Here is a 123505-nt window from a genome sequence, read left to right on the forward strand (position 1 = left end):
CACACACACACACACACACACACACACACACAACACACAATTCAGACAAAACACACATGCATTTACACACACCTTTCTTGCTGGCTTCAGTTAAGAGAGATCAATCAGCAGCCAGCTCAGAGCCGTATGAAGGAGAGCGACTGATGTTGTCTTCACATAATGTGACTTCACCCGCCTTTATGCATGTAATTTGTGTATGTGCGTGAAAGAGGGGAAAGCACACAAGGCCCGTCTGGGCCCCATAGTCTGCTCTTTGCATGCAGGAGGTGGCGTGTCAGACAACCATGAAGGTAACTGCACACGCAACGCACGCATGAAACACACGCTAATAGCTGCACCGCATTACGTCACCGTGCGAGAAGGATGCCCTTGTTTCTGGGGGGAAGACAAACACATCCACATGAATGACACGGAGGCTGGTTGTAATTGAGACGTCTAAGCGGAAGCCAGGCGTGCCGAAGGTCTGTTAGTCTCAACTCTACTCTTCTCGCACGATATCCCCATCCATGATACCTCTCCCGCAAAGTCTTTCTCGCCCCCTCCATCTTCCTCTTCTTCTCCATCAGTCTCTCTGTGAGGCACATAGCGCTGTGATATCCTATACAGGCTGCACTTTTGACCAACATCCCCGGGTAATGGTTTTCAGATTCTTCAAGGTGGCCTGAATCTATGCCAGAGCCGAAAAAGGGAAAGCAAACACGTGTCCACCACCCTCTGTTCCTACTTAACTCCAATGTAAGCTGATTATTCAGGTTCTTAGAAATTGTCTGTCACGCTTTCTTTCTTTTTTTTCACGTGAGACTCCCATTCCTCAACAGGCAGACTGGTGGAGCGTGAGTTTGTTTTATTACGGGCCCGTCTTTATGTAATATAGTCAGCTATGCAGAAATCAGTCATTAGTTCTAGTGTGTGTGTGTGTGTGTGTGTGTGTGTGTGTGTGTGTGTGTGTGTGTGAGAGAGAGAGAGAGAGAGAGAGAGAGAGAGATGGAGAATCTCTGAAATATGTGTTGCCCTCCCTCCATATGAAGCCCTTACATGTGTGAGATGGGGCTTTCCTGATGATGGGGCAGTTTCTATGTAATGAGGAGGTTAGCTGTAGCACATTGTGTTTAGATCTGTAATAGGGGTGAGGTCCAGAGTCTTACACGAACCAGTGTGCTTCTGAAGGCTTTTGCGAGGTACTGTACCCCCACATCCCACATGGCCTTGGTGTGGGATTCCTGGTAACCATGAAAGCTCCCGTCCCTCTGTCCTAACTATCCTGTGGTTTGGTGTTTCTCTTCCTAGCACTTATCATCCTAGGGATGTAATGGTACACGTATTTGTACCAAACCGTTTCAGTATGGGGTGTTCGGTTCGGTACAGGCGTGTGTACCATACTGTGTTGTTGAAAAAGCATCAGAGACTGTCAAGACGTTTTTTCTAGTAGGACCCAAATGCAAGGAAGTCAGAATATTGAAGTGGAAGACAGAGTTTAATAAACAGAAGTTTGTAGGAGAGCAAAATCAGCAAACACAAAAAGACTTGGAATGGACAAAATAATCCAACAAAGCATTCAAGGAACAGACAGGTATTAATACACTGGGAACTAACAAGACACAGGTGAAACTCAAGAACAATCAACACAGGGATTGGCTGGGGCAAACAGGACACAGGTGATAAACATTAACCATAAATCAGGGAAGGTGAGACAAGACAGGTAACAACCCCCCCAATGGAAGACAGGAAACACAAGACCATACCTCAAAATAAGATTCAAGAACACACTTCCAAAACAACACATGCAATGCAGATCCTGACAGAGACAACAGCTGTACTAGCATGACTTCACATAGCGTGCAGGTGAAACCACGAAGATAATCATGAAGATGGACATGTACATGGAATGAACGGTCCCAACCATAAAATGTTATCACTGGAATTGAAAATCTATATGAGGAGACTGTACAAGATCTTCACAAAAGCTTATTCAACTTTCCCAAAGCTGCCTCTAACCACAGACCAACACATGGACACACTCAGGACATAATTATGTTATTGTCACTAAACTGTAAGTAGCCTATATTGTGATTTATTGCTGGTATGGCCAGATGAACCAAAATTGATGATGCAATATTTTGTTGGGAAATCATTATGCATGCTAGCCTGGTAAACCCTCCCTCCGGAAATCTCATTTCCATTTGATCAAATAGAAATGAGATTTCCGGAGGGAGGGTTTACCAGGCTATATGCATGCATATGGACACAAAATGTGTGATTGTAATGAGCAATGGCAAATTAATCCCAAGATGAAGTAGTGTGGACTTCACAGAAGCTGAACAGATGACACAATCATGTTTGCTTGTGCATATATCATTCTACACTGTCTGTAAATGTCCTTATCATCAGATAGGCCATTTGTTATATAATGACGTCCACCATGACAAAGCCTCCCGCTCACTCTGTGTTGTGCCGAAAAACGAGCGCTCCTCCTTCTGCACTGTACCGGATCAGGACCGGACCCCACTTTGAGAACCAATGCTTTAGTAGAAGACACATCCTGATGGCATATGATTGTGTGTTCACCAGGACATTACAGGCATATGGTGTCATATAGACTTCAGACAATGTCTACTTCACAATGTATTTATTTACTTATTTATTTTGAATAGCCCAGTGATTACATGAGAAATTACATGATATTACTTTCATGAGTAACCAATTAATATTACTTTCACAAATTGGGTAATATTATTACAGTTACTATGTCAAGTAATGTATTAAGTTATGCTCCTATTTATGTTTTTTTTTTTTTTACATTTCTGATGAATTCATGCACACAAATGACATGTCTATCATTCACTATTTAGACTTTTATTCTATTACAAAATGCAGAACCTGCACTGATAGAGCGTGCTGCAGCTTCCCAGTTGTTGAAATTTAGGCTGCTAAATAAAGCATTTTAATACCAACAAGAAAAGTGTGCTCCTCTGAGCCAGGCCTATATTATACATTTTCCTTGACATGAAAACGTTTGAGAACCACTGCACTAAAGCTCCTTGGTGAAGTGTCTGTCTGACACCGGGGTTCTGGCTGAGAAAGGGTTTGTTGGAGCGGAGGCTAACTGAAGATCACATCACACTGGTTATGAAACACTCAGGTTCAACACCCTGCTCTCTGCAGCCAGACAGTCAGGAGATAGGCCTAGATATTAGATTAGATTAGATTAGATTAGGTGTCCTTTATTGTCCTCAAGGGAAATTAATGTTGCTCGGGTCACAACAGACAAGACGATAAATAAATACACCAGAGTTAAAAGACACCACACTTAAAACAGTAAAAATAGGTGTTAACTATAATTTCAAAAGCCGCTGGCACGCAGACCACACCAGCACAATCACCTTCTCAGACAAAGCAAACCCTGTCTGTTTCAAGACCATTTAGAGGCACCGCGATGACCTGGATTCATCAGATTTAGAACAAACATGACCGGCATAAACCAGTCATAGAGTCCAATAACGGCGTGGCCTCTCTGTCCAATCGTTAGCTAACAATAGTATTACCCCCTGATCACAATGCTGTGTTCAGTGGCAAAGCAGCACAGTCCCTTTACGGTCAGGGAGTTCGCGCAGAGTGAGATCCAGTCTGAAGCAGGGCAAAAGTGCCGGTCCAGACGGCATTCCCTCAGAGGTCTTTAAGAATTGCGATATTGACGACGTCATCCTGGAGATCTGCAACCTTGTTCTGATGGAAAAACAACAAACCTGATACGTACGTGGTCTCTCTCTAACATCAACCCCAGTGCCTAAATCTGGAGATCTCTCAAAATCAGTTAACTACCGTGGAATCAGTCTGACGTGTATCGTTGCAAAGATGTACAACGGCATGATTGATACTAAACAGGATGCGGTGCGCCATCAACCCCCACTTGAGAGAGAAACAAAATGGATTTTGAGAGGGGAGAACCACCGTAGCCCAGATCTTGGCCTTAAGGAGGATCATCAACGAGGTGAAGAAGAACAACCTGACAGCACTGCTGTGATTGATCGGTTTCAAAAAGGCATTTAACTCGATACACAGCGGCACGATGACGAAGCTATTCAAGACTTATGGTGTTCCTCTCAACCCACTGCGGGCCATATAGGGACCATGAACTCTACATGGTACAAGAGCCGAGACGGTAACAGTTGACACCCTGCATGGCGGAGGGGTGTAGCAAGGGGACACCCTCGCCCATTTCCTCTTCATTATAGTCCTGGACTATGCAGTTAGGCAGGCCATCAGTGGACGGGAGCAAAAACTCTACAAATAAACAAAAATACTTTTACACCTATAGGAGGTCTAGACTAAGGCTATGTAAATAAGGAAAGACTGGTCTTGGTCCGATAATAACAGCTGGCAGATTCGACGCACTGGGAGGCAAACTGGAACTAGACATTTGATGGAATGCATTGAAGTCAATGAAGGACGGATGATGAAGCGTACGAACAAACACTATTTTTGAACGCTTGCAACCATTGTAAAATTATCCGTTTAGGAAAATAAAAGAAGACATGGAGCATGTTGTTTTCTGTCTTGTTTTTCTATGGGCGCACTATATAATTTTATTTGGTATTTAAATATCACAGTGTAAGTTTCTGACTGGGGTCTTCAACAGAGGGTCCGGGACCCCTAGGGGGTCCTCAGAGTTACTACAGGGGGTCCGGCAACTCTTTTTGTGATATGATTAATTTTTTTACATTAACCACTTGAACCCTAGCATCCCTTTTCTGAGGAGAACTTTAGCCAAAAATAGCAGATCTACAAGCTCACAACGCCTCGTTTGGTGTAGAGGGGAAAAAGAGCCGACCAAGTAAACAAAAAAAGTTTAATCTGATTTTTTTTTTTACAATATAGAGGGGGTCCCTGCTTCATCTCTCTCTCAGCTAGGGGGTCCTTGGCCTGAAAACGATGAAGACCCCTGGTATAGAGTGAATGAGCTTTGGTCTTGGGCTAAATGCCAACGAAACCGTGGTTATCACCTACAACATCCTTGCGCCAACATCCACCTCTTCCGACAACAGGAGGCACTGCACTAAAGGCAATGACTTCAAATACCTGGGCTCATGAGTCAACTCGTCAGAGCAAGATGTTAAAGTGAGTAAGGAAGGCGCTTGGAGGGCTCTGGGCGGCATCACCGGTAACTAGAAGGCCAACCTCCCCCGACATATCAAGGTCAGCCTGCCCTGCAGACGTCCCCATGGATAGGTGCTTCATCAGAATGCTGCTCGGAGTACTAAACATCATCCAGAATGAGCAGAGAGATTACCAACAGTCAGCATCCAGGTGCATCCAGGAGAATGTGGCTGGCCGCAACATGTGGTGCCACACCATAAAAAATAAAACATATCTGCTGAGCAGACCACATATCAGACTATAATTCTACCGTATACTCTAGTTCACAAGAACAGCTTTGAGAGCTGAATATCTCTGTACAAGCCATGAAGGTAAAGGCTCTAAGCACACTTTGAAACAGTCTTCTGATGGAAAAAGAATGTATGTACAGTGTAAGTAGTTGATACTGGGGAGTAATCAATCTTTAGAATGTAATCTAATCTGTGTCCAGTAGCTGAGTGAAGGGACATCCACACCAAGCACAATAATCATATATATTTCAAAAACTTGTTCTAACTCAAGTGGATGGCAGTGTCCACACAACAACTAGCTATAGTCATAGTCATAGTCATAGTCATAGTCATAGTTATAGTTATAGTTATAGTTATAGTTACAGTTATAGTGCTTGGTGTGGATGGCTGAAGGCCAGAAGTGGAATGGATAAATCTGTGGCTTGCGTGACTTGTGATAAAAAATTTTTTTTTGAATGAAGCCAACCGTAGAATATTCAGTCAATGAAAAATGGCAGATTTCGGTTTTCTTTTAAAGATTTTTTGGGGTGCATTACTGCATTTATGTAAGGGGCACAGATAGGAGAAGACATGTAACACAGGTCTCCAAGGCAAGCCTGAATCAAGCAGCTTATTTATCATGAGGCATTAATTCATTGAGCCCCTGGGGCACATTTTAGTAGTTGAAATACATTTCAACCATAGGATCCAGGTTTCAACCAGGTCCAGCAGGCAAATGAACTCTCTCAAATAGTATATAAAAAATATGATAGATGTCCAGATGTATCAAATACAATGCAAGGCTTCAACGTTTCATAAGGTCATTTGCAGTTGTTGAGCATGTTTCACATAAAAAGTTAAAGATTCATAATCATGGGAAATATTTATATGCCATTATATTTTTGCAATTACAATGCTTGTGAGCAGCACGAATGCACGCGATGTGTTTGTAGATGTCTAATTGAGCGGCACGCAATTATTTACCCCTGCAAAGACATCAAGGTGTGGCGTGTGTGTGTGTGTGTGTCTGAGTGGGACAAGAACGGGGCAGGCGGTCCTGCAGTCCTGTGAGGTGATGAGGCCAGTAAATCGTCTCTGAAGGGTGGTCTCTGAGAGTCCGCCCCCAGTCTTGGCAGGACCCCTGGGTCTCAAATTGAAAGCAGACGTGTTTGGAGTTCATTCTCCTGAGTTACTACTGTTCAATTGTGATTTACAAGAGTGTGTGAGATATGGAAATCTCTCACGCAACTCTAGATATGGGGCTGAGTGAAAGCACATTGTGAAACACAGGCCCCTCCACCCTGTGGGAAGGACTAATCTGTGGACGCATGCTATCCCTCCATTTGGTCAAAGCTGTTTATTCAATGTTTTCATCCCCCTCAGCCTGTCATCTTCTCAAAGTGGGGAGCAACGTCTTATTTGGCTAATGGAAAAAGCATGCTTACAGGCAGTCTCACTTTACTCTCTATATATATGTTATAAAAATACCTTAACTGTTTTATGCTATTAAAGACACATGGTATTTGCAAAAAAAGCAATGCATTAAGATTTGTAAAACCTCAATTACAAAAATGTTATTATGTCATACCTTAATAGTGGGTAGCTTAAAAAAAAAATCAAATTCCATTAAATCACAAGTAATTTGTGATCACAATACTCATACAATTATGTAAATTACAATTACAAGTGAAGTGATACAGTTGTAAAACAATATTAAGTGCTTCACAATTATACCCAGGCATTTCATGATAATAAAATATTTGTTCTGGAGTGAATAACAAAATAAAACCTGTTATAAGCATGGCATTTATTTGTGGCAAATTAATGGTATATGGTAAATTATATCTTTTTGAGTATTTCTAATAACACCCTATGTGTGCTTTGTTACGAAGCAGAATGGCCATTAAAGAGTTGTTTTAAGTGCTTTTTATGACTAATTCTCTACAACAGATGTCACAGCTAATCAGAAACACATGTCCCCTCCCCCAGTCGACCAGTTTTGTTTTGTTGAAGCAGACGACAGCGGCACACCTTGAGTTATAAACCGAGCCAGCTCAGGACATAATTGAACACAAAATATATTTCCGCTGGCCTGTACCATGGCTGCTCGCGTGCCTGTCCTCCACATATTTCAATGAGGCATGAGGTACATGCTCTCACACACACACGCACACGCACACGCACACGCACACGCACACGCACACGCACACGCACACACACACACACACAAATGCACCAGACCCCTTTCTCCTGAAACCGCACCTGCTCTACTCACGAACATCTCCTGTTTGTTTCTTTGTGTCTCTGCAGGAGCCTCCTCTCTCTCAGGGAAGGCCTGGCTTTGGAGGCGTCAGAGGGCTTTAATGAAACACTTAGAAACTGTGACCCGCGACCTTGCGAGAACACCGCTACTTCTCAGCTCAAACGACCAGGATGACGAGATGGATGGCTAGACGGGTTGAATGACAGAAATAAGAAGTGTTAGGGGGAGAATAAGGGGTTAAGCCAGAATGGATCCAACTGCCAGATCGTCACGCACAAAGGCCCACTCTTGGATGAGAAAAGGTGAAGCTAGACAGGTATGGCTGATAAATGCTAACGGTAGTGCTTTCCTCTGTATGATGAGTTAGCTGTTATCAGAAGTGTAGTCTATATAGATGACATGTGTCTGATGTTCTTCCAACACCAGCTCCTGGTCTCCAGTTCTCCTTCTCCCACCCCCGCCATTAAAAAGACATTCATCCCCCTGATGAGACAAGGACAGAGGACAGTGATGGAGAACCACTATTATTGAAAAGCTTCAGAGAGGCGCTTTTCTTGTCAGACTTAAAAACCCACAGATAGATGTCCATTGTCCACCCATACGCACACACATATGCAGGGGCGGATTAACCCTTCGTGGTGCCCGGTGCTTGGACCCGGTTTGGTTCCCCCCGGGAGCGTTTTGTCAACGGGGGGGTTGATGCGCGGAGCCCTGCTTCTAAATATCTGCGTTTTTCGATGTTAATTTTTTTTTCTCACGCCGTTTGGTGCCCCCCCCAAGGTTGGTGCCCCCCCCAAGGTTGGTGCCCTGTGCTTCAGCACCTCAAGCCCATTGGATAAGCCACCACTGCACACATGCGCGTGCGCACACACACACACACACACACTCACACACACACACACACACACACACACACACACACACACACACACACACATGCGCACGCACACGCGCACACACACACAAACACGCACACGCACACACAAATAGAGAAAATGAAACACCAGGGACATTACATCCTGTCTTATAACCAACTGATATAAACACAAATAGTTCCCAAATTTTGATTAACGGTTACCATATGAATTCTGAAGTGTATATATGTGTGTGTGCGTGTGCGCGTGTGTGTGTGTGTGTGTGTCTTTGTGTTTGTTTGCACATAAATGGACTTGTCAACCTTTTGTAATAAGGGTTATGAAAATAAAACGCAAAACACTGGCACTCATCATCTTTTGTCATAACACATGACACAGACATTCCTGTCAGAAGCCAATTGAAAGGTTGAGTGAGTCAGTGTTGTGGTTATGTTATGGTTATGGCTCCAGTAAAGCCAGTAGCTATGAGAAGATTCTGGATGACTTCAGATGTATCCGGTATGAGTTCTGCCCCAAAAGGGCTTTGATTTGGCACTTTCCCTGGAAGCTTTGGATCAAAGAGAGCACAAATACTGAGTGTTAATTTAGCTAATTTAAGTGCAATAGACCCATTGTGTAAGTTCTTTCAGTCTAATGACAATTAGACAAGCTAATTAGCTAATTAAAGTGTGGTGTGTGTCTGGTGAGTGCCCCCCTGTGATCAGGCGTCTGTATTCTTGGCATCCTAGTCTCACGCCTTCTCCCCATCAGGCCTGTACACACTGTCTATATGGAAGCACCAAAAAAAAAAAAACACTACAACTCAGTCTGTCCATTTTTAAACGCAACGCTGTCTGTTGCACCGTTTTAGTTTCGCACTCGCAATTCAAGTTTCAGTTCACATGTTGATTTCTTGAATCTTTAACAACCCAAGTTTGAATTGCACAATTCTAACATGCATGAATAATGGAAAATGTTTTAAGCAACAATAGAAGATAACAGTGGTGGTCTTTGTAATTCGTGTACACAGAGCAGTGTGCTTTAGAGTATCTATGCAGGACTCCTGGGGAATTATTTATAAACTGCCACCCATTTATTCAAGGTGGCCATCTTCAGTTCATACATGATCTGGTTTTAATCTGTTCAGGTAGTAGGTACAAGGATCTTAACATTATTTTCAGGTCGCAAGTCATTCTGTCCTTAATGCAACGCAGCGATATTCATTTATTTCTTTTTTTTGCAATTCTTTATTTAGGAAGTGTGTACATCCTACCACATACACTAGTTTCACCTTAATACGGAACATTATACAAAAACCTTGATAAAGGATGAACATCTTAAAAACTTTGACCCTTCCCAAAATACCATCCTTTAGTTTTTTTCCCCATTCTGAGACCAGGGAAGCACAAACAAATAGCCGGCGCTGCACCTTAGTGAGGCAGGAGACACTTTTTTGAGCATGATACTATAAAAGATATTATGGTAAAGAGACCCAATGGCTTTCCACTAACCCTATCACTGTGTTATCATATAATGAAAGAAAGACAATCACATGATACAAAAGACAAAGACATAAAGATGAGACAACCAAAATCCAAAATACCTTAATATATTATCTCTCTAACAATTTATGAAACAGATATATATTGAAGTGTCCTGTATGAAAGTCAGTTTTCCCTAGAATGAAAATGTTAAATTGAAACGTTATTTTCACCTTAAATACAGCTTCCAATGCCTTGTGTATTTCTGTCCAGAAATGTCTTATTACCGGGAAGTCCCAGAATATGTGCAGCGATATTCTTTAGTCTAATTTAGGGCTGTCCTCGACTAAAATTATTTGTTGACTAATACTCATCGGCATTTGCTGACTAATCCATTAGTTGATTTACCACTTTCAACCTGGCATATAGTTGAACTGCTATGATTATAGGCACATTTTTCAAAAACATTTCTAAAATTGTCAAAATGTTCCAAAATAGCAGATCTATAAGCGCACAACGCATCGCAAAACAACATGAGCTTGTAGATCTATTTCAGCTATTTCTTTGGTTAAAACAATTTTTTTTTTTATAAAAGGTTAAAGCTCTATATTCTGATAGACGTGATAGTAATCATTGCTATAGAGCGTTTGGTCACTAACAGGAGTCTCCCCATCTCTCCAGCTCTTTAATAAACAGAAAATACATTTTCAGGTAGGTGACAAAATGTCAGCCAATCAGGAGAGAGTAAACATTTATCAGCTTAATTTTTATAGTGTTCCAGTTCCAATTTTGTCTGCTCATTTCTTTGTGTGCAGCCTTTTCAGGTTGGTGAGGTTGAGATCTGAACATTCTACAGTATGTTGATTTCACATGACTGCTGGCTATTGTAAGTTAGTTTACAACAGATTTTTCAAGAAATATTTAATTCAGAATGAAAAAAAGCTCACAAAACGTCTTGTATATTATTTTATATTATTGTATGTCTTTAAATGTCTCTATGAGTTGCATACACAGGACCACAATGGAAACACGCCTTTAGGGCTTTTTGCATTATCCTTTTAGCACCATTGTATAATCGTACCACTGTACTATTTGCAAACTGTTAATAAGGTATTCAATCAATCATCAGAGGTGATTCAAGAGCTGGACTTACCGAGACTGTGCTGAGAGCAGTTCATTTCAAAGTAGCTAAACTAATACTGTGAGGTAGGTATAAGCATTGCTGTAACATCCATGATAAAGTCCCCCACCCCTACTACACTCTGCTGGTTTACCCTTAAATTAAGGTATAATCTACCTTAAAGCCTGATTCATATGTTTTTGCGTTTAGCGCAGGTGTCGTGCAACGAAAATAGCCCATCTACAAGCTCACGTGCAACGCGTAGTGAGCTTGTCAATCGTCTATTTTCAGCAAACGAGACCCTTGTATAATGAAGTGTAAATTAAGTATAACAGAGAAGCTACAATGAAATCATAGCAATTACTATCAGGCAACTGCTATGAAATGAATGTGGCTTTTGTATTCTGCTGAAGCCGCTACAGTGGCCACGTTATGTCGCATTTCACGGCTATTCCCCAATCGTGCCAACCATCAAGATTCAGCTTTGATCCAATTTCCACTGGCTGATGGTGGAATTCATTTCTATGTTGTGAATGTGGGAGAAACAACAAATCTCCAGCTCATTAGTTCCAGAAGTCCCTGAAATAACTAAATGAAAGAGTTCAAAATCCTCTTTATTTTATCAAGCCATGGTAAATAAAAAATGTAGGTAATTAATACATTTGGTTTATGTTCATAAATATTGGTGATTATGGGGAGTTGTGGAATTCTGTGGTGAATGTATTCTTCTGTCTTTGTTGTGATTCTTTAATTCCTTTGTTGTTATTGTTGCTATGTCGAGGAACAGAAACCAAAGCATTTCACAGATGTAATGACTAAAATCTTGAATCACGAATCTTGAATTGTGTGCAATCTAGAATCCTCAATAAATAATACATTTTAAGTTGAAGTGTATGTTTGTCTTTTATGCACTTCCACAACCCAGGTTGGATTGAGTTGAAATGTTCTACAGTGGTATGTTATGACCCGGGCAGTTCATGGGCAACTTTTTGAAATGTGTTCTCCAAGTACAACCCATGCAAGCTGGGTATCCTGCTACTGTAGTACTTGATAAGAACCTATACTCTTTTTGCCAGACCCTGTACCTGTTTTTGGTACAAAACAGGTACAAAGCCTTACATGAGGCTTTGTACCTGTTTCGTCCATACATGGGCATGGTCACTTTGTCCTCCGGCCCCATCCAAGAAAGTCTGTCCCCCTTTCGTCCATACATGGGCATAGACACAGGCTGACACGTCATGTGAAGTCCGGTGACGTAGTGCTCTGATCTTATAAAGTACTTATTCTGGGTCTGGCAGAACCAGGTTTCCTGGTCTTGTTTTCATACCACGGTCCATTATTTATTGGGCATTTGAGCCACGGACCACCATTTGATGAGATGGAGCCTCTCAGACCCAAAACGTATTATAATTTTGACAAATATTTTGTTATCTTTGGATAAGATTTTGTCCACAATTCCAAGATGTATTGATATTGATACCATAGGAGAGATAACAGGCAAACGTTGATCAAAATAACAATTCTTCTAAATTCTCTAATTATGTAGACTTCTTTAACGATAATTTAATTCTCAAGAATTAAAGATCTATAAAGGTCCGTTTGGTTACCAACTCTCCATCACTTAGCTGGGGACCACCTGGAACCCCCTCGTGGACCACTGGTGGTCCCCAGACCACTGGTTGAGAACCGCTGCTCTAGTACACTCTCAAGAGTTAAACGAACACTGTGGATTTTTACTGCGCACATTACCCTACAGCGTGCATGTCCCCCTACTGCCAGGTACATTAAGTGCCCCATTTACCCCAGTGCAGACCCACACATGATACCTTTCATGAAGTTAACAGGCTGCTATTATCGTGGTATCCCACCGTTCTTGATCCCATACACACCCTTAGGATTTGACAAGACTGTGGAGCAATGCGGCTGGATCACTACCACATTCTTGCATATGTACACTATATATACCTTTATACCTTTTATGTACATTTTGTGGGAAGCTTGCACAAAATAATTTCACCACATTCCTTTATACTTAGTGTAATCTTGTGATGTGACAGTAAAGTCTGAGTTTGAGTTTTTATTTCTTATTATTTTAATGAGCCTTGCCATTTTATTAGCATGTTATTCATTAGCATGTTTTTATAAGCATGTTGTTCACGGGCCCCAAACGTGTTATTAACCCATTAATACCTGGGACGCATCTGTGTCACTTTTAGATTTCTTTAGGCTATTCAAAAATAGCAGATATACAAGCTCATAGCGCGGCACCGAGTGCCGCGCTACGAGCTTGTAGATCTGCTATTTTTGAAAAATCGTGAAAATTCTTTTTAAAATATTTTTTTCCGATTTTTTTTTTAGGATTTTGAAAATGTTTAGAAGCGGCCTCAGGTCTTAATGGGTTAATGTAAAACAACCTGCGCCACAGCTGTAATTATAGAGTGAGAACAAGGCGGATGCGCACACTGAGAGAAAGGGAGATACACACAGAGACAGATGCAGGGAGAGATTTGAGAGAGTAAAATAAACAGGAAAGAAACAGAGAGACAAACTGATAGTGACGGACTGAGAGATTGCGACTGAGAGGAAGTGAGAGACTCATCTGGAACCATTTTGTGCCAGAGAGGAAGGAGACTGTAGTTCTGAAGACAGTGGTGATCTCCCCCCCTGGAGGAAACCTCAGAGAAGACAGAGTCTTATCTGACAGTTTTACATGTGATAACTCCTTCTTAAATCTAGGCTGCTGGGAGCCATTACACACTGGGGCACAGGAAGGCTCCAATAACCAGCCGTTCCCCCGCACTGCAGCCCCCACTGGTCAGTCATGCATGTTAACGATCGCTTGTAGCCTGGTGTCATTTTTAAGCAGTGAATCAGCACCTTCCATTTTGCATTGTTGTACCGCAGGCAAACATGGCAGTTGTTTACAAACGAGATCACCCTCGACATTATTCTCTTATAGTCTACTAGAGGTTTGGGCCGCTACACAGCCCTCACACCTACGTTGCACCGCCGATCCGACTGATACATGTTTAAAATGTTTTGATGATAAAGAAACTTGATGGCTCTGGGCAGGATTATATTTAATAATTTAGTGTGGATCCGGGGCTTAGCAAAACATCTTTCAGTCAGCAAATTGTAGGCACTCGGAACAATTGAAGTGAGATGCATCATGGTGAAAATGTCTCTTTAGTGCAAGTGCAAGTGTACGTTTACCTGTCTCTTAATTCAAATAATAATACATGTTTTCCTTAGTTATTGTTGGGGCCGAGTACATTTAGACATCGCAGGAATTCATCCTCTGTATTTAACCCATCCTAACTATTAGGAGCAGTGGCATCTGGCATCGGTCGGGCTCTACTGTTGAGTAGTTGCTACTAAACAGTAGAGCCCGACCGATGACAGAGTCCGATGCCGATCCTGAAAAACTTTGACATTTGAATACGTTTCTATTTGAGAACATTCAACTAGAATTAATTTAATGTATTTAACACTTAAGCCCTCGATACAAGGAGGAGCTGGGGATTGAACGCTCTACCTCCTGAGACACTGCAGCCCTCTTTCTTGTAGTCGCTGAAGTTTTCTTTCTCGACAGAGATGTCAAGCACAGTTAGAGTGAGCTTCTTGGCCTGGCCCATCAACTTGTCAAACTTGATCTCAACAGACACACAAACAAACACCACTCACTCACTCCTCCACACATTTATTACTCTCCTGAAAATACTCATTGTCAGCACTTTGCATTGATTTACAGAGATTACATTGAGTTTCGTGCATCAGCGTTACTGTCTCGCCCCCTAGGGACCGGAGGTCCGGGGCGAGGCAAATCGACACTCCTTCACGTCTGTGTTCCAAGTTAAGGTTTTTAACCAATCACGTCACTTATATTAGCTCATATGAGGGGGTTGGCCTTAGCTTACAAAGTTGCCAAATGCTTGAATTTGTCAGTTTGAAATCAAATCTGATCTCCTTGTTGTTGTTACCTCAACTCAGAGTAATGATTTGATTATTCTTTTTGCGTAGTTCTCAGTTTTTTTTTTTGTTACTATTTATTTTCACATCCATGGATAAATTCCACTGTGTGTGCGTGAGTGTGCGTCTGTGTCTGTCCTCTGTTCTTTCCCAAGGTAGGCTATGCAGTTCCACAATGACATCATCAATATACGACATCATCATCAATATCACTGTCTGTGTGCGTCTGTCCTCCACTCTTGCCCAAATATGGAGTTCCACACTGATGTCATCACTATGACCTCAGTCTTGTCCTACTATGGAGTTTCATGGTGGGGGATAAACAGGTTGACTTAACATTGACCCCCACCAGTATGTCTGCAGCTACTATGCTACGCCCCCTGTGGTGACGACACGTTTCCAAGCACTATACTGAGTGGGACAGGAATTCAATTCAGGAAATCTGCCAGCTGGTTGCTGGACAGAGAGAATGACGTAGATGTCCGTTCCTTCGTCCTATCTTCAGACAGAATATATTGCAACACGGTATCTAGTAGGAAGAAAGAGGGAAAGAAAGAAAGAAAGAAACCATGCCACCAGCAGCTAAGGCAGCTTTGGTGCTGTGCATGGATGTGGGGTTTTCCATGTCCAACTCTGCTCAAGGCCACGAAGCTCCTTTTGATGAAGCCAAAAAAGTCATTCAGAAATTTGTTAAGCGTCAGATTTTTGCTGAGACAAAAGACGAATTGGCTTTGGTTCTTTTTGGCACAGACGCTACCAAGAACCAGCTAGCACAAAGTGGCCAGTACCAAAATATCACTGTGCATCGCAACCTGTCGATACCTGATTTTGAGCTTCTGGAGGGAATTCAGAATCAGATCCAGCCTGAAAGTCAACAAACTGATTGGCTCGATGCTCTTGTTGTTTGCATGGATCTTCTTCAGAGAGAAACACAAGTGAAAAAGTTTGACCGGCTCAACATTGCCATCCTGACGGACCTCAGCACCAAGGCCAACCAGGACCAGCTGGAGGTTATCGTTCAAAGTCTGTCAAAAGATGACATCAACCTGCAGTTCATTTTACCTTTCCCTGTGGAAGGTAATGATGGTAAAGAAGGCGAAACCGATGGGGGCAGTAGTGGATCCAGTCATGCAGGCAGAGGCAAAAGTTTGTCCAAGGAACAGCAGTGCGGCCTGGATTTGGTCAAAGAGATCATGCTGGGTCTGGATGACGTAGATGGCTTGGATGAAGTTTACTCCTTCAGCGGTGCCATTGAGAAGCTGGCCATGTTCAAGTGTGTTGAGAAGAGACCTATGGCCTGGCCCTGTCTGCTCACCATCGGCAGCTCTCTGTCCATCTGCATTGAGGGATACAAAGCAGTGGCAAGTGAGAAGCTCAAGAAGAAGTGGATTACAGTGGATGCTCAGTCCCTCCGCAAAGAAGATGTGAAGAGAGAAACCGTATTCTGTCTGGACGACGACAATGAGACCGAGGTGCAGAGCGATGACACCATTCATGGATTCCTCTATGGGAGCGACATTGTTCCCTTCTCCAAAGTAGACGAGGATCAGATGAATTACAAGCATGATGGGAAATGTTTTGCTGTCCTGGGCTTTGCCAACCAGAACCTGATCCAGCGACATCAGTTCATGGGAAACCAGGTTGTCAAAATATTTGCCCCCAGCGATGATGAGCATGCAGGAGTGGCTCTGTCGGCTCTTATCCGGGCACTGGATGAACTCAAGATGGTGGCTATTGTCCGTTACGCCTATGACCGGCACAGTAGCCCTCAAGTAGGAGCAGCCTTCCCTTGCGTCAAGGAGAAGTACGAGTGTCTCATGTATGTTCAGCTGCCCTACATGGAAGACCTCAGGCACTTCAAATTTCCTTCCTTGGAAAAATACAAGAAGTTCAACCCCTCAGAGGCTCAGCTGTCAGCAGTGGACTCTCTGATTGACTCCATGATGCTGGTAGAAGAGGATGAGAACGGAAAGAAGGAGGATTTGTTCAAGGTCCACCATATTCCCAACCCTGCCTTCCAGAGGCTCTTCCAGTGTCTGCACCATCGGGCAATGAGCCCTGACACTCCTCTGCCCTCCATAGAGCCATGGCTAAAGGCCATTCTGGAGCCACCCAGGGCGATCAGTGCATCCTGCAAGGCTCCACTGGAGGAGATGAAAAAGCTGTTCCCTCTGAAGGAGGTAGAGAAGAAGAAGAAGTTGAAGGTCAGTGCTCAGATTTTTGACAAAGGCTCTGAAGAGCCTGCCTCCAAGAAGGCAAAGGTGGACGAGGAAGAGGAGGAATTCAATTTGGCTGACATCAGTGAAGGCACTGCCACTTCGGTGGGTAGTGTGGATCCAGTCAGAGACTTCCGTTCTTTAATCAAGCAGAAGACACTTCCATTTGGAGAAGTTTGTCAGCACCTAACTCAAAGGATAGAGCAGTTGCTTGGCAACAATAACACACACTACTTCATGAAGTGCATCAACTGTATCCAGACCTTTAGAGAGCAGTCTATTAAGCTGGGGAATGCTGCTCTGTACAATAGCTACCTACAGTCCCTGAAGAGGAGCATTCCAGACAGGGGCCTGCAGGACTTCTGGGATCTGCTTGTTCAAGATGCCGTAACTCTCATCAGCAAGGTCGAGGTCGAGGGAAGCACTATATCCAAACAGGATGCTGCTCAGTTCCTGGTTACAGAACAGCCGAAGATGGAGGCAGCAGCCCCTGCAGTGGAGGATGATGGAGATGTGGATGACTTGCTGGACATGATGTAAGAAGGGAGGTGATGGGAAGCCTCTCGAGCACACATAGTGGAATGAGAAGTCCATTCAATCAGAACCAAACCCATTCTGTCGTCCTTTGTTCTGTCTCACACTTCGAAAGGAATGTGAGGCTAAAGTCATTAGACTTTATTGTAGTTTGCATTAGTGTAATGTTTGAATGTTAATTGTAACCAATGAAGCATCTCTTCCAAAAAAAATCAGTGTCATTGAAAAAAGGAAAAATATATAAAAAAATAAAAAATCATGCAGTGGAAGGATTGTATCTGGGCTAGATACAATCCAAAGAAGGCACAATTTGTGAAGAAATGTGTAAAACATCTAACATAAAGATAATAAAAAAGAAAGAAGAACTTATAACAAAGTTATTGAGCACATAAAATATAATTTTGACCACAGAGAGGTGGGTATTTTCTTTTTTCCCCCCAATAATTTCAACAGTGAGCTAAGGCAGTAGACCTTCCACTGACTCAGTGCCTTGCAGCTTATTTTAGAAGCTCTTTCTCCCCCTTAAAGCCACTAAAGCAGAGTGTGTTTTTACAAGCAATGCTCTTTCTTTTTTCTGATACATGAAGCAGATATGAGGCCGTGTGGTGAGCAGCTAAGACTGTGATCCCTAACAGCTGTTCCTGCATTAGGTGGGATCACAGTATTCCCCCAGCACTGGAGCACAACACTGGTTCGCATTCTCAAACAAGGCCCTATTACAACAGGCCATGACGCAGAGCTGAACCTGCGTGCACAGCATGGTGTAATAATGTGCAACAGCGGTAAAAAGCATATAACATGCACAAACCACACTGACATGAGCTTTGGTTCTGAGCTGAGATAACAAATCTACAGCTTAAGTGGATGTTTCTGACAATGATTTGGCTCTGGGTCATGTCTGCTTTTAAAATGATGCACTACAGTATCAAAATATCATCATTTATGTAACCAACAAACATAAAGACATTCATGAGGCAGCCTGGAGGTTGAGAACTATATGAGTCCATGTCACACATTATTACCTCAGTCCAGGCCGAGGCAGAGGTGTGACCATGTGTCACCTTTTTACTGCACGCAGTGTGTCACTGAGCAGCAACCAGGAAGAGATGCTTCAAAGGGCAGAGCAGGCAAACCCATTTCTGCAGAACTCCGTATTTGTGTGTGCGTGCGTGCGCGACTGCGTGCGTGCATGTCCATGTGCTGGTGTGTGGCATATACATGTGCACGCTCGGCATTAAGTACAGAGCAGCATAAAGCCTGTGTACACTCGTAGCTTCACCACTCCTCTGGACACTGCCTTACATGGTGAGTACAAACTCAGTTCGGTACCGTTTACAATCTGCCCACTCAAATATTTGGAATTTGCTGTTGTGAAATTGTATATTTGGACTCATTTGATCTCCATAACAGCTTATGTATAAAAAGTGGAAGGGGTGCTCAGTGATCTCTGTAGAGACGAGTGATGTTACCAGATAACAAAATATCATAACTAAACTGGAGCAAGAATGAAATACTGTGAGATTGGCATGAGATGAGATGAGATGAAATCAGATCAGATCACATGAGATCAGATGAGGAGATGAAAGTGGGCCTTAACATTTTTCGACCATTTATTTTATTTGAACGATGTGTGTGTAGAGTTCATATTTACTGTTTGTGTTTGTTGTGTATGTATGTGCATGTGTAAAGTATGTGTGTGCAATGCGTATGTGTGTTTGTGAACTCTGGTTCGGGCCTATTTATAGTCGGGGCTAATGGTGAGAGGCTCCATCCCTAGAGATCCCCAATTATGGTGGAATTTAGAAAGCAATAGCTAAACCCAAACAGTCTAAAACCAGCACTAAGAATAGTCTGACCTTAAACATAATCCATTCTCACAGCATAAATGCAGTCATATCACTGGAAGACAGAGTGAAACATCAGAGAAAGACACGCACGCACGCACGCACGCACGCACGCACGCACGCACGCACACACACACACACACACACACACACACACACACACACACACACACACACACACACACACACACACACACACACACACACACACACACACACACACACACACACACACACACACACACACACACACACACACACACACACACACACACACACACACACACACAGAGGTGCTTCTCTCTCCAGGAATGCTTTTAGAGTGTGGAAAGCAGACAGTTTGTGGAGGCAGATGACAATGCAATAGTGGAAACTATCATAAATTGTGTGTCTTTAACACTTGTGTGCCAACAGCAGTGCAGGTTCTGGACAAACCCCGCGATAAATCACAGAGTTATATTCTTGTTGTGCCAATTAGGGATTAGAAATGACTCATTTCACAACTCTATCAAATGCCAATGCCATGAACCCTCTGTCGAATGTGCAAAATGTTTTGCACATTTTAAGTTAAAAGAAAAAGACAAATACAGCATGCGCGTGTGCACGCCAGCATGAACATGAACGCTTCTCCTTTTACTTTTACTGTAGATCCACCCTGTGTCGACTAGCCTGTCCCCTGCAGTCCATCACAACAACAACAACAACAACAACAACAACAACAGCATCATCATACAAATAGCACACACAACCCTGCACAAAAAGCATGCTACACTGTAGCATTTCTATTAGTTGTTGGCTGTCCCTGTGAGTAAAAATAGAAGAAAAATCCTACAATGGTGTGGAGAAGGTCAAAACATTCAGCCAGAATAGCTTAAATAAATGCTCATATTGAATGACAATTGTATAGTGATGAGAATACTGACTGTGGTGGAAAAGCTGCCAGGGTGGGGCTTGGCCTGCAGCTGGAGTGGTATTAGTTTCACATGGAACCTGCGTGTTTGCGTGTTGCATGGCAATTATCTAACACCTCTCACTCTCAACTGGTTTGTAGCAGACAGTGTCAACAATGGGTGTCCATTTAAAAGGAGAGGTGAGATTTCAGAAACACCCACTCCCCCTTCGTTTTAAAACCAGCAAATAACTCAGGATGAGAGGGGGGGAGAGAGAACGATGGACAGATGAACAGATAGACAGGTGGAAAGACGGAGAGAAAAACTGAAAAAAAGGGGAAAATGAGAGGAGTGGTTAACATGAAGAGAAGCAGATGAGAATTAAAGAGGCTCACTCACGCATGTCTGTTGTGCCTGCCCTGTGGCCACGGCACTTCCTATGCTACTGTAAACTCCAGACAGCTCTGGGCCTTTGATCCTATACATCTATACAGACAACAATCCAACTATAAAAGACCAAACTACCAGCTCACACACATATGCACAAATCCCACACCACACACATGCTTTCATGTGCATGCCCTTTTAGCTCACGTATGCATGTGCAACTGAATCTTGAAAATAAACAAATCATTAGCTTCACTGTTGCTTTATTTGTTATGTAGTAGTGTATGCAGTGGAGGAAAAAGTACTCAAATGATTTACTTAAGTAAAAGTACCAATACTGCAATATAGAAATACTCTGTTACAAGTAAAAGTCCAGAATTAAAAATGTACTTGAGTAAAAGTACAAAAGTATTGGCAACAAAATGTACTTAAAGTACCAAAAGTAAAAGTTCTAAACTGTAAATAGCAGATCTACAAGCTCACGCGTTGTGAGCTTGTAGAGCTGCTATTTTCAAATAGCCTAGGTATAAAATATAGCTAAAGTGGTTAATGTATGTTTCATAATATCATAATTTATATCTTAAAAGTAACTAGTAACTAAAGTTTTCAAATAATTGTAGTGGAGTAAAAGTACAATATTTGCCTCTGAGATGTAGTGGAGTAGAAGTAAAAGTATTGGAAATTAGAAATACTCAAGTAAACTACAAATACCTCAAAATTGTACTTAAGTACAGTACTTAAGTAAATGTACTTAGTTACTTTCCAACTTATATGTAGTGTATGAGTACAGAAGAGCAAAATATTTCCTCAGACATTGTATCAGCAGTAATAATAATAATAATAATAATAATACATTATTATTATTATTATTATAAACATATATACAACGACAAGGGAATAACAAAACAATCTGATAATCAAAGATAGCAGCAGTATCAAGATGATAGTCGTGACGAATTGAGCTACTGATAAACAATTTATCTGAGACACAACTGCACCATTTCCAAGAACATCCGTAGCCTTCAGCTGTTACAGTGGCTTGTTAGCTTACCCATAAATCTTTTTTTCTTATTTCAACAAGCACTTACAGTATGAGGTTATTACGTGGGTAGACCACCAAGTTGTGGAATCAAACTGATAACGTACGGATCCGATGGAAAACCCCTGTGCAGGAGAGATGAGAAAGGGTGAAAAGAAATCTGGCATGCTGGGAGTTCACAATCCTGAACACAAACCAAACAGAACACAAATGCGACTGATGTTAACCACTGAAAGCTGAAAAATCTGAAAAAAATTATTTTATATACTGTATACATTTTGACATTTTTGGAAAGATTCTGCCTATAATTACATGCCCAAAGTAGGAACATCGGGATTACAGTTGTCAACGAAAAAATGTATTTCCAGGCCCAATTAACCTGGATATTGTAATTATGGGATGTTATTGTTATAGTGTGGCGGGCGCAGCTATCCATAAACAGCAAGGATAGCTGTGATTTTCCCCTCCTGCAAGGCTATGTGAGGTCAAGGGCACCATCCTTAACCTGCAAATTGGGTTCTCTTGTAAAAACTTTAAAAAAAAGAAAAAGAAGGGGGAAAAAAAGAAATGAGCCACACACAACCACCAGGCAGAAGGAATTTAAACACTGCAATCAGCTATCAAAGATGTGTTGCTGATACTGTGAAAATTCACAGTAAACAAAATGCAGTTTTTGCAAAAAAACTGTGGAAGGTACTGACATTTTTTACATGACACGGTATGCAAGTGCCATGCATGCACAAGTTTGAATTAAGTTACAAACTATAACTAAACCCCCAACTCATTGACCTATCTCTCTGTAACCCCTCCGTCCTACTGCACTGACCCGGGGCGGCAGTGGCTCAGGGGTAGAGTGGCCGGTACCCCGGGCTCCCCAAGAGTTAGTGTCCTTGAGCAAGACGCTGAACCCCTAATTGCATGGTTTCCTCCGCCACCGGTGTATGAATGAGTGTCTGATGGGTGAATGTAATGCACAATCTATGTAAAGCGCTTTGGATAAAAGCGCTATATAAATGCACCATTTACCATTTGACACAATGACAGCGCGTGGGGGGTGTTGGAGTAGTGAGACATGCAGAATCTTCCTCCACAATGCAGAACTTACTAGAGGATAAGGATAATTCTTTCTTTCTTTTCTTTTTTTTAACAGGTCATTCAATTAAGTCCTTGCGGTCTTGTTTACAATGAGAACCTGTGAGCAATTACGGGTTAAGAGTCTTGCTCAGGGACAAATTTCATTTCATCGACACATATGTTGACCTGGCCTGGAATCGAACCTGGGGCAACCAGGGCCTCTGGCTCCCTAAGCGGGCTCACTAACCACTCAGCTATGGCCGCCCCCTATAATATATAGAGGTGCTTGTAGATCAGGCATTTTCATTATGTTTGTACAGGGTTAAGTGGTTAATCAGATTAATCAATTTAGTAGATAATAAAAAATGATTTAGCATTTTTTTGTGTGAATTTGCTGACAAGAAATATATGTTAAAAAGGCTAGATCAAGTCGGTTATTGGTACTAATTATCGGTTTGGTATATTCTCGGTTAATTGCCAAGCCCTAGAACTTACATCGCAAAATGTTCACAGCATGATTTACAATCCAGGTTATGGAAGAATGTAGCCAAGGCATTAAGGCATTTCACCTTTGGTACATTATTAGACAATTGGGAATTTGTTTTAGCACATTTCATTTGTGTTGCTGCATTAACCTCTACAAATCAATAATTTGTCAGACACATACCCATATTCCAAGGGTTTGGACCGGTGACTAATTTGGTGCCTGCACGCCCTGCAGTAACATGGTTTTTGCCTTGCGGTCTCCTGGCCTAATACGCGTGCAGCAGAATAGAGGTGACAGAGGGGACAGATGAACAGGCGTGAGTGACACCCAAATAGATCAGGCTTTTACGACTAACACTTTCAGCAGATGAGAGGGCAGCCTGCTGCAGCCAGAAGTCTCTGGCTGGGGTGGGCATCTCTGACCTCCCCGGGGGAGAGAGCGTCATATAAACTTTTGAAGTGGCGAGTCCAAGGAAAGGCCAAGCATGTAAGGTGATAAATTGTGGCTTTAAATAACAAACAAGAAAAGTGAAAGAGTGCCTGGCCCCTGACACAGAGATGACTACCTCTGAGCATCGGTGTCTTCTGTTTTGCACCTTTCTGAAGGATGCCTGTCACTCTTAACTTATTGCTTCCCCCGTTTATCACGTTTATTAGCAAATTTAGGCAATTCTTTGATGTTTTCCAGCTTCGAGTCAATAAATCCCTGCTAAACGATTGTGACATTTGAAATGATAGGAGGGTAAAATTCCATGGAAACTTTGTAATCATAGCAAATCTCTTATCCATCGCTTCATTCAGTGTGTGGGTCAGCCCCATAAGCCGCACAAACATGTTTCCGAGCAAAGGGTGCTTCCTTGCAAAGGCGCAGGGGTTGTAGTAAGTTGTATAGTGAGGTATTTAGGGTGCATACCAAGGAAAGTCGGCTTTTGCAAAAGTTTATAGCTCCCTCTTATGTCTGCTGCGCGAGTGACAGAAGGAGGCAGGCAGAGGGTGTTTCTCCTCCACATCTCGTCCAGGGACAGCTGACTGGCTGGGATCTAATTGCTCTCAAGTGAGGTCAGCAAGAGGCATTTATCTAAGCAGAGTGCACAACAACAGAGCAAGATGCACAGAGTTAGCCTGCCAGAGTTAGAGAGACATCCATGGGATGTGACAGAGGCTCTTGGCTCCTGCCTAACTAACCAGCAGCACAGGGTTCGGTTTACAACCAAGGCTACAACCCTACAACCAAAGAGACTACAAGTCTTAGGGAAGACTCTTAGGGGAAAAGGAATACATCTATTTTCAGTTCTCGTCATCGTTCACCGGTGCATGTAAGTTTTTCACAAGCTCAAAAATGCCAGGCTTGATGTTTTCTTTGAAATTATATATGTGCATGCATGGCAGCATGAGTTTTCTGTGGCATGTGTTTTCTGAGACTTGTGTATACAGACAAGAGAGAGGATTGCGGAGAGGGGAAGCCAACTGATAAGTGGGCTAATATTTCACTTCTAGTGTGTGTCAAAGAGAAGGAGGAAATCATAGCGCACTACTGAGAGTTTGATTTACTGCTAAGCAAAACAATAAAAGACTCATATTGGTTCAGAGAAGCAGATGTTCAGTTCAGCTGTATAACATTCAACAATGTACTAGTTGCTATAATGCGCTGTCATATACAACATTGATGATGTTAGTATTCTTTTAATATTTCAGACTTTTTAATTTAAAACAATCCACAAGTTGACTCATCTTTTATTCTACTATCTGCCTTATTTGTATTGTGTGATCCAGCTTAAATTATTTTCTCTTTTCCCCACAGTGACTCTCAATAGAAGTTACTAAACTGGACACTATGTCTACTGTTGGACTACAATCTGCAGAGGCTCGTGCAAGAAGCATACGCCATCTGTGAGGATTAAAACGAGACCACGATCAGTCCATCCATTTAGGAGGCTCCTCCGTCCCATTCTCCATCCACAGCCTACGGTCGGTAGGCCCTGCCACGGGGGAGAGGGACACACTGGGTCACAACCGAAGGGTCGCAGGTCAGGGGTCAGGGGTCTGGGGTCACGGGGCAGAGGGGCCGCGTACAGATCTCGATCTCACATTTCAGTATGGTGTTCATAGAGCCCCACTGCAGTGCATTATAATGCGCAAATGGACGCCGACATGGAACCTGCCAAATCTGCTCTCAGGACTGTATGTGCACATGATCTTCCTGTTTGGCAGCGTGTGTGTGGCCTGTAGCGACCGCACTCCAGAGCAACTGGCCGCCATCATGAACTGCTCCAAACACGAGCGCCACACCAGGAACTACGACTACATGGAGGGAGGCGACGTGCGCATACGGCAGCTGTTCAGCCGCACACAGTGGTTCCTCACCATTGATGACTACGGCAACATTAACGGGACACAAGATCCCACCAACTGCTACAGTAAGCATGCACTTCACTAACCGTCTGATTATTATCTATACTTATTGTTCGGTTTGCTGCATCTGACGATGACTACATAAGTGATACAAATGCATTATACCATTTGAATTGCAAATGAGTGAAATTGAGAGTATCCTTAAAGAAAAAAAAGGAGTGCAGATTTGAACTTGGATGTTGGCCTGGGAGTATTTAGTCCCAGACAGTGTTTTGGCTGACTTCAGTCGAGAGCTCTTTGCACTCAGTTAGTAATGAGACGTTTTGGCCCCTCAAGGTGACGGGAGCATGTGAGAGGTGTTATTGTCCAATGTTCTCCAGCGTAATCACGGTGTTAATGGGTCATGTGTCTCTGTTAGAGCAGCCAAAATGACAGAAATAAAGTGAAGCAGGTGTGGGCTCTGGCCTTCCCAATCATAACACCATCTAAACAAAGGCTGTAATGAAGTAAACCAAAGGGGACTAGGAGGCTGCTGGCAGCCAGGGCTCTATCAGCTCTGGACAAATACTCTCTCTTGGCAGACATTGATGCTTGCACAGTCACACACCCACGCAGCCCCCCCCCCCCCCACACACACACACACACACACACACACACATGCACGGATGAACACACGCAAGCATGCGCACACACATGCACACACACAATATCACTGTGACGTTCAGCAAGATAGGACATTGGTGGACAGAAATAGCAAAAGAGAAAGCATAATCATGCTCACATTTCTCAGAATGTGAAACTTAAAATCCTCTTAAGACCATGATTAAAGTTGTTTCTGTTTATCATAACAGAGGCAGACAGCTTTCACTGCCTCTGGTATTGAACTACCAGGACACATGAACATCTGAGGGAACTCTTCACAAACACACACAGAGCACAAACACTTTCATCTCACAGAATCGGGAGTCAAGTTACATAATGTGCCTTTATCATCCGAAGCATTGCTAAAAGAAAAATTATCCAAAGTAACATTTGTGAAGTAGTTGAAGCCCATTACTACCTGAGGGTTAACCACAGTTTTTCATTATCTGACAGTATACTGGAACTAAAAGCATTTCAAAGGACATTTATTTAGATGCGATTAGAGAACCTGGTGATGGGGAGAATGCTTGAGGTAGCTATCATTTCCTCCTATCTGACAGTGCGGCTGTTGCTGGAATGCTGGCGTGACAGTGAATGCCTCTGTGTGGACGGAAACTTGCGTAACAATTGGCGATGAAGAGCAGAAAATTTGATATTGACTCACAATAGCATGCAAAAAGCACACAGAATTATGTCTAACGAACCATGAAGAGATTGTATTACCGAAGCGAGTGTATTACTGCAGAGACTATAACAATGTAACCAAGGTCCATTTGGTTACGTTTAGTTGTGGCCGTGTGTGGCATCAGCAAACTGTTTTAAAGAAGCCTTTCAGACAGACTTCCTTTGGTTTCTATCAGGGTTATTACCAGTTTTTATAATAATTATTATTATTATTATTATCATACAAATAATTACTCCAAAGTACCTATTTTTCTGTATCTGTCCTGTGTTTCATAACTGCGGTACTGCCATGACAACTGAATTTCCCCCTCGGGACAATAAAGGTCTATCTAACTATCAGTCTCTGTCTGGACACCCTCCTACTGAATATATCAAGACATTACCTGACAACCAACAAAACACAGATGGCACACTGTATGAGCTAATGGATGTATTAATCTATCATTAATAGTCGTTGGTAAACACTGTGTCATGCTGGAAGACACAAGAACACAAACAATTCATTTTATGTTTTGTTGTAACGTTAAAGAATGATTTGAGGGTTCCGTTATTTGACGAAAGGGAAGATGATGGCTAGAACTTGGGAGTGGTTGTTCAAGGCTGAAGTATGATGGCTACTTTAAGTCTAAGGCCTGGAATAGAAGGCAATCTCAGCCTTTCAAGTAGGATATGCCAGTACAGGTCTCCTGTCTAGATGTGTGTAAAGTGTGTTAAGTTAACAGGCCCAATTACTAGGGTGTTGTATTTTATCTTGTATTATACGTAATTGCCCTATACGTATGTGTCTTGGGTGTTTTTGTTGGTTATTTGTTTGATCATTGTTTGTGATAAATTGTCATGTCTGTTCATTGTTGAATGTTAAATGAACAGGAAAAGTGTCCTTTAAGTTCATATGGGCTGGGCTTCTTTGGAAGCATGACACTTAAATAAAGAAAAATCCATCAACCCACCAATCCACCAATCAATCAATCAATCAATCAATCAATCAATCAATCAACAAACACTCGCGCACACAAAATGATGTGACTAACCAGAGAAGACTGGAGATAACATAAGGTCAGACAACATCAAGACAACAAGCACAGACAACATCTAAATAAAACCCCCTACTAATTGATTCTAAATCGTCTGTACCAGGTTGATGCCAGCCTCACGAGACATGTCTCTGCAGGTTGTCACAACACTGCAGGTTGTGACATGCCAAAGCAGCAGACATGGGCTGTGTCGGTGGCTTAATGTGTGACACATTTACTGTGTCTATTTAAGGAAACAGACCATAAAAAATTGTCTAAATCTCTAAAAGAATAAATTAAACTGGATCAATGGAGGTCAGTGGTGGGTGGCAGGGGTCTCAAGCAGCCTTCTAGTGGAAACTAATAACAGACACATTCTTCCCTCCATTCGCAATCATTTGAATTAAATGACATGTCAGACAACATTATATTCCACTTTCCTAATTTCTGGAAAATGTAGGTATAATGTTTCATACTGCGGTGTTTCTTTTTCAACACAGACCAGGCTGAAAGTAGATATGCATTTGAGGACAGCAGCGATATTGCAATTACAATTTAGGATATGACAGTGGTAGTTACATTGTAATTATGTAATAATAATTGTGTAATATCAAAGTGTTTCAGCCCATGCACATAAACGAATGTGAACACGTCACACCAACTCCGTTAAACAAGAATCACTATTCCTAGAAATTAGCCACAGGCTCAACAAATAATCAAATCAATGTGGATCCTCCCGACTCTATCCAGGGACAACAGAATAAGGGATCACCCACAAATGAGTTTACTTATCCAGTTTGCCCAAACTCGGGAAAATGCTGTGTGTGTGTGTGTGTGTGTGTGTGTGTGTGTGTGTGTGTGTGTGTGTGTGTGTGTGTGTGTGTGTGTGTGTGTGTGTGTGTGTGTGTGTGTGTGTGTGTGTGTGTGTGTGTGTGTGTGTGTGTGTGTGTGTGTGTGTGTGTGTGTGTGTGTGTGTGTGTGTGTTTCACTCTCCACTAGAATCCACTAGCATTTCGGGCAGCAAATGATTATGTGACACTTAGCACTAATAGTGCTGATTTTTGCTACAGTTTTTTTCCCCTCCCCAATTTAGTCATTGGCAAATGTTAGTATATTCACTCCCTGTCACTGCCAACCCCTACTGTTTGGTCTGGGGAGGGTGTAGACAACCACGTCTCCTCCGATACCAGCCGCTTGTTTTCACCTGATGTAACAAGTGCAGAGGAATACACTAAAATCCCTCCCAATTCTGCTTCCTGCTAGGCTCCTACAGACAACCTGTAGGAGTCGCTATAGTGTGGCAGAGAACAGAGACACAGTCTACATGGTGGGCATGTACTTTACCACTGCGCCATCTGAGTGCCCCATTAAGGCCGTTTGGTGCCATCTGAAAAGACAGCCCTGCCTACTACACTGTAAAGTGTTAATTTAACTCCAAAAATAATAAGAAATCGAGCCAGAACACACAGATTCACAGACGTTCTTTGAATTTAGATATTGTACCCAATAGTAGCTACTCAAACACTTACTTTACGTCACAAGAGCAATGCATGCTATATGGATGCATTAGATTAGGCTTTATGTCACGAGGAACAGGGAAGATGCATTGCTGTCTGGCAACGATGCAGCACACTTGCAAGTGTTTTAGACAGACCTGGTCCAGTGAGTCTACTATGGGTCAGAGTATAACTCTGTTTTAAATAAGCGTTTGACAGACCTGGTCCAGTCACTCTTGTCTGGGTCCTTTTAGATTTGGTCCAGTGGGTCTAGTCTGGATCCTTTTAGACAGATCTGGTCCAGTGGGTCTAGTCTGGGTCAGGATTTAATGACTCACAGGTACAGCAGCCAAGGTTTTTCAGAATAGATTCTTTTCTCTTTCTTTTTTTTCCTCAGAAGACTTTTTCAGAGCCAGCTGGAATATTTTGGACTTCTGCAGTGTGAGGATTTCTTGTTATATTAAATTATAGCAATTATAGCAGCATAACAGAAAAGTTAGGAGTTGACTCGGCATCAAGGGAGGTGAAATAGCATAATTTGTAATCAACATTGACATTTGGTTTTATTGTCTGTAAAAACCCAGACATTTCCCCTTAATCCTCCAGACCGCTAAAATGTGTTATATTGTTGTTGTTGTTGCTGTTGTTGTTGTTGTTGTTTATTAATGCTATACTTGATCTGAATTTCTTTATTTGAATTCTCTAAAAACACACCAGTTCAAAGAAGATCACAAGGTCTATCACATCTTACAATTTCACACCTACACAAAATAAATTGTTCATTGCGATGCCTGAAACTAAATACTATAAACCAATATTTATAATAAACATAAATAACATAGCGATACAGGAATGTATAGTCACCTCAGCTGCATGTTCCAGTTATTCTAGTAGTCACACTGTAATAGCTTTGTTTCTACAAAAAATGCTCATTTATGCAATAAAAGATACTTCCTGGCAAATAAATAACATAGCGATACAGGAATGTTTAGTCAACTCAGCCGCATGTTCCAGTTATTCTAGTAGTCATATTGTATTAGCTTTGTTTCTAAAAAAAAAAGGTAATTTATGCAATAAAAGATACTTCCTGGCACATTCTGACATCTTAAGATGCATCACAAAATAACACCAAAGCCAAGTGGTTTGCCAATAGCCTTGTACTCTCTCCCACAGAGCTAGTAGGCAGGTCTGAAGTGTAGCGTGCAAAGCACAAGCAAGGAGGTAGTTTCCTCAACCCCAAGGGAGAGAGGCCTAATCTGCCTCCCATATGTGCCATGGCATAGGCTGTGGTTTGTGTAATGGCCACCCAAGCCAGTTAACAAGGCTTGAATAAAGCCAACATGGACCACAGACTGATTAACCACAGGAACCTCCATCCTGTCTCTTAATGAAGATGAATGCTGAACACTGGATGTTGATGGTCTGCTGTCTGTCCTGCACTACTGAGTACTGACTGACTGAATGACTGTCTCACAGGCATCCTGGAGATCAGGACCGTGTCTGAGGGGGGCATACTGGCTATCAAAGGGGTCAAGAGCCAGTATTATATCTCCATGAACAGGACTGGACAGCTGCAAGGCAAGGTAACATTTCTCCTATGTGGCAAAAAAGGAAAGTGCCTGTACAAAACATTTTTAAGACAATTATCATTTAAAAAATAATAATGATATCTCCACTGCAATAAAAAAAATTGTCTTGGTTGCAGGCTGTAAAATAACACTGCAATATATATATATACACACACACACACACACACACACACACACACACACACACACACACACACACACACACACACACACACAATGTATATCATTTCTTCTTTTTTTATTTTACAGAAGAACTACAATGACAACTGCAACTTCAAGGAGGTGTTCCTAGAAAACTATTTCAATGCTTACTCCAACGCAAAGTGGACTAACAGAGGCAAGGCAATGTTCATAGCTCTGTCCCAGAAGGGGAGGCCAGTGCGGGGGAAGAAGACCAGGAGGGAACACATCTCATCTCACTTCATCCCCATGAAATGCAGAGAGGAGGCGAGGAGGGTGGACTGATGAGTTGGAAACCATGTTATGATTTCAATCACATTATGTTATATAAGCTGTCAGACACAGAACTCATGTATTGCCAACATTATGCACCACTCTTCTTGAGTTGTAAATTAGTCATGTTTGTTGTTGTTTTGTTGTTATTTGCGTAAAATCGAGCAACAGTCCTCAGATGGGCACATTATGAGCTGATGGAAATTGTCAAAGTTGTTTGACAAGTTGTTGACCAGCCCATATGGACTTATAGTCAATTGTTTTCATAGAATTTCCACTTAAAGGTGGTGTGATTTTGTTCAAATAAGTGTTAAATAGCTCTATACTATACTATACTGATAGTAATGTTTCCTATAGAGTGTTTGTTCAATATCAGGGGTCTCCCCATGCGGATCTCTGTATCTGTCAGTCCTTCTCCCTTTTATGCCCAGATATGGAGATCGCTGATGTCATCAGTATATGCCCATAAATGGGCATTCCCCCTTTTGTGCCCATATATGGGCACAAACGATTTGTTTGCGGCTGATGCCATGACGACACATTTAGGTTAGACAACACACTCCATATTTGGGCGTGGCTGTATTGGGCACTCCTTATATGGTTATGGCTGAGGAGGTCTGCCCGCCCGCCCGACCGGCCAGCCCTCCCATTAGGCAATTTTAAGGATTGACATTTGTGGGGTTTTCTCTCCAGATGGGCAAAATAATGGTATTCTGAACTGAAAATAAATGTTTACTAAAGAGCTGGAGACAGGGAAACCCCTGTTACTGACCAAACACTCAATAGAAATGATTACTATCAGAATATAAAGCTTTAACTTTTTAACAGAAAATATCACTTACACCACCTTTTAAAGGTAATACAGCTGAAATTAAATTAAATTAATAGATAATGACCAACTGACAAACTATAAAACCACTAAAGATTACTCAATTACTACTGTCATACTTTTAACTGAATATTATTATTTTTCATAGTAAAACAGGTAAAAGTTTAATACTGTATGCAGTCAGGACTGTATGTTTTCTCTTCCCAAATCTATGTGCACTGTATATAGATCTGAGTGTAATTCTGAGTGTTAATTTAGTGTAAAAAAACACGGGATTTTGCTGTGTATTAACAAAGGAAGGTCCAAAATGGTTGTTCATAGCTCAAGGTTGCTTGGCTTGGTTAATGTGCAGAAGCAAGCTGGACTTGTCTTTTTACAGTATAGAGAGCACACATTGAAGTGTGACAGAAGGTTATAACAAGACGCAAAAACAAACATATCACTGTCGGGCAGAAACCTTGTATCTCCGTATTTCAACCTTTTTATGTTTTTTTTTCGTGAATAATACTACATACTACAGTGTCACACAAAAGTAGCAAAAAAAAAAGCCAATCTTGTTGTTGGGAGTTTGTAGAGCTGCTATTTTAGATTTATTTGTGTGTCTGTGTTTTTTTTAATAAATATTTAACCAATAAAAAGTATTAACACGAGCTTATGACAAGATCACACATAGATTGGATCCATTGGAACACAGAGCCTTTTTTTCCATTTCTGAAAAGTAACAGTTTTTGGACATGCAAGGTTTCCATCCAACAGCGACAATATTCAATGAAATGATGTTGCCCGTGTGAATGATCTGTGTTGGAGACCACATTTTAGCTGCTCACTAGCTCCTTCGTTATCATTATAAAGGTATGGTTTTAGTCACGTTCAACCTGTCATCCCCATTTGGCCCAAAGTTAGTTTTTTATTTTTTATTTTCTATCTTCAATTGAAAAAAGAAAATGAGCCAAAATAGCAGATCTACAAGCTCAACACACGTCTCACATCGTGATGCGTTGTGAGCCGGTGGACGGGTTATTTTAGCAAGACACCGTCGTATGACAAAGTATGAGAAAGGGCTTAACCCATTAAGACCCGAGGCGATTCTTCAAAATGATTTCTAAATCCTAACAGTTTTTTGAAAAAAAATCTAAAAAAATATTTTTCACGATTTTTCAAAAATAGCAGATCTACAATCTACTTGTATATCTGCTATTTTTGAATAGCCAAAGAAATCTAAAGTGACAAAGATGCGTTCCAGGTCCTAATGGGTTAAGTGGTTAATATGCCAGCCTGCTGCTGCTGAGACATCCGGATTCAACAACATTTTAAATGTGTATGTTATCCAATTTTTTTTATCATCATAATTAATGATCATATGAATTGTTTGCATATGGGATTCCCCCCCCACCCCCACCCCCCGTCCCTGATGTGGAAACCCACTATTTATTTGAGGAGAGCTGTGTTTTTGTTATTTTTTTAATTTGTATTATTATTATTTCTGTTAAGACATTCCAATTTCTCAACAAGATACGTTTATGGTCTCGCAAAAGATCAAAGTAGTGCATACCAGAAAGTTCTATTTTCTCATATTAAATATAGGGAAAAACCATATACTCATCTCATTCTCAGCAGTCAATTCTCTTAAACCCTGCATGATATCACTTCAATATCTCAATACAATAACAATACTGCCATATAACATTATGTTATCATTCAATGTTGTAAGTTATTTGTGTTATTTATATTTAAAAAAAGAAAAGAATAAGAAAAATGAGTTATGGTCACTTGAAGTGTGTCTCGTTTCCTTAAGATGTGTATTCCTGAACATGATCTTTGATACTGATATAGTTTTAGGCATGGTTATGGACCATAGACTTAAAAATAATAGAGAGGGCACCCGAAATCTCCTCCCATCCACTTGAATTGAGTTGCTCACCCAGCGCATGGGCCTAAATCATAGATATATATAAAGGCTAGATGGCTCGAGGGGGCGTCGCAAGCGTAGCTCAACCGCGGCCATCTTGCAACAGTCATTCATAACATTATGTCTATGGTGCATGTACTTTGAAATAACCATAGCGTGCTCAATTTTCATCCGATTTTCAAACGGTTTGGTGTGTTGTAAACACCAAAGATGTAGTTATGATACTGCATACTTATAATTATAATCATGTTTTTATTTTTTATAACATTAAGTATGCAGTATCATAAATACATATTTGGTGTTTACAACACACCAAACCGTTTGAAAATCGGATGAAAATTGAGCACGCTATGGTTATTTCAAAGTACATGCACCATAGACATAATGTTATGAATGACCGTCCCAAGATGGCCGCCATGTAGCAACGTCGTACTCCATTGGCCTGCAGCGCGGATGAGTCATCTAGCCTTTATATATATCTATGGCCTAAATCACCCCTTCTTCCGGGTTGGAAATTTGGTGGGCGCGGCCTATTATGGGCCCCAGTTCGTCACAGAGGTGACACGTTTTGCGTCACAGAAGCGCGCAGCCCCGTGCGCAAGCGCGCAGCCCCGTGCGCAAGCACGTGCGCACGCTCGTGAGTCGAGCCCATTGGTCGAAACCGTTTTCGCTCGTTCATGTTGAGGCCCCAGGCCTGCAGTACCATGAATGGCCAGCATGTCCATTTGGCTTCAATGAAACCACTGGGTTCTGGGGGCTTGTTATGGACTAGTAGGTGCATAAAGGCTCATTTATGCTTCACCATACGACTGTGTCACTCGTCGACAATAACGGTTGTCAGTGGTGGAAAGTAACTAAGTATATTTACTACATCTCAGAGGCAAATATTATACTTTTACTCCAATACAATTATTTGAAAACTTTAGTTACTAGTTACTTTGCAGATATAAAGTATCATATTATAAAACATACATTAACCACTTTAGGCCTGTTATATATTATAGGCTATTTGAAAATAGCCGATCTACAAGCTCACAGCTTGTGAGCTTGTAGATCTGCTATTTTCAAACATTTTAGCACTTTTACTTTTGGTGCTTTAAGTATATTTTGATGCCAATACTTTTCTACTTTTGCGCAAGTAACATTTTGAACCCGGGCCTTTTACTTGTAACAGAGTATTTCTACATTTCAGTATTGATACTTTTACTTAAAGGGATACTTCACTTTCACATAAAATAAACATTTAAAAAATATATTAAAAATAAATGAAAAAAGTAATGGAAAATTCATGGCCCCCTCACACATTAGAGTGTCCTACTAATGTGTGAGGGGGCCTTTATTTTGCCATAACTTCTTTCATTTTTTTTTTAAATATATTTTTTTAATGTTTATTTTATGTGAAAGTGAAGTATCCCTTTAAGTAGAAAATTTGAGTACTTTTTCCACCACTGACTGTTGTTACTGCCAGCTTTGTCATAGACAAATTATGAATTAGTCATAAACAACATCCTCATTCTGATACTTTTATAAGATTTTTATGATTTTTAATCAGCATAGGGAGTAGTAGGGCAGTATCATTCTGATACTAATGCTTAATTTAAACTCCATTGAACGACATCGTGCCAAAAATAGATCTATAAGCTCACGCTCTCGTTGTGAACTTGCGGATGGCTATTTTCGGCAAGCAACATCGTCGTGTGACCAAGTATAAATCAGGCTTAAGTATGAGACTCGAGTGTCCAGGAGACATAGCAGAGGCTTGTGGATGAGGAACAAAAACCTATTTGCTGCCAACACATTGTAAGAAAAGCTAAACACGCCATTTAGGGACATATTCGGTCCTACAGGCCAGAAGAAATAAACTGATTTGTACAACCTTGCCAACACTGATACAAAAAAAAAGATACTCTTTAATCATAACCATAGAACCGGGTCTGATTAGTCCAAATAAAAGGATATATCAAAATAAAAATGCTTTAGTATATACATATAGTTTACATAGCTGCTATTAACTGTTAATGTTATCCCATTAGAAAATGATGGTGTTCCAGTTTAGCCCTAACTGATTAAATACCTTTAATACCTTACAGCAACATCAGAGAAAAATAAATAATAGTAGCACGTATTCGTAATAAATTCCAGGAAACGTATTACATATTAAACAAGTATGGTGTTCCAAACACTGACAAAGCTGAAGTGCACTGAAGATATTGAGCAGTCCCATTTCCCAGTTTAGATGACTAAATGACGAGATAATCAGATCTGTTGGCCTTGTCTTTAAGGAGATTAAATGCTCCCAGCAAAGGAAACTTTGGGAAAACATTAATTTAGTGTCCTTGGACAATCTGAGACATGATGCTTGTGAATCATCACATCATTCAATCTGATAAGGAAAGCTCAGATAGAGAAATACTGGATAATCCATTAGATTGTGAGGTAGATAAAAGAATATGTCAACGATGTAAATGGTTGTAATACGTTTATATTGTATTGAAACCAGAGTCTTATCAAAGTCCAACCCAGTTTTTCAGACGTACTGAAACACGCACGCAGTCGCGCACGCGCACACACAGCCTTACCTTCTGTATGAGTTCACATCTGGCTTGGAGAAGCCCTGTCAGATAAAGACAGTCAAATTGAGAGAGCAAAGAAATACATTTGACCCAAACAACATCTGAGCAAGGTGAGAGCCCCTGCCAAGTCACGCAAAGTTAGTCTTAGCAGATAATTTGTAACATGCACCAAATGTAAACACATTTCAGACTCAAGGCTGTGTATTCCCAGCAGGATGAGTAAGAGGCTGCAGCCAACAGGAGCTAGGAAACACTGTCATACACTGTCCAATTCTGAGTGTTAACCCATTCAATCCGGGGACGCATCTACAAATGTCTTCTAAATCCTAACAGGTTTCTGAAAAACGCATGTTGCTATATCAGTGGTGCTCAAACTATTTCATGTCAAGAACCCCCAAAATAATATGTATTTAGCCGCCGATCGACCCCCATCTCAAAATGTTTTGTTCCACCAGAAGCAAAGATTCGAGTTACAAATGTTCGCTTAAAAAATATATATATTCGAAGATTTTTTTCACGTAAAAAAAAGAAATAGCAGATCTACAAGCTCACGGCACTCTGTGCCGTGCTATGAGCTTGTATACCTAGTATTTTTGAATAGCCACAAGTATAAAATAATGGAATGGTTTATAGCTAAAATCTAAAATGAAACTGAACCTAACTCTGAGTGTGTTGTACACTCTCAGAGTTACAAACTTGTAAGTTGTAAGGGTCCATTTGTTTCCATTTGTACACTCTCTGAGTTACAGACCCAGGGTCACCCTGGACCCCTGGGGATCCCCGGACCCCACGTTGAGAACCAGTCTTTTAAACAACCTCTCTGAGGAAATATGATGTCGGCAAACTCTGTTCCTTTAAGAATCTACCATCAATTCGATTTTATAAGCTCGCTGTAGAGATCTATAGTTTACTTGTTTGATGTCCAATATTGATCCAAATATAGGATCAAATGGACCTGTAAGGGGTTGAGTACCGAGAACTGGTACCATACTAGAACCGGTACCACTAAGTCCGATACTACACTAATGATACTGTATAGTACTAGTTCTGAATAGGTACCGTATTGTAGTGCTGTGAAACTTGTGTGATGATTTATTAGGCTGATCTAGAATCAGCGCAAAGTAAAGAAGCACTGGCAGCAGGCTATCAGAATTAAACCAAGTGCACCCCAGTAGTACAACATTGATCACATTTGCCATTAATGTTACTGACCGTTTTTTATTTATTTTTAAATATCAGTTCTGGCACAGTTTTTTGGCACAGGCACCAATTTTTGCTGACTTAGTGACTTCGACCTTGGCATGCGGCGACCAGAGGGAGTTGAGAATCCCTGCGTCAAGTCGGTCGGAAAGGTGGTTGTCCAGAACCGCCGAACCGACTGATACTCCCATACTGTATATAGGCATATATGGAGATCCAGGTTGGCCTTTGGGGGTTTTTAAAAACTAGACAGCATAGCTGCAATATCCCTAAAACTAAATTAGTCTCGGCCATGAAACACAACTCCAGGTTTTAATATACACTTCCTTGGTTCAAAGAAACAGCCACAGGGCTACTGTTTAGCTCGCAGGAACTCTGGCACTGAACAGTGACCGGAGGGAGAAAATGATCTTCAAGTTGTAAAAGTCAAGTGAGGTATGATTTAAAACTGTTCAGTGCAACACTTTAGAACGGCAGTAATACATCTGCATGTTGTGTTAAAGCATGAAAACAAAAGACCACATGTTACCTCTAACACTAACAGTATGTGTGAACAGAGGCAGAGTCTAAAGTATAGATCAGAATCTGTGTGCCGAGGCACACTGGAGTGCCGTGAGACAAGTCCAGTAGTGACTTGAGTGAGTTTTGAGACAACCACACATGATTATTATTATTATAGAACTATATCATTTTTATTTTATTAGTAGACTATTTTGTTGGCACTCATTTTCCAATACAGAGGAAATTCTATACCCTAAAAAGGTATTATATATCCTTTTATGCGAAAATGTGAAATGTAAATTTAACACATTTCCGAAAATAGCTGATCTAAAATGCCACATGTTGGTGTTGTGAGCTTGTAGATCTTCTATTTTTCCACAATGAATAGAGGTGTGCCTTGAGATTTGACCACAAAAAGGTTTGAAAACCACTGGCATAAGCAGGTAGTATAGGAAAGGACAGAGTGAGACAAGCAGACTGGGGGAGGATGGGTATGTAAGGAAACAAGGTAAAGATGAAGGGAAGTCTGCGATGTGTAGTGAGAAACAGGGGAGGCCCAGAGAGAGGCCCAGGCAGCTGAACTTGATACATTTCAGGGCCATGAACCTTCTTTTCCCCAGAGCCAATCTGTGGTTGTGCAACGTGGGGAACTCTATGTTTTCAGCCTTAGCACGGAAACCCCAGAACTCCTGAACGCTGGGGTTAGAGAGAGAGACGGGAACTCGGGAAGCCCAGACCTCCAGCAGCTCACTGTGACTTCACACACTTCTCTGACAGCAAAACTGAACCCGCACTGACCCTGAATCAGATGCAAAAAGCCAAACCGCTAACTGACAGTTGTGATTGCACGCTATGTGTCCCTATACTGGCTTCTAGGATAATGATCACAATAATAATTTGACAAATAGCTCATTATGCAATGCATGGAAGCATAACTGACACTAGGCCTCATGTGTCATCAAAGACCCATGCACTCAATACATCATTTTGAGGATAGAGAACAATATTAGACATCAACAAATAAACTAGATCTCCACAACATGCTTAGAAACGTTTATATTTTAAAAGGAATACACAGAGTTTGCACAAATCCTGTCCTCAGAGAAGTTGCTTAGAGCACTGGTTCTCAACATGAGGTCCCCCAGGGGACCTTAAGAGGGTTCCGGGAGTTCATTATGGGGCTGTAACTTAAAGAGTATGGAAATGGAAACAAATGATTCTTGGGTGCTTTTGGTTCCATTTGTACCCTCTCAGACTTAAATTAGGATTTTACTGTGTAGATTGTTGTCTGAAGGGATACAATCATATCAAATGGGGGTCCATGGCCTAGTGCATATCAAACTGGGGGTCCTTGAAATTAAAAAGGTTGAGAATCACTGGTTTAGAGGCCCTGATCACCGAAGCTCAGTCAGATTCTGTAAAGAATAGGGGCACCAGTAGATGACCAGATAGTGAACACCCTAACTGAAATGTCACCGGTTCCCCCATATAATATGCTCAGCTTTCTGTCTCTCTACTCTCCTATTGAAAAATATATAGAGTGAACGGTTAAAACACCTCTGTCTCTCTCTCTAAGACGGTGTGCTTTTGTAGAGGAAATATAAAGCCAAATGCCAATGTAAAGTAGCTGATATTACAGTATACGAGTTATAGAGCTGCATGAAATAAATACTTAAATAACCATCTCAAAGCCGGAAAAACATAGAAAATACCTGATTTGAATGGGATTTTAGAAATATTTCTCTTTAGAGGGATAGTTCCCCCCAAAAAGCACTTTTTTCCTATCTATTAGTCACCCCATGGAGACTTGAATTCATGGATATTCTTTAGTTTTTGTCGAATTCCTAAACCAATAAGATGACCAGCGGATCGGTAGGCAGTGGTTCCGGTAGGAGACACAAAGGAGACTCTTTGTGTCTCCAACCGGAACCGCTGCCGGTCATCAAATTATTGGCTTAGGAATGCAACAAAATCAAAAAAATATCCATGAATCCATGAAAAGTCTCCATGGGGTGACTAATCGATAGATTATTTTGGGGTGAACTATCCCTTTAACTCATAAAACATAACTAAACCATTGCGACATAGTTGAGGCACAAATCAAAAATAGTTTAGTTGTAGCGTGTTTTTGGCGAGCAAATATGATAACTTGGGCTGCAAAAAAAATTTCCCCCTCTTTTTTTTCCATTTACTGTCTTCTCTCATATGTTCAAGGGATTCTGGAGAAATAAATCTTTTCCAGTTTATCATCACTTCAACTTCATGCGCACGGGGGGATCACAGTCCATTATTAAACATAACGAGGGATTTCTTATGTGTGTCCCTGATTATTATAAATTATTTCTAGGCATTAATACTTGTGATATCTACAGATAATGTGCAATTTAATATATACACACACAATACACAGACATAAACTACATCCATTGTTTGTTTGTACATCTATCTATAGAGCTATAGTCTATAGAGTAGCATAAGTGGACCATGAAGTCCAATAGAGGTGCAACAATTAATCGGACCAATTTTTTAAGTCAATTATTAAAAAAATGATGAGTTAAAATTGTTTGTGTCAATTAATTGAAAACAAAAACACGCTTCTTGATTATTCGAAAAAGTAATTGATAGAATAATCGCTATGAAAATAATGATATATTATATATCTAATGATACATTTATAAAAAAGGTTTTACACATCCAAAAATGTAATGTGTTTTATTGTAAAATGTCATTAGAATGTAGTAAATAAAAAATAAGATTATGTTCACCAGCTATTACATGACTATTGATGGATGAGTTGTTATACTGACTAACTTCATTAATTGTAAAGGAGAATACTGGAGCACTCACATCATCCTAATTGTCTGTTAATTGACGTTTTGATGTAAAAGCGTGTGCCTGCCCTGCCCCAGTGTTCTCCTTTTCAACTAACTGCAGTCCTATTCTAAGATGCACCAGGCTGGGCCTCATCCAGACAAATGCATTGAACAACAGTTACCTGCACTCTTTTGATGATTTGATTTATCTCATATTCAGTTCACCTGCGAAATGCATAACCTTGGCTACACTGCAATATCCTCAGTGTTAATTTAACTCTTGTAGAGAGTCTACAAATGTAGCCAAACGGACCCTCAGAGTTAGATTAATACTGAGGATTTTACTGTGAACTGTCCCTACACACAGTTCTCTATTATGCAATGGATATGACTCATCATTACCAGAATCCTTTTCATCGTCCTTATCTTCGGCTGTTGTTGGAATCAGTCGACCGCGTTTCCATCTCTGCCAGCTACAAACCTGAGGAGCACACCATACCTTTCAAAAAAGCAAATTTCTCAAAATGTTCCCAAATAACGCGTAGTATATCATACAGTAGATGAGAGATATTAGCGTAATTTTTGACCATTTTTGTAAGTATAAAATAAAGCTTACAGTAATAGATTAAAACCAGGACAAGACAACACTTGTGCCATATCACAATTATTATAAAACAAAATTCTGTTTATTTTTTTCTCCCTGAGCTCATGCTTCCTTCAACACATGAGGAGTGAGCAGGCCGCTTCTTATCACCTGACAGGGGGAGTTTCCCCGGCTGGACGTAGCGCGTGGAAGGAACACGTTATTCCAACCAGTTCCTTTCCCCTCCATCAGGCAGTAGAGAGACCAGGATTACTGCATGTTTTTGTGAGGGTACCTACCCTAGGGGACACGGGGAGAACATGCAAACTCCACACATAAAGGCCCTTTCGCAAAACAAAATCAGATGTTTCTAGACTTATATCACGATATTGATATAATATTGATATATAGCCCAGCTCTAATCAAAATCTCAAGCTAAACAACACCAATATGGAAATCAAGTGAATCAAATCTGAGAGAGTGAGTGTTGCCACATTAGTTCAGGTTACCTGAGCATCCACAATGCAATCAGGTCTGCTGGTTGTCTCTTGATGATCATCAGTTGTTCCTTCCAGTCAGGGAATGCTCAATAAAATAATTGCGTAGATTGCCTGGGCCAAGCAGTCTGCATACACTGGAGAACAAGACACAAAAATGTGTAATAATCCCACGTTATCATGAACTCAGCAACACATGAGATCTGATTAAAGTTCAGGCATGCTGACACCATCACATAAATACTGAAATAAGGTACCTTAAACAGTTTATGTTTCAAATCCATCTGGACCTTCATCAGCAGGGAAACAGACGCTCCCCTGCAATGTGATTGAATTTGAAATTATCTGATGGGTGGCTGTGGACCATGTCATTGTTTAGACTCCCAAGTCTGATTCAGAGTAGCCTCGGAAACCCAGGCTTTTTTTTTTGTTACAAAAGAAAAAAAGCCTGGGGGAGCGATGCAGGAACGATGGTCTTGGACCTTGTTATCTCCTAACCAATCAGAGTGCAGAGGGGCGTCGCTCTAAATTTGGTGACGTCAGCGTGCTCCGTGCACAGGCCGAGGGGGGGAGGGGAGGGGAGGCGGGGACATAGATTGGTGAAGCAATAGGAAGCCACGCACAAATCCAGGCGGCTGTGTTTGGGTCCGCCCTTCAAGACCATGGATTGAGCTCGTAGCCTCAGGCTAGATTCAGAGTGCCTATGTTGTTTAGAGGTACAGTAAGATGATTACTGAAAACGTAATGACAAAAAAACAGTAGTCCATATTTTCAAATGAGTGGCGCGTGGCCAAAGTCATTTTTAAAATGAGGAAACTCTGGCTATGAAAACATAAAGAGCAATGCTAAAAATTCTATGCATGTTGCAGGTCAGACTGACTTTGAACCCATGGAGGCTTTGAGCAAGGCCAAATAGTGGTAAGCGCAACAAAAGACTTCCAGTTCTTGCAAAAATCCTGGCTGCAGTGAAGACAGGCAAGTATTGTGTGATTAATATATTCTATGATGTAACCTATGTTTCATTGGTTATAAATCTAAATGCCTCAGATGATTGGCACACAGTATACACAAGGCAGATTCACACACACATGTTCGAAATCCAAGAAGATTACATACACTAAGAAGGCCACATTCGATACACATCTGCTTGACGTGCAAGTCTGCATGCGATCTCATTGCACATAAAATGTGTGACAGCCCAGGTATCTTTGAAACTTGACATAACAAGTCTGTTTCACATCACACCAACGACATCTGGCTTTGAAGAAGTTGACTGGATATTAGCATTTGGACTGATAAATAAACCTTACACCATGAAGCATGCCTCAGAATACCCTTTTTCTTTAATCAACATTATTTTGAGCCAATATCTGAGACAGGTCATCTGTGAAACTTGGACTTTGTTAATGTAACAAGACTTTAATATGGTGTCTGCTTTCCAGGTTAGGATGATTGATTGCAGAGCGTGCCAGCAAATTCCACTGTGATAGGAGGGAGCAGAACACTGACCGCACCACTGCTGCACCGCTGGTGCTCAAAACTGCGAGGCTTAGATTCTGTTTATCACAGAGCAAGATCTAACAGAAGAACATGAATGATAGTTAGTATTCTGTAGCAGAGAACAACACAAATAAAAAACAGAAGATTTTATCAATCAGATTAGAAAGCAAGTATGATGGGTAATTGTTTTAATCAAGATTAATCCAGCCGGTCTGGAACACTGCCCCTTTTAATGGCATTATGCACTCTCCATGACAAGATGTAAGGCTTTACAGTTGAACAGTGTTGATCTCGTCGACTAAAACTATGACGAAGAATGTTCGTCGACTACCTTTTTTTCACCGACGAAAACGAAAAAAAAAATTAATAAAAACTAAGCTACGATGACAATTTCGTCAACAAATAAAAACTAGACTAAAATGTTAGTGAGGGACTAGTGGAGAAGAGATCCAGTAGAACTAAAAGACAAGTCATTTTATGTTTGGTTGTGCTCGGGTGTTGCGCTCTGAAAATAGCAGATCTACAAGCTCACAACGCGTCGCGCTGCGACGCGTTGTGAGCTTGTAGATCGGCTATTTTCAGCATGCAACCAAGTGTAAAATCAGCCATTACAACACCATCGCGGCCCACAAAAAATCATTTTACTCGATTAAATCAACTGCAGATTTAGTCGACTAAAACTAGACAAAAACTAAAACATTTCAGATGACTAAAATATGACTAAAACTAAATGGAATAGTATTCAAAAGACTATGACTAAAACTAAATCAAAATGTGCTGTCAAAATCAACACTGCAGTTGAATATATTTTGTTATGATCTTTTATCCTGTTTTCGTCTTATTCTCTACAGTTTGTTCTTTTCAGCCCCGCTACCAGGGGGTTCTTAGGATGGCAATGTCAGTTGACCATACTGACCTAATGCCTTTCCACTAGCAACACCCTTCCTTAGGCCAAACTTTCCACTTGCACAAAATATACATATTTTTTTTAATGGCTGGATTGCTATGAAACTTGCTTGTGTGATTAGTCTTTTTTCCTTTCTGTTTTAGCCCCATTAAAGAGAAAGTAGGGCACTCTATGGATGGCCGTGTTTAGTTAGTTGGTTCAAACGGACACTGTGGTCTGATTGGGTGTAGGGAGCAGCACAGCCTCTACAGGACAACCGGACAGACCTAAAAAAGGTCTTTCCCAAATTCCACCAGCATGTCGCCTGCAGTACCCGTGGTGACAATATTCTTGACCACTGCTACACGCCCTTCAAGGATGGATACAAAGCTCTCCGCCGCCCACCGCTAGGAAGCTCTGACCACGACGCCATCCAGCTGCTACCTGCCTACAAACAGAGGCTAAAAAGGGAGCCGGTCGTTGAGAAGGAAATCCGAATCTGGTCTGAGGACACAGACGCTATGCTACAATCCTGCTTCTACCAGACTGACTGGGGGATGTTTAAGAACGCCGCTGGGAATAACATCAACGAACTCTCAGACTCAGTCACTGGCTTTATCAGCAAGTGCATAGACGACATAGTCCCAAAAAAGACAGTTCGGATCTATCCCAATCAGAAACCATGGATGGACAGCGGAGTACGTGCACATCTGCATGAACGGGATGCTGGTTTCAAATCTGGCGACGTGGAAACGCGCAACACGACGTGCGCGGCCCTAAACAGCGCCATCAGGAAGGCGAAAAAGGCCTACACAAAAAAGATGCAAGACAAACTCAGCAATGGCGACGAACTGAACACTTTCTACGGCCGGTTTGAGATCAGCTCCAACCGCGGCAGCCAAGCGGGGCCATCAGCAGCACCAGCAGAGAAGAACCCTCTAACCATCTCGGAGAGAGAAGTGCGTACAGCCTTCACACGGGTCAACATCCACAAGGCAGCCGGACCTGATGGGATTCCAGGCCGGGTCCTTAAGACATGTGCAGACCAGCTGGCGGGTGTCTTCGCTGACATCTTTAACCTCTCCCTCTCCCTGGCTGTGGTCCCTGCAGGGTTCAAAATGTCAACCATTGTGCCCATTCCCAAAAAGGCCAAAGTGACATGCCTGAACGACTGGAGACCTGTTGCTCTCACCCCGATCGTCAGCAAGTGTTTCGAGAAACTGGTGAGGGAATACATCAGCTCCACGCTACCTGCCTCGCTGGATCCGTGGCAGTATGCATACCGCAAAAACAGATCCACCGACGACGCTATTGCCATGACTCTCCACACCGTCCTCTCGCACATGGACAACAAGCTGCTGAAGGACAAATATGTACGTATGCTGTTCGTGGACTACAGCTCAGCATTCAACACCATTGTCCCAGCAATACTTGACAAAAAGCTCAGACACCTAGGGCTAAACACAAGCATGTGCGACTGGATACAGGACTTCTTGTCCAACCGACATCAGGTGGTGAGAATGGGCAGCATCACATCCGACCCCCTGACCCTCAACACCGGAGCACCCCAGGGATGTGTGCTGAGCCCTCTCCTCTACTCCCTGTACACGTATGACTGCATAGCCACACATGTCTCCAACACCATCATAAAGTACGCGGACGACACGACAGTGATAGGCCGAATCGTCAACAACGACGAGTCTGACTACAGAGAGGAGATCAAATCACTGGCACACTGGTGCCGCGAGAACAACCTCTCTCTTAACGTCGACAAGACCAAAGAACTGATCGTGGACTTCAGGAGGCCGCGGAGAGACCATGCGCCGATCCTCATCGACGGTGAGGCAGTGGAAAGGGTCAGCGAGTTCAAGTTCCTCGGAGTACACATCGAGGAGGACCTCAAATGGGAGACGCACTCCACACACGTGAGGAAAAAGGCTCAGCAGCGACTGTACTGGCTCCGCCGCCTGAAGAAGCTCGGAGTAGGACGTCGCATCCTCAGGCTGTACTACAACAGTTCTGTTGAAGGCATCCTAACAGGCTGTGTCACGGCCTGGTACGGGAACTGCACTGCCCGAGAAAAGATCAGCCTACAACGAGTAGTGCGATCGGCAGAGCGGATAATGGGAATCGAGCTCCCAGCGCTCCAGGAACTGTACAAAAAGCGGTGCGTGGTCAAAGCCAAGCGCATCATCAAGGACAAGCACCACCCAAGTCACAGACTGTTCAACCCCCTACAACGACCGCGACCGGGCAAGGGGCTCTACCGCAGTATCAAGAGTTCCACCACCAGGTTTTGGTGTAGTTTCAATCCAGCTGCTGTCAGAATGCTGAATGGGGCATAAGCCTGGATGAGTTCAGCAGCCTGACAGCAGGCGGCACAGACTTTCTGGCTCTTCCTGAACACACCTGTGGATTATACCAGGGACAATGACTTGGACTTTAGCCCCCCCCTCGGACACACCTGTGGACTACACCAGGTACTAATGACTTTTTGTTGCACTCCTCATGGAGCTACTTGCGGATTATACTAGGGTCAGTCCACTCTAGGTGGACAAGCACTGACCTTTTGCACCTTAATCCCTTGTATAACGCACTGACTTTTTTTGGGTCTTTTTTTATTGTGCTCCTTTTCCTCTAAGCACCTTAACGTCCATTGTCTATCATGCACAGTATAAGTATAACATGCACAGTATACAATACATTGCTGCTATGCTCAGGCACCTTAGTTTAGTTTTTTTAGTTTTTTTTATTATCTCAGGTAATTTGTAAATATGTAGATAACTTGTCTGGCCTTCTGTTGCTCTCTTGTTTTGATCTCCTTCCCACCTGCCCCCCACCCTCTTCTTCTCCCCCCCCCCTCTTCTTTCTATGGAAACTAACGTTGCGATGGGAACGATGTACAAAAAAGAATTTCACCCACTTTTTTACCTTGTAAACCTGTGATGTGACAATAAAACTGATTCTGATTCTGATTCTACAGGCCACTAGCAGGATTTTCAGATTCACCAATCACACCAATCACAATAAAAATCGTTCACTACAGTCATCGTTATCATTGTGGTGTGGACTCTGCCATCCTCTTGAATTAGAATAAATAAATACTAAAGTCTTGTTATATTTACTGTGATGCCTTAAAAGTGATAAACAACCACACTTTCCCCATGGGAACAAATAAAATTACTACTATTACTGTTACTGCAACAACTACTTCTACTACTACTACATACTCTTTGTCTAAAATGTCCTACTTTGCTTGGAAAGCCTGCTTTCAGAAAATGTGTTGGAATGGCACTTTTATTTAATAAAGATTACAAAGCCATGTACTAAAATAGCAACGTGAGGTTTAAGTCTGATTTATTCTTTGTCATATGACAGAGACAATTACACATTAAGCATTAGGCTTCAGCGCATACAGTAAATTATTGTTCCTGAGACACTGTACAGATGTTGTAAAGGTTTGGGATGGCCATGATCATGATGTCCTTGCTTGAAATGCTGGATGGTTGGTTCATGGTAAAACTGCACAACCCAAACGGTTTGGGTTGTGCAGTTTTGCCATGAACCCATTTAAAAATATATATTTGTTTTTACCAACAGCAGCAGAAGTTATTGTCATGTCTGTCTGTCTGTCTGTCTGTCTGTCTGTCAGTCGCTCCAGATAGGCTACACACACAACACCACACAGTGACCACTTTCTTAACACGATGAGGAAGGCTTGACGTTGAAACGCTATTAATTCTGGCAGTCTTGACTTATAACTCTACGGGGGTGACCCATAACTCTATGGGGGTGACCACCCCCCCCCCCCGGTGACGCCGGGCCTGGCCAAACCTCTACCAAAGTGCCGTGCTGTAAAAACGTTGTAAACTTAAAGTACTTTTTTTTTTTTTACCTCACCAGTACTTGTTCCTTGATAACCTGGCGTCACCAGGCTTTAGCTCCTTGATTAGCCTTGGATCAATACTGTCATTATGTATTTTATAGTCTTGGTTCTCCAAGGCTACCCCTTCAATCATAAGTTTCAGTGATGTGAGGCTGGCTGCAGCTCGCTGGGCCAGCAGCACGTGTTGCTAAGCAACATCTGGGGGGAGAGGGGGAGGAGCGGGGATGTGCTTGACGTTGCTACTTCCGGCGTAGAAGAAGAGAATCTACGACGCTGACTACACGCTGCGAATGAATGGCATGAAGTGTCAACACACACACAGCCTGTGTTCACCGTGTCTCTGCTGTGAGTGGAACAAAACGTCTTATTATCTATGTCTACCTCTATTATAAGTGTTTTGCATGTCAACCTGGTTCTGCCCGGTGTATTAGTTAATGTTGTTGTTCTGTAGTTATAGCTGCTGGCTACTTGCTAACGTTTGCTAACAGTTGAAAACATGCATGTCTGATGTCTTCTGTCATCTAATAGGCCTCCTCTCATAGCACTGAATGACGATTTTGTTAACCGTATTGACTGATTGAATACTTTATTAACAGTTTGCAAATAGTACAGTGGTACGATTATACATGGTGCTAATAGGATAACACAAAAAAGCCCTATACACACAAAGGTCCTGTGTGTATTGAATGAATTGAATACACAGGACCACAATGGAAACAACCAAGCCCTTATAAGGGCTGCATTGTGGCCCTGTGTATTCAATTCATTTAACCATGATGTACTAGATTGTGTTTAATGCTTTTAAATTAGTGTTATGTGTTCATAACATGATTTTGTGTATGGACTGTAAAGTAGATGTACTTTTTCTATTTTGTATGTATTGTTTTTGTTTTTATTTGTGGACCCCATGAAGACTACCTGTGCTTTAGGACACAGCTAAAATAAACCACACTGTTGTTTAGATTCAGTGTAGTTGTTATATGCACGCAAAAAATAATGTTTTGAATTAATGCCACTGTAGCAAGCTCATACTTTTTGTTTAAAAGAAAACATTGAAACGTTCAAGGTGGCTTTCTTGTGTCATATCTAAACCGTTTGTCTCTTAGCTCTGTCATGAACCCTTTCAAACCGGGAACGCATCTGTTGTAACCATTTAAACCGTTATTTTATACTTTGGGCTATTTAAAGATAGCAGATATACAAGCTCATAGTGCGGCACCGAGTGCCGCGCTATGAACTTGTAGATCTGCTTTTTTTTTCTTTTTAATCGTGATAATTTGTACAAATCTTCGAATATATATATATTTTTAAAGCGAACATTTTAAACTCAAATCTTCGCTGGGGGTCCCCTGGAACAACATATTTTGAGATGGGGGTCCGCGGCCAAATACATATCGTTTTGGGGGGTCCTTGACATGGAAAAACATTGAGAACCACTGATATAGAAACGTTTTTTTTTTAGAGGACATTTTTAGAATGGGCTTAAGGTCTCAATGGGTTAAACATTCAAATATTGGACATTCATGGCTAATGCTTTCTTTTTGTTGTCATTCTGCTGCAGGCATATAGGTCATCCTACATCAGCTTGTCAAAATATTAAAATCAAGACATGGAGGACCAGCGTCACCCTCCCAGTTGCCCCGGAAGTGACTCCAGTGAGAAACCTCTCCAGGACCTAAAGCTGGCATCACACACGGTGCTAGAGAAAGCGCAGGAGCAGGGCAGGTTGAAGTGCCACAGTTGTGGAGGATCGAGGATGTTCTTCTGCTACACATGCTGCTCATTAGTGGGCGTCGTCGAGGACGAAATCCCCACAGTCAAGGTCAGAAACAGCATTGTTCTTAAACGGAAGACTGAAGGCCATAGTGGAAGTCATTTTAAAAAATCTAATTCTGGAAAAGATGAAATCTTAGTCTTTTTTTCATGGGTGTTTCTACATTGTCTTTTTTCTGTGAACGGCTTGTAGCGTGCCTATTCACCAAAAATAGCCACGTTGTGATCTTGTAGATCGGCTATTAGAGATTTGGTGGAGACGGAAAAAAGCGGTCCAAGTTGTAACTCGGGTCCGTTTCACTAAGAATGGAGGGTTTAAGTGATTAACTATATTGACCAGATTCTTCATATCCTGTTTACAGCTCCCGGTGAAAATTGACATCATCAAGCACCCTAATGAGACTGACGGCAAGAGCACAGCTATCCATGCCAAGATCCTCGCTCCCAGTGATGTCACCATATACACTTACCCATGCATACCTGATTACGAAAGGGAAAACGTTAGTTGTTCTTTCTCTTTACATTTTATCTGACCTGATCCGTATCTGACCCTAAATGTACAGTAAGCAGCATTCAGTGTAACATATTAGTTACTCGCTAAAGTAATATTACCTACGCGCAGGCATCAAGTAATATTACCACATACTGTACTAGCGTATTATCCAGGGGGTGTCATTGTACATCATGGCCGGAGGATGTACATAAAGCTGCCTCACACTACAGAAACAGGAGATAGGCTTGGCAAAGCTACTTAAGTAATGTAAATCATTACTTTACAAATTGGGTAATATTACAGTTACTATGTCAAATAATGCTTAAATAAACTATTACGGGCAGCAGTGGCTCAGGAGTTAGAGCAGTTCAATCGCTGTTTCTCCTGTCCTGACATGTCAAATTGAGCAAAACACAGAACCCTGAACTATTCTTGCGAGCAGGTTGGTGCATTTCATGGTTGCCTCTGCTGTCGGTATGGGAATAATGTTTGTGAATGGGTGAATGTAACACACATTGTATTGTAAAGTGCTTTGGATAAACATGCTATGTAAAAGCAGACCATTTTACCCCTGAAGCTTCTGATGCATATTATATACCCTGCACTGGGAGAGGGTGCTAGTCCAAGTTGTTTATGTTTCATCATGACATTGATTATTAGGCTGCTAAAATCACATTTTTAATACCAGTAACACCGAGGCATTCTTCTTAACCCATTGAGACCTGAAGCCGATTCTACATGTCTCCTAAAGCTCAACAGTATTCTGAAAAACGTATGTTTCTATATCAGTGGTGCTCAAACTTTTTCATGTCAAGGACCCCCAAAATTATATGTATTTGGCCGCTGACCCCCATAAAAATATTTTGTTCCAGGAACCCCCAGAAGCAAAGATTTGAGTTAAAAATGTTCGCTTAAAAATATGTATATATTCAAAGATTTGCACACATTTTCACGATTTTTCAAAAATAGCAGATCTACAAGCTCGTAGCGCGGCACTCGGTGCCGCGCTATGAGCTTGTAGATCTGCTATTTTTGAATAGCCCAAAGTGTAAAATAATGCTTTTTAGCTCAAATCTAAAAATGACACAGTTCCAGGTCTTAAGCTAACCCAACATGAAGTACTACAGCCTTCTATGCATGCATGCAGCTCAATACACATATTATTAATAATGCATTTGATTAGACCACACTGTGTGTTCTCTCCAGGTAGTGTTGGTGTTCCCTGGCCCAGGCGCTGTCACTATGCAAGACATGATGCAGAGCTTGAGCCACATGGCTGCCAAGAGGTCGCATGACTCAACTGACGAGCACCGCCTGAAGAGGCTGAGAACAGAGGAGCCACCAGAGGCCACACACATTGTAAATGATCTGGGGTCAGGGGCCCCAGATGATGAGGCTAAGGGTTTGGAGTCAAAAGCGTGTCCCCTCCAGAGGGTGGTCTTCATTGACAGCACATGGAACCAGACCAACAAGATCAGCTCAGATGAAAGACTGCAAAGTAATTATGGAAGTGAAAAATAAATGTGTATATGTATATGTATGTATGTGTGTTTAAGTAGCTTGAATGCTGCTCAGGCTGGAATTTACTTGACCTGCAACGGTTTATATATTTACATTATACAGTCCTAAGTAAACCAACAGAAGCATATTGGGGGATGTTGGCAATTTTTTGGGGGGCGCTACCCACACATTTAGCTGCGTTGCTCATTCCACGATTGCGTTCCTTACAAGTTATACCTCGTTGTAAAGGTGACTAATCAACGATGAGGATATAAAATACAATACCATTATTATTGAAGGGGAGAAATAATCGACCAAAGTATAGTTTCCGATCTTGTTTTTTTTAGGAGTTTATATAACATCACTTTGTGTGCAGTCTCGATGATAATGGACACATTCATAAAAAACGCTCTTGAGAGCGCTGGGGCGCATCCCGGGTGCTCTCTGGTTGTTCGGAAATCCAGAGCATTAGCGTTTGGAAATTTAGAGTGCTGTGGTTTGGGAGCACTCAAGCGCACACTGACCCCTCTAAGTGAAGAGCCGGGTTGTCCGAGTGTTTGTGACAAACAAAATGTTATGGCTTCTTTGGTACTCTAGAGAGGGTATTCAGCTAACATGTAACAAAACAGGTAATCATGTTACTGTAATACATGGGATGAAATAACATTAAAAATGTCTACAAAACAATAGTTAATGAGTATCTGCTCTGACCGTTCATACATTAACTGATATCAGTGTGCTCTGATGCCAGCACCCTGAGAGCTCTGAAATTGGAGTAGATTTCCAGAGCGTATTTACGAACCAATGTTCTCTCCCTGCAGGTTTGCTCCAGGTAGAGCTGACCACGAGGAAAACGTGTTTTTGGCGCCATCAGAAAGGCAAGCCAGACACCTACCTGTCCACTATAGAGGCCATTTACTACTTCCTAAAGGACTACCACGAGGACTGTCTGGCTCAGGATTACAATGGAGAATATGATAACCTACTCTTTTTCTTTTCTTACCTGCACTCACTCATCACGAAGGCCAAAACGTCTGCTGGAAAACTCTAAGGCAATGACTGTCAGTGTAATGTATTAAACTGTAATATGTAATTAAACTCTGACCAGAAAATAGTATTTTATAGTCGGTAAGTGTTGCAATACACAAGATGGTGTGGTTCTTCATCAGCACATGGAAAGACTTTAAAGACAAAGTTTGCCTCCTTACATGTGAAGATTATTTTGTGTTCACATGATTTTCCCCAACAATATTTTTCCAGTGTTTTAGCTTAAAGGCAGTATGCAACTTTGTCCTGTGTTACTCCAGTGGCAGATGACTGATGGTATAGAGGGAAATGATGGGTAAAAACATTTATATATTTCGTTATGTAGTGTGGTGTGAACCTGCAGAAACACATTGCCCTCGCGCTGTTTTGGTTGCCCTCCCCATCCAATGTGTTTCTGCAGGTAAACACCACCAAATACAGCGAGAGAGCAGTGCGTTTCTGCAGGTAAACACTACTCAAGTTAGCTGCTTGTATAGAGTGAAATGGTAAAAAAAAAAAGTAAACAGGGCAAAGTTACATACTATGCCTTAACTCATTCCCTGCCTAGAACGACTAAAACGACTTTTGTCCTTTAAGCCCCCTCTGCCAAGAACGACTAAAACGATTTTTTTTTTTTTTTTTTTTAATTTATTTTTTAACCCAAAGACCAAGGAGATATGATTTGTTGAAGATCTAGACTCCCATCCACTTCCTTGTTAACTTAAAACTTAAACATTTTGTATCTCGGCTCCTGAGTACTTTTTTTTTTAAATTAAAAATCTCTGGCAGTGGGCAAACGCAAAAAAATAAAGTTCTGGCAGTGAATGAGTTAATATGTCATGTTGCAGACTCTGGGTTTCTAGGTCTACAAATGACTAATCTCTTTAAACCAGATGTGAATTCTATACAGAAAGTGAAGAATTGATTTTAATTTAAATATTTTATTTACAAATCACATGCATTCATTGTAGTCTCCCCCCCCCCTCCCCGACTCAGAGATCATAAGTGAATCTTTAATACAGCACATTAAACATTTATCAAAGATCCAATAAGCCTCCATTGTCCATCAAGCTTTAACATACAGTATATCTGGAAAGACAACATTGACCAGTCCGAGGATGCAATGGAGTGCTTGTGGATAAGTTTAACATACAGAATATATATATATATATCGTATATCTGGGAAGACAATATTGACCAGTCTGAGGATGCAAGGCAGTGCTCGTGGATAAGTTAATGAAGGAAAGAACTAGTAATAGGACTCTCTGATCTTGCCCTGGAGGAGGTCACATGTTTTCTTGGCATCTCCCAGCAGCATGGATGTGTTTGGCTTGTAGAAAATAGGGTTGTCCACTGCAGCGTAGCCAACACCTAGGGTACGTTTCATCACTATCACCTGGGTTGGAGGGCAACAAAAGCAAACCGTTTAATTGGGTCACTTACTGCAGAGGTATTACAACTTTTTATTGTCACACACCCCCACATTGATTTGGCCATGGACCCCCATTTCAAATAATTCTGTCCCAGGAGAGATGTCTTGGTTTTACATTCAATTTGTATTACATAATACATTCATAGTGCCTGCCTGGTGCTAAAAACAGTTATTGACATTTTAATTTCAAAAAAGGAATTTAATGACAATGAAATGAAACTCAAATTAAACCCCATTCAGGACCCCTTGGTCCCACTTTGAAAACCACTGACTTCCTGTACCACACAGTGACCAATGCATCAATAACACTACTAACCTGCTTCGACTTCCAGACCTCTAGGACAGGCATGCCAGCAATGATGGAATTGGGATCCTCCTGTGCTGCAGAGTTCACTGTGTCATTGGCACCAATGACCAGAGTCAGGTCCGTTTCTGTGGATCAAACACACACATTTATTCAGTCTGACAGCGCTTAATGAAGTGTGCGGCTATCATCGCTGCTGGCGTTATTGGGTTCCTCTGTACAGCACTTATCTTCCCCCATCATAAACAGACCCATGTGTTTCAGAACTGCATGCCTGGTCGCTATGAAAACAGTCTGTTGCCCTGATACATGGCATGTCGAAACATCAATATGCAATCAACACTGGGTTGCTCCTCCACAAATGAAAGGGGATGCGTTTACAGCATTACATATGCTACTATCCCCTCCAACCCTCTCGGTAAAGTGATCAAAACAAGTAAACTGAGATACTCTGGCGTGAAACATAGTCAACCTCTGTTTACCTGGGAAGTCGTGGTTGATCTCATCCATCTCTAGGACAATGTCATAGGGAACACCAGCCTCAGCCAAGAGGACGTTCAACTGGCCGGGCATACGACCAGCCACCGGGTGGATGCCGAACCTAGCACACAAACTAATGTTAACACTGGTCCGAACACTATCTGTTCAGCACACCACTTAGTATTTGTTTTTTTTAAACTCAGCCTGATTGAGCCATCTCTACCACTAGGTTTAGGTATGTTTTGAAAAAAAAAAGTATATTACACACACGATATTTTACATTATACTTTCAGAGGTGTTAAGGTAGGGTAAGTGATATTTTTTGGTTAAAACTAAAAGTATTTTGTTAAAAGGTTAAAGCACTATACTGTAATAGTAATCATTGATATAGAGTGTTTGTTCAGTAACAGATGTCTCCCAGTCTTTCCAGCTCTTTAATAAACAGAAAATACATTTTCCGGTAGGTGTCAAAATCTCAGCCAATCAGGAGAAAGTACCCATTTTTAAGCTTCATTTTTATAGTGTTCCAGTTCCAATTTTGCCTGCTCATTTCTTAGTGTTATCACTTCCAATTTCACTTGTTTAATCTATATCCTGATTGATTTCTCGATCCTGATTGGATAAAATTGGAAATTAAACTGAAACGAAAATGCATTTTCTGTTTTATAAAGAGCTGGAGAGACAAGGAGACTCCTTTTACTGAACAAACACTCTATTCACCCGTTTCCTAGGCTTTCCACTTCCTGTGTGTTTTCCACTTCCTGTCGATTTGATCCAATGAAATCCAATGAAACTGGTCAGATGACTAATGATATCCAATGAAATCCGACAGGAAGTGGAAAACACACAGCCTAGGAAAGAATATAGAGCTATTTAACACTTATTTTAACCAAAGAAAATCACTTACCCCACCTTTAACTTCACCACACACACAGAGTAATACCTTTCTAAAAACTTTTTTTTTTGTCACTTCATGGTCAAGGTAGTCAAGCTATGCTAATGCAATTAAAATGGACTATTTGCTATGAATTATAAAACTTCTGATCATTGTGATATGAGATAGTTATATATGCTGAAATAATTAAATACTACAAGTATGATTTGTTTTACGGTCTAAAAACATGCTCAACCCAACGGTTTCATTTTATTGGTAAAGGTAGTGATACCAAGATAATAAATTGATAATTTGTATGTAATAAAAAAAAACACAAAGATCCAGTATTGTCAATATCTATATTATTCCATTATATACTTGAGTATGATTTTGCACGATTTCTGAGATGTTTCAGTAGAAGTATAGTAAACTAGGTAAATATTAAGGGTAAATGCATGGATATAGTCATACTACTGGTAATAACCCATGGTAGCAAACTGACAATGTTGATATACCACTAGCATTTTGATATTGAATATTTTTTCTGTTTTACTAATAATTCATATACGTACACTAAAACATTTTAAAGTGTAAGGAAATGCTACACACTTCTGACCCATATGCCAGAAAATCCTCAAGACTCTGATGCTGATCTGAGTGACAACCAAATAAACAATCCTGATTATCAATCCACACAAGCTAAAGAGACTGGGGACACTTCTTTTGAATCCATGGATGAGGAGGAGGTTGCTTCGGAGGAGGTTGCTTCAGCAAACCCATCTTCTAAACCAAGAGAGTAAGAGAATAAAAGGGTGAAATACCTCCTTGGCAAAGCCAGATGACACTCCTGACTTTGTTCACCTTCTGGCCCAAAAAAGAAAAGTACTATAGATTCTTCAAAATAACACTGACAAGAGGATTGAACATATTGCTCTATACCCACCTGTACTCTGCCCAGGAGTTTGGGGGATCCAATCAAGACTAGCTTTCCTGGCAATAATACATTTTCATGGGTGTTTTCACTTCCCAGCCATGGCACCAGTACTGGCACCAGAAGTCATGTTTCAATGTGATAGCCGATATCATGCAGAGGAATAGATTTGAGCTGTACGCTGGTTCATCATTCATAATCAGTAGTGCAATGACAGGGAGATGCTTTGAGTGTCTCCCGATGACCATCCACTTACAAGCACATCGTGGATGAGGTCATGGTGGCATATAAGGGCACAAGGGCTGGGACTGTCAATACACTGTACTGCCAACAAGCCATACAAGTGTGGCTTTAAATTGTTCTGCCATGCCAGTTCATCCGACATCCTCCATCAAGGGGCATCCACATTCTTCAAGGTTGCCCTATAGGTAAGTAGAAGCAGGTGCAACCTCTAGGGGACAAACCATAGATATAGAAACCTAGATACCTCATTGGCCTCTGCAGTTCGTTGGAGCAACTGGTATCGCAACCATTTTAGAGTAGGCAAGCTCACACTCGAAGTGACTACTGGCCAATCACAGCACTGTCACAGCGCGTTGACTACTGGCCAATCACAGCGTGTCTAACTGACTTTTGCTGCGCGGCTGCCTCTTACGAAAAGACCCGCCCCCATCTGCCTCTGATTGGCCTACCGAACGCCCCCCTTCTGTGACACACGCAGAAGCTTTCCTACTCTAAAATGGCGCCCGAGATACCAATGCCTCAGAGCCGAAGGAGGCGTCTACCTTTATATGTCTATGGGACAAACTGGTTGCAATGTTATGAAAGACCATGGCCAGAACCTGAACGCAACCCCTGGGTGCAAGTGCTTCAGCACTGTCCTCTCAAATCACATCGGTGGCACTCCCTTGATGACAGACAACGAGCTGATGAAGAAAGGATGCAGAGCTTTGATTACAGGTCTGCTGAAGGGGTGATCACAGTGGTTAATGGTTTGACAACAAATGTGTCAAACCTTTTCAATAATGCCTGTGGCATCAAGCCTCTTTCAATTGTCAGATGGTGGAGCAAAGAGGCCCGCATAAAGATTACCATCCAATGCCAATCACTCATTCCTACAATGAGCATATGGGAGGCATTGATCTTTCTGACCTGCTGGTACACTTGTACAAGACCCTAGCCAAGTCAAGGCATAGGTACTTTCCCTCGTTCAGATAAATATTGACCTGTGCATCTCAAAATTCCTGGATGCTCCAACAGTGGTTCTCAAACTTTTCATGCCAAGGACCCCCAAAATGATATGTATTTGGCCGCGGACCCCCATCTAAAAATATTTTGTTCCAGGGACCCCCCAGAAGCAAAGATTTGAGTTACAAATGTTCGCTTTAAAAAAATACATATTCAAAGAATTTAATCAAGATTTTCAAAAATAGCAGATCTACAAGCTCATAGCGCGGCACTCGGTGCCGCGCTATGAGCTTGTACATCTGCTATTTTTGAATAGCCAAAGTATAAAAGGTCATAATTATTCTGATGCTATATTTACACATTTTTCTGGGTACCCCCTGGAACACCCTCAAGTACCCCTGGGGGTCCCCGGACCCCACTTTGAGAACCAACGCTCTACAAGAGATTGTCGTCTCTACTGAACGAGACAACAATGTCTCTCAAAAGGTTCTGCCTGGCAGTCACCCACAGTTTGAAGCGTGTCAACAAGCCAGCATCCAAAGTTGGCCCGACCGTCATCCTTCTCTCCACCACATGTGCCGCCTCAGAAGAAACGCTATACCCCAGAACCGTCACAACCACAACCAGATGTGCGTTATGACAACTGTGGATATTCTGTGGACATTTGCCACTTTCACTGTGACAAGCAAAGATGGTGCAACCTCTGTCCAAAGGGTGTGTGTCCAGAAGTTCGTGCCAAAAACACCACTGGATTAATGCCCAAAAATAAGTTATGCCGTTGGACCAGTTAGAGGAGCAAGTCTTGTTTATTTCTAAAGGTTTGCATTTTTAAAAAATGTATTTTTCAATACATTAGCCATTATAAAGAATTAAATTAATCACATTAAAATGTTCATGTATTATAGTCATGCTCATAGATGATGAATGGAATTTCTTTTTTTAGTTTAATGTATATAAATCGGTGCAAATTCTTGAAAATGCACTTGTACCATGAAGCGATAACTCAACCTTTTGGTAGAGACTTAAATTTAACTGGGGGTCTGTTAAAAATAAATATCATCATTGATTATTGCCCCAAGGAAATAAACATTTTCCATTGCGTTTTTCCTTAGTGAGGACATTAAAACGTTAAACTTAACAGAAATGTAATGTATTGTGTGTTGTTTAGTATCTTTTGTGATGTAATGTATTGTGTGTTGTTTAGTATCTTTTGTGATAAATGTATGTGTGTAGATCTTCACCTCACAGCCTTCCCTTGTTCCGTCAGCATCTTCACCATGTCTGCGATTGGATATTGGGCTTTTGCTGCACACAGACCCCAACCTACAAAAACAACAGAAATTGAACAAAATGATAAAGCAAATTTAATGCCCATGTCTTATTATTTGTATTATTGTATCATTATATTATTGAGGTACTCACAGTGTCAAGAATTGCCTGTGTTATTACAATAATTAATGTTTTTAATCTATTAAAATGTTCAAATATCCGCAGAAACCTTTATAGGTTTGAAGATATGAACTGTGAAGATATGGAAATGTAATGGTGTCCTTATATGGCTATTAACATCGGGCTCTAAGCTCAAATGTACTGTTAATTCTACAGTATAACCAAGACTGAAGATGCTCAACAATACAACCAATTTATAATTCAGACATTTAGTAGATGCGCTTTTTCAGTGCGACTTAAAAAGTGCAAGAGCAGAGTACGCGTCTTCGTCAGCCAACAAAATGGTAAGTGGTAATTTTGAGTGCTAAGAGAACATGCATGTGCTATAAAGCAACCATCATAAGCAGCAGACATCAAACCTGAAATCCAATCATCTCATTTACATACCTAGCACCTACAAGTAAACAACATACTGTACCTAGAGTCTATTCAAATAACATAACTAGCATCTAAATGGTCAGACCTGGGTTAGGGTCGTACCTCAGATATGAACTGTGTTTTGGCTAAGGGGAAATGAGCTCATAACTTAACATTATAATATGCTCCAATAATATTCCTGTCATCACAACAGGGCTGAAATAATATTACAACTGATCAAATATGTGCAAAAGGCTTTGTGCATAACGTAGTCCCGGGTTTCCCGAAGGTATACTCATTTCCAGTTACGGTTCAGTTTCCCATAGCTGCGCTTGAAATGGCTTGGCAGCAGATTAAAACAAACAGGTGAAATCTGCTGCCAAGTCACAAAGTGCCTTGTTCATCTTGTTGAAAAATATAGATCGGCTGGATGCTACAGGAGAGACCAACACACACCAAGCCAAGAATAAAACTACTTCATAGCTGAGAGAGGAACTCCCACAGGTTCTACAAAGAACTTGCTGCACGACACCAGCACAAGCAGCAACGTACACCGGAGGTAATGATGCAGAGACTAGGGCTGTCATGATTACACATTTAATTGTGTTTCTGTCGTTGAAAATTAATGGAACATTATGAATAAAAATTACATTTCTGTTTGGCTTTTAGCTTTCGTAAACAAAAGTTGCACATGGCAGATATGAAAAATAACGCATATTTAATTAATTTATACTTAAACATTAATAGTGGATATAGCCGAGCTATAAGCTCAAAACGCGCAGCGATTCGACGTGTTTTGGGCAGATCTATAAGCGTTTTGAGCTTATAGATCTGCCATTTCCACAAAAACATTTTTAAATGACTCTTTTTAAATATGACATTTTTTTTAAATGTCATTTTTTTTTAAATATGACTTTTTTTATAAATCATTTTTTTTATATGACATTTTTTTTAAATATGACATTTTTTTCACAGAATTGATTATGACGATTATGCAAAAATAATTGCAATTATATAAAATAATTGCGATTAGACGATTTTGTAATAATTGTGACAGACCTAGCCGAGACTACAGACACCAGCAACAGCAGAATGTCAAGGAACCTCAGGAGGACAGTGGGGATGAGAGGATGGATGGAGAAGAGCAGGAGAAAGAAGGGAGAGGATGGAACAGGAGAAGGATAAGAGAAGGGGGAGACGGAATTAGAGGAGGATGAGAAAGAGTTAGGAGGAGGATGAGAAAGAGGAAGGTGGGGAGGAGAGGATGTTGTCTGCTATAAGTTCTATAAAACCCCCCAGTAAACCATTAAGAAAACCTATAAAACCTCCAGTAAACCATTAAGAAAACAGGCACGAGGACTGAGATGACTGATATGATTTTACATCCCGGTCTTGCACAATCTAATCGTTACATAATAATATTACATAATATCATGAACCCAAATTTCGAAAAAAAAAAAAGGGATGCTCTTTAAGTGACTTTTTGAGCAACAAATACAATAGGACATAGCCACATTTACAAGTATAAATATGTATATATTTTACAAACTTACAGAAGCCATAAGGTTTTGTAAAACTTTTGGATTAATGTCGATTTAAATTGACTGCGCAGCTTGAACTGCTGTAATGTCTTTCTAACCGTTACAGATCATTTCCCATCCAAACAAAACAAGGGCAAGCTACAGGTGTGCATAGTTGAGCTGTGCAGCTCAATCGCCAGATGACCCTGAGCTTTCAAACACAATCAGTATCATCCTTCGGTGATGAAAGGTTCAATTATCTATGACGTGTTAAACAAAATTGGCCTTCTTGACCTTGACCATCAAATGCATCATATAGTGAATTGAGTTAAGAGATTCATTGCGGAGAGTGTGACATTCACACAGAAAGAGAGCCATCTTACAACTGTTTCTCAAACCTTTACTTTGGCCCCATTTTTATGTGGGTCATTTGTCAAACCCAATTCTTGTGGTCCATTTCTTCCACTTTTTTCCCCCCCTTCCCACCGAGATAGTCTATTCTTGTGGAGTGAAGAAAATCTTTGTTATAGGATTTAACGTCTGTAACAGAGTAAGTGATAAATAGACAATCAGCTAAACGGTTGACTACGCCTTGTAGTGCAACAGATGGAAAGCATGTTCTTATTAGAGCAAAAATAGTCCAAAATAAATTGTCTCCTCCTCACTCTAACATTCTTTCCCTTTTACATCTCTCCAATGTCCTGTCTGCCCAGAGGTATTCCCCCTTACCACGGTCTCTCTGTATTAAATCATAGAGGGTTCCATGTCTGGGAGACATTATTGAAAGGAAACCCCTCATTTTCTGGAGGCTGTGTGCGATGGGGATTTGTGTACCCTGCGTGCAAAGAGCCCCTTTCCGTGCGTCTGAGCAACCCCTGTTTAACCCTGGTCAGGTATCTTGTAGAGTTCAGTGTTGCCACTAATCAAGTCCCCTTGGAACAGTCCTACCCAGTCAGACCCAATACCCATCCTCTGTAGCCTGCCAATTCATCCCTTCCTTGCTTTGTTGGTAGTCTGTTGAGAAGTCTCAGTGCACAGTGAACATGATTTGCACTGTAATCAAACCAGCGTGTGTCGGACCACACGACTGCCCTTGCATTTCTTTTAGAAAAAAAAAAAGAAAAAAAGTTCATCAATATGGGATCATTTCTGGACAAACAGCTCCCTCTCATGGCTTCTCCACATCTAATCTGATATTACAACCTCCTTAGCATCAAACTGTCCATGGTCCTGGACTGTTCCATAGTAAAAAAAAAAAAGTTCCAGGTATTTTTCTTTGCTTTTCAGACCATGCGATCAGACCTTTTGTTAACTGAAGCTGACCACATGGGAGAGAAATGCATGCCTTACAGAGCCTGACAGTGCAAGAACAGCATCTGGAGTATCCAGGGAACACCATGGCAAGAAGGTCTGACAGTGACCGCTAGGTCCCTAGCGGTCCAGGCGCATACCACATATGATGGCAATCCACAGCGTGTCGCGGGTTCGACTCCCAATCCCCGACGACCTTTGCTGTGTCACCACCCCCCCCCTCTCTCCCCATTTCCTGTCAGCCCAGTATCCTATAAATAAGGTAGAAAAAGCCCCAAAAAATATCTTTAAAAAAAAAAAAAGATTTTTTAAAAAAAACTATCTGACAGCAGAGGTGTGCTGTGCACCATCACTGTCTGTGTCTGTGTCTAATATGGACCCAAGACTCCCCCTCATGTATATGTGTGTGTGTGCGTGTGCGTACGTACCTGGCGTGATGATAATGCTGTGGGCTTCCTTGATCATCTCAATGGACTGATCCACATTAACCTCTGTGTGAGTACCAACAATCTCCATGGGCTTACCACCTGCTGTAGACGTGGTACCATACCCACCCAGGATCACATTAGGCAGGGAACGGTTCATTGCCTTTGGAGGAAGAGGGGTGAAGGTATATAATTTTGATGTGTCCAAAGTCAGATGTGTTTAATTTAACCCAGAGTGTAAAAATTGACCTGTAGGACCGTTTTTTTCACTCTCAAGAGTTAAAAGTAACACGATTACACTGTGTACAGTAATGCACTGACAACTACTAAAGGGGCATCCCGCAGAGCGTGAATTTGTGCCAGGCCGGGTGGGCTACTCAGGGCTGTAAGTCATGGGTTGTATCCGTCAGGACCCAAGGAAATAGCATTCCTACCACATGCAGTTCAACTTTTTACATTTTCCCCTTTCGAATGAGATTCCACAATGGTGTCGATTGGATGTTGAATTATATTGTGTGTTTTTTTAGAAAAAGGCAATAGCTATTTGATGCTCATTGTCACATGACACCCAAGATCATGTGTACCTAATTTGGTGGAAATTGTTTTTATTTGTGGCATCTCCTGGGTCTAAGCGATATCACTTTGGGCTTTCTGCGTTATGAAGAGGGCCCTCAATATGTGATTCAAATATGGGGTTGATTGGATTACAAGTTTACAAGTTTTTGTAACATTTTTAATTGGCAAAATACATTTATCATATGACTCCAGTGATAATGTGTAGTGATTCGAGTGAGATTTAGAGAACATTTGTAGTAGTAGCTCTGTTTTGAAGAAACTGAAAAATAATTCAGTGTGGGCTATGTGGGCATGTTTGGCACTGATCTGTACAGTGGTATGTCGAGATTAGCTGCACACAGACAGGGTCAGACACATACACAGGTGAAAACATAATCTCCCGTCTCCCGGCCTGGCAGAGATAATTAAGAGTCTGGTTGTCGTTTTTTTTTTTGTGTCTACTCACCACACACATAATATAGGAAAGGATGGCACCAGAGGAGCCAATCAAAGCTCCGACAATGGTCATGAGGTTGTTGTCCAGTAGGAAGCCTTCAGCACAGAGTGCCCATCCAGAGTAGCTGTTCAACACTGTGATGACCACGGGCATGTCTGCGCCCCCTATGGCTGCTGTTAGCGTCACACCCTACAGGAAGGTTACGGTCAAGTTATCTTCCTTCAAATTTGTACCGATACACATTTTTGTTCTGCGAGTCAATTTCTTAAATACAGTACAATAACAGAACGCATTCACCAGGATGGAATTCCAATTAGTATTCTGTAGATTTAAATGATGCATTATAATACCCAGTGGTGGAAAAAGTACTCAAATTCTTTACTTAAGTAAAAGTAACAATACTGCAATATAGAAGTACTCCGTTACAAGTAAAAGTCCAGAATTCAAAATTTACTTGAGTAAAAGTACAAAAGTATTGGCATCAAAATGTACTTAAAGTACCAAAAGTAAAAGTACTAAGTATTTGAAAATTGCAGATCTACAAGCTCACAACGCGTCACGACGCGTTGTGAGCTTGTAGATCGGCTATTTTCAAATAGCCTAGGCATAAAATAGGGCTAAAGTGGTTAATATATGTATTATAATGTAATAATTTTTATATCTAAAGTTTTCACATAATTGTAGTGGAGTAAAAGTACAATATTTGCCTCAGATGTAGTGGAGTAGAAGTAAAAGTATTGGAAATTGGAAATACTCAAGTAAAGTACAAATACCTCAAAATTGTACATAAGTACAGTACTTAAGTAAATGAACCACCACTGATAATACCCAGTATCATTCACAATACACTGTGAACTGCTGCTCGCTTTCCAAGTAAGGTCTTACCATGATGGTGGAGAGTCCAGAGACACCAACCAGACATCCCATGCCAGTGGTGTAGCTGTCAGTCAGCATAAAGGGAATAATACCTCCCATGGACGCTGCCATCAGGCCCGCATTCATCATGTGCCGTCCAGGCAACATCAGAGGGGCAGAGTTCAGAATGCCTGGAATCAAGGAGCAATAACATCTATTCAAAAGATCTATTGTTTTGTATGTTTTTTTTTTGGTATTGACTGAATCCTTTGGTGCCATTTAAATCGTATAGTCTAAATGCCTTTATTATAACAAAAACCTACATAATAGTGTAATAATTTTAATTAAAAAAATACATGTATATATATATCGCTGTCCTTATCAGTGGTGTGTCTGTAAGAAGGACCATAATTACTCATCGGAGAGTCTGCGAAGGGCTGTTGTGGGACAAACTACAACCAGGCAGCCACACAGTGCCTGTGTCCCTATCTGGAATTACCAGCTGGATCCCCAGCTTTAACTAGATGAAAGGATGGAATCTGTGCCAGAGGACACAGGGCTCAGTATGTTTATAAAAGATGTCTGAGTGTCTGTCTAAATCAAAAGATCTGTACGAGGCTATACCACCGTCTCACTGCTCAAAACACTATCTATTATACGCATGTACATGAATTTTAAGTTTGCACACTCAGGTTCATGATAAATGTTCAATGTCGTGAAAAAGTTAGACACAGAGTTCCACAAAGTTCTGTGCGTGGACCACACTATTCACCTTATACGTACATGCGTCCTAATATTAGGAAACACAGATTTTCATTGTTACGCAGATGATACCAGATCAACCCAATCGGCTAACTAAACTTCAAGCATGTCTTGACCTGCAATTTCCTGCTACTAAACTCAGTTAATACTAGAGTTATTGGGCTTAGAAACACATTATCTAGAAACACTATGGCTAGCATTGCATTGGTCTCCAGTGCCATCGTAAGGAATCTGGGTGTTATCTTTGACCAGGATGTGTCCTTAACTCCCACATTTTCACCTAGTACATAACATTGCACAGATCAGGCACAACCGGTCTGAAAAATATGCAGAATAATTAGTCTAATTTGTTACTTCATGGCTGGATTATTGCAACAAAAGGCAGCTGGTCCAGAAAGCTGCTGTGTGTGTATTGACAGCAACTACAAGGAGAATAGATTATATCTCTCCCTCATTGGCTTCTCTGCACTGGTTTCCTGTAAAATCAGAATATAATGTAAAATTCTCCTCACCTACGAAGCCCTTATGGTCAGGCACCACCATATCTTAAAGATCTCATTGTGTCTTATAAACCGACTACTGCTACAGTAGCTACCCGCTCTGTCTCTCCCTCTCAGAGCCTGGTTCTCCTCGAGGTTTCTTCTCGTTAGGGAGTTTTTCCTCGCCACTATCAACAGGCAACTTGTTGTCAATATAATTATAACATTTAATTTAAGTGCTGCCTGTGTGTTTTATGTGAAGCATCCAGAACCTTGCAGTTTGCCATAGGCCACCAGTGATCCACTGAAGGTGACTCCTCCGATGTAGGTGCCCAAATATGCCACCGTTTTGACCACACCGGCCGCCGGGTGAGTGTCCAGATGGGGGAACTCGATCATGTACTCTGCAACACAGGTGAGCACAGCCGCCAGACCCACCAGGCTGTGGAAGGCTGCCACCAGCTGGGGGAGGTCTGAGATCTCAATACGCTTGGCAATGGTCAGACCTAATGGAATACACACACACACACACACACACACACACACACACACACACACACACACGAGAACACACACACACACACACAAAGAGTTAAGACCCACACATGAATATAAAAATAGAATGAAGACAGATACATGAAAGGGTTTCTTATTACATTAAGATGTCAGAGACTTATGTCAGCCTCAATCATACATCACTCAGCCACAAATATTCTCATGCAACATGACTAAAATGAATACACTTGTAGAGCTAGAATGCAGCTGATCAAAAGGGTACCACCTGTTTCCAATTACTTTCCTTTTCATATTGGGAATTAGCTTCAAAGGGAACCAAATAGTCTTGAGTCACGCTCCAAAGTATGTTGTCAAAAAGTAAATAAAATATACATTTCTTAATATCGTTTTTTATATTGAGGCCAAGTAAACTCACTCACATGCTCTAGCACGCTGTGCGTGCCGTGTAGTCACACCATTTATATGGTTCTATCTCAAAGGATTATTAATAGTTAAGCATCCTCATAATCTAAACATAAACAAAGATGATTGATGTTCTGTCATGTTGCAGAACATTCCCATTCAAATTAAAAGCCAAGTTGATAGCACGAAAGTCATTCATCATGGTCTCATACATTACTAAACTGTTGCTAAGCTTCCAGTACACGCAGGTTTTAGACTTTTGTTTAATTGTTCCCCAGATTGAAAGAGGCAGTGCCATGATTTTAAGGAGTCAACATTACGTCTCTAGAACACCTAATGTGGATATAATGTGTGAGGTGTCTTTCCTGTGTATTTTCGATTTCCAATAATAAGCTACACGTTTCTCTGGCAAGAGGGACAACTCGAACAGACTGGAGTCCTGACGTATCATGGGCTTAATATCACATCTACAGTATGCATCTGCAAATGCACTGGATCTCTGCGTCGTCTGTGTGACTGTCCCCGGCATATCTCGAGAACCGTCTGATCAATCGATTTCAATGACTTGATGTATGCATCAGCAAGGACCTGAGGGAGTGATGAGCCGATTGGAAAGTCATTGCATCGCTCAAAATAATAATTATGTTGTGCCCAATGTGAATGCACCTCAACAACCAGAAAATGTCAAATTAACTGAGAACGTGGACCTTCTTGACAATTTATATAATCCACGCTTTCTGTAATCCATGCGTGTAAAAAACTGTTAACATATAAGAGCAATACCCGATCATTATTAACCCATTAACTGCCAGAGGTATTTTCATATTTTTTTAGCCAGTGCCAGAGTTTTTCATTGAAAAAAAAAAAAAGCACTCAGGAGCCGAGATACAGAATTTTTAAGTTTTAAGTTAACAAGGAAGTGGATAGGAGTCTAGATCTTCGAAAAATCATATCTCCTTGGTCTTTGGGTTAAATTGGATATATATATATTTTTTTTAAGTTCACGTAGATCTACGCGATTGGCACGTGGCGGCTTTAAATAGGTTCGCGTAGATCTACGTGATTGGCAGTGAATCAGTTAAGGAGGAAATAAGACTGTGGAACTCAGCCTTTGAGTAGAACCTATTGTATCACTTATTGTCTTAATGGCATTAATATTCTTGAATTGCATGCTCCTAGTGCAAGTGTAAAATGTAATGAGAATTGTCAAACAGATCCACTACGCGGCCCTCACACCTACATATGTTGCACCGCCGATCCACGGAGCCCCCTGGGGCCCCTTCTGTATACCCACGTCATATAATCAGCATTGTGAACGATACAGTCAGGAGTTAGCTCGTGGGGGATCACAGGCACTTATTTTAGGCTTACTTTTTTTTGCCAAACCAAGCATCGTATTGTTTGAGCTTTTGTGATTTAACTCAAAAGTGTATTGTTCAGACTGGTTGGTTGTCAAATGCACAGCCCTGGGGGAATCTTAAGCCCCCAGGGCTTAAGATTCCCTGACGTCTGTTCACTGACGTCTGTGGCCGACGTCAGTTCATGTTGAATGATTTATGTTGTGTCCAACATCAGTCAGAGAGTGCATGTTTTTTTTAATGTGCATTTGACACAGTTTGTTGTGACCGACAACAGTGCATGTTGAAAATCAAATCTCAAATGTGCATTTGGTTTATGTTGATAGATATGGCATTATTGTCATAGGATGTGATAAATAGTGGACTTATAGCACCCATCAGAATGTATTTATCATTTGTCTCATCCTGACAATCCTTTAATGATGTGATAAATAATAGTAGACTTGTATATTGACAATGAAGTTTCTATTTCAGTGTATTCCTACCAAAACCTGTTCAGTAGAAATCAATATTGTAGGTCCATTTTAGACACAAAACATCTATACACTTTGTTGTCTCTACCATGTGTAAGAGCTGTACCTCATTTAAAAAAGGTACATACCAATGGTTCCTCCACTGGCCATGGCCAGAGACATTTGGGACAGTAGCTCAGGGGAGGGTTTAAGGGCACCCAGGGTGGCGGCGATGCCCGCTGACACCCCTATCATACCCAGAGTATTTCCCAGACGGCTAGTGCGCTGAGCAGAGAGCCCTGCCAGGGCCCCGACACAGCACAAGCCTGATCCCAGGTACATCATCTACAGCCAGGAGAAGAAAACAGCCACAGTTAAAGCATCACATTTCAATGCAATTCATTCGATTACAAGTTGGCAAAACATTTGGAACAAATACACCCCCACCCCACCACACCCAAAAACTGTACAAACAAATAAACAACTAAAAAGCAATGTCAGAAAAAGACGATTATCCACCTGCTCGATGCTGTATCCAGCAGCCAACGACGCTCCGTATCCCCCAACAAAGGCAGTAGCAGGAATGGCATACAGGTAGTTGTGCTCAGGAGGGTCTGTGGGACGCTTAAACATGTCCAGCATCCTCTGGGTGATCAGGAACCCACCTTGAACGCACAAAAACATGAGCTCCGGACATTAACCACTTCACTTGACTGGGTGGTGAATACTGCTCACGATTATACATCATTAGTAAAATGCGAGTGAAATTTCATTGGTTATTTTGAATAAGGTCAGACCAGCAATGTTGATGGACGAAACAAAGGCAGCAAGCAGTGCCAGACTCTCAGGCAGGGAGGATGGGGTGAGACCGCCTCCCATCAGAACCAGACCACCAACGGCTGTCACGCCTAAAAGAGCGAGTGAAGGCAATGATAAATGAAATGAATAAAAATTCAACTAGCTTTGATGTACATTTAGACACGAAGCCTCAAGACTACTGTACATTTCAAAACTGGAACTTATAACCGCCACGCAAATGCCATTTGACCCCCTTTACCTGAGATGGCATTGGTGACAGACATCAGGGGCGAGTGCAGAGCTGGGGTCACGCCCCACACGGTGTGGTATCCCACAATCCCTGCCAGGCCGAAGGTGGTCACCATTTGAGTAAACCCTGAGTTGGGGGAGATGATGCCCAGAGCCAGACAGGCGGACACACCTAAAGACATGCAGGAGACGGAGAGAGAGAGAGAGAGAGAGAGAGAGAGAGAGAGATCATTGAGCCTCTGTGGACTCATGTGCGTGTGTTTGACATTTAAGCTACAGTACAGAATGTGTATGTCTGCAGCTGACCTCCCGTATAGACGCCAGCATTGGTCAAGGTACGTTGGAAAGGGGAGACCACGGCAGCCTTCTCAGACGCCAATTGAGCCACTGTCTTTTGTTGGACGGGGGGCGGCGGGGTTGTTTTAGGTTGGGGTGCTGGGAATATGTTCTTGCCATCCTGCAATAATCAGAAACGCATAAGAAAACAAGGCTCAAACAAAAAAATGTACAGGATGAGAAATCTACTGTCCCCAAGTGCGTGTGAAAGGGACATCAAGAGGTTGCCATTTCACATTGTGGGATGGGAATATTCAAAACACAAAGTTGTGGATTGCTTAGGAGATTAAACTGAACAAACAACAATCATGAACCAGTTACCAGTGGTTTCGAAAAAAATACAGTCCCTTTTAAAGACGCTTGAATAATGCTTAGTTTCACAAGGGGGTAAACTGATACATCTCGCTGAGGTTGCCTACATTCCCTGCCATAAACAATGTGTCAAAAGCCAAAATTCCTGTGAGCCAGACAGTCCCGGCTGGGAAGGAGTTTTAAAGTGCCTGTATGGCACAAGATAAGTCTTCAAAGTTCTCACAGAGAGGAACGCCGTGACACATGCAGGGTTGTCAGAAGACACTCAAGTTACTGGAATGAAGAAGACCTACCTTCATAACCAGGGTTCCCCGGACGACGTGGGCGGGGGTTCCATAGTCAAACTCTTCTTTGGCCTCGTAGTGGAAGTTGTCGTTGTCTGGGCTGATGGCCTTGAGCAGCTTTAGCACGTTGTTGGAGTACAGGGCACTGGCTTGGCTGGACATGCGGCTCGGCAGGTCAGTGTAACCGATGTGGGTTACACCCTTGAATAAAGATGCAGTTTTCATTGAAACACATGATGGGTCAATACAATTCCAACTGACATACACACACACGTATTCATGACTACCTTCAAAAATTCAACTTCCTATGAACACCTACTGGCTAAACGGCAGTGGTGTAAAGTACATTTACTCAAGTACTGTACTTAAGTACAGTTTTTAGGTACTTTTACTTTACTGGAGTATTTCCAATTGTCTATACTTTTACTTCTACTCCACTACATTTCAGAGGCAAATAATGTACTTTTGCTCCACTACAATTATTTGAAAACTTTAGTTACTAGTTACTTTGCAGATATAAATTACTACATTATAAAACATACATTAACCAGTTTAGCCCTATTTTATAACTAGGCCATTTGAAAATAGCCGATTTACAAGCTCACAACGCGTCGCGGTGTGACGCGTTGTGAGCTTGGGGATTTTCCATTTTCAAACATTTTAGTACTTTTACTTTTTAAGTACATTTTGATACCAATACTTTTGTAATTTTACTCAAGTGAATTTTGAATTCCGGACATTTACTTGCAACAGAGTACTTCTACATCACAGTATTGATACTTTTACTTAAGTAAAACATTTTAGTACTTTTTCCACCACTGCTAAACGGACTCACCTTGTGAACATACAGCTCTCCAGGCTTAATTGTCTCAATGTTGCCCCCTGCCTCTGCAGCCAAATCCACCACCACTGAGCCATCCTTCATAGACTCAACAAACTCCTTTTTGATCAGGATGGGAGCCCGCTTTCCTGCATAAAAAGGGGTGAAATATGTGTATGAGCAGTGGTGGAAAAAGTACCCAGATATTTTACTTAAAGGGCAAGACCACTTTTGGGTTGTGTAGTTACTTTGCCATGGTGTAACTCCAAACGTGGACAAGAAATCAAAAATAATTGCTCCATTGATTAGAAATTGTGATAATTCAAAATATGCTCCTCGTTGTCTTACATGTACGGTAAAACAGCTCTCAAATGTACTCTTTTATCACATAAACAAACAAAAACAAAGATGATTCAGACAATATAGAACATCACCAAACCCAGTACTGTTTGTTTTTTATATAAAAATGTTAACTTCCTGTTGATTTTGCCATTTTTATTAAGAAGAAAACCCGGACTGGATTTGCGGATCCGGAACCGGATCTTCAAATAGTAAAATCAGCAGGAAGTTAACATTTTTATAAAAAATATAAACAGTACTGGGTTTGGTGATGCTCTATATTGTCTGAATCAACTTTGTTTGTGTTGGTTTACGGGCTAAAAGAGTGACTTTGAAAGCTGTTTCAGCATACAATGTAAGTCAATGAGGAGCATATTTTGAATTATCAATTTCTAATCAATGGAGTCATTATTTTTTATTTCTTGCACACCTTTGGAGTTACATCATGGGAAGGTAACTACACAACCCAAACCTCTACCAAAGTGGTCTTGCCCTATAAGTAAATGTACCAATACCACAGTATTAAAATACTCTATTACAAGTAAAAGGCCTGTGTTCAAAATACTTGAGCGAAAGTACAAAGGTATTGGCATCAAAACATACTTAAAGTACCAAAAGTAAAAGTACTAAAATGTTTGAAAACAGCAGATCTACAAGCTCACAACACGTCGTGAGCTTGTAGATCGGCTATTTTCAAATAGCCTCTGTATAAAATAAGGCTAAAGTGGTTAATGTATGTTTTATAATGTAATCATTTATATCTGCAAAGTTTTCAAATAATAGTGTAGTAAAAGCACAATATTTGCCTCTGAGATGTAGTGGAGTAGAAGTAAAAGTATAGACAATTGTAAATACTCCAGTAAAGTAAAAGTACCTCAAAATTGTACTTAAGTACAGTTTACTTAGTTACTTTACACCACTGTGTATGAGTTTTATTGAATTATATACAATTTGAATAATTATATAATAAAACAAATTTGAATGAAAACAAAACAATCGAGACAAAAGGAAAGGGGCCGTGAAGGGAGGAAAAGAAACTCACCAGGAATAAGAGCAGTGGTGATGACAATGTCCACCTCTTTACACTGCTTGGCGAATAGGGCCATCTCAGCCGCAATGAACTCTGGCGACATCTCCTTAGCATAGCCTCCAACCCCGTCACCAGATTCTTTCAGATCTACCTCCAGAGGCTCGGCCCCAAATGACTTGAATTGCTCCAGCGCAGCTGGCCTGGTGGTCAGGAAAGTATAAAGCGTTATATTTACCATCGCCTTTATTTATCAGCATCCAAATACAAGGAACCAAATTCCACAATAGAGGTTAAAATACCCAAGTGTATATACTATACCTGGTGTCAAATCCTCTAACTATGGCTCCCATAGACTTGGCTGTTCCTGCTGCTGCCAATCCAGCTACTCCACCACCGATAACCAGAACCTGCCCACAACGTGCACGTTAGTTTTCTCAAGGGGAATTAGTCCACCCGCAAATTATTACAAAATGTAGAGTGATGGGAAACATGGCTACACCAAGATGCAACAAGACCTGGGGCTGAAACCAATGAAGTTTCAAGGACATGGCATTTGCACGCAATGCTCAGCATTTATCTATCGGTGGTCAATTTGACGTGAGCATAGCAGAGTATCAAATCTCAACATCAAGTCGTCACTCGTGCACACAAATGTTTCAGTCAGCGCAGACTTAGTAGGGGTGCAGCATAGTCGGATAATCTGACAGCCATCTAAGAATATGCAGCCAAGTATCCATTAAAAAAAATATATATATTTAAATATTCAGATCTTTTAAATATACTAAATCCTTAATATAAATAGGTATTTGCATTTATCTGGGTTAACTGGTGACATAATTGAAAGACATTAAAAATAATGTAACACATTAGCAATATTATAGAATATATATATATATATATATTATATATTTTTATTTTAGTTAAAGTTGTACAATGCAAATTCACAACTAACGATTTTTAGCAACCTCTGCTGGTCACTACCGTCACTGCATACAATTTCCTTAGTCCTCGATTACCCAGAATTCCATTCGTTTTCACCGGAAGCCGGAAGCGTTTCAAAAAGCGATCTTTTAATTGTTTTATACTATCTACGGATCGTTTCTCTTAGCCAGTGGAGCATTAGTTACCATGAGCTGTGCTTTCTTTTTCTGTTCTTTTTCGATCTTCCAATCCTACATTCTCTTAAAATCAGCGTGAGGTTCCTTTTTGTTATTAGCGCGTTAGTTCCTGGCCAAACAGGAAACCGTTGCGGTAGTTCCTGGCCAAACAGGAAACCAGTGCATTTCCACCTCCGTTTTCCGGCCAGATGACGTCATTTCCCCGGGAAAGTCCCCCCAGTCCACGTTCAATAGAAAATATATAAATAAAAGGCTTCCGGGGGTGAAATTCATGGAGTGGGTGTTGTGAAACTTTTGCCACTCACAAAAGATATACAATTTAACTTTAGTTTTGTTGAAAACGTTACCTAGTATGCCTTTAAGGAGAGAAAACCAATGCTTGAATGCCATTCCTGTGGTTACAGGTTTTATTATTTTGTCCTGGTTATAATGTATCCAGTTTCTAACAACAACCTGTGTGAAACATTAGAATGCAACTTAACTGGGAGGATGTGGGGAGGGGACCTTTATTGTAAAGAGAGAGTGTGTGTGTGTGTGTGTGTGTGTGTGTGTGTGTGTGTGTGTGTGTGTGTGTGTGTGTGTGTGTGTGTGTGTGTGTGTGTGTGTGTGTGTGTGTGTGTGTGTGTGTGTGTGTGTGTGTGTGTGTGTGTGTGTGTGTGTGTGTGTTAGGGATGGGTATTGGCAACAATCTCACGATACGATACGTATCACGATACTTGGGTCACGATACGATTATATTGCGATACGCATCACGATACTTGGGTCGTATCACGATATTGCGATATATTGCGATATATTGCGATATATTGCAATATATTGCGATATATTGCGATATATACATATATCACAACTACATATTGTTTATATATACACTACATATTGAGTAGCTGCAGATCTGTGATAGGTTCTTTGAATGTTTTTCATAAAGCCTGTATCTGAAAAAGTAAAAAAAAAAAATTTTTTTTTTTTTTTTTTTTTTTAATCGCGATACAGTATACAGTATCGCGATACAGTATCGCGAAATAAAATATCGCGATATATCGTGATATCGATAATATTGCCCATCCCTAGTGTGTGTGTGTGTGTGTGTGTGTGTGTGTGTGTGTGTGTGTGTGTGTGTGTGTGTGTGTGTGTGTGTGTGTGTGTGTGTGTGTGTGTGTGTGTGTGTGTGTGTGTGTGTGTGTGTGAGAGAGAGAGAGAGAGCATCGAGTGCCAATAAAGCAGTTGCTGAACGGATTGTAAGTCGTCTTCTTTACAAGTAACACAGGTACTCTTCCCCCTTGGGGTTTTTGGCCACCAGGACCTCAGCGGGAGATCTGGGATAGGTCTGGCATGTCACAGCCAACCATTAGCAGAATGACGCCAGTATTGTTGCCAGCTATCAAGTCCCTTTCTCTGCAATACATCCAATTTCCGTATGATGCTCAGAAAACAGTGATTAAGAGACAATTTCATGAGATTTCTGGGTTTCCTAATGTGATCGGTGCGATTGATTGTACCCATGTGTGCCACCATCCACAAATGATTACGCATTTACCAATCGTAAAAACAATAACTCTACTATGACGTGGCAGCCCAGTGGCCCGGGGGGACACATGACTCCTTTATTTTTCAAAAGAACAGCAGCATAGGGACACGTCTACAATGATTAAGAGACAACTTTATAAGATTGTTGGGTTCCCTAATGTGATCGGTTCAATTGATTGTACCCATGTGCGTCTGAAGTGCCACCATCCATAAATGATTACGCATTTATCAAATTGTAAAAACTATCACTATCACGTGGTAGCCCGCTGGCCCGGGGGGGGGACACATGAATCCTTCAGTTTTTAAAAGAACAGCAACACAGGGACACGTCTCCAGTAGGGCTGTCAAACGAATATTCGAATATTATTCGAATACTGGCAAATATGTATATTCGAATATGAAAATTAATATTCAAATTTAAAGTTTTTTTAAATTTTTATTATGTTTATTTGACAGGGACAATACAAAAAACAATGTATGAAAACAAACAAAAGATATGTTTTATTGGATCCGAGCACTCGATGCATTGTTTTTTGTACAGTTTCTGTTTTTTTTAAGAAAATAAATATATATTTTTTTATAATAATAATAATATTCGAATATCTGCACATTTAAGACAAATATTCGAATATCATTTCTGAGGAAAGTTGACAGCCCTAGTCTCCAGGGGTCATCTTCTCAGTAAGTATTCAAATAACTAACATTTCAGTGCGATTCATAGACTAGGTGACCAAGATTAGCCTCTCACAGAATACCTGGTAAATTGGTAAACCCTGAAACAGAGAAGGAGCACAGGTTCGACTGTGTGCAAAAGACGCATTAAAAGCCACGGTGGAGCACTGCATCAGGCTGCTTAAGGGCAGATTAATAGACTTGCATTTTGATCAGCAAGGGGGACTATCCTGCACACACCAGAGAAAGTGTGTGACATTATTCTGGCCTGAGTGGTTCTGTACAACATTGCACAGTATAACAGTGTGCCATTGGATGTTGCGATGCCTAGAGAACCATGGCCAACGCCGCCACAACTGGGGGCTATACTCAGGAGACAGGTCCACATTCATCACTTATAAATACTTATGTTTGGCAAGTAGGCTATTAAATACGGGAAACGGACAATGCACAGTGTTTAGTCAAACATTTTGTGATTCAAGTTTTCATTTAACTCGTCGTTGATGGCTAGAAGTGAGCGATTTATTTCTGCTGCTGTTGACCGCATCAATTATTCTTATCCAGACGCATTCTTCTGATACTTAAATGACTATTGTTTTCAGCTGCCACATTTATTAACTCCCGTTAAGGTATTTTCATATTCTTTTAGCCAGTGCTTTTCATTGGAAAAAAAAAAGTACTCAGGAGCCGAAATACAGCATTTTAAAATTTTAAGTTAACAAGGAAGTGGATAGGAGTCTAGATCTTCAACTAATCATATCTCCTTGGTCTTTGGGTGAAATTGGAAAAAAAAACATAAAAAAAAAAAAAACTTCACGTAGATCTACGCGATTGGCACGTGGCGGCTTTAAAGCGGTTCGCGTAGATCTACGTGATTGGCAGTGAATCAGCTGTGATTGGAGAGATACGACAATTTCACCAACATGTGTCACCGTCATGAAATAATCTCGGCCCTCGGATCTGCACTGGTTTCTACGTTAGATCGATAAATGAGTGCCACTTTCAGTCGGTCACTATGCTACGTTACCACCAATAGCAAAGAGAAGAATCGGAACCACAAGGCATCACATCCACATTTTAAAATGAGGTTGGCTGGGAAATGTATTTAGACAGTTACCTTAGCTGGGGGAACTTTTCCTGCAGCTGTGATCTGACCAGTGAAGAACCTTCCAAAGTTGTTGGCAGCCAGAATTACAGCTTTGTACCTACATACAAAGAAAATAATGGACAATTTTGAAATCAACTATTCATTTCTAGACAATGTGTATGTATGTGTCTATATACATATACATAGGTCTACATCTCCTACCCGGCAATGTTGGCCATGGAGCTGAGTGCATCGTAGCCCTGTGCAATAGTGACTCTGGGTACCTGGTCCATAGCCAACACATTGCTCTGTCTCTCCGACAGCTTCGCCATCAGATCTGGGTTCTGGGCTGGGTAGATGAAGCTCACCAAAGTAGACTTGGGCTTCAGAAGGTCTACCTCGTTTATTGCTGGGGCGCGAACCTAGAACAGGAAACGGGCATCCCAAGTGAGAACAAAAATGTATTCCTTGAAGCCTTGCCAGGTGGACAGAGAAATATCTTACCAGAAATCAAATTTCTGAAAGACTAATAAAAAGATGTACTAACCTTGAGGACCATGTCTGATCCAAAGGCTCCCTTGGCATCAGTGATGCTGGCTCCAGCATCTTTGTACAGCTGGTCAGAGAATTTGGATGCATCTCCAGCTCCACTCTCCACTTGCACTTTGAAGCCCTGTTTGACCAGTGCCTGCACTCCAGCAGGTGACAGTGCCACACGCCGTTCATTCAGGAAAGTCTCCTTAGGAACACCCACCACCAGGTCCTTGTAAGGCACACCTGAACACACACATTAAGGGACATGATCTTTGTTTTCGTTGTAGAGCTGAAGTGCCATTAGCAACCCTAAAACTGAACAGTATTGTGTCTCTGAAACTCTGCCTTGATTGTGCTGAAAAGTTTACTTTACTTTTATGTGAAAACGACTACACCCCATACTGTTTTTTTAACCACTACCCACTGCCACAGTGGATGTGTTCACAGCAAAATAGTGATCTTGACTTCAGAAAAATAATAACAATCAGGCTGATGTAATGGCCATCATAGACATAGGTCAACGCTTGCCCACAAAATGCATGTTGGGAAGTTCAGGAACAAAGCAAAACAGACTACATTTTCTGTCAGTATGGGTGGTATCGTGAATATTGACAATACAATCAACAATTAAAGGAATATCAAAAGTGTGATAGTGTCCCTTTAATAAAGTAGCTGATGATTCAGGAATGGATGCAATAAACATATGTTGTTGTGGGATGAAGGGATGAACATATCAAAACATTCACTTGAAAAGAATGTCAATGTCTTCCACTCCAATATTGAGCTAGAACAGACTTTACAGTAGGACATTTGACACACAAAAAAAGAAAACCTGGGAGCATGCATTTACCACGGAGATAGTGAGACTGGGTACAGTCTCATGTTTCACATATTTGCCCATACACGGTACAGTGACCCTGCCGCCATGGAGACATTATTAGCAGCTGATTGGCTGTGAGCCAGCCTACACCGTGAGGCCTGCGCTGCCTCTCAGACATGTGCTAGATCGAGTAAAGCCACAAGTAACTTACAAAACTTCACCAAAAGACACGAAGCACTCAAGTCAACCTAGCACGGCAGACTCCAGTCATGAGTGAAACAGGTGGCATAGACACAGTTTCCCCACAGACGAGCCAGACCTACGTTTCACCTTTAACTGACCTCTCACATAGTCACAGATGTTAGCACCTAGAGTAGCGTGAGCATGGCTAAACTTATTTCCTACAGTATATTTCCTATTCTGAAAAAGTCCCCCGCACAAACAAGTCTGTGGATTCCGGATTTTTTTCCACTCATACAGCCAGGAGAGTCGGTCTATACTGTACATGAACCATTGTTTTTTTCATTCCTATGCTGTGTGAGAGGGGAGATCTGTATTCCACAGACAAACTGAAGTGAGCACGGAGACAACACTCTACACATCTCCCTACCTTTGGAGGCTGCTTGGTCGTGTAAGGCAGGGAAGGTCCTGAAACATCTCCGACCTCCCCTCTGATGGACACCTTGCCGGAACAAGGTGACAGAGGAACTGGAGATGCATCGCAGGAGGGTCGACATGGCTCCTGAGACTCCACTCGCTGGCTGCTGCGGAAAGACACACAAAGAGGGGAGGTGAGAAGTCTGCCGTGTCAGATCATCAAATACATGATATACCCCCCCAGTAAGTCCTAAGTCCCACACATACACACTACTGCTGCTGTGCTACAAGGCCTAGTCGTCACAACACAGTGACATTTCAGGACACACAGACATGGCCCAGGGTTGATTACACCCTCCAGACCAGACCGCGAGATCTGGGAATATGACGGCACAGGACGGGTACTGTGCCAAAACCGGGCTCTGGGCAGAAGCAGAGGGCAGGATGAAGGAGGCGAGCAACACTATCAACATAGCATGTTTGTGAATACACTTCAGAACTCCCAAAAGACAAACAGAAGAGGCACACACTCAAACACTCTCTGTGTGTGTGTGTGTGTGTGTGTGTGTGTGAGAGAGACCTCAAGTGAACTTTGTCAAACTTGGTTATGCGTTGACAACTTGACATTTGTGTCCATACATCTTGCCAACACTGCCCACACACCTGCAACTCACTCACTCAATTAGTGTTATGGTCAGTCAGCCATTCTGTGTTCTGGCCTCCTTTCATTCAATACTCCCATTTATTCACAGATTGACTCATGTCATGTGTTACACACTAAACTTGCCTTTCAGTTGTCCAGTGGGATAAAGTTGAGTGCAAGCTTCAGTGTTTGTGCCTCAGTGTGCAGAATTAGATCACCTGTGCAGGGAGGCAGTAGTGGCAGCACCCTGCTGGAGTGTTTGCTTGCAGGAAAAGGAACGACCTTCACGTCCAGTTTCGATATCAGAGCTCTATTTAACTATAAATAGAGGGCCACGTGATTCCACTCGTGACCACAATAGAAGTGCGTGGCTTATTGCCACCTAAAATATGTTTACACTACTTCCAGTTACCCGACATAAACTCCAGCATAATAATAATATTAGTGGGGAAAAAGTGGGAATGAAGAATAAAGTTACATGCATTTCCCTCCTTGTACACGAGGTGACGCCAGGGGACGCCTCTATTTTTAATACATGTCGAGCTTTGAGGCGGTTTATTATTATATAGTCTGACTTAATCTATATTTATATAGTGTATTGTTTTCACTCTATATCATATTAAAATGGTGTAGTACAAGATGCTGGGTTTAAAATAACGGCAGAGCTTTTTATTTTGTCTCAGTCGCCACTTTTGCGTGGATCTCTCTAAAAGAGCCTCGATACCAGAGGAAACTGCTTGTTTGTTTTGGCAACGGCCGCGAGATGGCGCTGCAGAATGGAGCCGACAACAGTGTTGCCAGATTTTACGAGAGAAACAAGCAACCAGGTCTATGAAAAACAAGCCCAAAAGAGACAGACAACTATTTGAAAATAGCCGATCTATGCTTTTTAATCTTAAGGAAATGAACGCATTTGTTGTGACAAAAATAAATGTAAAATGCAATAGTGTTTACATTTAATCTACAGGTGTGTCTATGACGGAATTAAAACGATAAATAAAAGATAATTTGATTTCCAATTTTCAACAAATACCCCGCTACTAAATAAGCACCTATACTTTAGAAACAAGCCAAAAAAAAAAACGCAACCCGCAAGCAACTTTACAGAAAAACAAGCCCAAAGTCGCTTATAATAATCAGACATGGCAACGCTGCTGGACAACTCTAAACAAACCCCATGAGTGGCATTCTTTTTAATAATGTAAATGTACTGACTTAATCAAAGTCAGATTTTCTTTTTTTTTACGAACAAAAGAGTATTTCAAATATATTTTTGTTTAGTAGTAGTGACACAAGTAAAATGGAGCTCACATTTATATCACATTCTAGTTGTACTAAAATAAACAGGACAACGTTTTGGTTGGCCATCTTTTCTCCCCTACACCACATGTTGATGATGTTTTGTTTACAGTGAGAGTCTTTCTGTCAGCGTCGTTAATTTAACTGTTTTGGTCATTATCGATTGATTGAATGCTTTATTCCAAAGGTTCACTTAATGTTCACCGGTGTCCCGGTAAGTTAACGTTACGTTCTTATAGAATTCAGCCACAGGCTACTAACGTTACAGTACTAGCCTTGGATCAAGACTATCATAGATGTATTTGATCGAGTCTGACTTTTACCAGTGGTGGAAAAAGTACTCAAATGTTTTACTTAAGTAAAAGTACCAATACTGCAATGTAGAAATACTCTGCTAGTAAAAGTAAAAGTCCGGAATTAAAAATGTACTTGAGTAAAAGTACCAAAGTCTTGGCATCAAAATGTACTTAAAGTACCACAAGTAAAAGTACTAAAATGTTTGAAAAATAGCAGATCTACAAGCTCACAACGCGTCGCATCGCGACGCGTTGTGAGCTTGTAGATCGGCTAATTTCAAATAGCCTAGGTATAAAATAGGGCTAAAGTGGTTTTATATCTGAAAAGTAACTAAAGTTTTCAAATAATTGTAGTGGAGTAAAAGTACAATATTTGCCTCTGAGGTGTAGTGGAGTAGAAGTAAAAGTATTGGAAATTGGATATACTCAAGTAAAGTACAAATACCTCAAAATTGTACTTAAGTAAAGTACTTAAGTAAATGTACTTAGTATACTTTCCACCACTGACTTTTACTTTGCAAATGTCAAAATCGATTAAAAAACAACAACATCTATAATAGTCTTGATCCAAGGCTAAGTACAGACTAAACCTGATGGAATAGAAATGATTTAATTTGACTCAAATCAGATGAATCGTGAAAGACTTTAAAGTAACTTATTCTCGCTTGTTTGCTCACGTGTGTGTGTGTGTGTGTGTGTGTCTGTCTGTCTGTCTGTCTGTCTGTCTGTCTGTCTGTCTGTCTGTCTGTGTCTGTCTGTGTGTCAGTCTGTCTCTGTGTTACTGTATACTCTAAGCAGGGTTGCAAAGCCTGAGATTCCCTGTGTGTTGAGTGAGAGTCTAGACTCTAGGTTCTACTGTCATAATTGGTGAGAGGGAGGATGTCTCTCAGAGTATTGACAGTGGATGTAGCAGACAGAGGAACTCAGAGATGCAGAATGGGCCCAGGCTTGATGTCAACACTTGGACTGAACCTGGGCTCCCCTCTGCTGCTGTCTGTTCCTGGGGGGTCCTGTTTATGCACCGCCTGGCCTAGACCGGACCTGGCCGAGGGCTTCCTTCAGATCAACTGGACGTGCTTCTCTCCTCCCAGCCTCCTCATCCCTCAGCCTCCCACGCTGCACACCCTGAACCCCGGCCAGCTGACGCCCGTAACCTGCCCCAAGGTGAAGAGCATCGGGGTCACCGTGGTTTTGCAGAGTGCCGAGTTCAGGAAAAACGCACCCAGACACTTTGTTCACGAACTGGTGAAAGATCTGCTGAAAGGCCTGTATGTTCACAAGAATTATGTGATAGATGTTGGGGATTTTGATACCGAGATCAAATATGTCATCGTGGAAAGAATCCACCCTGATACTGAAGACGCTGGATTGATCACCCCCAAGACTGGTGTGGAGATTGTTGGCACTCACACCCTGAGGCACTACAAAGGTCGACTACAGAACCAACCCAGTGTTCCATTGGGGGGCCTGGAGGAGGTCAGTAGCTGAAGAAAAAAAACATTTCCGTGGTTAAAATTAGAGCCCGAGCGATTATATTTGTTTTGTGTGTGTTTCTTTCAAACATTTTCGAAAAGCTCACAACACGTACTGTAGCCGCGTTGTGAGCTTGTAGATCGGATATAAGAATATTCCATAAGGCTTAACCCATTTAGACCTGTGTTTTTGTCTCCGCCAGGCCGAAAGGCATGGCGAGAGAGTATGTTTTACCCTCCGTCCGTCCGTCCGTCCGTGTGTCCGTCCGTCCGTCCGTCCGTCCTGTCCGTGTGTTACCAGCTAATCTCTGGCACCGTTGTCCCGGTCGCTGCGAAACTGTGCACACACACTCCCTGGATGCCAATTCAGAACCTCTGCCTCAAATTTTTCACATGGGCCTGTTATAGCGCCACCTGGAGGCCGATGTGTGCAAAACCTATTTTTTTACATTACTCCTACAGATTTTATCCAAACGTCATGCAAATCGGTACACAGTATCTCTATAGTCATGTGATCAATACGGATCTGTCCGATTTCCCATATTCCATCCTCATTGGCTAAGGTTTGCTTCCAAAATTTGCAGGATTGGTCCGTTTTGAACAAAATGCCTCAAATCATGAACGCAGCTTGCAATTTCCGTGAAATTTCACAAACACATTCCCACTAGGCCAAGGAAGAAATGCCACCCTTTTTCACATTGGCCTGTTATAGCGCCACCAGCAGGTCTAATATAGCAAAACACATTTTTGGAACAAAATGCCTCAAATCATGAATGCAGTGTCCGATTGCCGTGAACGACCTAAGAATAAATGGCACCCTTTTCACATTGGCCTATTATAGCACCACCAGGAGGCCACAATAACGTACCTGACCTGGCGGAGACCTGTGCTCCGAGGAGCACTTTTTCTAGTTTTTTTTAATATATTTTATATTTTTTATATATATATATCAAAGATTTGCACACATTTTCTAGATAAAAAAAAAGCAGATCTACAAGCTACAAGCAGATCTAGAGCTTGTATATCTGCTATGGGTTTTTCAAATTGATTATAAGATGTTCAACTAGAAAAAGTGCTCCTCGGAGCACAGGTCTCCACCAGGTCAGGTACGTTATTGTGGCCTCCTGGTGGCGCTATAATAGGCCAATGTGAAAAGGGGACCATTTCTTCTTGGGCCTTTCACGGCAATCGGACACTGCATTCATGATTTGAGACATTTTGTTCCAAAAAAATTGTTTTGCTAAATTAGACCTGCTGGTGGCGCTATAACAGGCCAATGTGAAAAAGGGTGGCACTTCTTCCTTGGCCTAGTGGGAATGTGTTTGTGAAATTTCACAGAAATCGCACGCTGCGTTCATGATTTGAGACATTTTGTTCAAAACGGAGCAATCCTGCAAATTTTGGAAGCGAACCTTAGCCAATGAGGATGGAATATGGGAAATCGGACAGATCCGTGTTGATCACATGACTATAGAGATACTGTGTACCGATTTGCATGACGTTTGGATAGAATCTGTAGGAGTAATGTAAAAAAATGGGTTTTGCACTAATCAGCCTCCAGGTGGCGCTATAACAGGCCCATGTGAAAAATTTGAGGCAGAGGTTCTGAATTGGCATCCAGGGAGTGTGTGTGCACAGTTTCGCAGCGACCGGGCCAACGGTGCTGGAGATTAGCTGGTAACACACGGACAGGACACACACACGGACACACACACGGACGGACGGACGGAGGGTAAAACATACTCTCTCGCCATGCCTTTCGGCCTGGCGGAGACAATAACATCAGTAATCGAGGGTGCATGACTCTCCACAATCGAGATAGGCATCGTATCCAAAAATCTGCCGTCGGTCAGGCTCTAGCTAAATTAGACATTTGTGATGTGATTGTGCACTAGCCAACATGTTTGTGTTTTATAACAGTTTTATTTTTTTGATGATCGTTTTAGGTGAGGTCATCCCTGAGAGAAATGCTCCAGGTTCCACTCCTCTATCCAGCCACTCTAGTATCTCTGGGGTTGTCCTGCCCCAGAGGTGTGCTGCTGGTCGGACCTCCAGGTGTGGGGAAGACCCTGTTGGTCCACAGCGTGGTGGGGGAAGTTGGAGCCAGCCTGGTTGTAGTCAAAGGACCTGAGGTAGCAATAATGTCAATGAAACTTTGTTTGTTTGTTTTTTTTTACCAAGGGAAATCAGTGTAGTAAAATGTAGCATAATGAGCTTTACTTATAATGTATGGATCTTTTTATTTTATTTATGTTTTTTTTATTGAATCTGCTTACTACAGTAGTGTTGACCTTTAGGAGAAGAATGTCTTATCTTATACCTAGAAACCTGGAAAGGCCTTCTTTGCAACCTTATTTTTAACCCATTAAGACCGGGAACGCATCTGTGTCATTTTAGATTTCTTTGGCTATTCAAAAATAGCACATATACAAGCTCATAGCGCGGCACCGAGTGCCGCGCTATGAGCTTGTAGATCTGCTATTTTAGAAAAATCGTGAAAACTTTTTTTCTTTCAAAAAACTGTTAGGATTTAGAAAACATTTTTAGAATCGGCCTCAGGTCTTAATGGGTTAAACCAGAGCAGTAGACATTTGATGATATTGTTTTTTTTTAGGTGGTGGGGTCACGGCCAGGCGAGAGTGAGGAGAGATTGCGGGCTGTGTTTGAGAGAGCACGGGCTGCAGCAGAAGAGGGTCCATGTGTTCTGTTCCTAGACGAGTTGGACTCGCTCTGTCCAAGAAGAACAGGCTCGTCGGCGCCGGAGAACCGCCTGGTTGCACAGCTCCTCACCCTAATGGATGGGATGAACCCGTCCGATGGCTTCCTTATCGTTGGAGCTACCAACCAGCCTGACAGCTTGGACCCAGCATTACGCAGGCCTGGAAGATTTGACAGAGAGGTATGACGATCATTAGCTTCAGTCATGTCCTGGTTTGTGTAATGACCGATAATAAAGTAAGTAATTTGTCTTGTGTTTTCTTTAGGTCGTCATAGGCGCTCCAACCCTGCAGCAGAGGAAGGCTATCCTCTCTGTTCTATGTAAGAGGATGCCCTTGTGTCCTGTCGTAGATATGGCAGACCTTGCAAAGAGGACCACGGGCTATGTGGGAGCAGACCTCAGTGCCTTGTGCAGGGAAGCTGCCATGCATGCTGTTCGGCACAGCTCACAGGTAACTAACTACAACATAAAACAAGGCAAATGTGTGCACAGTTGAGCTGTGCTTTCATCACACTCTGGTGGACACATTCCCCTTGGGGGACAAAGTCTAAAAGTCTCTAAATCTATACTATGTCATTTGCAGACAGAGTGACATATACTACACATACATAAACAATATAATGTATAGTTGTGGCTCAACTGATGACACATGAAACATAACAGTCAGTGAGGGTTGTTGTCGGCTGCAAGTGGAGAACTACAGAGTGGGATGCAGCTGGTAACATCTGCAATCTTTTGGACGGATTGTATTTTTGTAAGATAGTAATGTATCAAATATGATGGTTTTGTATCATAGTATGTATGACCTAAATGTACGTGTTAGCCAGCTAACAAGATGATGCATTGACAGTTTGTGCCTTTGTTCATCGAACGAGTCACAACCATCACATTTTCAGCCAGACAAATCTTCCGCTAGTGTCTGGTGTGAACCCTGAGTGCTCCCAGAACATTTCCAAACAGGAATGCAGGGAATGTTTAGAATGGCAAGAAAGCACTCAGACTGAGATCCAGTGTCCTTGTAGTGAATCTGCCCATTGATTTTTAGGCCCATTGACAATAGATTTCAGACAAATAACCAAATGGTTATAAGACCTGAGGCTGATTCTACAAAAAAGTCTCCTAAATCCCAACAGTGTTCTGAAAAAAACGTATGTTTCTATATCAGTGGTGCTCAAACTTTTTCATGTCAAGGACCCCCAGAATGATATGTATTTGGCCGCCGACCCCCATCTCAAAATATTTTGTTCCAGGGACCCCCAGAAGCAAAGAATAGAGTTAAAAATGTTCGTGTATACATTCAAAGATTTGCACACATTTTCTTGATTTTTCAAAAATAGCAGATCTACAAGCTTGTATATCTGCTATTTTTTAATAGCCAAAGTGTAAAATAATGCTTTTTTTTAAGCTCAAATCGAAAAGTGACACGTTCCAGGTCTCAATGGGTTAATGAACAAATGTTTATCATATTGTTGTCGTTTCCCTGCTTATTTCAGATTTCAAGACCACAGACAGTAAATATGAAGCACTTTGAGGACGCTTTGAAGACCGTACGTCCCTCGTGCCTTAGGAGCAGTGTTGGGAGAACCGAGCTGGTGCCGATCTCTTGGGAGCAGATAGGAGGTCTAGACGAGGTCAAACTCAGACTCAGACAGGTACCTCAAGTGCTGTCATAAACTGTGGCATGCTATTTGGATTCAGTGGTGTAAATTTATTTTCTAAGTACATTTACCCAAGTACTGTACTTAAGTGCAATTTTGAGGTACTTTTACTTTACTGGAGTATTTCCAATTGTCTATACTTTTACTTCTACTCCACTACATCTCAGAGGCAAATATTGTACTTTTACTCCACTACAATTATTTGAAAACTTTAGTTACTAGTTACTTTGCAGATGCATGATGACATTATAAAACATACATTAACAACTTAAGCCCTATTTTATACCTTGGCTATTTGAAAATAGCCGATCTACAAGCTCACAACGTGTCGCATCGCGACGCGTTGTGAGCTTGTAGATCTGCTATTTTCAAACATTTTCGTACTTTTACTTTTGGTACTTTAAATACATTTTGATACCAATACCTTTGTATTTTTTCTTAAAGTTGTACAATGCAGAATCACAAATAACTATTTTTAGCAACCTCTGCTGGTCACTACCGTCACTGCATACAATTTCCGTAGTCCTCGATTACCCAGAATTCCATTCGTTTTCACCGGAAGCCGGAAGCGTTTCAAAAAGCGATCTTTTAATTGTTTTATACTATCTACGGATCGTTTCTCTTAGCCAGTGGAGCATTAGTTACCATGAGCTGTGCTTTCTTTTTCTGTTCTTTTTCGATCTTCCAATCCTACATTCTCTTAAAATCAGCGTGAGGTTCCTTTTTGTTATTAGCGCGATAGTTCCCGGCCAAACAGGAAACCGTTGCGGTAGTTCCTGGCCACGTCGGCCACGACGTCATGACGTTGGCCAGGAACGTCATTTTCCCGGGAAAGTCCCCCCAGTCCACGTTCAATAGAAAATATATAAATAAAAGGCTTCCGGGGGTGAAATTCATGGAGTGGGTGTTGTGAAACTTTTGCCATTCACAAAAGATATACAATTTAACTTTAGTTTTGTTGAAAACGTTACCTAGTATGCCTTTAAGTACATTTTGAATTCCAGACTTTGACTTGTAACAGAGTACTTCTACATTGAAGTATTGATACTTTTACTCAAGTAAAACATTTGAGTATTTTTTCCACCACTGTTAGGATTACACAACACCTAAAAACAAGCTTCTTGTGTCTGCATTGCAAAATGATTTAACAATGGAAGCCAAAGTGCAATATTTGTACCTCCTGTAATAATGATCACATGTAAACACAATTAATATCTTCTCTGTTACATCAAGAGCATCGAGTGGCCGATGAAGTATCCTGAGGCGTTTGTTCGTCTGGGCCTGAGTCGGCCCAGGGGAGTGCTGCTCTACGGACCCCCGGGTTGTGCTAAGACCACCCTGGTCAGGGCTGCAGCCGCCTCTTCCCACTGTACCTTCCTGTCCGTCAGCGGGGCTGACCTCTACTCTCCTTACGTAGGAGACTCGGAGAAGGCTCTAGCTCAGGTACAGAAACGCCATCTTCCTGTTATTGAGAGTACAATAGTGTTGATTTTGACAGCAAAATTTTGATTTAGTTTTAGTCATAGTCTTTTGATTAAAATTCCATTTCCTGTAGTTTTAGTCATATTTTACTAGTCATCTGAAATGTTTTAGTTTTTGTCTAGTTTCAGTCGAAAGAATATCATAAGATTATAGTCAACTAAATCTACAGTTGATTTAGTCGACTAAAATTTATTTTGGGGCGGTGCCTTGATGGCGTCGTAATGGTTAGTTTTACACTCGGTTGCATGCTGAAAATAGCCGATCTACAAGCTCACAACGCGTCGCAGCGCGACGCGTTGTGAGCTTGTAGATCTGCTATTTTCAGCATGCACACCCTAGCGCAACCAACCATAAAATGACTTGTCTTTTAGTTCTACTGTATCTCTTCTCCACTCGTCTCTCTCTAACATTTTAGTCTAGTTTTTATTTGTTGATGAAATTGGCAATATATTTAGTCTCAGTTTTAGTCATCGTAGCTTAGTTTTAATTTAGTTTTCGGCAGTGAAAAAAGGGAGTTGACGAACATTTTTCGTCACAGTTTTAGTCGACGAAATCAACACTGGAGTACGATACCTCATGAATGCCCTCCATGTATTTGGCTGTACGTTCCCAACAATAAAGGCCTATGTCTGTCGGTCCGTCTGTCTTTTTCTCTTATGTGAGTAGCTGTTCCGCCAGGCAAGGGCCTGCACTCCGTGCATCCTGTTCCTGGATGAGATCGACTCTCTGATTGGCTCAGACAGTCAGACGTCTCACAGTGTGCAGACACGGCTCCTCTCTGTGCTTCTGAATGAGTTGGACGGGGTTGGTCTCAAAACCCTGGAGAGGAGAGGGACAGGAAAGGTTCTCCAGGTAGAGGGGGCAGAGGAGTGCCACGCAGAAAAACAGGTGATGGAGGAAAACATGTCCATTTTAAATCACAGTATTATCTCAACTATAATATAATCTCATCCATATACAGTTTAATTTATACTCCATTGTACAAATTGGACAAAGTATAATAAGGCTTAAGTTCTTTAACATGCATGTATCATTTTGCTGGCAGTTGGAGTACCTTGACGTATGCAACAACGACGTGATGATAGTAGCTGCCACTAACCGACCAGACTCCTTAGACAGCGCCCTCCTCAGGCCTGGGAGACTAGACCACATAATCTATGTCCCTCCACCTGATCAACAGGTAAATCATGCATCCCATCCAGTGTTTGAATTATGATGCTATTTCTCATTTTAAAACTATTAAAACTTAAAGCTTGTCTATCTCAAGATGTGACATAGTTGTACGGGAGTTATGCCCGGGACACACAGACAGACATACACACACACATAGGTTTCGTGAATTCATCCCCCATAACTCGGGTGCCGTCAGCCTCAAACTTGATGTATGTGTCTCTAATGACCCGGGGGGGGGGGGGGGTGCAGTGCAGAGTGGCAATTCGATCGGAACAACGGTTTCCGTGAAACGGAAAAACGCATATATCTCTATCCCAGGGTCTGCTGAGGATGCACCGCGTCTCCGTGTGTTTGGGGAAGTGTATGCATCGGCTTCCCTGATTGGCCAATCCGACCTGTCAGCTTCAGGGATTGGTGAAGTTTTGCATTATGTTTATGCCACTTTTAACCCCACCCGTCGTCTTAACTGATTGGCCGGAGATTAGCTGTTCACGCACGGACCGACGGATGGACGCACGCACGGACGGACGGACGGACAAGTGGCAAAGCATAGTCTCGGCCACGCCCTCGGTCTGGCGAAGACAATAAGTGGCAGCATGTGCAATGGAACAGAAAGTACGAGAGCTGTGGTCATAGTGAAGGAAGCGAACAAAAGCGGCGGCACGAAGAAAAATGCGATGCACGTGGAGCTGACGGGTACAACGAGTACATCAGATAACAGGAATATTGCACAATGGGTGGGGGCGTGTATTCCCAACTTGCATTGTTCCCGACTTGCATGGCCCCGAGTAGGCCTGGCGCCGGTCAAATACAGTATTATATAAAATGCGCACACCTATATTATGTATGAGCCACCAGGCAAGCTCCTGTAGAGTTGCAATTCAAATCAATGCACATTTCCATGGACAATTACTGTATATCAAGTATGAACACAGCGTTGTTGTTGTTTTAAACCACAAAACCACAGTGGGTCAGCGTTCAAACCTCTTGGCCCTCCGAGACTTTTGACTCTCTTGCTTTGTCTCCTTAACTTCAAATGTAATAACATAAGAGAAACTGCGTGACCATGTTTGTGTGTGTGCTTACTCAGGCTCGTCTGGCCATCTTGAAGGTGTGCACAGAGACGATGCCTCTGGCTGCTGATGTACGCCTGGAGCAGCTGGCAGATCAGACTGAGCTTTACTCTGGAGCTGACCTGCAGAATCTGTGTAAAGAGGTAATGTGTAGCAAAACATATGTTATTAACACCTGTCTTCAAGGTAATCAAGCTTATAGCAATATCCCCTGTGTTGTAAAATGGCAAAGAGCGAAAGGCTTAGATGTGATATGTTTACTTGTAACACTGTTTTTCTTTGTCTTTTTTCCAGGCTGCTCTCTTGACCCTGCAAGAAGAGAGCATGGAGGCCTCAACTATTAAACACCAATACTTTCTTACATCTCTCAAGAGGATGAGGCCCTCTCTCACTGTAAAACAGATCCAAATGTACCAAACACCATTGAGATGACTATTGGCAATAATCATTATATATATTTTTTTTATCATTTAAACTTTGTAATTCGGATTTTAAGTCAAATGCTCATGATGTGGAAATAAAACAATGTGAACAAAACTTATCCTACTGTATTTGTTGCTTGTTTTCTCTCTGTTATTTACAGTCCATCAAATCCATTGAAAGTGCTATGTTTGGGCTTATTATTCTATACATTAAGGGTTTTAGTTTTATTTGACATTATTAGTGACGAATTGACCTTTCCAAGAGATTATTATTTCGTAAATTTTAGAAAAATCAATCATGAAGGCAGTGCAGCACCACAGGCTGGTTAGTTTGTATAGAATATGACCACAAGAGGGCACTTGATCTCAATACATCAAGTCATTTGTGTGTGTAGACTAGAGTATGTGCCATACATACTTCTTGGTCTAGTATAGTGGTTCTCAACGTGGGGGTCCAGGCAGGGACCAAGCCCCCCAGAGCCGCGGTAGAACAGTGAAGCTGCCGCGCCTGGTGGTCAAATCTGAGAATGCACTACTTCCGCATTTAAAATGCTACTGCGCCTGCTCACGACCCAATATTGGTACTTTCGGCAGACTCATAAGCATAGACCCAATGGACCCAATTTTATACTTCCGTCAGACTTCCGGGTGCTTCAAACGCCACTGAGCAACTTTCATTGAAATGAATAGCTGGGGGCGGGGCAGTCCACCCTCTAGATTTATTATAACTATGGCAGGGACCCCCAGCAGGACTTGAGGGGGTAAATAATGCAACCACAGAATGTACAAGAATGTCTATTTTGAGACTATTTTGAGAGTATCAGTGTTAACTCCATATCTACTTACAGCACATAGATAGACAGTAAAGGAATTCTGGTCCAAATGATGTCGGACCAGACCATATGAACCCTGGTCCCCCACACGAGTGTTGAAATATCTACTATTATTGAGTAACAACGGAAAGCCCAATTGGGCAGAGGATAAATTGCACTTTGATCTACATGCAATATCACTTGTCACCCAGTAGTGGTCCTACCTTAGCTTGGTAAACCCTCCCTCCGGAAATCTCATTTTCATTTGATTTCAGGAGTATGGAAATGAGATTTCCGGAGGGAGAGTTTACCAGGCTAGTCCTACCTGACCACAGGATCCACATGTCTCAATAGAAGAGTTAGTAGTATGTTGTATTAACAGACATTACCATACAAATTGGGAAAAAATTACATACATTCATACATTTCAAACAAGAATGGGTCCCATGTGGATCTGTGACAGCATGTTATTGACTTCATATTGATTACCAAAGTGTTTAGCCAAGGCTCACAGATTTGCTCTCTCTTACACACGCACACGTGTGTGTGACTGACAGACAGACAGACAGACATCCCATGGCCTGGATGGACTGACCAATCCCACGATTTATGGGCTGAAGGGACAGACCAAACCGTTCTCTCTACATCCCATGGCAATTCCAATAACTTCTCAAGTTTTGATTCAATTGGTCAGGGGTTATGCTTAGATGGCTCTGGACAATTGTGTGCCCACGCCGTAACAGTTATGGATTGCAGATTTAATAAACTATACATTTGCTCTCATTGGAGTGCATACTGTATATCCGCCAGAGAACCCTGTGTAATCAGTTTAACGTTATGGTCTTGCCCAATTATGGAACTGTGGGGAACTCCATAATTGGACAATTTGGATTGGAGGCCAGTCTCAACTGGTGGGTCTGGTATTAAAAAAAGGAACACCTATTCAGTCGCTTATCCCTAGAACTGCCTCTTGCGGACCAATACAAAGTTTCCACAGTGGCGATTCAGGCGCGGATGGCTCCATCTGCGACCTTTACCTCTATGAAGGTCGAGGCCACGTCTAGCCCGGTAGTGTTGCCAAATTCCGCCAATCCTCCAGGCCCACCTGCATTGTGACAATAATCACTTTCTGATGAACCTCAAGCAGATGACCATGTGTCCTGAGCCACAGGGTAATAGCAGCACTCTGTGTGACCTCTGTGGACTGCTGACCACTGACCTCTCACAGTGATGCTCTTTATTTTAATCCTGTTCACCAGTTCAGTAAACAAAGCGCTGGGAACAGTCCCTATGGACCTCATTTTTTTTGTTGAAGCTGTCATTGCCCAGAGAGGACATTATTACATTATTACATTAAGCAGTCATTTAGCAGACGCTTTTATCCAAAGCGACTTACAATAAGTGCATTCAACATAGGTAGGGAACGAAACTACTAATCACCAGAAGTCTTAAGTGCATTCTCTTCTAAAACAAGCAACTAAGAGTATACCTAGCGCTAAGGTAAAAGTGCAATATATCAGCTACCTACTTTCAGATGAGACAAATAGGAAAGTCAAATGAGCAAGAGCTAAAACAAATAAGTGTATCGAATAAACAAGATCCAATAAAACAATAAAACAAGAGCTCGTACAACTAGTTAACAACAAGTAGGCAAGGTAAAGAGGAAGGTGTTTAGAGCACCAAAACAACCACTGATGGAAACCAGCTGGCCATTGGGCCGATTTGTGCTCCCCATGTAATTTCTTAATCCAACCCTAAGTCCTTGTTGTGAGAGGTGGAAGTAGGTACTGCTGACACAAACAGGGCTCTTGGTACTGCAATGGCTAAATCACCTGTGAAGTGGATATGATGAATATTATTCCCCAAAAAAATTAGGTATTGTTATGGATTTTGATCTTAATTTTTTAAAATCATAGCATTAGCACTAACATTAGGCTACTAGGACATATCTTAATAATAATACATATTTAAACATTCAAAGTAAGAAGCTTCCTCAGTTTGACTGAAAAGCATTAATTTCAACAGCTTGTATTACTGTAATCCACTTTTTGCAGGACTTCCCAAAAAAGGCTCCAACCTCGAGCTCATCCAAAATGCTGCTCCCAGAGTAGGCTTGGCTACTCACTGGAATTAAATATGATTTCAAATGACCTTACAATTCTTAAAAATGGTCTAGCTCCCATACATCTCCGTCCTGCTCACTATCATCACTAGCTATACAGTAAACCATAGAATTTAGAACTTTCAAGATCATCAGGTACTGGTCTCCTCCTAACTGTACCTACAATAGAGTAAAGGTGAAGATGATTAAATAATGATATCCCCATTCTGTCTCAAAAAGCCTGGAATAGTTTAGTAACTAGTTTAAATCAAAGTTGACAATAAGCACTGATCTCTTAACTTTGAACACAAATACATACCTTAACCATTAACTAAAATGCAACCTGACTTCAGGAGCACTCATCATAGGCAACTCCAAACCATAGGCAAGCTGTGTGGTAGGAGGGCAGAAACAACAATCTTATGCAGAGGTCTACACCAGTGGTTCTCAAAGTGGGGTCTGGGGACCCCAGGGGTCCTTGAGGGGGATTGCAGTGGTTCCACAGCAAAATGAGTTAAAATTGCACAAAAATCTGTTTAACTGCTTTAACCCTTCCATTGTGTTAGGGTCTTTTTTGACCCGTTTTCAAGTTTGAATAGGTAAAAAGTACCCTTTACATTTCTTTATTGGAACGAGGCTTCATGATATCCTCAGAAATAGCCATTTTAACGCAACAAAATTATTTATCATCATTTTAATTAATTCTGATGGTCTCAAAAAAAATAAGTGACACTTGTGGTGTTAGGGTCCGAAATGACCCGGCAAAGAAGTGTGGCTCAATTCCCCCCCAAATTGTCAATATTCAATGTTTACATGTTTGAGAGTGAGAGAGACTTGTCCTCAATTAGCATTTTGCTATCAGGAGACTTTTTACCTTCTATGGTATACGGGTCATTTCGGACCCTAACACCACTAGTGTCACTATTTTTAATAATTTTAACATTTTTTTAAAGTTAAAAAACGAAAAAAAATATTTTTTGTATTATTTTTTTTGGAAGTGTCTTCTAATTATTATTCTTAATGATTCTATTATAGCTAGATAACATCATTATCCCTTGCCTTCATTATAGGAAATTTAATGAGTGAATTTTATATTTTTATAATAGAAAACGAGATATATTGAAAGATGAAACCCTAGCCCTAACTTAACATAATATTTTTAAAAGTGTTTACATGGATATGAATGCATTATAAGTCAGCTATGAGGTGGGAGAAAAAAAAATATGAAAATACTTATTTTTTGAGTATTTTGGGCTGATTTAAATCACCCTGATTTTAAATGACCCGCTAACACCACAAGTGGATTCAGTTTTCTAACACAATGCAAGGGGTTAACCTTATATCTGCTTTAAAATCTCTTTAACACAAATGGGGTCCCCTGTAACATCTTTCCAGATGGGGGTCTGTGGCCAAATACAAATCAATTTGGGGGTCCTTAACATGAAAATGTTTGAGATCCAGTGGTCTACAGTACACCACTAACTTACATGTGGGAATGCTGTAATCAATGGGGTTGACTTGTGGCGTTGTGATTTGTGGTGGATGAGCACTTTAATTCTAAGTGAAATATGCCAAGTATTCCAAAAGTACATATTTTAAAGGTGAGACAGCTTCACTGTGTATGCATGATTATATATATTGTTGCTGTCAGGCAGAAATGTTATAACGATATCCCAATATCTACCGATGCTATGACTTTATAGGGCATAGCAGCGGCTGCCATTTTCTGGTTCCACTTCAAAATACTCCATGCATTTTTCCCATTGACATTTCCAAAAATATTTATATCAATTCATTTAAGCCTAGAATCAAGCCATCCAGGGTCCTGGTGAACCATGACCATAAAACGTTTGATTCTGTGAAAAAAACTTTTTTGAAAACGGCAAAACAAAGGGTATTTATTAAATATAGTATATCATATAATTCAATATAAAATAAAATAAAATCACAGAAAAAAATGTTTTATGGTCATGATTCACCAGGACCCTGTATGGCTTGATTCTAGGCTTAAATGAATTGATATAAATATTTTTGGAAATGTCAATGGGAAAAATGCATTGAGTATTTTGAAGTGGAACCAGAAAATGGCCGCCACTGCTATGCCCTATATGAAGGTGGAGTCATTTGAATGTTTGAAATGTTTCAAATTATCGTTATAAATTTGTATCACAGTATTTGTAAAGGATGGATGGTGCTTATCATAATAACCCAGTTAAAAGTTGCCTATATCAACATATATTGATACATCAATGTTGATAAACACGGTTTATCAACATCTGGCTACATAGTTACAAATGTATAGACACATTTGTAATTGAAATTAACCTGTTGTAAAGATTCACAAGAACCTTTATTTTCAAGTGTTCATGAAAATAAAACAAACATACAAATACACAAAGGTGCAAAAGATATCTTGCATTTATTGATTTTTGTATCCAGTGCAAGGACCTCATAGCACATAACCCTCTGTGGTGTGGTGTATTGGACAACAAAAACAACCAATACCTACACTGCACTATACAATAGTTTTTATTATTAAGTTATTGTACATTACAAATTGCACCCACTGGTGATTCACAACCAGTGGGCAGATTCACTGCTGAACACTCAAGTGGTCTGGTGCACCAGAATCCTCAGTTGAATTGAATTTAGTCTCTGAGGCAGAACATATGCTGCGTTCACGTGGTCTGCAAGAAGGTCCGACTTTGCAAATTAGTTACATAATTCTTCTTGTCTAGTGGCCGGCGGAGAAGATAAATGGAGCTGGCCAAAAAGATTGTGGCTACGCTTTTCTTTCAAAAAGGCAAAAGCTGTTTTTACTGAATAATGAAAAGAACAGAAAGATGATTATGTGAATTAGGTAGAAATGTGTTGTTTTCAAACATACTCCTTAAGTTAACAAGAAGTTACATTTATGTCACAGATCTGTACCAAAAAAATCTCAGACTTTCCAGCTTCACTTATCCGACTTGGTAGGCCGTTCACATAATATTTCCATGTCGGAAAGTTCTGTGTCCAATATACCAACACCACAAAGCCATCCATAACATTGCTTAGATTTAAGTTGGAGATGGTTAAAGGTAGGGCAACAGATAACGGACAACTTCATATATTTACATAATATGCCATATCTAGACAACAATATCAGTCGCTTTTTACATAATTATATCATGAAAATGTTGAACTGTACATGTAGCTGAAGTGGAGGAAGTTGCTAATTGCATTAACTGTGGATGGTATATTGGCTTATGAATGTATATTGAAAATGTCTAGCATTCAAAACCAGCTTAGCTATATGCTCTGGAAGCCTTTCTATGGTTAAATATAAAAGTAAATGTATATTGATGATGTAAGTGTCCCTGTACAGTATTTGTTGAGTGGTGCGGTCAAGCACCAAGGTATCTCTGGCAGGTAAATACTACTTCCAATACGGACGTCACAGCCTTTACAAAAACATAAATAAAATAAAATACATTTTCTGCATTATGGGAAATGTTGGAGTTGAGGCGAATTTAGCGGTTCAAACACGGATATCAAAAATGTATATAACATTCATTGTTTAAGAGAAGGCCACATTATAACATAGGTACTATACTATTGTTTTCCACATTAGTTGAATTTCCAGCATTCAAAATTATCTGTTGCCCTGTCTTAGGGGCCAGGTTGGAATTAGGGTCTGCCAATCCTACCGAAGGAATTGGAACCTCAGCCTAAGAGAAGTGCTGCCTGAGGCATCTCAGGGCAAAAACTGCAGCCATCTTGCTAATTAAAATGGCAGCATACACTTCAACATCTTGCTATGTTTTCAAGAAAGCACCATTCATGTACAGTAACCATGTACGTGCCAAAATAACCTGTAACTGAAACATCACAGAGCAACTTGTTACCCATTCTCTTTTCAGGGTAATTAAGGCGAATGAAAAGAGAACATCTTTGTGTGTTCAGGGGCGCTGGAAGTTGGGTGCTGAGGGTGCTGCAGCACCCCTGGTGGTGGGGAAGAGAAAGAAAAAAAATAGTTTTTTTTTTAATTAAATTTTTTTAATTGTATTTCTTTGTAAATTAAACAAATGTATATATTTTTTTAAGTCTATATACACACTTATATATTAAAACAATGATATATTTAACTTTGGGGAATAAAATATGTTGAAAAACATGAAAAAAATTGTGGGGAAAATGTGAAAAAAAATCGTGCACGCGCGTCCCCGCCAAGCCCAGCCCCCCGTGGAATAAATGACTTCCAGCGCCCCTGTGTGTGTTGAAATTGGAATGTAGAAAATGTGGATCTTTCTCAAACATACTTTAACAGTGGTTCTCCACTCAAATTAATGTTTCACTGACCATGTAATCACCAGCTAAGAGAATTAAATTACAATCACCCTATGATTTAAGTTGCTCTTCCTCCTGTAAGAATGTCTCACAAAAACTGGACTTTTGTTTTGTAATCCGTTATAAAACCTGTTTCACAGAGACTGCATGCACTGTGTGTCTAAAGAAAGGCGGTTTAAAAGACAGGCACAAGATGTCAATATCAGCGTACTAGTGGTCATTCATTATTAAACATGCCTCTTTTTTTCTTTTTACAAAACCCATAAAATACACCTCAAAGATTGTTTCATGTGATAAAAAATAGGCAGAAGTGTTTATAAAAGAAATTATACAAACATCATATACAATTTAAGCCTTCAAAAACAACAAACCAAAAAAAAACGTTGATTCAACTTTACCCAGATTAGCACGTCGCTGACCTCCCATTTGCTCGTTTATAGTCAAGTATCAAGGCAGCAGCATTTCAAGAAACCAACTTGTTGCACATTGCTTCGCGTCGATTTCCCCTCTTTTATAGTGGTCTCCCTTCACGTGCAGTCAAAGATTCACTAAATAAATAAGCCCCGTCCATTTGGTCCAGAACCATGGATCCACAGCCCTGAGAGGGACGGGGACGGGGGGGTGGTTCAGACCAGGTCGGGCGGCCCAAAGGTGTGTTGGTCTCGGCCGAGAGGGAACTGCTGGGTCCAGTCGATGATAGCTGGCTTGAACAGGCCGCAGCAACGCAGCTGGAAGAAGGCTGCCAGATTTCGAACTACACCCACGCTACACAGGAAGAAAAGGAGTACATGATGGTTAAATATGAAGGAAAGGCCCCAGTGGGGTTCAAGCCCAGTACCTTCTTGCTGTGAGGGAAGTGTTTCTGGGGTATTTCTACTATATTGAACAGGACAGCAGGGAATACCTGGGAAGAATAAATGGGACAGAGTGAGGTCATGTGTCATGAGCACATCATATAAGGTGGGTGCCATTGTGACTTTAACTGGTTGAGGCACTGATTATTTCCAAAAAGTCTATAATTAGAAACACTGTATGATTATAATCAGAAAGCACTGTATTGCCAAGTGCAGGGTACATAAAGTAATATGCCTTGACATGCAGTGACTCCACTACATACAGAAAGAAACGTGAGCAGGATGCAGTTCTAAATGGTTTAGGTGCCATTTGTTTCATATGGCAAGACCATGGCCTTTGCCTGGCCTACTTGTTGTTAACTAGTTGTACGAACGCTTGTTTTATTTTTGTATTGTTTTATTGGATCTTGTTTAGTCGATACACTTATTTGTTTTAGCTCGTGCTCATTTGATTTTGCTATTTTGTCTCATCCGTTTAAGAAAGTAGGTAGCTGATATATTGCACTTTTACCTTAGCGCTAGGTATACTCTTGGTTGCTTGTTTTTGCAGGAAATGCACTTAAGACTTCTGGTGATTAGTAGTTTCGTTCCCTACCTATGTTGAATGCACTTATTGTAAGTCGCTTTGGATAAAAGCGTCTGCTAAATGACTATAATGTAATGTAATGTAATGGCCAAATCTTGTGAAACGCAACAATTGTGACGCTATAATGTGAAAGCAGTCTACAGAAAGGTGTCAGAGGAGAAATTAATTGCAGGCTTTGTGTAGGAGGCAAACAGAATTAACTGGAAAAAAGGAATGCTACTCTAAAATGCAGTGCACCTCAGTGTTTAAAGCATTATTTCACCATGTGAACCCCAATGAGCTTCACAAAGAGAATGAAAAACATCTATGTACTGTATATGTGAACAGATATCTAATAGGGTTGCTTTTAAAAGATTACACAATTATGTCAGATCATCAGGGTGTTTCTTTCAGACAGCACATTAAAACTAAGATATTTGTGATCCGTTACTCACTTGTAGGGGTTTTGTCTCAGAGAGATGGGTTGTGGTTGTTTTCTCTGGTGGTGCGTCAGGTTTATTCTCTCTGCTGTTGTAAGACCCAGGAAAGCAATCTGTTCAAAAAGAGAAACACACTTTACTGTTATTATTGCCATGACTGTGATGCGATGCACCGCAGCCAAAACATCAAACCAGTGACTTCCTTGTCAAGAGGCAGCAGTCGCTTTGTTTCACTCAATGTCCTTGCATACATTCGTTTAGTGTGGTTCTGATTGGCGTTTGTTGTGTGACGTCACAGAACCTCTGCGTGCCCTGTGTATAACCTACTATCTACCTTTTCTGAGCCTTTATTTGAGAGGTAGAACGGAGAGAGATGAGAAACATGGAGCGAGATCAAGGGAGTGACACGCCACGCCATTACTCAGCTAACCGGCAAACAGGTTTTTCACAATACAATAAGAAAAACAAAGAATACATGAATATTTGATCAGGAAATACTGTCAGATCGTTCAAAGCATGTATCCTATCACGAACACATTATCGTTTTTGTTCCCATACCCGAAAGGGACGGCTCCTTACATCCTATAATGCAGAGGGCCACACTGGAATTGGCTGGTGGTTATCGAACAACAGCTTGGTAGAGTTTGGTAGAGTGCAACAGCTAGAGATATGTGCTAAAAAGTAACTAGCATAGACATATCTCAAAATAACAATTAACTTAATATGTGAAGTAACAGCATATATCAATCTAAATATGTAGCACGTGACACACTTTCCACTGTAGACATGGTCAGAAAATACAAACTTGTATACACACACACACACACACACACACACACCTGGTAAAGCTGCATCAGCAGCATGATGGAGGACCAGGATGTGTGATAGAAGGCCAGGCAGAAGACGCTGAGCACCCAGGGAGAGCAGTTCACCACAGCTGATAAGACACCCAACACCCCCTGCTCCTCATAATGCAGAGGGCAGTGTTTCCACCAGTCTGAAAGAACGCCACAGCGTTTTACACCGGAAACACTAGAATAACAGTCCTTTACACATCGGAAAACTAAGTTAACCCATTAAGACCTGAAGCCGATTCTACATTTAATGTCTTCTAAATCCCAACAGTATTCTGAAAAAAAGTGTGTTTCTATATCAGTGGTGCTCAAACTTTTTCATGTCAAGGACCCCCAAAATGATATGTATTTGGCCGCCGACCCCCATCTCAAAATATGTTGTTCCAGGGACCCCCCAGAAGCAAAGATTTGAGTTAAAAATGCTTTAAAATAATATATATATATATTCAAAATGTGCACACATTTTCACGATTAAAAAAAAATTGCAGATCTACAAGCTCATAGCGCGGCACTCGGTGCCGCGCTATGAGCTTGTATATCTGCTATTTTTGAATAGCCAAAGTGTAAAATAATGCTTTTCAGCTCAAATCAAAAAAATTACACAGATGCGTTCCAGGTCTCAACGGGTTAAAAATGTGATGCGTGGATAACGACAAGTAAAGTAAAAGTATCACAACTCACTGAGAATAAATAAATAGTGCATGCAAATAGCAATATTACGCACTATGAATTATGATGGACCAAATTGGACAATGTACAGTTCTGTATTGAGGATACTGATTTGAGCTCACTCACACACGACACAGCCATAGAACATCCATGCTCCCATCATCATGAGGGACAACAGAAAAAGAATGAAGAAGTGATGATTCCTTGCACCTACATAGTACAGAGGAAAATTGGTTAGAGACACAAGTGCTTCCTCGGACCCAGTAGGGAATTGCAGGACATTCTGGACACAATTTAGGTTCAGGAATATTGTGTCATCTATAATATAGTGGGGTTGTGACTTTACGGAGGTGAAATTGACAGTCGACTAATTGACTCTTGCTCATGGACTCTTGGCAATGTACATCACCACTTTAGCATCACTCTCGTCTACTATTACTGACAGTATTCCAGTACTCCTACTGGTATACTTTATTGTGCTGTTACACTGATAATCCGTGTTCATTTACCCATACTACCAATCACTGCACTATTCCAACCATAGACTGTAGTGATGAGCGGGCCGACCCGTAACCCGCGGGTCCCGCGGGTCAACCCGCGGCGCGGGTGGTCGAGTCAGGATTTCAGAGGCAATTATGCGGGCTGCGGGTGAGCGGGTCAGCCGCTCTCACACGCAAAAAAAAAAAAAAAAACCCTATTTTGAACAACATGCTTGTTTATTTAGCCCATGACAATGTTGTGCTACTGTAGACATTTAAAGCGACTTTGGGTACTTAACTCTAGTTTAATTCTAATTCACTGCCAGACTTATTTCAGACTGTCGTCCCAGTGCCAGGAAAAAGGTGCATTTTTCCTCCGTTTGTTTTTTAACATTGAAGTGAATGGAGCAGCAATTTTTTGGATAGCGTTATCTCCTAGTTCCTTTGAGATAAACCAAAAAAAAAAAGACCAAAAAAAAAAATCATTTTTTTTTTAAATATATTTTCGTCATTCCGTCATTGGCCATGATAGCCATAGAGCCATCGGACGGGAATTCCCGTCCGGGGCAGTCAAAGAGTTAAAGGAGCGCTATATAAATTTGAGCTATTATGACGCGGGCGGGTTGAGCCATAGATTTATATATGGGTTCGCGGGGCGGGTTGAGGCGGGTTGGGTTCCGTGGCGGGGCGGGTCATGAAAAAACCCGACCCGCACATCACTAATAGACTGTAAAAAGAATGGACAGCGTTACGCCCCCCCTAGACGCTACAGACCGTAAATGAAGCCGATTGTTCCAAGACTGTATGTCCGCCATCTTTCAATATCGCGTCATATCCTGCAGAATGCGACCAGACCATTATTGGTTTGGTAGCTTGTCAATCAAGAGCGGGGGCGGGGAATGAATGCTATTGGTTGTGTAGCGTGTCAATCAAATCATCCCGCCCCTCCTAGAGCATAACCTACTTTATCGTCAATATTAAAATAAATGGGACCATAATTTAGCAAAACGCATATCATGATGATTGAAAGGAGACTTTAAACTAGCGACTGGAAGCATATAGTATTTATGACAATGTTTATTAACCCATTAACTGCAAGAGGTATTTTCATATTTTTTTTGCCAGTGCCAGAGATTTTTCATTGGAAAAAAATAAGTACTCAGCCGAGATACAGAATTTTTACGTTTTAAGTTAACAAGGAAGTGGATAGGAGTCTAGATCTTCGAAAAATCATATCTCCTTGGTCTTTGGGTCAAATTGGAAAAAAAAAATATAAAAAATACAAAAAAGTTCACGTAGATCTACGCGACTGGCACGTGGCGGCTTTAAATAGGTTCGCGTAGATCTACGTGATTGGCAGTGAATCAGTTAACTCATTCAGTGCCTGACTTATTTCTGGCAGTTTGGCTCTGAGTGCCAGAGCCAAAAATACATTGTAAAAAAAAAGTGCTTAGGAAGCGAGATACAGCCTTTTTCAGTAAGATGTTAAACAAGAACTGTTTTTTCATGACGTCGGCGACATCATTGGCACCCTGGGCTTATAAAAACGTGACGTCGGTGACGTCAATGGCACTGAATGAGTTAACTCGTTCACTGCCACGGACGACTTCTGACGGGTTTTTGTCCAAACGCCCACACTGCCAAGGACGACTTATGAAAATCAATTCTCGGCTTTGTTGTTTTTCTGCAGTTTTTCAAAAAACAAGCCACATTCAAACGGCCATAGCTCTGGAATGGAGGATCGCGACCGACACATTTTTTTCTTCTTCTATACTACCGGATTCCCGTGCGTGTAATGAGCTGATCTCAGTCTACCTGAGACCTCAATCGTTTGATCAGCGTCACACTTGTAGTGTTGCCAGCAGTGTTGATTTCGTCGACTAAAACTATGACGAAAAATATTCGTCGACTACCTTTTTTCACTGACGAAAACTAAATAAAAACAAAATAAAAACTAAGCTACGATGGCTAAAACTGTGACTAAATATATTGACCATTTCGTCAACAAATAAAAACTAGACTAAAATGTTAGGGAGGGACTAGTGGAGAAGAGATCCAGTAGAACTAAAAGACAAGACACTTTATGTTTGGTTGCGCTCGGGTGTTGCGCTCTGAAAATAGCAGAGCTGCAAGCTCACGCGTTGTGATCTTGTAGATCGCCTATTTTCAGCATGCAACCAAGTGTAAAATCAGCCATTACGACGCCATCAAGGCACCGCCAAAATACATTTTAGCCGACTAAATCAACTGTAGACTATAATCTTATGATATTTAGTCAACTAAAACTAGACTAACAGTAAAACATTTCAGATGACTAAAATATGATTAAAACTAAATGGAATTTTATCCAAAAGACTGACTAAAACTAAATCAAAATGTGCTGCTAAAATCAACACTGGTTGCCAGTCTCCCGTTCAAGACCCGGTAAGAATTTATGGCACTATAATTGCAGAATCTGACACGGTGACCATCATGTAAGACAAAAATGTTGTGTACTGTAATCTGTTCCCAGCACAAACCACACACACATTCAGGCCATCTCACCGATGCAGCCGTTGATCCATATGGAGTGATGGTCCTGTTTTGCCACACAGGCGTCGCACGTGAAACAGTGATTGGTTCTCATGGGTTTCTTCAGCTGTGACAGGACGACACAAACACGTAAAGTGGTATTCTTTGGCAAAAGGAAAGAGGACATATAGGCTAGTGCTAGGGGTGTGCCGATATATCGTCCCGCGATATATCGCGATACGTTTTCGTGGCGATATGTATCGTTTTGGGGGGAAAATCGCGTTGAAAACATATATAAATAATAAATGCAATAACAATAATGCAAAAACAGAAGTATTTGTTTGCATTTGCTTCCCCACCCCCATACATTTTCATAAGCTTTTTTTCCCCCCATATATTTTCATACGCTTTTTTCCCCCCCATATATTTTCATAAGCTTTTTTTCCCCCCATATATTTTCATAATAAAAAAGTGCCATATATTGTATCGTATCGATATCATACTGATGTCGTGAGCCCAATAGCTAGTGCTGGATAAAAGTAAGATCATGTCATGACAAAGTATGATATTCCATTGAATTAGAATGACACCCGAATTTCCTGCTATGGTTCAATACATGTTTATCTTATTTAACAGTTAGTGTTGGGATGAGGACAAGGTTTCCATAAGAAACAGACAAAAGGGTTTACTTACTTACCATGACTCATGACACAGATATCTCCTTGCACAGCACATACAGTAATTAAAAGTGAATGTGATATGTTCCTTCTCACTGTGCCTTACCATGCAGGATGTGCAGAAAATCCTGGGGTCTAGACAACCAGCTTCAGCCAGCATCAACACATTCTGAGAGAACAATCAGAATAATCAGTATTGCAAATAATCAGTATTGTACGACAAACTATTTTTTTAAAAGGAGCACTGGCTGCAGTACGAGTTATCTTTGACTATCAGTCAAAAGCACCTCAACATTCGTCATCACCTTGTGGTGAAGTAGGATGCACACTTAATTCTGACTTAGAAATAAATGTCACAAAAATCTTTCCTCAATAAATGGCTATTTTAGTTTAATCAATGTTGAGAAGGTTAGACGACTCATTGGCTGTAATAGGGACGTAGGTTATCATCCACATAACAGTGGAAGTTTATATCCGGACTTTCTGAAAATGTGCCCTAGGGGTCGCATATACTGTACACACAGAAAAGAATCAGACCAAGAACTGAATCTTGCGGGACAACATATTTGACGCTTTCCAGTCCAAGAAATTCTGTAATTAGTGGAATACATATACATATAACATTTTATAATACTCTTACCATTTTTTTCTCTTCTTCGGTTGCCTTGACAACTCCTGGGTCTGTCCTGCAGGCACGGAGATAATAGTAGAGGAGAGCAGTGGCATTGAGCGTGAACAGGACCTGTACTGTTGCGCTGGGGCCATGTGGATGAACATGTTAAGGAGTTTGGCAGCTTTTCCAACAAAGGCAAAGGTCATGTTAAAAATGGAAAGTCGAGGGCCGATATAACTTTGAGCTGACGGTCTAATCCATTGGTTCTCAAAGTGGGGTCCGGGACCCCCAGGGGTCCTTGAGGGAGTTCCAAGGGGTTCCCAGCCAAATGATGGATAGTTAGGAGCCAAATGGACCCTTATGGGTCTGCAACTGGTTGAGAATCACTGCTAAAAAGCCGTAAAAATCAATTTGGGGGTCCTCGACATGAAAAAGTTTGAGAACCACTGGTCTAATCTTTTAAAAGTGCAACTAAACCAAAGCTCTTGAACACATCAGGGTGTGCTGAAGGATATCAGGTAGGAACCAGAGGTACCAGGTCACCAGCATCCAGAAGACTGTAGCCATGAGAGCAGTAGTCGGAAGAAGAGATCGGAAGGCTGGGCTCGGCATATTCCTGTTTGACATGACAACGGTTGACATTAATAAACTATAATCTATACTGTAAGGACGCCGCACTCCAGGCAGGACGGAGGAAATGTCTGATGCTTCTCAGATGTATGACAATCCAACACAAATCACAAGCAAAGTAACATGTTCTTCATCAGTGTTATGAGTCACTCATGAGTCATGACGCTGTTGAAGACAGACAAACAGGACAAAAGAATTACCTTTGTTAACCCATTAAGACCTGGAACGCATCTTTAGATTTCTTTGGCTATTAAAAAATAGCAGATATACAAGCTCATATCTCATAATGTACTCACCAGTGCCAGCGTTTTATTGATGTTTTTTTGTTTTATTCACGTCGCCACAGACCTCGTTAAATCCCTTTAGATCTAGCATAAAACTGTTTGTAAACACAGCGGCGATCCGACTGCGTCGCCCAGTGAAATCCCCTTCAAAAACCCAGCCGCCATCTTGTAGTTACAACGGTTTATGTTAAACAGCGATCAGCGACAAGAAAAACTACAAACGAGAAAATGGGATCGGCAAAACCGGATCCCGGATAATTCCGTTTCCAGTGGTGCTACAATGAAATGTGTCGTATCGAAAGTGAAAAAAAGTGCAATGTGAACTTTAAAAAAAACAAAAAAAACACTACTTCGCGTAGGTCTACGCGATTGGCACGTGACGGCTTTAAATAGGTTTGCGTAGATCTACGCGATTGGCAGTCAATGTGTTAATGGGTTAATATAGTTTGGACCCTGTATACTATATTCATTTCTTGCTCATTGTTTATTTAGCAGCTCTGCATTTTGACTGAAACGGAGAATGGTCACTCAAGAAGAACACAAGCAGCAGTAATTACATCCTCACCTTGAGGCCAGATTGGCCACTCCGCACACACACACTAGCAGGACCCCTTTAAGCAGCCAGGACTCAGAGTTCATGTCGACTATAGCTCCCACGCTCCCTAACATAGCGACGCAGAAGGAAAACTGCAAAAACACCTGCGGACAGACACAGAGGAAGGTGTTAGATATGGACAGCGGTGGAAAAAGTACTCAAATTAAATGTTTTAAAAAGGTATCAATACTGCACTGTAGAAGTACTTTGTTACAAGTAAAAGTCCCTAATTCTAAATTTACTTGAGTAAAAGTACAGAAGAATTGGCATCAAAATGTACTTAAAGTACCAAAAGTAAAAGTACAAAAATGTTTGAAAATAGCCGATCTACAAGCCGATCTACTTCAAATAGCCTATGTATAAAATAGGGCTAAAGTGGTTAATGTATGTTTCTTAATATCATAATTTATATCTGAAAAGTAACTAAAGTTTTCAAGTAATTGTAGTGGAGTAAAAGTACAATATTTGCCTCTGAGATGTAGTGGAGTAGAAGTAAAAGTATTGTAAATTGGAAATACTCAAGTAAAGTACAAATTCCTCAAAATTGTACTTAAGTGCAGTACTTAAGTAAATGTACTTAGTTACTTTCCACCACTGGATATGGACATATGTCTTTTGTTTTTTTAGACCGATCCACAATTACATTGATGTCTGCCCATGTAGGAGAGTCTGAGAGTGTTGTGTGTGTGTGTGTGTGTGTGTGTGTGTGTGTGTGTGTGTGTGTGTGTGTGTGTGTGTGTGTGTGTGTGTGTGTGTGTGTGTGTGCGCTTGCGGTTTCCACACCTTGTACTTGTTGACCATCCGCAGGCAGCGGGAGTTGGAGCGGATCCTCTCCTGCTTGATGTGGTTGAGCATGTGGATGAGCAGGGGGCTGTGTACCTGGTGGGCCAGGTCGATGGGAGTATGACCCTGTGGACAAGCCATACAGCCGTCAAACACCACAGAACTTTATTACTTTATTAGAATTAGAACACGTCTACAAGTATTTTGTCACTGTTGTCGGGTGGAAACCTTGGACTTATGTCCAATATTAATTACATTTCAGGAAATGGAAAAAAACTTCTATGGATCCAGTGTAGTTATTATTTAGTCACAAGCTCTACTACTTTTTACTGGTTAAATATGTATAGAACCCACATACAACCTGGCATCCCTATTTTGGGCATTTTCCTTAGGCTTTTATATTTCTAAAATTGTGATAATAGCCAATCTAAATGCTTGCAACGCAACGTAAGCTTGTAGATCGGCATTTATTTTGTCAAAGTATAAAAAATGGCATTCATTTATATAAATACATAAAAGATGAAAGATGAACATTCAAGGTTTCTGGGAGACGGTAACGATTTCAAAAAGCACCAATTATCAAAATGTCTTTGTTATGCGTTGTGTGTTGAGGAGGCTTACGTTGATGTTTTCCGTGTCCACGCTGGCTCCCGCCTCCAGCAACAGGTGAGCTGCGTCTACGTTTCCCGCCAGCACGGCGCAGTGCAACGGAGTGTTTCTGTTCACCTTGTCCACAGCGCTCACTGAAGCATTGTTCTTAATCAGGAAGTTAGTGGGCTCTGGCCTGTGGTTACACAATGTACAGTAACATTAGTTTTTATTTCTGTGGTTCTCACTGTAATTGTATCTTTTAGATTGTGTTTTCAAATGGAACACCACAATTGCCCTATAGGATTATAACGGGTAAGTCTGAATGGCAGAATGACACTTTAACCCATTAAGACCTGAGGCCGATTAAAACATTTTTTTTCTAAATCCTAAAGGCGGTTACACACCGGCGAATATGCAAATATACGCAAAATTCGGACTCGTTCCGAATAATTAAAATACGCTTTTTCGCTCCATGTACACTTGCATTGACTAGTCTTTATAAGGTTTTAAAAAATAACATATTATTCGCATGAAAAAAATCGCCCCGATGTGTAAGGACCTTAACGCTTAAAAAAATATATGTATTCAAAGATTTTCACAATTTTTCACAATTTTTCAAAAATAGCAGATCTACAAGCTCATAGCGCGGCACCGAGTGCCGCCCTATGAGCTTGTAGATCTGCTATTTTTGAATAGCCAAAGAAATCTTAAAAACGACCCGGATGCGTTCCCGGTCTTAAAGGGTTAAACAAGATTTCAAAGGCTTTTCTGACTAGAGACACAAGAGGGGAGAATAGAGGAATGACGGGTAACGGAGGTCCTTGCATTGGATTTGAATGCATTGTCGTTGTGGTTACATGGTTAGTTCACACCAGGGTTTCCACTAGGCAATTTTCTGGCCGGCCAACATTGATTAGCAACATTACAACACAAGATTGTAATTCACCAGCCAATCGCTAAATTTACCGGCCATAATGTAATACACGTCACGAGTGTGTTTGCAGATATGCGCGGGTGCACCACCCAACTGATCGCTAAACTTTGTTCCTGTAGCGCTTCTTTACACAACTTTATCATAGATGAACTGTGCTGTTCCTGCATTTATTCTACATCATATTTTCCCATAGATTTTTGTTTGTTTGTTCTTTTTCTCCCCAATTTAGTCATCGCCAAATCCCGCAATTTCTTGTATAGTCCCAATTATTGCCAAGTTCCACTGTTGGTCTTGGGGAGGGTGGGGTAGACATTACCACATGTCTCCTCCGTTACACATGGAGACACCTTCCGCTTTTCACCTGACAGTGTTTAATAGGATATAGGGGGGAATATAGGAGACACAGATCATCAATTGGATTCAGTTCCCTGATGTTACACATCCTTGCTGAACTGGCAGGACACTCAAAGAGTTACTTTTCTTACTGGGATGCAGATTAACCCAGGTCTAGCGATTGTTGTCAAATACTGTAGGTCTGGAGTATATTGAAGAGTACACAAATAGATGCATGGAAACTAAACAAAATTAAGTTCCAAAATTGAGGTTTAATATACACCAGTTTAACACATATAGTTAAGAAAACCTGCGGATCTGGGTCTAATGTAAAGAGAAAAAACATTGATGTGAGCACTGCTCCAGGCTGAATGTAAACAGAAATCCAGTTTTCCAAATGTACTTTTTCCTTTCTCTTTAAAAAAAGAACAGAGCTTTACCCTATAATCTTCTGAGCTGCTAACATCAACGGTGTCTGTCCATTACAATCAGAGGCATCAACTTCCTGGAAAGTGGAAACAGCAAAACAAGAGAGAATAATCAGCATACAAAAATAACTACAAAATAAATAAATAAAAATCAAATCACAAGCAGCACCGGAAAAATGCTATACAGTTAAGTGTGACTTACAAATACTGAATGTGTGTTACAGTAAGCATCATAGGGCGGAACAAGTGATTTCTTATTCATCACATATGATACATGACAATACAACATGGTAACAAGCACATGCAAACATTTGCATAGGATACAAATATACAATGCAATGTCCATTCATGAAAGCACAAGAAATAAATATAAAGAAAGGGCACGATAGGAAATCGGTGTAAAAGCACAGTAAGGAGAGGACCAACCTGGCCTTTAGCCATGAGATAAGCTGCTATGGCCATGTGCTGGAACAAGATGGCCAGGTGGAGACCTCTGTAGCCTTCTCCATCTGCTATGCAGGGGTCTGCGCCGTACCTCAACAGCTGGATGACAATGGGGAGATGACCTTGCCTGCACAGACAACATAAATCAACATCTCCTCTTCAATAAGCGATTGCCGACATACTGAGGGGGTGGGGGGTAAACATCAACCACCCAAAGGGTTGTTTTTACTAGCTGCAAATCACAGCTAGAATCATGGTATTAACATATTTCAAAAGCTACAAAGAAAAGACCTGTTATCTTTCATTATTAATAGTTATTCTTCTGTATGTCCCAAATGAGTCATAGATTGAGATCCCAGATTGGTTCGTCACAGGAATGAGGGCTAGCCCGACATCACCACGGCAGTTGCCGTCAGCCTCCACCATCACCCCAGACCAAAAAAAAACCTACTGCAAATAGTTTTTAAGCCAAACCTGAGGACAAAACTAAAATCGGTGATCAGTGTTGTGATCACAGTATCCCTAAAACAGCATGAACCTAAAAATATGTGTACTTATTGTCATAGTCACCTTATAGCCCAATGAAGAGGAGTAGATTTCAAGTCTCCACCCAGCTGGTCAATGACTGCTCCCACAGACATGTAATACCTGGAAGAGGAAGGTCAGGACAGGTCACATTCAAAATAATGCTAGCATCTGCATCGCCGTTAAAATAATGATAATCTACAATAGCATCTAGGCTATTTGGTTGCAGGTGTCTAATATGCAATGCTAAAAGGCTGCATTTTCTAGAATTGCGTTTCAATTCTCTTTGCATTTTAATTTCCAAATTGAATTATTTAGTTGTCTTCGCATGCATTTCATGGAACAATGTGCATGACAGAGGGTTGCTTGGTTGAACATCTGAAGGATTCAGTGTCCAACATCTAAAATTTGTTTCCTCATCTTTATGTAAGGAAGGTAACATTTCTACAGCGTAGCTCCTAGGGGATGAGCCGTCTAGAAAAGCGTTTGCTTGCGTGTGTGTGCATACATAGTTTCCAATGCTTACTTGACCAGCTCAGAGCGGTTGTTGATGGCTGCCCAGTGCAGAAGTGATACATTCTCTTTGTCAGGCTGCCTTACATCGTATCCAGCGTCCAACAACTCTTTACACCGGTCCAGGATGCCAAACCTTCAAAGAATAAGGTATAAGATATGAGCAAAATGTTTTGCCCGTTTATTCTCGAGGGGGAAATTTCATTTCATCAGCCAGGAATAGTAGGACATAGCTAGAGCCACAATAGAAGGAACAAGAAGCAGATAGGAATTAATTGCACAAGGAAGGTAGATACGAATATTTGTATTGTACCATAACCAAATAGGAGCTACCAATATTTGCACTCAAACATCCAGAGTGCAGGCGCCGCCTTCACTTAAACATAACTCCCCCCAAAAAAAATATATATTTATATAGATTAGTTACATTAAAGTTACAAATAGAAAGAAATAAGACACATATCTCCAGGGTTCTATATGTATATACATGTACACTGTATATGTACTGTATACTTACAGTATTGTTAGGTCCTAGTAATATACAAATGCCATATTGAGCAGAGCACCCAACAACATTGTGAGTTTTACAGGCGAGTAAAACTAAGAATAGCACAACAAATAGATGGATGCAGACTACATTGATCAGGTGCATAATGATTAATTATTGAATGTTACTGCAGTGGAGGGGCAAAGCTCGAGGACTCTCTTGCACATGTGATAGAAGAAAAAACATAAAATAACCTCCGCTCTCAAAATTCAGATCAATTCTCCGAACCCCAAACCAAAATCTATTTGACTATTGAGACCGACACTATCAGTCATGACTCTATAGAAAAAAACATATTGCGCAAATGAAAAACAATCCGTTTTCAAGTGGAATTTCAGGTGGTTAAAAATCCCTGGCATGTAAAATACACTGTGTACCTACATGCTTAGCTACCCTGACAAAAGACATGATTAACTGCAGAGATAAGAAGTCAGATTTAGATCTAAACAGTGACCTTTGCTCTACTCTACTGCACGATTACTTGAGGTGAGGGCGTTGACATTATTTTAATCACTCTGTGTTCTTTTCATGGTAAATGGTCTCCATTTTAATGCGCTTTCCGAAGACCTTTACAATGATCTGATAAAAAAAATGAAACTCACAATAATTGTATTTCAGGGAATTTTAATTATCGTCAATCTTCGTCAGTCGTCAATATCGTCCGTCATACACTGGAATCAATTTGATTTGCCAGGTTGCATATCTGGTCTAATCAGCGGATATGGAAACGGTCTGCGTGTGTGTGTGTGTGTAAAGTACCGGATACAGATTTGTAGTAGGCAAGCCCTAGGCTAGCTGGCACAGAAACCCTGCTTTCCACACTACGATGCAACGTTACCGTAGCTTACCCCATGTATCATCCACAACACAAGTTAAATCAGATGTGTGGAAATAGGCATTAAACGTTTCTGTGATCTTTTTTTGGGGGGAAAACCGCAAAACAAAAGGGTATTTATTAAATAGTATATCATATAATTAAATATTCCAATTATCTTTTTCATAGAATCAAATGTTCTATGGTCATGATTCACCTGGACCCTGGATGGCTTGATTCTAGGCTTAAATTAATTGATATAAATATTTTTGGAAATCTCTATGGGAAAAATTAATGGGGTCTGGAACAATGGAACCAGAAAATGGCCACCACTGCTATGCCCTATACTATGGATTCAATAAATAAAAAATTGGTACAACACTGCGTCTGTCCTGTATCAACATATTAAGCATCTCTGACAACCATCCAGCTCTGTTTGGCCAATTCCAGGTAACTAACTTACTGTAAGTTAGATCTACTTAACGTTAATGTAGCAGTGACTGATGTCAGGCCCGGCTCAGCCCCTATCTGCACCCTAGGCAAGATTTCACTGACTAATGCATGTTTGATCATTTAATAGGCTGAATTTATCATTCATCATTCTACAGCATTTCCATTAATGCAAGTCCAGTCCTATGTTGTAGCTATGTAACAAACATTGTCATGGCAAATATTCAAATAGGACTGTATGCAAAAGTTATCCAATCCAGTCAGTTCAAAGGTATGGTAAGTGATATTTTTTGGTATTATAATTTTTCATTTGTTAAATAGGTTAAAGTACTATATTCTGATAGTAATCATTGCTACAGAGCCTTTGTTTGGGCACAGGGGTCTCTCCAGCTCTTTAGTAAACAGAATATAGACTACATTTTCAGGTTTAACAAACTTTAAGCCAATCAGGAGAGAGCACTGAAAATGAATTTTCTGTTTAATAAAAAGCTGCAGAGACATGGGAGACTCCTTTTACTGAACAAACACTCTATAGCAATGAGTACTATCAGAATATAGAGCTATTTAACACTTATTTTAACCAAAGTAAATCACTAACCCTACCTTTAACATAATCATTTTCATCACTCTTTTAATTCATACTTGATTACGGCTGAATTCAATATTATCTCGTTGTGGTTACCTGCTGGAGTGCTGGGTGTTGGCAAGAGTCTGAAATCTGAAATTTGTTTTTCAGTAAAAATATGTACACAAATGTCCAATGATGAGACAATAACATTATTTGTCTCTTATCAAAATGTCAGGCCAAGTGATTCCAGTATTTTACTGGCATTTTAAGAGTGTTAAGCATATTTTGATTTTGATTATTTCAGTATCATTAGTGGCAAAAACTGGCAATTATTTTGGCCGCCATATGTGAAATTGTCCAATCCCTAATTCACACACAGACGTCATGGCGGAGGCAACCGTGGAAGGCACCAACCTGAACCCGCTCATCAGGAGAGGTTCGGTGTTCACTGTTCAGTTAGACTTAAGAACACGTTGACGCAAAGCCAAGGAGGAACCTGAGATCGAAACCCGGAAAAGTCTAACTCCCATGCAGCCGTTCTACAGTTCCACTGTCACCCCTTTGTCTTATTAACAGTATACACTTGTATGCCTCGAATGTGGTACACTGTGATTTCCCTATGTGGACAAATGAAGTTACAACTAAACAATGTTTTTCAAACAACCTTTTTTACATTCAAAACGCTAAGGGACCAGTCGAAATTTACATAAGGGGGGGCATGGAGGAAAATAGGGGAGGGTCATGCCTTTCTAATTTTGGTCCAAGGGAGGGTCAGCTAATTTTACTTTGAATCCAAGGGAGGGTCATGCAATTTTGAATTGATAAAATAGTCCGTTTTTTATATACCTTTTTAGTACAGCAGAACAGTGGTCAATGACCCCTCTCTATTTCAAAGGATACAAAGAATTCAAATCAAGTAACACCTTGTCTATTTAGAATCAATGACGGTCGTTAACAAGCCATCAACGCACAGCGAGTGTGAACGACCCAGTCAAATCTATTCAGCGTCTTAACGATGGTGGTTGAACAATTAAGCAAAACTTCAACAGGCGTTATTGGAGAGATGCATTATAAATAGGCCTACTATAACTGGATATTCATAATCATTTGAAGTAATTCTGTGCATGTGATTAATGTGGATCTATATGGACAGTTGTGTATAGATGCCTAGCTCCACAAGTAAAACCAGAAGCATCAGGCCATAATTGATAGCCTAATTTGTTTTATGTAGGCAACAGTGTAGTTGTAGTCACTGTAGTTGATAATTAAAAGGGCAGAGTGACAAAAGTTTTAAACTACTGGTTACCAAATATTCAACTTTCTTCAATCTGACCAGGATTCAATGGGTTTCCCACATGTAAGATGAGAACACTATCCATTCTGCTACCACTACTACAGATACACTGTGCATTTAGCAAGACTGACTACACTACAGCAATGTTCTAATCAATGTGGAAAGCAAAACATTGGACATATCAGTTTTAAATGTCATGTTGTATTTGATGGGGAGGGTTAGGGGTGTCAAGAATTTCACAATACGATACATGATGTTGGACATGATATCGATATGATATATTATTAATGTTCTTTTCTCATGTATCATCAACATTGGCCATCATCTTATAAATAACGTTATAAAGCAAGTTAGAAACAATTACAAAGTGCTTTGTACACACAAATAAATACATTTGTGCAAGCTTAATGGAGAAGTGAAGTTCTCACTAACTATAAACCCATTGTTTCAGAGGACAGATAGACACTAATATAACAAATATAATATAATATAAGACTGCATAACTATAAATTCCACAAACCTCATATTTTTGTCATCTGGACTTTACCAACCAAGTGCAGCCTAGTTATTTCCAACAGCTAAAAAAAATCTATAATACCAGATACAGTATAATACAATCTTAGATTAGATGTAGGCCTATTTGAAAGTGCAGATGCATGTCACATTAACGAGCGTCAACGAGCATCAGCTGACACAACACCTCCCCTCTGCAGTGCTTTAAACTGAAAGTGACTGACTAGAGTCTGTTTCATTTCTCTCCAAAATACCTTGAATATGATGGAGGACATGATTAATAATTACTATGATTATGATAAGCTTTACATTTCATATCATACAGTAAAAACTCCTAACTTTCACCGGCAAAAAAAAAGAAAGTGTTTTTTTTGTATTAAAAAAACAATTAAAAAAATATTACGATACAGTATGACATCATGACAATACCTATCATCACATTTTAATACCACGATAGGCTATATCGTGACACAATATATCGTGACACTTCTAGGCGGGGAGGGTTACTCTTTTTTTTGTAATCACTTGGGGAGGGTCATTGATTTTTCTTTTTTGTCAAAGGGAGGGTCATGGCATTTTAGATCAGGGCACATACATTTCCTCCATGCCCCCCCTTATGTAAATTTCGACTGGTCCCTAAACTACATTTTTCACAACCAAAAGTTGAAAACAGCCAAAAGAGAATAAATCATGCTTAACTTTGTACATTGTTTTTTGCTTAAAACTCAATATGGTAAATTTCCAAGCGTCCCTAAAAGTCAGGTCACCCTTTCACCACCCCATAACATTTTGTAACATCAAAAAGGACCCGCCCCATTGCCTAAGTGAACCTACTGTGTTGCCTTGATGATGTCCCAGCTGCTGCTGTCATCCATGTGCGACCGTTTCTTCGATGGCTGACTCTCCATTGCCTGATCTGGGCTTCTGCCAAACTGTCCGTGGAAAGCAGGCATGAACCCATGCACTCTGGGTCCATGACTATGTGAATGACCACTGTGTCCGTGTTGGCAGTCATCATCCAAGTGGCTGTGACACTGGGACACAAACAAAGCAGAAAAACTGACACTTTGTTCCATCTAGAATACTCCATTTGGAAAAGATGAACAAGGAAGCGAATAGTAGATATATCTTCTGGATAACCATGAAAGAACACTACGCATCTAAAATACTTTCAAATTATGGGGGCCTTGTTGGACTTTATATCTGGGGTACAAATAAAGAGCTGGCTTTTAAAATGAGCAGGAATTTTATCTAAATATATCGGATAATATTGAGCTCATGACATGTCAACTCTCACTATATAACCTACAGTAACTCTGAACAAGGACAATTGTCCAGCTTAAAGGGAGACTAGGTAGCTTTGAGCCTAAATTATCACCATACGTTATTATGATTATTATTATGTTATTATTATATGCATTATGCTTGCAGCATATGTTATGTTATGTTAGCATAACATAATAATAATCACAGATGAATGCATACAGCCAGTGGTGGAAAAAGTACTCACATGTTTTACTTAAGTGAAAGTATCAATACTGCATGAAATACTAATGTACGGAATTACATTTTTACTTAAGTACAAAGTATTGGCATCAAAATATACTTAAAAGTATAAAGTACTCATTATGCAGAATGGCCCGTTTCACAAGTTTTCAAATGTATAATAAAAATAGCAGATCTACAAGCTCACGATCGGCTTTCAAATGGCCGAAATGTATAGGGCTGAAGTGGGTAATGCTATAATATTTATAATATTTGCCTCTGAAAGGTAGTGGAGTAGAAGTGAAAGTACTGAAAATTGGAAATACTACAGTAAAGTAAAAAAAATACCTCCAAATTGTACTTGAGTAAATGTACTTAAGTTACTTTACACCACTGACACGGGAAGGCCAAATGCACCTGTGCTGTTAATAATGAATCCACCCTTCCCTTAGTAAACACATGCAGCTAACAACGTCAGCCCCGCGGTTTCCCCGGGCAGCGGGTGTGTGGATGCGGGTCCACAGTTTCTAAACACAGCCTGAGCCACCTGAACTAAACAGTTGACAATAGCGCTGAATAGCAACAGAGATGGAATAAACGAAAGCGAAACGGATTAAAGGAGCATCTTTTCAAGTGTAGCTCAGAGGGAGGAGAGTTTCCGCTACCTTGTGTCCTCTGATCACAGATGACAGATGCATTCACACGATGACAAACTGACTCGGCACTCTAGAACGTAAGTAATGTAAAGAAACGTGTCTAATTACGCCGATCTAAGCGTATTGATTAAAGTAACGATGGCTCTGTCAGTGTCGATGTGCCCCAAAAACAGCTCGGCCCACGTTATAATGCACATCTCACAGCGATCTAGCTAACATGACTGCTAACAACCTGTCAACACAGGATAGCATCAGAACAGAGGACTATATACACCTGACAGCTGGGTCTCATTGAACACACAGTAATTAAGGTTACAGTGAGATCAAACGGGTAATAATGCGGTCGGCCGACGATCACCATAATAAAGCAACTTACATCACTGTCTTGATTCCAATCCATTTTTGTTGTGAAGGGAGGAGAGGAAAAGTTCCTTCCTCTTCACTTTTTACTTCCTGGATGTTTAACGCACGACTTGATTGGTCTGTTAGGGGTCCTCCAGAGCCTTAAAGAGAGTTCTGACACTAGCGTCGACTCCCGTTGTAAGAATGGAATGCGGAAGTGCTCTGTCTATCTCAATGAGATAGTTCCAATGTTTGGAACTATAGCCCATAGGAGCCCGCCTTGCGGCGAGATCAAAGCGTGTCGTTACTCTCTTTTCTACACTCTGGGGTCCTCTCGTCAGGGTTGCCATATCATGTGAGAGAAATAAGCAAACAGATCTAGGAAAACAAGCCCAAAAGAAGCAACTTATTAATTAGGCCACTTGAGTGTCGGCTATTTGAAAATAGCTGGTACAAATTTGAAAATAGTCGCGATGCGACGCGTTGTGAGCTTGCAGATCTGCTATTTTCGAAAACTCTTGCAATAAAATGTGGAATATTTTTTGAAACATACAGCACAAATGCTCCCATGGGCACCAAACATTATCATGAAAATACTTTTTGGGAATAAAGTCTAAATAAGCAAGTACGCTTTAGGAAACAAGCCCCAAAAAAATTTACCCGCACTACCAATTTTTACAAGCAACTTTACAGAAAAACAAGCCCAAAGTATACCAGTAAGCTGATTGTATGATGTTCTGCATAGAAGTGTATATCTGTCTGTTTTCTTAAATGTCATCATGATTTGAATGCATGGGGATCTCATTTGAAATAAGCCGTTGTGCTTTTATGGGTGATCCAGTTTCGAGGACCTTTTATTGTTAACTGTACTTCCATGTACATTTTCCATGTCTTTTTAGATAAAGTACTTCAATCAATCAATCAATCAATCAATCAATCAGTCCCTTATAATAAGCGGACATGGCAACACTGCCTCACGTCAGTCCCGTTTAAAACCCGCCCACAATCCAAAGCCTCCATGCTGGCTGAGTGGTTCCTGCCTCGGCTTAGTATGACGTCACCAGGCTTTTCCACACAGTGGAGAGTCTGGAGACATACCTCAGTTAACTATTTAAACAAACCCCATATGGGTAACCGGAGTTCCTCAGGGCTCAATGCTAGTGTATTTTCTGTTATCGCATTGTGAGCTTGTCGATCGGCTATTTTCAGCGAGAGCTTTCCCCACAATATTGGATGCTGGGGTTTAAAAAAAGAATAAAGAAACACCTTAGTTTTCTTTGAACCCTGGCTCAGATCTATGAACCGTTATATTATACCTCTATGCTATGAACCCCATAACATTTTGTGAGTATGGAACCTTTTTGGTCCAATTTGCCACAAATGCCACAATAAAATGGATGACATTGACAATAAATATAAAAAAAATTTTTTTTTTTCATTTCATTGTGTTTTTTTTTAATTTAATTGTGACTTTTCATCTCAACATTTATATATTTCATCATTACTTTTCATTTCCACTATTTCATGATGACTTTTCAAGTCAATTGGTCCAGAAATGTAATAATAAATACTACAATCAAATAATGACCAGGTGAGTGGTACGTTCTAGCCCTAGAATGGCTGTGATAAAACATACATTTCATGTATATTCCAAATACACAGCCATATATCGTCGAAGATATTGTCTTCTAGTTTCATATCCATTTGAAAGTTCTGGTTTAGTAAAATATCTCCACTTTTCCACGAGCTGCAAACGGACAGCATTCTGTGGCCCTAATGGGGCCTGAAAAGATTGCTGCACTGAACAATTGAAAACTTCCTTTGGGGAGCACAAACGTATGTTGTGTTGTCCGTGTGCAGCTCGTGGAAAAGTGGGGATATTTTTCTAAATACACGTTTTCTGCCAGAACTTTCAAATGGATGTGAAACTAGAAGACAATATCTGACTCCAAGTCGCAGCAACTAATTATTGGGTGAGTACACACGCAGCACGACCCATTTAAACCCTGCCGACATCAGTCTGCTACCCGGGTGGGGATAGGATCGATCGATCGATGGCTGTGTATTTGGAATACATGAAATGTATGTAATATCACAGCCATTCTAGGGCTAAGTACATTCATGACAATAGTGATGGCATGTGTCTTTAGGGCTGTTTGGAGTTGGCATAGCCATTTTCATGAATGTACCTCTCACCTGGTCTGAGAAAAGGGTGGTGGACACTTCCTGGCAGCAAATCCGTACGGCTGAAAACAGTCGGCCTCCTTTAATTTCTGTTTTCGGAATCAGTGGGGTCAAATAGTGCTGGCACCATGTCTTTGGGGCTCGTTTGAGTTGGCATAGCCATTTTCATTCATTTACCACTCACCTGGTCTGAGGAAAGGGGGACGGACACTTCTTGGCAAGCAAATCTGTATTGCCGAAAACAGTCCGTCTCCTTTCATTTCTGTTTTCGGAATCAGGGGGGTCAAATTGCGCTGGCATCGTGCCTTTGGGGCTGTTTGGAGTTGGCATAGCCTTTTTTTTTAATAATTTATCACTGACCTGGTCTGAGAAAAGGGGGGCAGATACTTCCTTGCAGGCATTATTGCAGAATATTGTCCTCCTGCTTTAACTTCTGCTCTCGGAATCAGTGGGGTCAAATAGTGCTGGCATCGTGTCTTTGGGGCTTTTTGGAGTTGCTTTATTTGTACGCTGTTTCTTATTCTAATATTAGGAAAGAATCCTGAAAGGTGAGTTAAAATGGAGACACTTGAATCTTAACATTGCTGTATCTTGTTTAATCCCACGTCTTGTGGGCATTAGTTATGCTCCGATTCTTCCTTTGAATAAGTTTGAGGTTTAAGGAGAATTTATGTTATGCAGTTCTCTCATGCATTCGCGAACAGATCAACTCATTCTTTTTTTTACTTCATTCATCACGGTACGCCAGAGTCATGCTGTGTTTGTTTGTCTATCGTGTTAAAAATGTAACTTCCTTCCTTTCCATATTATGCATTGATGAAAAACACAGCTTTTCTCGCTTCATAAACAATATGTAATAAATAAAGCCATATGTTGTACAGTAGCCAGTATTTTTCTCATTTGATAGGCTCAATATTCAAAACCAAGTTGTTGGTATATCTTTTCTTTTGTATACTGCATTACTATATACTTCATGTTTAGTATTTGCTGTGTTCACGCATGACCTTTTAATTGTGTTTTGTAATGCTTAAAAGGTTTGTACAGCGTTATACACCTTTAAGAAATAAGTGGGCTGAACATATGGGGGTGGGGGACTCCCCTTA

General features: G+C 41.0%; 6 protein-coding genes across 9 annotated transcripts; 4 read left to right on the plus strand and 2 right to left on the minus strand.

Annotated features, from left to right (window-relative positions):
- The first annotated feature begins 15596 nt into the window (after positions 1-15596).
- Positions 15597-17819, plus strand: LOC308084787 (X-ray repair cross-complementing protein 5-like). The gene has a single exon (XM_080427666.1). It carries the CDS (start codon positions 15620-15622, stop codon positions 17804-17806), a length of 2187 nt encoding a protein of 728 aa, XP_080283792.1. The 5' UTR covers positions 15597-15619; the 3' UTR covers positions 17807-17819.
- A 6807-nt stretch (positions 17820-24626) lies between these two features.
- Positions 24627-34180, plus strand: fgf7 (fibroblast growth factor 7). Its single transcript, XM_080430702.1, has 4 exons — positions 24627-24836; positions 25322-25937; positions 31184-31290; positions 31546-34180. The coding sequence occupies exons 2-4, from the start codon at positions 25652-25654 to the stop codon at positions 31759-31761; spliced, it is 609 nt and encodes a 202-aa protein (XP_080286828.1). The 5' UTR covers positions 24627-24836; positions 25322-25651; the 3' UTR covers positions 31762-34180.
- Positions 34181-49192: 15012 nt separating this feature from the next.
- On the plus strand, positions 49193-53873 carry dtwd1 (DTW domain containing 1). Of its 2 annotated transcripts, none has more exons than XM_080429923.1 (5): positions 49193-49271; positions 50488-50748; positions 51062-51199; positions 52399-52690; positions 53514-53873. In XM_080429923.1, exons 2-5 carry the CDS (start codon positions 50536-50538, stop codon positions 53741-53743), a joined length of 873 nt encoding a protein of 290 aa, XP_080286049.1. In that variant the 5' UTR covers positions 49193-49271; positions 50488-50535; the 3' UTR covers positions 53744-53873. The 2 variants fall into 2 exon arrangements, with proteins under 2 accessions (XP_080286049.1, XP_080286048.1); XM_080429922.1 differs by having other exon boundaries at positions 49194-49275; positions 53514-53872.
- A 786-nt stretch (positions 53874-54659) lies between these two features.
- Positions 54660-81279, minus strand: nnt2 (nicotinamide nucleotide transhydrogenase 2). 2 transcript variants are annotated; one of them, XM_080435291.1, is made up of 22 exons: positions 81136-81279; positions 80362-80515; positions 78945-79174; positions 78620-78819; positions 78428-78515; positions 74312-74400; positions 74006-74193; positions 72640-72773; positions 71814-72005; positions 71179-71329; positions 70883-71044; positions 70623-70733; positions 70345-70490; positions 69975-70170; positions 67370-67603; positions 65887-66047; positions 65011-65190; positions 63993-64152; positions 60169-60250; positions 55937-56055; positions 55467-55582; positions 54660-55114 (listed from the first exon to the last, which is right to left on the minus strand). In XM_080435291.1, the coding sequence occupies exons 2-22, from the start codon at positions 80486-80488 to the stop codon at positions 54968-54970; spliced, it is 3213 nt and encodes a 1070-aa protein (XP_080291417.1). In that variant the 5' UTR covers positions 80489-80515; positions 81136-81279; the 3' UTR covers positions 54660-54967. The 2 variants fall into 2 exon arrangements, with proteins under 2 accessions (XP_080291417.1, XP_080291418.1); XM_080435292.1 differs by lacking the exon at positions 81136-81279 and adding an exon at positions 80616-80720.
- A 1129-nt stretch (positions 81280-82408) lies between these two features.
- Positions 82409-92646, plus strand: afg2b (AFG2 AAA ATPase homolog B). 2 transcript variants are annotated; one of them, XM_080429694.1, is made up of 11 exons: positions 82409-82496; positions 83382-84062; positions 86005-86190; positions 86673-86957; positions 87043-87228; positions 88271-88429; positions 89669-89878; positions 90584-90805; positions 90963-91097; positions 92181-92306; positions 92458-92646. In XM_080429694.1, the coding sequence occupies exons 2-11, from the start codon at positions 83466-83468 to the stop codon at positions 92593-92595; spliced, it is 2244 nt and encodes a 747-aa protein (XP_080285820.1). In that variant the 5' UTR covers positions 82409-82496; positions 83382-83465; the 3' UTR covers positions 92596-92646. The 2 variants fall into 2 exon arrangements, with proteins under 2 accessions (XP_080285820.1, XP_080285819.1); XM_080429693.1 differs by having other exon boundaries at positions 82424-82496; positions 83385-84062.
- Positions 92647-97888: 5242 nt separating this feature from the next.
- On the minus strand, positions 97889-120340 carry zdhhc13 (zDHHC palmitoyltransferase 13). Its single transcript, XM_080437923.1, has 17 exons — positions 120253-120340; positions 118570-118769; positions 113563-113685; positions 113082-113159; positions 112494-112638; positions 112080-112144; positions 110403-110565; positions 109782-109907; positions 108969-109102; positions 108003-108105; positions 107517-107639; positions 106983-107045; positions 106233-106326; positions 103336-103419; positions 102526-102683; positions 101702-101799; positions 97889-100592 (listed from the first exon to the last, which is right to left on the minus strand). Exons 1-17 carry the CDS (start codon positions 120274-120276, stop codon positions 100454-100456), a joined length of 1920 nt encoding a protein of 639 aa, XP_080294049.1. The 5' UTR covers positions 120277-120340; the 3' UTR covers positions 97889-100453.
- Positions 120341-123505: the final 3165 nt, after the last annotated feature.

Source organism: Gymnoscopelus braueri (genome assembly GCF_963280865.1).
Source record: "Gymnoscopelus braueri genome assembly, chromosome: 1".
Lineage (NCBI taxonomy): Eukaryota > Metazoa > Chordata > Actinopteri > Myctophiformes > Myctophidae > Gymnoscopelus > Gymnoscopelus braueri.

What these genes read in the sequence shown, in the direction of transcription:
- LOC308084787 (XM_080427666.1), top strand. Translation starts at nt 15,620, where the DNA reads ATGCCACCAGCAGCTAAGGCAGCTTTGGTGCTGTGCATGGATGTGGGG.
- fgf7 (XM_080430702.1), top strand. Translation starts at nt 25,652, where the DNA reads ATGCGCAAATGGACGCCGACATGGAACCTGCCAAATCTGCTCTCAGGA. An exon ending in AGATCCCACCAACTGCTACA is followed by an intron (nt 25,938 to 31,183) that starts GTAAGCATGCAC and finishes ACTGTCTCACAG; the next exon opens with GCATCCTGGAGATCAGGACC. An exon ending in CTGGACAGCTGCAAGGCAAG is followed by an intron (nt 31,291 to 31,545) that starts GTAACATTTCTC and finishes TTTATTTTACAG; the next exon opens with AAGAACTACAATGACAACTG.
- dtwd1 (XM_080429923.1), top strand. Translation starts at nt 50,536, where the DNA reads ATGGAGGACCAGCGTCACCCTCCCAGTTGCCCCGGAAGTGACTCCAGT. An exon ending in ACGAAATCCCCACAGTCAAG is followed by an intron (nt 50,749 to 51,061) that starts GTCAGAAACAGC and finishes TCCTGTTTACAG; the next exon opens with CTCCCGGTGAAAATTGACAT. An exon ending in CTGATTACGAAAGGGAAAAC is followed by an intron (nt 51,200 to 52,398) that starts GTTAGTTGTTCT and finishes TGTTCTCTCCAG; the next exon opens with GTAGTGTTGGTGTTCCCTGG.
- nnt2 (XM_080435291.1), bottom strand. Translation starts at nt 80,488, where the DNA reads ATGTCGACCCTCCTGCGATGCATCTCCAGTTCCTCTGTCACCTTGTTC. An exon ending in CACCACTGCTCTTATTCCTG is followed by an intron (nt 72,774 to 74,005) that starts GTGAGTTTCTTT and finishes CTTTTTATGCAG; the next exon opens with GAAAGCGGGCTCCCATCCTG. An exon ending in GGCCTATGGCAAACTGCAAG is followed by an intron (nt 66,048 to 67,369) that starts GTTCTGGATGCT and finishes CCTTGATTCCAG; the next exon opens with GCATTCTGAACTCTGCCCCT.
- afg2b (XM_080429694.1), top strand. Translation starts at nt 83,466, where the DNA reads ATGTCTCTCAGAGTATTGACAGTGGATGTAGCAGACAGAGGAACTCAG. An exon ending in CTGTTCGGCACAGCTCACAG is followed by an intron (nt 87,229 to 88,270) that starts GTAACTAACTAC and finishes TGCTTATTTCAG; the next exon opens with ATTTCAAGACCACAGACAGT. An exon ending in CGGAGAAGGCTCTAGCTCAG is followed by an intron (nt 89,879 to 90,583) that starts GTACAGAAACGC and finishes TTATGTGAGTAG; the next exon opens with CTGTTCCGCCAGGCAAGGGC.
- zdhhc13 (XM_080437923.1), bottom strand. Translation starts at nt 120,276, where the DNA reads ATGGATTGGAATCAAGACAGTGAT. An exon ending in GGATGGTCAACAAGTACAAG is followed by an intron (nt 109,103 to 109,781) that starts GTGTGGAAACCG and finishes GTCTGTCCGCAG; the next exon opens with GTGTTTTTGCAGTTTTCCTT. An exon ending in ATGGATCAACGGCTGCATCG is followed by an intron (nt 103,420 to 106,232) that starts GTGAGATGGCCT and finishes TGTACTATGTAG; the next exon opens with GTGCAAGGAATCATCACTTC.